This window comes from Rhinolophus hipposideros (genome assembly GCF_964194185.1).
Source record: "Rhinolophus hipposideros genome assembly, chromosome: X".
Classification (NCBI taxonomy): Eukaryota; Metazoa; Chordata; class Mammalia; order Chiroptera; family Rhinolophidae; genus Rhinolophus; species Rhinolophus hipposideros.
The window spans coordinates 117,164,844-117,309,022 of NC_138046.1; the positions used below are offsets into that span (position 1 = coordinate 117,164,844).

At 39.8% G+C, this 144,179-nt stretch overlaps 2 protein-coding genes across 3 annotated transcripts; both read right to left on the bottom strand.

The window, feature by feature from the left end:
• Positions 1–24,920: 24,920 nt before the first annotated feature.
• GRPR (gastrin releasing peptide receptor) lies at positions 24,921–65,090 on the bottom strand. 2 transcript variants are annotated; one of them, XR_013992926.1, is made up of 4 exons: positions 64,287–65,023; positions 39,816–40,167; positions 37,814–38,255; positions 24,921–26,515 (listed from the first exon to the last, which is right to left on the bottom strand). XR_013992926.1 is itself a non-coding variant. In XM_081042287.1 (3 exons), the coding sequence occupies exons 1-3, from the start codon at positions 64,691–64,693 to the stop codon at positions 37,866–37,868; spliced, it is 1,149 nt and encodes a 382-aa protein (XP_080898413.1). In that variant the 5' UTR covers positions 64,694–65,090; the 3' UTR covers positions 37,357–37,865. The 2 variants fall into 2 exon arrangements, 1 of the variants encoding a protein (XP_080898413.1); XM_081042287.1 differs by lacking the exon at positions 24,921–26,515 and having other exon boundaries at positions 37,357–38,255; positions 64,287–65,090.
• Positions 25,457–29,804, bottom strand: MAGEB17 (MAGE family member B17; the record flags this gene model as incomplete). Its single annotated transcript, XM_081043116.1, has 2 exons — positions 29,736–29,804; positions 25,457–26,515 (listed from the first exon to the last, which is right to left on the bottom strand). Exon 2 carries the CDS (start codon positions 26,456–26,458, stop codon positions 25,457–25,459), a length of 1,002 nt encoding a protein of 333 aa, XP_080899242.1. The 5' UTR covers positions 26,459–26,515; positions 29,736–29,804.
• Positions 65,091–144,179: the final 79,089 nt, after the last annotated feature.

The window sequence follows — 144,179 nt, forward strand, 5'->3', positions numbered from 1 at the left end:
TGAGAAAATTGAGACCAAGAAGAGTTAGGTGACCTGTCTGACCATCACACAGCTAGTGAGTAGCAGAGCTACTCATGGAGTCCATGTTTCCTCATTCCAGATTTAAAGACCTTTATACCTTAATTAATCAATTAACAAGGTATTATTGAGTATCTTTTCAATTTTGGGTTAAGACTTTTAAAGCTTTAAGATATAAGATATAGCAAGGAAAATGAGAAATAATTTTTCCTTTTTATACCAAAAGTTCTACTTCCAACTCTCACATCTGTGGGACTTAGATTTCACAGCCAACAGCTCCCACTGGTGTAGTTATGAGCATCCACTGATCAAATGTCCAAAGTTCTACTATGGTTCTTAAATCACAGTCAAATATATCCTCCTGCTACTTAAGCTAGTCCACCATATCCCATTGCTTCCAGCTCATCCTCTTCTTAAGACAGCCCAGATCACTTGCTCCCACATATACCATGCCCTATCCCCTTTGCACCTTTGTTTATGCTATTTATCTCTTCTTTTCACCTGCCAAGGGTATTTGTGGTCCATCTCAGGATCCTTTTTTCCTTGTAGCTTTCACCATCTGCTATAACCTGCTGATGTCCTTTTTCTTGGCGTGCCTATAACAGGCAGAATGCTCCCTTTACCCTTGCCTTATACTGCTCTCTAATGGTATATGAACATAAGCCCTATCTCTAACCAGATAAAAGGCTCCTTGAGGGCAACAATGATGGTAGTAGCTTCTTTTGTGACTTTCACAACTCCTGGCACTGAATTTGGTAATAATTAGAAGACTCATATAAGGTTTATATTAAGGTCACAGAACAGCAGAAATGACAGGGTGAAATTGCTCTGTGGTACAAGACAGACTAACCAGGAAATTGGGCTTATGAGACATTAATTTCTTCTCTCATTCATTCATTCACTCATCTTTTCACTTATTCATTAACCTCCGGTTATATTCTAGGCACTGATCTAACAGTATGGATAAAGAGTATGAAAGACTTGATAACATGATTCCTATCTTCTTGATGCTTGCAATTGCAGAAGAAAAAATAAGTCCATGTAATTTTAGGTGGATAATATTTCTACATATTAACTTTTAAATTTTTTCTGTTGGCAAGACCCTAAAGCTGCCCCTAAAGCACATATCACAGATGAAAGTAGAAAACTGTGTCTTTGTCCAATTGATAATTTTGTCAGAGATAGGAGACGACTCAGATAGTCATTCTAAATCCTCCTCACCCCTTGGCTCCAGTCAATATTTTGCCCCAAGACACAGGAAGCTCGATGCATTTTGGAGAAGGTGAGGAAGTGCAGAGTCCTAGTAATCCATTAGCCTGTTAGAATGGGAATTTGGACTCAGAAATTAAGTACAAAAAAACTTAAGTGATAGTTTAGGTACCTTTGAGACGGTGGACCAATGTCTAAGTCTGCTTGGTAGTTTAGCATCACATTCCCATCTGACAAAACATTTCCTTTGGGCAGCCCTGATGATTAATTTGAATTCCCCCACTTGTATCACAAACTTTAAAAAGCCACTCACTGACACTGTGTAATAGGTGTCACTATACTCCAATGTCCCACGAGGTCTTCAAATGAAACTTCCTTCAACTATCACTTGAAAACCCATCACCAAAACAACCAAGGTAATGAATTCAAATAATTTACAATTCTACTGAAAGCAAAACATATTATAAAATCAGAACTTATATCACAGTAGGTGGTGATGGCCAGCGTAGGGAGCAGCCCTTAATTAGCTGACATGTATCCTTTTGTGGCTTTGAGGGATGTGCTGGGGGCTACTGTAATACAGGTGTTTGTTTTTGGTTTTTTTCCTACAAAATCTTCAATCTTTGGGCATTTTGACAGAAAGAAAAAGTTTAGCTCACCTGTTGAAAGTCAGCAGTGGATGATATCCCTGATTCTCTCCTTCTGAGTGGTAGCCTTGCCTTTATGCATTACCTCACATAGAAGAGGGCTCATTTAGCATGCCCATGGCAGAGTTGAGACCTCTTGTGCACAGCTGGCTATTCCATTTGGAAAGCTGAGGATATGGATGTGATTCCCACGGGAGACAATTTATTTTTTAATGTTTGTACCCCACCCAACCACACCAACACTGTGTTCTCTAGTCAGTCATCCCAAGGAAAAAAGAACCACAAGTGAGCTGTCAGAAGTCAAAGGAGAACATATTTCACACATGGAGGAAGATTTGTTCCTAGCTCATGAATATTTCAGCACTAGACCTTACATTATTCTGCACAAATACCTGAGCTTATCGATTATGTATAGAAACTGCTTTGCTTAGAACCACATTTACTCAAAGGAAGGATTTACATGGTAAACTTTAGTGAACAGTTTAATACAAGCAGAATTAGCTGCCTTAGTGACAAGAGAAAGAAATTTTACATTTTGAAAAAGCTATTTTTAAATTTCATTCTGCATGTGGACTTTATCTTGCTTTTAGCCTTTTCTCTATGGAAAATGAAACTTATTCACAGTCTCACATTGACACTACGGTTGAGTGGCTAAATATGAGTATTTTATTGTAATTTAGAAGTCATAATCCCCTTGTCAGCATATTAGTCCTTCTAGAGGCTTCTTGCTATTCCAATAAGATTTTGTTCCTGCCTCTTCCACCTACAGCTTTACCCCCAAATCAGTGTGTGTGGTTTTACATTAATGTAATGTAAGGGAAAGTGTAGCCAAAGATATCTAAAAAAATTCAGTAAAGTTTTCAAGACTGTTTTTGCTCCTATTGGAACCTAAGACAACAGAAACTGTTTCTTAAATTGTGAAACATTGGGAGATTAGTCCAAGATGGTGGAATAGAAATTAGAAACTACTTAGAACCTAACATTCATAAAAAGTACAACATATCAAAACGTGTGGGATGCAGCTGAAATGGTGCTTAGACAGAAGTGCATAGATTACAAAAGATAACAGTTCAAAAATCAATGATCTAAGCTTTCAACACAAGAAACAAGAAAAGGAACAGCCAATTAAACCAAAGGAAAACGGAAGAAAGAAAACAGTGACGATATAAGCAGAAACCAATAAAGTAAAATGCAGACATACAATAAAGAAAATCAACAACAACAAAAAAAATCGTGAAACGCTGGTTATAGAAGGACAGCACACTGCCTCAGGCCAGACTATGGAAACATACACAGACACACACAAACCTGGATAACCGTGACATCATGCTGCTGCAAACCAGACTTTCTGGCCAGGATGCTTGAGTAGGTTGCCATTTTCTCTCAAGTTTGGCATCTCACTATTGTGGTTACAGCTCATAAGGAAGGTTTATAATGTAATCTTCTCCAAATTTAGATTGGTGAAACCAAGTGACCAGAAAAATATGAGTTAATTTGGGGGGCTATAATCCAATATTGGAATGTTAATGGCATTTAAAAGCTTCTAATCCTTCTAAATGAAGTCATGACGTATCAGAGCTAATAGGCCATCTTGAAAAGATCCCAAGAACCAGATCTCTGGGCAATGGTTTACAAACTAGACAACATCCGTTCAGGATATTTTCCATCTCAACGTAGGAAACAAACAAATAATTGTTATTTTGAGGGGAATGATAATGTAAACATTCTGAAGGCTATATATTTTTATGGAGCGAATTCCTTATTACTTGTATTTTAGTTCTCAAATATGTCCCTTGTAATCTTTGCTGGTTTTTTAAAATATGGAAGTATAACATGCATTTAATAAAGTGCACTAATCGAAAGTGTACAACTTGATGAATTTTTATGACCCAGGTCAAGATATAGAACATTTCCTATACCATGGAAGGCTGCCTTATGCCCCTTCCCAGTCAATACCCTCTCCCCAGAGATAACCAGTATCCTGACAGTATTCATGAGGTTTGCCTGTGTGTGAAATTCATTTGAAAGAAATTATGTAGTATGGACTATTTAGGGTCTGGCTTCTTTCATTCATCATTAAGTCTGTGAGAAGAATCCATGTCATTACATGTTGTTGTAGTTCATTTGCTTTTTATTGTTGTGTAGTATTCTATTATATGAATACGCAACAATGTATATATCTTCCTCTTATTGATAGGCATTTGAGTTGTTTCCAGTTTGGACTTTTATGAATAAGGCTACTATGAACAAGTTTGCACATGTCTTTGGGACACATATGCACTCATTTTTCTTAGTTCTACACATAGGAGTTGGATTTCTGGCTCATACAGTAGATGAATGTTTTGCTTAAATAGATACTGTCAGTGTTTCAAAGTGGCTTTATCAATTTACAGTCCCACCAATAATGTATATGAAAGTTCAATTGTTCCACATTCTTGCCTCCACTTGTTATTCCAATCTTACTAATTTTGGCCATTCTACTCAGTGTATAGTAATATCTCATTGTGGTTGAAATTTGCCTTTTCCTGAGGATTGAAGAAATTGTACATCTTTTCAGGTACTAATGGACCATTTGAATGTTCTCTTTGTAAAACATCTCTTCAAATCTTTTGCCCTTTTCTAAATTTCATCATTTGTCTTTTTTGTATTGATTTGTAGTTCTTTATATATTCTGAATATGAGTCTTTTTGTGCATATAAAAATTTTTTTCTATCTGGCTTTCTTTTTCATTGTCTTAAAGGTGTCTTTTTTTAATAAATAGAAGTTCTTAATTTTACTGAAGTCCAATATATCATTTTTTTTCTTTTAGTGTTTTCTTGTACCATTTTAAAGAAAAAAATGCATCTTTTCTAGTTTCACAAAATATAAGAATTAAAAAATAAAAAATTTTTATCAACAGATATATAAGAATTGAATGCAGCATTCTTATTGATGTGAACAATCAGAAAGTGCTACGAAACCTACTAAAATGGCTGAAATTTAAAAGACTAACACCATGAAATGTCGGTGAGGATGAGGAGCAACTAAGAGTCTCATTGCTAGTGGGAGTGTAAAATAGGACAATCCCTTTGGAAATCCATTTGTTAGTTTCTTATAAAGTTAAACACTCAGCTACCCTATGACTCCAAATTTCTACTTCTAGGTTAGTTAAGAAAATGAAAACATATATCCACCAAAACCCTTGTTCAAGAATGTTTCTAACAACTTTGTAATAGCTCCAAATTAGAAATAACTCAATATCCATCAACAGACTAGATAAGCACATTGCAGTAAATTCATACAATAGAATACTACTCAGCAATAAAAAAATAATAAATTACCCAGACAAGCAATAACATGGATGAGTCCCACAAACATTGTAAGTGAAAGATATCAGACACAAAGCACATATTGCATTACATCATTTCATTTATATGAAATTAATTGCAAATTAATATAAAGTAATAGCAATCAGAACAAGCTGACAACTTTCAGTTCTAGCCAATATTTTTCATGCTGGGAAAACACTACAGAGGATATGAACAGTACAGGGAGAAAAAGTGTATTGTCTGAAACACAAACCCAAATCCTACTGACAGGCAGCTTCGGTTTCTATTTGAGAATATCAAGATGGCGACTGTTGTTATTAGCAGCTCAGAAAACATAAACCACGTGTGTCAGTGTCAAACACTTGAATCTCCAGCACAGAAGGGCATTTGGAAGCTTATAGCTCATAGGAAACCAGTCAGTGGGGAGAAAAAAGTATGGGCAAGAGATGACACCCCGGAGGATAAAAGGGCTTGGAGAGGAGGCAGAGCTCAAGATAAAAGGAAGGAGGAGAGTGCTCTCTATTATGCAAGGGAGAGGCAAGTTATAAAGGGCTTCCAAAGCCAGAATGTGTATTCTGAGAACTGTCCTAAGCAGTCTTCTGTATTCTCCCTTACCACTTAGCTATAATTGCTGCTATGACACAGATTAATCTGGACTTTCCTTACTGATCATTGTTAATGTGTGCCATTGTGTAACCTTCGAACAGTTGCACTTCTGGTTTTGGCTTCCATCAATGCTCCTTCTCATTCTTTAACCTAATTTAATTAGACTACAGGCCATGGCACATCATCTTTCGATCTACTCTAGGTACAAATACAGGTGGAATTATTTCCATTTTATGAGGAAATGGAGAACTGAGGAAAGGAAAACATGGTAGCTATTTTCCACTGCAATGCGGCACAAACTTTCGGAAGGCCTAAGGCCCACTATTAGCATCTTTGAGATATTTTATCTTTCCCTATAAGGTCTACATATAGGAGAGGTGGGCATAGGGACTTATTCATCCAAGAGATGAAACGTAGAAATATCAGCTTAAGGATAAGAAAACTAAGAAAGAGTAAAACACTCCTAATGGCCAGAAGTTTGCTTAGAACTGTCAACTAATCCTTGGTGCTGCTAGGAGTTAGCCTGGCACTCACAGCTGGGCCATGGTACTCTTCTGTTGAACATAAGGAATCTCATCCAACCCTAATGTCAAATAAGTCTACTCTGAGACCACTGTGGATCAAGAAAAAAAGACCACCCTTTAAATGTGTCTGAACACAGACACAAACATGAACATTGTTCAAACCACAAAAATGACAAAATACCACCTTGTCATGGCTAATATAAGTGATTATTGCTGCTTTATCAATTACAGCTTTGACTTCATGCTAGTCTTCCCTCCTTTAGGTAAGACTTATCAAGATACCGGGTCATAGAATTATCCCCATTTCCTGACAGCATCTAATCCAGCTGAAAGTTCTACTTTCTGAACTTTCCCCCAAATCACCTACTAGAAGTCCAAATGCTATCATAAGTCATTTCTAACACCCTCTTATTGAGACGTGCTATGGTTTCCTATTGTGTACATTCACTCTGATTGTAATAAGTCAATAAAGCCAACTTTCACTATAGTTGTGCTCCTGGTGACCTTTAGCTGGAGGACATTAACAGAAGTATAAGGAAATTGAGTGGAATTGTTAAGAAAACATGAATACCAAGAAAAATCACATCTTGCATATAATCTGTATATAGGTCAGTACCAAAATCAATTTTGTGCCACTTAGTAAGACTTCTTGCATCTCAATCTAAAATTTTAGCCTGATCTCTTTGTTACTAGAAGCAGAAACAAACCAAACTTGTCTACCTTCTAGGGATACCTTGTATAGACTATGCATCTGTTCTAGATAAAGATGCCCAGGGGAGAAGTGTGAAGTGCCAATCTTTAGTGGGTTGAGAGCATAGACCTTCTTGTCAGAAGCTGAGGCTCACGGAAGATGGAGAAGGACAAGTAGACCACCCCTGGGTGATCACCATAACAGAAAAAAAGCAGACGAGAAAGACAGTGAGATTAAGCCCTGGAATCCCTCCCTAGCGTTGATACTGGGAGAAAATGCTATCTGCTTGAATCCTTGACCCAGCCTAGACAAACAAAACTCAATTTCCTACAAACACTCATGGTGAACAGCTACGTTCCCAAGGCTCTCGGTAAATTTGCCAAGACATTGTCCTTTTGACAGGGCATGTTATACTTAAAGCGACTATGTGGTAGTTCAAAATCAGGTTCTGGAGTCAGAAACACCTGGTTTTAAATCCCAGCTCCATCACTTACAAGTTGATCTTGAGAAAGTTCCTTAACATTTTGTGCTTTAGTTTCTTCATCTGAGTAGTGGAGACAATAACTGTATCTACTTTACAGGGTTTTGTGTATTTAAACAGTGGGCATAATGCTTGGCACATGGTAAGTTTTCAATAAATGGTCACCATTATTTATATCATTACTCTAGATTTGGAAACACAATGATGTTACCTATTCCTAATATTTGAATTTTTGTTTTGTCATATATACTTACATAGCTACATGTATATATATGCACTCAAATACATGTGTCCATATCTGTCCACAGATAAACACTTGCATCCACGGGGTTTTTAATGCACACTGTATTTAGAAGAGTAAATGCTATCAAATTATAGGGCCCACATTAGCTCAGGGATGATTACAAATCTGCAAAGGGCTACAAATGACTGTAGATTTCCAAATTCAGTGATGATAAATTTTATTTGGATTTCCCCAAGCTGTTTCCCTAAGTTTAGGCAGTTTGCTTCCTTAAAGAATTTGACAGCCCCTCTTGTCATTTTACATTTCCCATTTGTTCTTGGACCAGAAGTAATCGTGGCTCCCAATACCAGCGCTCCCCAACAGTGCTCTGGCCATAGTGACACCAAAGAACTGTAGTGAATAATTATTTAACTATTGTTAATTATTGCCTCTTAAAAGGGGGGCTATTTTAAAGAAGTCCCAATAGACCATAACTCTGAAGTCCAAACAGTAATAATGGTTTTCATTAAAAACAGCTTAGAATGACTGCTGATTAGATTACTGTGCTTTTTCAAAGGGGAAGATAAAAAAAAGAAAAACAAGGGGAAGTGTGATAGAGGATGTCAGAGTTGAAAAAGATGGTGACTTTAACCAATTGTGGTTAAAATAAATTGCATGTGTGAATTTGATGAAAGTATATGACCATATGAATCATTGCTAAGGGCCCTTCCAGGGCCTTGGAAGGAGCCATTGCAAGTGTGGGGCCCAGAAGGTTAAGCTTCTTTAGTAATGCCACATCTGCACCCCGACTGCCAGGCATCGAGAGAATTTCAGTTGCAGTTGTCATTTGTTGATCCAAAGGAATGGCTCTCTGGTGGTGCAGGTTGGTGTGAGAGCAGGGTTAGGATTCACTTCCCAGGTCTTAGGCATGGTCAGTGTCTGTCATATTAGCACCACACCCCCGGGCCAGCAAAATGCCTTTCGTAGAAGAGGTGCTCCGTAAACTTGTGAGGCATGAAGAAGGAAAGTAGGATGACAGGGATGGTGAACTCCAGTGACTTCTTGAGGAATAAATGATAATGGAGCATGCATAGCACTAACATTTACAAAGGCCTCCCTTGTATATAAGAGATTGGCAAACCACTGCTCATGGGCAGGCTAGTCAAAAACTAGCCTGCTGCTTGTTTTTATGTCATGCAGGGACTCAGCTCCCGCTCCCCACATAAGAACGCAGGACATGGTGAGGCCAAAAAGGAACACCCACGGAGCCATAGGTAGGGGAGTCATACCACTATGGTCTTACTGGCGACTGGGTTGGAGACACAGGAAGCAGGAGCCACATGATCTGCAACCTGCCATCTGCGTCTCTGCCAACCAACCAACCAAGCCCCTTGCCAGAGTAGCCACGACAGTTATATTAGTGGCTAACGTCTCATTGGTTACGGCTGATGGCCAACTAGCCACAGCTTATGGCCATCCAATCACAGTTGATGGCCATTTACTACCTGAGCCAGCACCTTTTCACGTGAGGCCGAGAACCTGGAAACTTCACTCCTGTCTCCGTCCCCACACTCCACCCCTATAGGGTCTCACCTCACAATCTATGTGACAAGCATCTTCTGCAAGGGGCCCTGTGTCTGGAACCCAGCTCACAAGAAAAAGTTTCTACAGTTCAAGTAATGTCCCAGGGGGTGTCCCTCGATGTCCACCTACTTCCTGGGCACAGCCAGGGCCTCTCAGGACACTGCCACTCTCTCTGGGCACAGCCAGGCTTCCTGGGCACAGCCAGGGTTCTCAGGGCACTGTGCTGGAACAATAACGGCTCACAGCCAAGGTGCTTACATATTCTCGATGGCAGCCAGTGGAGACACAGGAAGCAAACATCCACCGGTTCCACGACACGGTGGCACGTTCCCAAGCAAACAGTCAAGCGGTCCATCAAATCAGGGATAAAAGGCAATTCCCCATAGTCCACAGTCATTTGCCAGGACTGTGCACCGGCCCCACAATGTGTGTCCTCTCTGCAGGGCGAGGACTCCAAGTCCTCCCCGACCTGGGGGTGAGGGACGCCCTTGACCTCACCCACATCCTCCACTGAGGACTCAGCAAGCGGTTCCTCCTAGGACAATAAACTCTGCACCTGGGCTGCCTCAACAAGCACTTCCCAGCCCACATGGCCCCAATGACCTTCACTTTCTCCGGCCTATGATGGTTAGAGAACCATCCACATCTTCCCACCCCTCCACGGGGGTCCAACTCCTGAGAACAGTGGCTACTGGGCACCACACACTGTGTTGGGGGCCACATGTCCTCCTGCCCAGAGTCAGATGTCATTCCTACCTGGCCGGAATCTTGCTCACTGCACGAGGCATCTGAGTGGGTGGTGGCCCTGGTGTAAGATGTCCACAACTCTAGGAGCCCACGGCAGCAGCGGACCACCAAAAAGCAGGCGATGCCTGGTATGGCCAATAGGGTGGTGTGCCATCCGGAGTCTTGAGAGGACCACCAACTCACCGAGTGGTCACGGTTCTCCCAGGCAGATCACGTTTTCTGCTCCCGGCGCCGCTCCTCACGGGCTTCCTGAGACTGAGTGTCCCTACGCACAAACTGCTCCACAGCCCTTAAGAAAACTTTGGCCGGCATGACTTTGGCCTGGTCATTGCACCATGTGTCATGCAGGGTCTCAGCTCCCGCTCCCTGCACAAGAACGCAGGATATGGTGAGGCCAAAAAGGAACAACAGAGCCATAAATAGTGGAGTCATACCGCTATATTCTCGCTGGCGACTGGGTTGGAGACACAGGAAGCAGGAGGCACACAATCCGCAACCTGCTGTCTGCTTCTCTGCCAACCAACCAACCCCCTTGCTAGTGTAGCCACAGCAGTTATATTAGTGGCCAATGGCTAACCGGTAACAGCTGATGGCCACCCAGCCACAGCGGATGGCCATCTGATTACAGCTGATGGCCATTTAATAACTGAGCCAGCACCTTTCCACGTGAGGCCGAGAGCCTGGAAACTGCTCTCTGGGACTCTGGCCCCACATTTTGTAAATAAAGTTTTATTGGAATACAGCCATGCTCATTTGCTTACTTATTGTGTAGACTATTTCCCTGCTACAACAGCAGACGTGTAGTTATGACGGAGACCACATGGTCCATAAAGCCTAACATGTTTACTATCTGGCCCTTTATAAGAAAAGTTTGTTGTCTCCTGATATATATTATCATATTTTGATTTTGTTTTTCATTTCATTACTGTGAGGGTCGTAAGTCAGATATTATTATCCGCACTAGACAGACAAAAAAATCTGAGACTCGGAGAGGTCAAACATTTTTGCCTGGTTAGTTGTAGAGCAAGTTGAAGCTGAGACTAATTCAGGTGCACCACAAATGCAGGCTGTTAAACTACTTGTAAATGAGCCATGTTATGAAACTTTAGCCACGGAGAGCTTCTGTCCGATGAGCTCAGTAAATGAAGCAAGCCTCAATGTCTCCACTAAGGCTTTTGGGCAAGTGTTGTAGGAGCCCCATACATCCCTCAGGCCTTACCATTTAGCCTACTGCAGCTAACTTCCAGCTGCCAGTGTCTACATTTCTTAAAGTGGAAGGTCACTCTGCTCATATATAGGAGAGGCTGGAATTTCCAGGAAAGAATATCTTCCAGGAGCAGCCAATGACTGATAAAACTTAGTGTATAAAATATCTTAGCTCCCTTGCCCCTTTGGTTAAATAACCCGAGGCATGGGTTTTGCACCAATTACCAGAGTCCCCTGTAGGAATAAGCTGTAGTTGCCTACAGTGGAAGTTGGCTTAAAAATGCACCTTTAATTGGCTGCCTTCTCTTCCTCTTCACATTTCCCCACTCTCCTACCAGCGGTTATCTGACCTCCCACATAAACTACTACTTGCTTTCATATCTTTCTCTAAGATTCTGCTCTTGGGGAAATCCAAGCATAGACAAGTTTGGATAAATGGAAGCACTCTTGGAGAAAAGCAAATATTTGGCTTCATGCTGATAGCTGAACTTGCTGTTTCAAAGGGGGAAGATCAGTTATTAGGATGGGGTTAATCTCTTGTGGTTCATTCTATTAACTCAACTACTAGTTTACTGATGAGGGCTCACTTTGCCTGCAGTCACTGGTCCTGGAATAACCTCACCTGCCATGTGGGGAGAGATGTGTGCATCAGCCAAGATATACACAGCTGCTCCTGACGTGGAAAATGGTGCAATGTTTCAATCAATACCTCACACATGCTTTCAGCCAAGGGGCAATTAGTGTTACTCAGGATGAAAACTAATATAAGGCTGTAGATGAATGGGTTATTGAAGAGACTATCAAATCAGCCTGGCTGTGAGAAGTGACCAGAGGCAGTGAGCATGCTCCTTGTCTGTGCCTTGCAGCAGCTTTCTGTTTCAGGCTTGGAAGTGGTCATTCTACGGATAGGAAGATTAATCACTCTTACTACTTCCACCTCCTGGGTTGTCCCCTCAGCAGTAAATAGGGTACATCTACTCCTATGGTCGTGGCCGTGTTTTCTTTTTTAACAACAAGAAAATTGAGTCCCTTCAACGTAGTCACAATATTTTTTGCAGGCTTTGTATGTCTGCCTTTGGCTCTCGCACATTATGTGTATTTCTCTCTTCTTCCTCCCTTCGGCTCTTTCTCCCCCAAACCCTGCCTCATCTTCCCATCTCTGCCTGTATCTGCTTCTGTCTCTCATACCTTCCCCTCCTCCTGTTCTATCTCTCTACCTCATTTTTCTATCTGCTTTTCTCTTTCCTACTCCTAGATTCTCTGTGTGTGTGTCCCTGTTCCTCTTTAAAAGCCTGACTCCTGAAGTTCCCCATCTGGATAGACTATCTGCTTCTCTGTCTTTACTGAAGTCCCGCTGTACATGCTAAACATTATGCAGGCCGTGGGGTAGCACAAAGTGTAACCATCTTTTAGAAATAAGTGCTGCATTTTCTCCTCCTCTGTTTTCCTAGAGGGACAGGAGAAAAAGCAGGGAAGGACAAAAGCAGCTGTCAAAATTTGTTGTTCACTGCTACCTGGGGCAACGGTTTATTGGCTGCGGTTCATAGGTGGGCCTGTGAGGAAGAGAGGACATAGGCAGCGTTCACACCAGAAGGTGCCAAGGTGTCCATAGGCCGGATCTGTATAGATCTGAGCTATCCCTGACATCATATGAGACTGAGACCTGGAACTCCAAATAACTCCTGGTTCTGTATCGTTAGCCCAAAGGCAAAAGTACCAGAAACCTGTTGGAAAGCAGCAAGAAGAAAGAAAGAGGATTCCCTCTCAAAGTCTCAAAATGATCTTACAAACTAAAATTCCAAAGAAAGTGAATAAATTGTATGCTAAGAAGGACAGTTGACAAAATCACCAATCAAAACACCAACTCACTCAAGATGAAATTGAAATAATACAACAGCTTCAATAAGACTTGGTCACAAGTGTGCCTAAGATGGTAGATCAGAAATTTTTTTTCATGAATTAAATAGGAAACTATAAAACAAAGCAGACTTAAAAGAATAAGAGTAGGTAGATATAAAAGGACCCAAATAGAAAACTTAGACTGAAAAGTAGTTACTGGAATTAATGATAGTAGGATAGGATAGATCCTCAGATCTATAGATAGGATAAAATAGATAGGATAAAATGAAATGTAGACACATTTGAATGGAGAACTTGGGAATTGGAAAACAGTCTTGAGCAATTCATCCAGAATACAGCACATGGATACTGATACCAACTATAAAAGAACGATTGTAATGGAGAAAGACTGAGAAATACACAGGCATAATGCAAGTTCAATGAGGAAAAAAGGAAGGGGTGGTTGAAGAAGCAATATTTAAGGAAATAATGATGAAAAATTTCCATAACTGAAGAAAGACTTGAGTCTTCACTTTGAGACAGAGCAGGATAAATAAAATTATACCAACTTTTATGCAAATTGTAGTGGAAATGAATAACAGCAAGGATAAAGTAAAAATATCTCAAAGCTGCTAAATAGAAAAGCCAGATATAGTGCAATAATTAGAAAGAGAGTAGACTTCTCATTAACAGCAATAGTTGCAAGGATACAACGGAGCAATATATTCCAGCTTGAAGTTTATGTGCATATTAATTCTTATTCAAGAGTGAGGGAAAAATAAAAACATTTTCAAATTTACGAAGGCTGAATTTATGACTCACAGACTTTTGCTGAAAGAAATATTAAACTATATACTTTGGCAAGAAGATAAGTGAACAAAGAGAAAATGCTTAAGACGTGAAATAACAATGAACAAATACATTGATAAAATATGTCAGTATGTTTTATTAATGACTGACAAAAGTAATCATTTTTATAAACAAGAGTGAAAATAAATCTCAAAGCAACAATAAAGAGATGGGGGCTACTCAGTACACAGTTAGAACGTGTTAAAATCTTTGCCTTAGGAAAGATGGTAAGTAAAACTGAATAACTTTGGCTTAGAAAATTTTATATTTAAACTTGTTTTTAAAAGTTGATAGATGACTTCTAAAATATGTAAAAAGATAAGTCCAAATACAAAATAATAAAAATAAATTTAAGTGAGTTAAATCCAACCAGTAAAAGACAGGCTGAATTAAAAACAAAAACCAAATCTCTACCTTTAATTTATAAGAAAATCTCCTAAAACAAAAGCACACATAAAGGTGTAAAATAAAGAAGGAACTACATCAGATTGACGTTAATCAATTAAAACTTAGGTAGTAATATCAATAAATAAAATGGAATTTAATTTAAAAGCATTGCTAAAAATAATGACAAACATTACAATAATAGTAAAAGTCCAATGGAAAATAGAAGGGAAAGAAAAAGGAACTCCTTAATCTGATAAAGACAGGTCTATTAAAAACTTACAAAACATCACATGTATTAATTTTTATTATTGTGTAATGTGATTCATAAAAAAATTTGTATAAAATATACATACGTATTAAAATATGTGCAAATCAAAGAATAGGTTTTAAAAAGAGAGCTTAACATTGTTCTTAAACAGAATCCTGCTCTTTGTCAGGCATATGACCTGGATATTGTATATGGTTATTTGACTTACTGTGTTGTAGAATGGTGTTTGCATGCAGACAAGGTGTTTAATTTTCATAAAAACCTAAAGGTAAATCAAAATTGAAAGAAGCATAGGCTGAACTTCTTCACTTTGCAAATCTCAATATCACACACTGTCCATGATTTTCTACTGTTAAATGGATTTTTCCAATTATTTAAAAATTAATTATTGTCTAGTTGACACAGATGTTGTTTGCATCAACACTAAAATTTTTTTGGAATGAAAGTCATCACATATACAATTAATAAGTGAGTGGCTTGATGGGAGATATTTTCACCATCAAAAAGGAGATTTGAAGGATTAATATCTACAATGTACAAGGAATCATGCAAATCAACAAGATAAAGAAGGGGGAAACAGAAAAATGGGCAAGTTATATGAAAAGGCAAGTCACAGAAACAGAATTCTAAATGGACAAACAACAACAAGAAGAGATGCTCAACCTCACTGGTAATTAGAAAAATGCAAAGTAAAACAGCAGTGCCCCTTGTTTTCATTTTATTGCCAAAAAATAGAAACTCAAAAAATACCAAGTGTTTGTGAAGACATGAGGAAATAGAAAAACTCATATACTGCCAGCACAGATTGAGACTGGTGCAGCCGTTGTGGAGAAAAACAGTGGTGTTCTGAGTGAAGTTTTGTATATTCTCTATCAACTGGCAATCACACTCTTTTTGTATAGACTCTAGATACACCCTCATATAAATCCATGATGGTATCTGAATAAGCTTGTTGGAACATTGTTTGGAAAAACAAGGAGTTGGAAGCAAACTTGCTGATCATCAATGGGGAAATGGGGAAATGAAATCCATACAATTCAGGAATTAAAAGCAATTGCATTGTGGAAAGATCTTAAAAATACAGTCTCAAGTAAAAACAAACAAACAGATGAGATCTATAAGACAATACCATTGCATAAATTTAAACACATACATTTTGCAGTTTGCAAAGATGCATGTAGGTCAAGCTTTCATTCCTGGAATAGATTACGCTTGGTCACAGTATATAATCCTTTTCTTATGTTGCTGGATTTAGTTTGCCGGTATTTGGTTGGAATTTTTGCATCTACATTCATTTGGAATAATAATTTTACCTCCTCCTTCCCAATTTGTATGCCTTTGGAGTTATTGCTCTAGTTTAATTATTTTGGCTAAAAATTGAAAAAATTAATAATGATAATAAAAACTATCCTTTTCTCATCCTTGTTTTAATGGGAATGCTTCTAGCATTTTCTCATAAATCATAATACTGATTTTGTATTATATCCTATCATAAAAAATAAATTAATCAATTTCTATTTTGTTAATAGTTCATTTAAAATTATGAATAGACATTTAATTTATCAAATGCCTTCTTTGATTCTACAAAGTATTATAGGTCCTTTTCCTTTGATTTGTTAACCTTCCAATCTCCAGCTTACTTAGTCTTCCATACAAGTTTTTACAGTTCCATGTTTATAAGGTAGAATCAACGTTATAGTCTCTAAGAAATTAACTTCCAGCCCCCACTGTTGCCCAGTTATAATCATAGTTTTAGCTGCCAGTTTAAATATAATGTCCCTAGTCTGTTCCACTATTCCCCTGGACAGTGAGTTCCTTGAGAAAGACTTCCTGCGTCATTTTATCTTTATTTATCATCCTCTGGGATTCTATTCTCTAACATCCACATTCCTAAGGCTACTGCCTGCTTCTCATCCACTAATTCACTAATTTCCACTATTCATGGTGGGAAATGCTTCACTATGAGTATTTGCTCCTCTTTTGGAAAGCAGTGTATTTGAGGTGACTTTGTATCGTATTTCCCATAATTCCTTTCCTTGTATGCTCCCAGGTAAGGGATGACCACAAGGGAAAGTTGCATGAGATTTAGAAGTTTAGAAGTTAAGCAGCAGCTATGTTTAGCAGCTATATTTATAACTCCGCTGTAGAGTGCCAGGCAAGTTGTCACTGATCCCGCTGTCCCACCTTGTCAGCAGGGGGCAGTACCTGGACACAAAGCTCATCCAGCTCCGGACAGGTTCCCTCCTTAGAGCTGTGCATAGCCATGGCAAAGCCAGCTCCTCCTGAAGGTTACCCACGGTATTGAGACTGGAGGTGTTAGAGACAGAGGCATGTTCCAGTGTGTCTTTGCTTTCATCCATGCCCAGCTCACCTCCGATTGTCCTTCTGGCTGAACTATAGTAACTTCTGGCTCAATTCTAAACACAGAGAAAACAGCCTTGCATGAACTGCTCTGCCATCTCCACAATAAACCCTATAATAAATTCCTCACTCTACATCATCGTCACGTTTCTCCTTCTCTGTCGAACCCTACCTAATTGATTCCATTTTTCTTCCTAGAAGTTATTTCACCTCTTCTCATTAATGGCTTCAGGAAATCTGCTAGTACAATATTATTTGGTACAGAATCATTGAAATTTTATATATTTTATGCCATAAGTTAAACATTAATATTAAAATGTGATTGAATCATCTTGAGGAAAATCTGTTTATTTTTCAAGTGCTAGTGAATTCTTTTTTTCTGAAGGAAAGTGGTCTCCTGAATGGAAACTACTGAAATTGTTGGCGATGTTCAGCAACTCTACTAATCAGATTTCAGTTAAGTTACTACCGGTGCATGGCTGTCCTGGAAGGCCCTTGGTCAAATTCCCTCCTGTGGGACTCTAAATTGTCCTGAATTGCCCTGATTTGTCCTAATACTCAATATGCAATTAGTAATTTTTTCACTTCTGTGAGAAACAAATAGGACTGGAAATTGGGACATTTTTTCCTTGTACTTAACTTAAATCACACCATGTGCATGTCCCCAAAGACATGTTCTTATATGCACTGCAATTAATAAAATATGTACTACTTAAATATTTCTGTGAAAGTTTTCTCTTAACCCAGAGATTGTACCAGCTTGCTGTAGTGGTGTCATTTTTTCATTAGAAAGGGACTTAACAATTAGACCTTCCTCTCATGAGGCAATAGAATTGCATTTGGGTGAGACTGTGGCACCTGTACTCTCTGAGGAATGTATCCTCTCATGGGTAAGACCCTCTGGGTTCATCAATTCCCGGCATGTCTCAACCTTAGCACTAGACACACTTGGGGCCAGATAATTCTTTGTTGTGAGGGACTATTTACTAGCATATCAGGCCCCTTCCCTCTAGATCCCACCCTGAGTTGTGATAAACAAAACTGTCTCCAGAAATTGCCAAATGTACTCCAGGGGGCAGTATCAGCCTTGGTTGAAAACCATTGAGAGTTTCGATTCAGACACACTTGGACATAGGTTGAGGGAAGAAGAAATCTCACAAGTGGAGGGCTTAAGTCATGGTGGGCACAATCTGAATACTGGGTAATATTGCTTGGCGAAGAGAAAAAGGAGGCCGTAGGAATTCCATAGGGGCCCCTATGCCAAGTCAATGCTGTGATCTTCCTGTCTGCTAAGTGAGATGGGCGAAGATGGAGTGGGATGCCATCTTTTCTTAAGTACTAGCATATATATGATTCTCTCTGTCTCAGCTTCCCAGGGGAATAAAGAAGTTGAGCCTGAGGGTTGCTAATTATATTCATTGACTATGTGATAGGCTTTACAATAGAACAGTAACCAGTTTCAATGCAATTATGTAAAAAACAATTGCCTTTGGATTTCGGTTTCCAGTAATAAGACAGGCAAACGTTCCAGATTGACCCTTCTGTTGAAAACAACATGTGGAAAGACCATCAACCTCATTAGTAAATAGGGAAATGCAAGATCAAACCGTAATGAGACATCACTACACATCAAATGAACTGGACAAAAATTAAAAAGTGGAAAAGTTTCAAACACTGGTGAAAGATATAGATCAACCTATATGTTTCCACTGTGGTGAAAATTAGTACGACCACTTTGGAAAGAGCTAGGCAGCACCTAGTAAAATTGCACATGTGCATGTCCTGTGACCCAGTAATTCTACTACTAGATATGAAACTTAGAAAACCCCTTTCACAGGTGAAGCAGGAGATATGTACAAAAATTTTCATAGCAGCATTAAACAATTCAAATGTTAACCAAAATAAAGTGGATAAATCCATTGTGGTATATTTATACATTGGAATTCTCATTGCTATACAGCAGTGAGAATGAAAAACTAGAACCACATGCTTTGACAGGAGTATCACAAACGTCATAGAGAGCAAAGAAAGCAAGTCACAGACGACGACCTACAATGTAGTTCCATTTATATCAAATTCACAAGCAAGCAAAACTGGACAAAGGATTGGATTGTTTAGAGATACATTCAAAGTTGGGAAAAAGAAAAGAAGTAACAAAATTCAGAATAGTGGTTACCTCTGGGGTAGTGTCTTAGCTTGAGCTGCTATAAGAAATTGCCATAGACTGGGTGGCTTAAACAACAAACATTTATTTCTTATAGTTCTAGAGGCTGGGAGGTCCAAGATCAAGGTGCCTGCAGATTCCTTTGTTGGTGAAGGCCCTCTTCCTGGCTTATTATTATATTTTTTTTTAGATTTTTTTTTTTTTTTTTTTTTTTTTTGGGGAAGGGGAACAGGACTCCACTGGGGAACAGTATATACTTTCAGGACTTTTTCCAAGTCAAGTTGTTGTCCTTTCAATCTTAGTTGTGGAGGGCGCAGCTCAGCTCCAGGTCCGGTTGCCGTTAGCTGCAGGGGGAGCAGCCCATCATCCCTTGTGGGAGTCGAACTGGCAACCTTGTGGTTGAGAGGACGAGCTCCAACCAACTGAGCCATCCGGGAGCTCAGCGGCAGCTCAGCTCAAGGTGCCGTGTTCAATCTTAGTTGCAGGGGGTGGAACCCACCATCCTTTGCCGGAGTCAAGGAATTGAACTGGCAACCTTGTGGTTGAGAGCCCACTGGCCCGTGTGGGAATCGAATTGACAGCCTTCAGCGTTAGGAGCACGGAGCTCCAACCACCTGAGCTACTGGGCCGGCCCTCTTCCTGGCTTATTGATGGCTGTCTTCTCATTATGTCCTAACAAAGTGGAGAGAAAGAGAGGGCCAGCTGTCTTCCTCTTCTGATAAGGACACTAATCCCATCATACGGGCTCTACCCTCATGACCTAATTACCTCCCCAAAGGTCCCACCTCCAAACACCAAGACATTAGGGCTTCAAGATATGATTTTGGGGGGACAGAATTATTCAGTCATAGCAGGTAGGAAGGGGTATACCAATTGGGGAAGGAACACTGGGGGTTACTGAGACATTGGCAATATTCTATTTCTTAATCTACGTGTAAGTATATAGATGTTCAATAATTATTCTCTAGGCTCTACATACATATTTGATATGCTTTTGTGTATGCAATATATATTTCAGGGTGAAAACAGGAAGGGTGATATCAAAATCCCTCTGGATAATCTCAGTGCATTGATGTCCTGACATTTTGGACTCTTGTTTATTATGAAAGAAACAAAATTAACCTTAACCCAGAAAAGAAAGACATGCCTAATTTTGTTTTTCCCGGTTAGTCTTGTGATTAAGGGTTCTCGTTCCTCCGAGAATCTAAATACCAAAGGATACTAAGATACTTTATCCCTAACCTGTTGGCCCACACGAAAGGGAGATGAAGTCTTGTTCACCTGTCTATTGACTGTGCAGAAAGCCAACCTGCCTGGAGCCTGCTGCCTCCCCAGTAAATGCACAGAGAATTGAATGAAGGAGCCCAGGGAGGACGTGTGGGGAGAGAGACTCCTTCTGCCCTAGAGGTCCTTCTCTATCTTCCCCACCTCCTCGTCCTGTCCTCCCCAACCCAAAGTTCCTACTCACAGCCTCACCCTTTTACAAGTTCTTCTCAGACCTCACTTTGAAGCAAACTCTCCCATTCTCCTCCCAATCTTATTTCTCAGTTTTCATTTGCCCATTCTTGAGTATTTGCATACATTGATCAAACTTACTTCTCTTTGCCACTTTTTTGGTGCATATTGGGTTGATTTAAAGAGTGATATGATGAGTATCTCATTGGAAAAGAAAAGAAATTTCATAATGTGTCTACTTTACCTGGCTCCAAAACACTGAGTTAAGGGGACTCTAGTGAATACTGACATAAAAATAGTCACATCAGCCTGGGAGGAATTTGTCCCTTCCCCATCTTTGCTCTTAGCACCTTCCTAAGATCCTGTGTGTGAATTTTACAGAAAGCAGTGGTGGTAGATGGAGCTCTTTGAGGCCCCTGGAATGCACCGTGTGATTTGACATCATGCTTGCTCTAGGGAATATGCCTGAAAGATGGAGAGCAGGAGGACAGGACACTTCCCCTGTGGCAGGGACCGGAGAACCCCTGAGACCTGGTCCTCACCTCGGGCCTGGAGGCATTTTTTTACTGCTAGAGAGTTTACTCTTCTGTCCACGAGACACGATGATCGTGCTTAGGGACAGCAGGCAGGAGTGCGGCAGGAGGACCCCGTGGAGGAAACTGCCAGACCTTAGGCTGCAGTCTGTCAGCCCTGCATGGGGCCTCCTGGAGTGACAGCAGGGGCTGGCAGTGGGGAGCCTCTCTTCTGCGATGGGGCCTCTCAGTTTATGGTCAGCACCATCATATCAACTGTTGGCAGGGCCTGGGCCCCTCCCCTCTGCTGGGCTGAAGTTGACACCTAAAACCTGGCCCTCATCTCCCTGGGATCCCCTAAGAGAAAGAGAGGGGACAACTCACCCCATCACCCCTGCCACGGGCCATCCAGAGCTGACAGCTCCGAGGGGGCTCTGTCTGTTCTGGGCTTGTTGGGACTCCCCTACCGACCTGAGTCCACCGGCCTCTGAACAAGGCCCTCACCTTCCTGCTTCCCAAGAGGGGGAGTCGAGTGCACCACATCTGGCTACCCCTGCCTGGGGCTCCCAGTACTGATGACAGGGGTGGGCCTGTGGATGGCCCCCCTTTTGGAGAGAGGTCTCCTGGATAGCTTTCAGGTTCCTTACCTAGACTGCAGTTAGGACCCAGGTCTGCTCTCTTGGCAAAATTGGGACCAACCCTTAGACCAAAGCCCTCCCGTCCCTGAGGCCCTCTGGGCAGAAGTCATGTCACAGCTCTGTCCACCCATCCAGGGCTGAGAGAGGGTACGACACTGGCTGGTCCCCTTGGTGATGGGCAGAGTGATCACTTCAGTCCACATTCAGGGTCCCCACCTAGAAATGTGACCAGTCCTGGAACTCCACCCTCCACTTTCAGGGTCTATGATCCTCAGGCCAAGTTCCCACCTTCTGGATTCCCCGGAAAGAAAGTCCAGGTGAGCCACATGCATCTAAGACTCTAGGGGCCTCTGAGGGCTGACAGCAGGGACAGGACTTTGTGAGACCCTACTGATATGAATCAAAGCCTGGGACTTCTCCCTCTACTGATCTTGGTCCACCAGCCTCATACCAGGGTCCTCACCTCCCTGAGTCCCCAGGATGGTGGGTGAGTTACACCTGGCTACCCTTGCCTCAGGCCCCCTGTTCGGTAGAGGTCCTCTCATTAGTACTCAGTATCTTCACCTGGACACCAGTTAGAGCCCAAACTCCTCCCTCTGTGAAACTGGGATGCCCCTTACAGCAAGGTCTTTGTGTTCCTGTGACTCTCCAGGCAAAAATGAAGGGCTCCTGAGTTGAAGGCCTGCCCGAGGCATTTTAGGGGTAAGATCACATGGGGCGTTGTGCGAAGCTCTCTGCTGGTGGGGAACCCCTCATGTGACTCAGTATCCTAAACTTGACTCCCGTTAGTTCCTGGGTTTCCACCTCTCCAGAACTGAAGTTGCCTAACTAGACAGAAGCCCTCCTTTTCCTGTGACCCTCGGGCAGAAATAAGGTGACTCCTAAACCTGACAACTCTTCCTTGGGCCTCCCAAGGTTGCCAGTGGGGGTTGGGGCATGTGTGGAGATTTGTGGGTCTCACTGTGTTCTGGAATGGGTGGTTCCCTCACTCCTCATTCACGACCTTCACCTTGACACCTGAGCACTGTGGTGTCAGGCTCATTCTTGCAATACCACCCTCAGCAGACCTGAAGCTGCTCCCCTCAAATCAAGATCCTTACCTCCAGGGACCACCGCGTTGGATGTCAGTGTCAGCTAGATTCAGCCACAACTGTTTCAAACCTGCAAGAGTGGAAAGCCAGGGCAGGACTCCACCGGACCCCACTGTTCTGGCTGGGACCCTCTTTCTGGGCCCTCACCTTGAAGTCCATCAGAGGCTCGCACTCCCTCTACTGACCTGGGGTCACCCTCCTGAGACCAATACTCTTGGTTCCTGAGAACCCTGCGGGACAAGAGGATGATCAGTCCTGCTTGGGGCCCCATAGGCCTGAGGGCAGCTACAGGTTAGTCACTGTGAAACCATCTATGTTCTAGGGTCTTCATCTCCTCAGCACTCCTACATAGCTATCCACATCATGGCTCCTGCCTCCTAGATGAAAGGTTTCTTGGGAAATGCTGCATCCATGCAAGCTCCAGTAGTTTTCCTACTGCAAACCTTGCAGATAAGATCAGTGTCACAGGAGTGGTGCCAGATGGGGAAGCTGTAGCTCAAGGCCGCGTGCCCAGGGCAGGTGGTGCGCTGTCAGAGAAAAGCCAGCTGATCCGTTCCTTCTCTTCACCAACCAGACTTCGTCTCTTACGCAACTTTTATTCTAATAGATTGGTTTTCTACAAGGCAGTGCTGGAGACGCATGCTTTTGTGAGCCCATCTTTTGAGGTGATCTGACATTGTGCGTGTAGATGATTGTATTGTTACCAAATATTATCCTCTTTATTTATACCACCCATTTATTTTGATATTTTTTTGTTGCTCTGGCTATGTATTCCAAACCACTAGTTAGTACACAGAGCCCTCTTTTTACTGTCTGAGAAACATCCTGGAGTACTGAAAGGACATGTGAATTATGACACACAGTATCTGTGATGGGCTGCAAGGAGTGCGGTAGTGTGGACTGTAAACAAATTCAGACCATGGATTTAGAACTGGCTCTGCCACTAACCAGCTAGTGACAGGTCATTAGCAGAGTCCACGAGCCTCAGGTTCTTTCAGCAGGTTTGCCAAACCCTGTGTTCTAGGACTGGTGGATATATGGAATGTATGTTGTAAACCCAGCACAGTGCCTGGCAGGTACTGGCAGTTTTACAGTGGTAGTTACTAGCAGAATTATTTTGACCTCAGACGATACCATGTACCATACTGGGATTTTTTTTTTTTTTTCTAATCGAGGAGTCAGAGAACATGCAATGTTCTAGGACGAAAAACAAAGCCCAAATCAGCCTAAATGCTGCTTAGTAAATAAAACTAAGTAATATTTCCCCATTAGATGATCATTCATTTGACGTGGGCGTGAGGTAGATTTCGCCAGTTAGACGCACTGTGGAGCTACTACAGGTGAGCAAAGGACCATAATCACCCTCCCCCCACAAGCTGCCCTTGCGTTTGCCCATCCCCATTTTCGTTCATTCCACCATCACCAAAGGTCTAGACCTTAATTACGGTTTTCCATATCACATAGAAGAGTGCCACATTTGGATTCCCTTTTAATGGAATGGTCTAGGTCACCCCCTAGGCCAGGACAATGTGGGCCAGCCCAGCGGCTGCTGAATGTCACCCTATTCTCAGAAACTCTGGACACAAAGTGCAGAAAACACCTAGTTAGTGCACTGTGTTCACCTGCACGGGGACAGAGCACAGGAGTCCTTCCAAACCTGCCCCAGGTGGGCAGGATGTCTCTCAGATTCACAGGAACTGTGAAGAGCAGGTTTCCATTCCAGGCGTAGTCTCTCCACTCTGAGACCCACCACCATCATGAGAGTCTGGTCCCTGCTCACCATGTTATCAGACTCATCTAACCCCTGGTGCAGCCAAATTTAAAATTCCCCCAACGGAGGGCCGGCAGTGTCCCACCTTCCCAACCTGCACTGTCTGTTGCACTGCTCCTGCCTGGAAACTCCTCCCTCCTTACCCTTCCGTTTATTGTCCTTCAGGGTTGGGTGTGGACCACACCATGCTCCTCGTATGAAAGCTTCTCCTGGGCTCTAAAATGTTGTTGGCAGGGGCTGGGTCTTCTTTGTCTCCACATCCCCAGAACTAGCATGATGCTTTAGAAAGAGGAGGCACTCAATTCGTGTTTGGGGAACAAAAGAGACAATGGCCAAGAGTTCTAATTTACAACAATTTAATTTCTCCTACGTTCTTGAATAAGCTAAGCAAATGCTTCTACATAGCTTTTAATTTTACCCAAAGAGGGAGTAAAAGGAATAAGAAAAACCAAGAAGTAACCATCTTTTACTTATTTTTTTTTTTCACTATTTCGTTATCCTAACTCTTTCAGTGTGGGCTTCTTTCACATTTTAAAGAAAAATTATATCCAGTGCTCTGTTTTCTGGACCACAATAAAAGACTCAAGTGTTTTCAATTTGATTTACAAAATACAAAACCATTACTCTCAAAGTTGATAAACAAAAATAATTGTGTAAGCCATTTTATTCATAAAGTTAGGTTCTGAATCTAAATAAACTTTTTTTAAAAGGAACACATTGGAAAAATAAGGGGAAAAGGTAAACCTGGAAGTTACTTATGAAAACAGGAACACAAGAAAAGATACACGATGCTTTCTTCATCCCCACCTTGTCCCTCTACTACTTAGAAGGTTGACAGCCCGTTTTAATTTCAATGTGAAGACTGCCTCAAACTTCACTAGTCCTGGGAAGAGATGCTAGACGTGGGCCTGAAGAGGACCCTGGCTGCAGCTCTGGCCAGGGCTCGTTCTTCCTCATCTCTCAAAGCCTCCTCATACCGGGCCTGGAAGGCACTCGGGACCGTATCATTGACTTTGGCCCAGAACTCCAACACTTTCATCTTGGTGGTCTCAGCGTGGGCTCTTGGGCCCCACAGGAACTTGTAGCATGGAGGATCAATGCCGGGCACCTGGCGGTACTGCAGGTACTTTTGCTGCACCAAATCTTTGGTGATGAGCTTTCTGGGCTCCCCAAAGATGAAGTGCTTCCTCCCAGCATACATGCCCATCATATTCAGGAATTCCCACATCTCCTCCTCGGTGGCGCAGTTGTCATTCAAGAAAATCACACCTAGGAGAGGCATCAGGAGCCCAGTCTTGGGAAAGCCCATGCCATCGCTCAGACTCACTTCGTTGGGAAGGTCCAGTTTGCTGACAAGGCTATAAGAGTGATTGCTGGGGTCGACTTCCTTCAGGTCAAGGCCAAAGACCAGCTCCACGCGCTCAGTGGTTCTCTTGAGGATCTCAGGGAAGTGCTTCTTGTACTTCTTGTTGATAACCTTCAGCATTTCTGCCTTTGTAATGGGCTCTTTCATTTTATACTTGTGCAGCAGAACCAGTACCAACATGCCTACTTTCCTGGTCAGAGGATCTTTACCAGTGCTCTCCGAGGAGGCCAGAGCCTGGGAAGAACTTAGACTTTCCCCCCCTTGGCTCTTGGCACGTTCACCAGAACTTGCACAGAAAATCGTTGCAACAGGAGAACTGGTGGCTGGGGCTCTCTGAGACTGCTGGAGAGTGCCTGCAGCAGAGGAGCTGAGTGGAGTACACCCAGACACAGGTGAGGGGGACTCTTCTTCCTCAGCTGGAGGGGCCTGAGCACCCTCAAGACCCTGGTCCTCACCTCGGGCGTGGTGGTGTTTCTCAAGAGCACAGCGCTTACGCTTCTGACCACGAGGCATGACCGTAGTTAGGGACAGCAGGTGGGAGTGTGATAGGAAGCCACGTGATGCAGGCACCTGGAGGAGGAAGATAAGAGTGTGAGTCCCCTCCACAGGGAGATGCCATTGTGGCTTCAAGAACGCCTCTGTGAAAGTGTCCTTGAGGACACTCTCCAGGACCCCACAGGGCTCCTGTTCTCCTGGTCCCCTGATGACCCTGTGCAGGTATTAGACTGAACCTCAGGCTGCAGCCTGATAAGCCCTGCCCGGGACCACTCCTCTCCTCACACCTAGACCCTCACTTCTCTGTTCCTCTCTGAGACAACTCCCCAACCCCCCAGGAAATGAGGAGTCACCTCGCCCTTAAAGCTTTGCCCTTGGCTTTCTGGGAAACAATAGAGGTGAGACTTTATGCAGCCACCTCTGTTCTGCAGTGGTTGTTCCCCCTCATTCCTCATACAGGATTTTAACCTTCACTCCCAAGAGGGCCTGGGGCTCCCCTCTCTGCTAAACTCAGTCAGCCAATCTTTAAACCAAGGCCTGCATCTACTGAAACTCTGAAAGCTGAAGTCAGGGGGCACCTGAATCTGTCAGCTCTGCCCTGGGCCTCCCAGGGGTGGAACTTGGTGCAGCTCTCTCCATTGGGGGTTGATTGGTCCTCATTTTGTCAGTGAGGATCTTCACTTTGACACATGACCAGTCCTGGAGCTCCTTTTTCAGTAGATATGAGCCCACGCCCTTCACACTAAGGTCCTTGATTAAATGAAACTTCATATTGGGAGTTCAGGGTAAGCCACATCCGGCTAAGGCTGTTTGGGACCAACAAGGCCTAAGAACAGGGTCGAGACTCTCTAGGATCCCACAGTTCCCCATTGGTCATTAGCTCAGTCCTCACTCTGGATTCTGACTGGCTCCAGGTAGGACTTCCAAGTCCTCACTGAGGAGTCAACCAGGCCTAGAGAGGAAGCTGGGGCACAGCACATCTGTGGGTGTCCTTTAGGATACCTCTCAGAGCTGAGGGCAAGGGCAGGGCTCTGGTTGGCCCTCACTTTTGGGGACAAAGTCATCACTGTGGACTCTTGTTAAGGCCTAGGTCTCTTCCCTCTGCAGAAATGGGATCACTGCCTTAGACCAAGGCTCTCGTTTCTCTGGAAACTTCCAAGGAGAAGTCAGCCCCACAGCTCTGCCAGGACCTCCCAAGTTGGGGAGAGGAGGGCACTGGGTGGTAATGCATCAGTCCATATTCAGGGTCTCCACCTTCGTATCTGACCAGTGCTGGAACTCCATCCTGCACTGTGCCCCCTCAGACCAAGGTCCTCACCTCGTCAATCCGAGGGAGCCATATCTGGCCAAGACTGTACAGGACCTCCAAGGGCTGACTGCCAAAGCTGTATGGGGTCTGCAAGGGCTAAGAGCAGGGGCGGGACTGTGTGGGACCCCACTGATATGTATCAAAGCCTGGGACTCCTCTCTCTACTGATCTGCGTCCGTCAGCCTCCCACCCGAAGCCCCACTTCCCTTAGTCAGTAGAGAGGAAGAACCGGCGCACTGGATCTGCCTATATCTGCCTGGCGCTCCCAGTCTTGGTTGCCCTCCGCCCCTTTTGGGAAAGAGGTCCCCTCCTTAGCACTGAGGGTCTCACCAGGACTCTCGTTAGGGCCCAGGTTTCCTCCTTCAATAGAATTGTGGCCTCCGCATTTAGACCAAGGCCCTTCTTTCCCTGATGCGCTCCACACACAAGCCCAAAATTGTACTGGGGCCTCCCAGTGCTGACGCTAGAACAGGATTTTGTGGGGTTCCCTTGGTGATGGGCAGGATGGCCACTTCAGTAAATATTCAGGGTGCTTAGTTCGTTACCTGACCAGCCCTGGAATTCCACTCTCCAACGACCGACCGGCGGTTATGTCACAGACCAAGGCGGAAGTCAGAGTGAGCCACATCCGGCCAAGGGGTCTCTGAGGACTGTTAGCAGGGGCGGTTCTATGAAACTAAGCCTGGGACTCTTTCCTCCACTGACTTGAGTCCACCAATCTCACACCCTCCCTGAGTCCCTAGAAGAGAAAGTCGGGGTGTATCACATCTAACTACCCCTGCGTCGGACTTCCAAACCTGACCGGCAGGGGTAGAGCTCTGAGCAACTTGCTTTGTTCCTCAGAGGTCTTCTCTTTAGTATTCAGGGTCCTCACCTGAACCCCAGTTAGGTCTCAAACTCCTCCCTCTACATAACTAGGGCTGGTCCCTTCCTCCCCAGGCTGTCCCCTACTGACACCCTCCGGGAAGAAATGAGGAGCCCCTGAACTGACCGTTCTGCTCAGGTTAGACTAAGAACAGAGCACAGGGAATGTGTGACTCTCTCTGCTGAAGGGGTTCCCTCATATCACAATGTCCTCACCTTTACTCCTGTTAATTCCTGGTTCTCCTCACTTCGAAGAATTAGGGCTCACTCTCACTACCTTGTTTCACTGAAAATAAGACCTACCCGGACAATCAGCTCTAATGCTCTTTTGGAGCAAAAATTAATATAAGACTCGGTCTTATCTTACTATAAGACTGGGAATATAATATAATAAATATAATTAATATAGTATAATATAGTATAATATAATATATATAATAATATAATATAGTGTAATACCGGCTCTTATATTAATTTTTGCTCCAAAAGACACATTAGAGCTGATTGTCCGGCTAGGTCTTATTTTTTGGGAAACATGGCAGACCGATGCTTTCCTCTCTCTGAGGCCCAGCAGGTGGCCATGAGGGGTTTCCTCAACTTCACAACTCTGCCTGGGACTCCCAGGTCGTGGGGGGCAGTTACAGTGGTGTCTCCTCTGTTTCAATGTGGGGAATTCCCTCATTCCTCCCTAAAATTCATCGCCTTGGCACCTGACTAGTCTAGGGACTCCACTCTCAGAGGACCTGACACTGCACCCCTCAGATCAAGGCCCTCACTTTCTGAGACAACAGAATTAGAAGTCGGTGTGAGCCAGATCCAGCCACAACTGTTCCAGACCTCTAATGGTAGACAGCGTGGGCAGGACGCCGCAGGACTCTCCTGTTCTGCCTGGGTCCTTCCGTCCTTCCTCTTTCTGGGTCCTTACCTTGAAGTCCATCAGAGGCTCGCACCCCCCCTACTGACCTGGGGTCACCCTTCTCTCGGTTCCTGAGAACCCTGACGTATAACTGAGGGGACTCAGCCTCACAGGACTCCCTGGCACCGTATAGGTCTTCGAGAAGCCACAGGCTGGTCTCTGAAGGTTGTCTATACTGTGGAGTGTTGATCTTCCCAGTCTCTTACGTGGGGTCCTCATTTTGGCTCCTGTCTCCTTGATTAAAGTCTTCCTGGGAAATGCCATAGCCCTTCAAACTCTTGCGCAGTTTTCCGACTGTAAACTTCGCTTCCTTGTTCTGGAGTTAGGAGAGAAGAGGAAGCTATAGCTAGAGGCAAGAGGCCCAGGGCAGGGGGTGGGGCTGTCACAGAAAAAGCCATTGCTTCTCTTCACCCACCAGACAGCCTCTTATGCTACTTTATTCTAATCTACTAACTTTCTGCAGGGAAGGGGCAGAGCCTCGAGATTCTGTGAGCCCTTTTCTTTTGAGGTGATCCGACATTGCACGTGTAGGTGATCATATGGTCATCAATATTATTTCTTTTTTCTTTATTCATGCTCCTTATTTACTTTGGTATTCTTCTTGCTCTGGCTGTGTATTCCAATCTAGTACTGAGTACACAGTCTTTCTTCTTATTGCCTGAGGTACATTTTAGAGTAGGGAGATGAAAAGTGAATTAAGAGATACAAGGCTGGGATGAGTGAGATAGTGTGGTAGTGGTTTTGTTTTAAATAAGCCATTCTTGGGGGCTGTGTATGAGAAAGTTTACTTTTGTGTCTGCATGTTTTTCATTAGCAGATTTCCTAATTCAAATGAATCCTTATGTTGTGGACTGAATATTTGTGTCCCCTCGCACCCAAATTCATATGTTGAAATCCTAGCCCCCAAGGTGATGGTATTAGGAGGTGGGAGTCTTTGGGAGGTGATTAGGTCATGAGGGTGGGGTCCTGATGAATGGAATCAGTGCCCTTATGAAAGCAGTCCCCAAAAGCTCCCTTGGCCCTTAGGCTGTGTGTGGACACACTGAGAAGGTGCCATTTTTGAACCAGGAAGCAGGCTCTCACCAGACCCTGAATCTGCTTGTACCTTGATCTTGGACTTCCCAGAGTCCAGAACTGTGAGAAATAAAATTTTGGTTTTTGTAAGCTATCCAGTCAATGGTAATTTTGTTATCGTAGTCTGAACAGACTAAGACACCTTATAACAAGTTTTACCATCCACAGGGATGTGCAGTAAGGAGCTCTTCAAAGGCTCACCAGTCTGTATTTACAGGTCAGGGAACCCTGGTTACTTTCATTCATGTCTGGAGGAGACACAATTTTTTAATAATGGTGAATTATGTAAACATTAGCTGGTACTGTTAATTACGGTGCTTTCCTACAGTTTGGATTTGCAAGTTGGGCAGCTGCCTCTTACAGACCCTGACCTCTATTCAGGTGCTTGCACTTTATTAACCTTCTCAACATGCTCACCCGCCCACAGCATGGTAGAAGAGAATCATGTCCAACTGGAAAATTAGTCCTGACGTAGGAATGCATTTTCACTGTTGATGAGTGACTCTGTGCACTGCAAATGGAAATTGTTTGACAGTTCTATTTGGAATGATAAATAAGGTAAATATTAATATATGCCTAAAAGGTAGAATTGATAACTTTTCACTGAATACCTTTCTATGCTTTCAATTTTGAACCATGAGAATGGCTTACTTATTCAAAAGTTAAATACATATTTTAAAAGTTTAATAAAACAGAACTCTAGTGTTCTGAGGAATTACCCAGGGTGCTTGTTTTAAACTGTAGATTTTTAGGCCACACCCGCGAGGTGTCCCAAGTCAATAGGAAATTGGGGAATCTGCATTTTTGCAACAAGCAGCCAGCCTAGGTGATTCTGATGTAAATGGTTCCGGAAGCAAGGAGCCTTAGGGCATAGGCCACAGACTACATTCATGCAGCAGCTATATTTTATTGAACACTGAATAAGTGCATCTGTCCATTTCATAAATTATGCTTTATTATATTAAGAAATAAAACACATTTCTTATCTTCTACGACTTGAATATTCAGCTTACTACACTGGATTTGACTTAATGTCATACAGACCATGTACAATGTGATAGAAGCATTGTAAACATTTCTTGAAAAATAAGAATACAATGAACACACTTCATAGATAGAATTTTCCATGGTCACACAGTTAAAGTCGCACATTTAAAAGGATCTGAATCATTCATATTATATTGTGAATTTCTTATAAATAATTCATTAGTCTAAGGAGTCTAGGCAAAGCCAAGCCATGACATTATTTATACTAAGTATCACACCTGGAACTTGTTCTGAGTTATTTAACACACAGCACATTTTTAATGCAATAAATATTTACAGTTAATAGTAACAAGTACAATTATAATTTACAAAATATGGGCCTAATGTTTAAAACAAAACAGAACATGACATTAAACAAGTGTGTGTCATGTATTTTTACAACTCACTGAATTGACCATTCCAACAAATTTACTACCCACAACCTTGCTGATTTGGATACAAAAAAGGTCATGTTTGAATCAGTTAAACCAGATGACAGAAAGAAAATTTTTTTTAAGAAAATCAGTTTTACTTTCTTAATGTTGTACATTATCAATATCGATAACTAAAACTGAAGCAATGTGATGAAAATTTTGGATTCACAACAGGCCCAAATTATATAATGTACCTTGAACACTGAAATCCTGAGTTGTACCAAAATTTTCAAGCTTGTCTGGGAATTAATGAGGTGTTGAATGTGTGAGGTTTTACTGTCCATTAAAATGATCCTTTTAAAATATCATAAAATTATCTGAGTCTTTCCATATTATTATACAGCTCTGGGAGTGAATTTGAAATTGGCAAAAAAAAAAGAAGGAAAATAATGTTATCTTCCAGAATGCGAGCTCAGAGAGGGCTGAGAGATGGTGATGTTTGGGTTTGCGACTGGGCACTTTGGGCTAGGCGCTCAGAGACCGAAGTCCAAACCTGAGCTCATGGCTTGGCCCCTTAGTGCAGGAGAGGTTTTTCTGTTAGAGACTGTTCAGGTAGCCCGGGTCTCCAGGCCCTAGGAAATCATCCCCTGTCATACCTTACTCGTTGGGGAGGAGAAGCAGGGGAGTAAATGGTTCCACCTCTTCCTGACTCCTTTTCTCCAACTAATTCTGATTCAAAGGGTCCCTGGATGGAGTGTTTTCACTTGGGTCCTCTCTGCACCTCTATACAAGGTTGTTTTCTCCTTGGGTAGTCACAAACATGGGGGGGGGGTGAAATCTTCCCAGGGCTTCTGGTTGCAACTGAATGTGTCTCTAGAGGCAACTGAGCTAAGGGATTTCCTTGTCCACTGACTTTGTGCTGCATTTCAGACTCTGCCTGACGCGAGTCCTTAACTTAGGTGCTTAGAAACATCTTCGATGACGTTTGTGAATATTCTTCAGCTTTCTCACTAGTTCAAGCCTTAGGTCAAAATCTAGAGTAGGAACTTAAAGAGCTCCAGGTCCACATTAAAGCTCTGCCAATTCAACTGTGCCATGTGACCTTGGGATTGTAAAGTAATCTCCCCGGGTCTCAGCTTCATCATTTGAACACTTTTTAAGGTGCTTGTGAAGCGGAATAGCGATGTGCTTGGCACGGCATTTGGTACATCATTGGTGCTGGGTGAAGCTGAGCCCCTTCCTTCCAGCACAGCTAGAGCCACAGAACTTCATTCAGGTTTCCCACAAATATGGTGTGTTCTGTGCCTTGTGTTCTTGCTCCCAAGGGTCCCATCCTTCTCATCTTAGCTTTCTAGTTCACTGTGATGCAGAAAGCTGTTCCCGCTGGTAGGCTTCTCCTGGGGCAACCAACAACAACACCGTTCACTCCCTCGTGCCAAGTTAAACAGACTCGCTTTGGGGGCGACAGACTATCCTGTAAACTGAGGAAGCAATGATCAGCTCTGTTCTTCAATATCACAGAATGAGCCATGAGAATGAACGCAATCAATTCAAGTCGAACCATATGAAATCACCTTTTCGTAGTCAAATAGGATCCATTATCAGCAGTTTCAGATGTTTCAGCCTCATAGTTTCATGGGCCTTTTAATCTAATAATAGGTGATCACTAGTAAATGTCATTTGCAAATTTCCATGGTCAGTGATGTAAAGCAGCTCTTTGGCCAGCAGGGAAGGCTTGGATTAGATGAGGCAATGAGTAGTAAAGCGCTTTATAGACCATTAATACTAGGTAAATGCAAGGTCTTTTTTTCAATTAATCATGGACATGTAATATTTTAACTCAGGGGTTCTTAAACTTTTTAAACATTTAGATAAATTCCACTGCATGCATTTCTAACATGAAATTTCACGAGAACAGTCTGCTTGCAATGTGCTATTTGTCGCCTGCTCTGGATATATTCAGCTGGAGTTAATGCTCAGCCCCCACCGAAAAAAGCGTGTCTTTAAAGGCCAAAGCTATGGTAAGAGATTGCTTGATATTAAATGTGTTGTGTTAGTGTTTGGCCCGGGGGGAGGGCAAGGGGGTTGAGGATCGAGGTGGGGGCTGAGAGGAATGACCAGCCGGTTACAGAAAAAAATAGAGCTTGTTAAGGCTTGGTTTCATTGAATAGCTCACACAAATCCTGGTCCCAGGAGAGTGAATAATTCCTTTGTTTTTAGCTGTTAATCCATTTCATGAAAATTCAGCCCAAACTTAGACAAATGTGCAAAATGTGCCCATTCCTCCCAGAAACCCAGGAGTGATTTTAAGCTACTGTCTAACAATGGCACTTCCTGGTGTGGATGAGGAGGGCACAAATGGCAAGAAGCTTTGCATTCTTCCCAGCTCATCACAACACAAGTGCATGCTGTTTATTCTACTCTCATACAGTCAGGTTCCCAGGGTGATGGTCTCTATTTGGCTTCTGGGACAAGTGACTTAGCTACCTTTTAGTCCCAGATTGAGGATGTCATTCAACTTGTAGTCCCCATACAAAGCTAATCTCTACTACTAGAAGCCATTTGGTGCATAGATTTTGAAACCAATACCCAACTGCCACTTTGGGCATAAATGAAGAGTTTCTAACTGAAGTATGCCCACGTCCTATGGACAAGTTTGTTTATTTTTGTTCAGTGTGCATTTTCCTAATAAGCTGAGCTTGGTTCATGTGATGCAGACTCTCAACCGTTTATTTATCTAAGGGTTCTCCATCTTTCAAGATGAAACCAAATTATTTGTGGGGCAAACCAGGAAGTCCAGGACTTGTGAATGAGGCAGAAGGCCCGGTCAGTAGGGGAGTGAGGGCAGCCAGAAGAACAGGGCGTAGCCATCCCCGTTTATGGGGAATCATCAAATCAAGCACAGGGAGGGGCCTTGTCCATGCCAAGCTGGGAGGATCATCTAGCTATGGAATATAACTCCGACCAGCAGCTGCACCTACTCTGCCAGCAGCAGTCATTGGTGAGAAGACTGCTTTGTTTATTGCTTAATCCATCACTATTGAACTGCCTGCCTCAGGGAGGCTCAATTTAAGATAGATTGAAAGGTAGTATCTGTCAATTGAATAAACACAGATGGTTTTCCACAGCAAAAATTGATTTTTTTTCCCCTCGCCAAAGATATAAATGTTAAACGTGATTATCTTTGGAAGCCAGGCGTGAAATGTCTTAGCTCCAAGCCTCTGCCACTCTCCATCCACCCTAGCCGAGAGCTGATAGGACATAAGGCTGGCAGTCTCTTTCACTGTGATTTTGATTGTTGAGGTGAAATAAAAATTTGACTTCCGTAGAGAAGGGTCCAACTAAGTCAAGCCAGTTAGGTGTGAGTCAAGCCATCAGTTGATTCACACAATAGTTCTACCAGTTCTAGAACACTGGCTGGCAAAGGCCTCCTCCCACCCTTTCATTTAAGAATGCCAAAGAGGTGATATGATTTGCCCAAGGACACACATCTAGACCTAAACTTCAATCTCCTCACTCTTTCTCTGGAAGCTAGGGAGGAGATCAGACACAATCCATGCCATGATGGTAACTGAAGGAAACACTAAGATGAGTCTTACTCCTAAAATGTCTTTGGAAGCAGGTAGATCAGAGGTGCTTGAACAAGTCATGCTAGGTACCCAGAATGCTGTATACCTTAGCAACTAACGAGATGTGGAGTCATACTCAAGAGTTTAGAAGAGCTAAGGGTAAAACTGTGGAGCAGTGGTTAGAGGTAATAAGAACATGGAGGTTGAAGAAGGGTGAATAGCAAGAATGCCCTTTATATAATGAGGACATTGAGGAATGTGTTTTGTTATATCTCTTTCAGCTCTACTTCCAAAGTATAACAAGCTGATGGGACATCATTCATACAAATTATTCCAAGGAGTCCCTGGAAGTGATAGAACAGTCCATCTCCTTCCATTCCGCAAATGTGAACATGAGTGTGGAATGGTGGTTAAAGGATTTGCCAAGAGGAGTTGTTGCAGAGGTAGCAGAAGTGGGGTAACTGTGAGCAGGTGGGCTCCATAAATGCTTTAGAACAAGACACAATGTTGAGACTCAGAGGGTTTTAGCAACAGAAGGGACCTTCTATCTCTCATTCTAGAGGTGAAAAAAAGAGCCTAGAGAAGGGAAATTGATAGCCAAGCTCCTATAGCTAGAGACAGAGTTGGAATGTTAAGCTAAAAATCTTGGTTCTTTCAGCTATACTATCTGTCTGGCTTTTCAAACTGTCCAATGTAGTTGTGGACCATGGGGAAAGCAGGTGTGTCCAGTATATAAGTGCATGCAGCAGACGTGTTTTCACTCTAGCTAGTACAACTGTAAACACAGATATTTACAACTGTCTAGGCCCTAACTTCTAAGGCTCTGCAGATAGGGAGCGCTTCCTTCTACCAAGAGACAAAAATCTTTTAGTTGTGATTATAAATATTCCCTATTTCACCTAGACAAAACCAGAACTAAAATGGTCTTAGGATATTAGAGATACACATTAGGGCACATTTGCAAAATTTGGATTTATCTGAAAGTGGATTAACATGTTTGCAATCTGTCCAATTGGACTGTCCTCGAGTCAAAAACAAAAACAAAAACTTGATTCAGGTTTTCAAAGTAAGATAGTCAAATCCTTTTACTCACTTAGAAAAAGAAAATTATTTAAGTCCAGTATTTTTCTGCACATGGGTTGTTTTGTAAATACTCGTAAGTAGAAACATAATATATCTGTAGCTCTTCTTAAAGCTAAGCCTCCCCGTAACTTTGTCGTACATAGTCAGATAGAAATACATGTTCGTTAAATTGTATTCATTTCCTCCCACAGACTTTTGGTGAAGCATGTGTTAAATGTGAACATGTTTCTATTTTCACTCAGATATGATCCTTTTTTTCTCCTATGAAACTACTGTTTCAATGTAGCAGATTACAGCCAAATCTAAGTAAGTACATTTGACTGAAAACCTGTATGCCACAGATAAATACTATACTTTATGTACTTATAACGTGTGATGAATTGATAGCATGATCAATTTTCCCCCAAGGGATTTCTCTTCTATGGTGGAACTGATTACAATTGGGTAACAGCAAAAAGAATCTCCATTAAGTTAGAATTCAAAATATGAGATATTATTCCACATCCAGTCACATGTATCTTTATATGTATGTCTATGTGTTTGGTTGTGGTTTTGCCTTAAAATGATGTCTCAAGTGTTTTTCCTATGTCCTCAGTAATATCTTTTAAAAACAATCAACACTTGGCTTTATTTTAAAGTGGCTTCCAATGTTATCAATTTGGGGACTGTTTTTTCTTTTATATATGGAACTCTTTCATAGGGTTGAATTTTCATATTGAATGTCAAAAAAGTTTCTTCGTTTGTGATTATAAATATTCCCGAAAATGACCCAAATCATACTTTTAAAGCACTAGCTTCTGCTTAAAGAAATGACAAGGTGAAGGCTTTCACAAAGTGGGCATTTAATGTACAAATTTTCTGCTGTATAAATCTGGTTGTTCACATAGTTTCTATGACTTAATCGGCCACATCTGTATATCAGGGCTTGATGCTTAAAATAATAATTTTCTATTTGGTCCCTTTTCTAAATAAGGGCAAGTTTGCTATACATCAGAAGAAGGATTCACAAGTTGAAATGGAAAATGTAAGCCTTGATGGGCCTTTCCAGCATAATAGTGATCCATTTGGGCCTCTGTTCAACCTGCCTTCCCCCCTCATGAGCCTTCCAAAGGGTATTTAGGGGGCACATCGACAACAACAGATGTGAGGGTTCCTTACCAGCCACAAAGCAAAACCAGGAAAACCCAGGAGAGCAGGGTCAAGGGTCAATCTAGACGTATCCCTCATGACAGATGTTTCTGTTGATGAGACTGAAGGTGGCTGCGGAGGGGTTGGTACTCTTAAAGGAGGTCATGCAGGTGGTACTTCTGCCGGTGCTGTGAGACCGGGTCATCAGGCCAGCCCGGCAACAGAGGAGCTGGGTGTTGAACTGCTTCCTGAAACTCTTGCTCAGCAGGTAAAGGGCAAAAGGGTTAACACAGGAGTTGGTGAAGGCCAGGAGGCGGGCACAGATGCTGGTCACGAAGTGGAGCATGGAGGTGTCCACCTGGGAGTAGTGGTAGGAGCGGTACAGGTAGATGACGTGGTTGGGGAGCCAGCAGAAGGCAAAGAGGGCCACAAACACCAGCACTGTCTTGGCAAGGCGCTTCCGGGATTCTATCTGAGGAGGGAGTCGCACACAGAGAGAGAGGGATCAAGGGACATACGGGAGAATTGCAAAGACACAAAGATTCAGACAGGGACAAAGAATTAGGGAAAGAGATAAGCTTACAGAACCACAGAAAAAGAATTCAGTAGATGAGAGAGCACAAGAGAGAATCAGAGAAAGAAGAGAAAAAGCAACAGAAATGAACAGAAAATGGAAAAAAGTCAGAAACACAGAAAAGCCAGGAAGCAGAAATCCATGAGGTAGAATACAATTAGACCATGCAACTGAGAACAGATCTTTAAACAAAGTTGCAGAGTCGATTTTATGCTTGAATGGATTACACACTGAAATTCTAGCAAGTGCTGTCTTCTTTCTCAAGAGGGCAGCTTCCCAGCCACATGACTTCATGGCTCCACAGTTAATAATTTCTTATTCCCTCTGATGCTCAAAAAAAGCAGCCAGCATTGTTCTTCCTCATTGTCTAAACCAAGATAACTTGCTATTATTACCATTATTATTTTAAATCTCAAGTTACTTCTGGACTATACTATACAGGAATGTTCTTCGATGAACTGGGCTGAGTGTTTCGTTGGGCTCCCACTCCCTCTGCTACTGCAAGGGGAAGTACTTTCTCATGAAAGAATGTGGGATACAATGGATGTTCTCTATGGATAGGTCTTTCAAGGAGGGAGACAGTATCACTGAGAACTGCTACTCTTCCCTCACTATTGAGGCCAAAAAAAAAAAAAAAAAGGAACTTTAAAGGATGAAGCCTACATCTGAGTCAGCTATACATTGAAATAGATTGGGAGTCTTTCTGCTTCCCCAGCATTAATACCATATGGTCTATATTTGGACTAGAAGGCAAAGAGGAGAAAGCCAGAGCCCTTGGTTTCTACCTCAAGGATGGAATTACGGGAGGTTACAGGGGATGGGGAACAGTCTAACACATATGGAGGGCATCGTGCATAATTGGGAATCTTGAGCGTACATATGCTGTCTTGTAACCCTCCAACTGCCTTACAATATAGGGGTTATTACCCTATATCATGGATAAGGGAATTGAGGCTCAGAGTAAATAAGTCATGAAACATGGATTTGAACCTAAATTAATGTGAGCCTATCTTAATCAAATTACTTCTTTTCCTTCAACCAGCCTCATTTGCCTGCCCCCTCTGCTTTGTCCCCATGTAGAAATCCTCTTCCTATCCACACCATGTGATTGGAATTTAAAGAAGTCACATCCCTCTGAGCCTCAACATTTTATTTTTTTAAACAACAACACTTTTTCAGATATTTCTTAGAAAGAAACCCATATTCCAAATCCTTCAGGTTCTCAACACCTCCTAGCTTAGGTCCTTCATAAGAGAACAAGATTACAAAGAACACCTGAATTCCTGGGCTTCCGTGATTCGGAGTTGCCATTTACCATCTGGATGCAGATCACCTACCTCCTCTAATTTCAGAATTAGGTGATCTAACCACCTAAATATGGTACTTGTCAGTGGAGTCCAAAAGAAATGCAAGGGATCAAATCCCCAAGGAGGAAATGAATCAATGCTGAGCACCTACCTGCTTCTTGACGTGTATGTTTCCTTCAACAGGCAGGTTGTAAGCACTCTGGATCAGGTTTTTGGCAATGAAATAGTAGTAGACAGAGATGATTGACAGTGGGATGATGTAGAATATCAAGAAGGAAGCCATGGAGTGGATTTTGGGGTGCAGCTCATTGGAGTGTGGGTATGGGGCGCAGCTAATGAAGGTCTGGTTGGTGCTTTCCTCATGGAAAGGATGCAGATCAGAAAACACAGCTTCTGGGATGGCCAAAAGCATGGAGATGACCCAGATCAATGCTGCTTTGAGGCAAATCTTCCTCAGGGCATGAGACGCCTGGATATCCATTGGCCGGACGATTGCTTTGTACCTGGGGCAGAAAAGAGGGAACATCCTGTGTAAGTTGCCTAATATTATCATGGATACCAGGGCCAGGCCTAGGGTGAGGCAAACAAGGCAAGTGGGGTGCAGTAGTTAAGGAAGTGCTCACTCTCAGGTTCATGCAAGTGCTGACTCTAAGCACACAACCCTAAAGGCCTCCTTAAATGTTGCACCCCAAGCACCTGGCTCACCTTATCCCAGTCCCGGCCATGAAGGGCGCCATCCCCTTTCTCCAGTAGTAACGTTCTGCCCATATTCTCTCTTGATTTTAAAAATACTTCTCAGAAAAACGGAAGCTCCTTTCATTTCTCTTCTTAAATTACAATAACAAAGCACGTTTAAAGAAGGATACAGAGACCAGAAGGTTTTTTTTGTTTTGTTTTGTTTTGTTTTTGGCAAAGCCTTCATGTTGAGTATTCAAATGTAGCAGTTTGGGGAACCGTCAGTCACTGAATATTTACATCTGCCTTTTCTCTTTTTCAAAGGATACAGAACGAATCGCCTGCTGAAAAAGTTATACATAGGAGCACTCCTATAATTATCAACTTAATCTTTCCCCTGCTTTCCTACTTTCTTTCAGCCTCATCTTCTGTTGCAGTATTTAGGTCACTCCTGATTCCTGTCTTGAGTCAAGTGCTCTGGGAAGCAGACACCGAGATGAAGCCCGGAGGACAAAATGATTATTGAGGAGTAATATCTGTGAAAGGAAACAGGGAAGGATGCAGAATGGAGCAGAGGAGGTGGCCAGACCCTAATGCAGACCTGACAAGATCTGTAGCAGGGAAAGTGACCAACCATCTTAGCTGGCCTGAAAATCTCCCAGTTTTAGCACTGAAAGGCCTCTGTCCTAGGAAATCTCTCAGTCCCAGCAAACTGGGACTGCTGGTCACCCCACACCAGCTCAATGGGAAGCTTGGGAGCAAAGGTTGCCCAGTGGAAGAGTCCTGTCCTGGGTGGAAATGGCCAGGCCCTTGTATCACCACCTTGCTGAGTCATTGGCTGGGGCCACCTAAAAGCAGTGGGACCTCAGTTACTACCTGGTTCAGTCACTGGGCAGGAACTGCCCAGGAAGAGCATGACCATCACTTGAAAGTTGAAGTGGACCCTGAAAGGCTGACCGCTGGAGGCTGTCAGTTAACCACAGTCCCTGCAGCTTTTCCTCAAGGGAGGTCTGAGCTGAGCACCTCCATGTCTGCCACAATTCTCCATGCAAGGCCTAGTACGGAGGGCTGCCCGCCTCTTCTGTATGCACTTGTCTGAGAACGCAGTAGAAGATGAGCTCCTGGTGGGCAAAGAGTGTGTCTTTTTCCATCTTGGCATGTGCCGGCACTGTCATTTGCACACAGTACACAAATGTTTGTTCAATGGCACGTGAACTGCTATAGTGTGGAAATTGATATAAGTTGGAACCAACTAAGCGTGAAGGTGTTCATTGCTGAAAATTGTGCATTGAAACTGGGTTCTACCATGATACTCTTTTACATCATGGACTTCAGTAATGGAGGAACACTTATTTCTGCTTGTTTCCATGTTGAGTAAATCTCCATTGAGTTACTACTTTGGGCTATACCCTGGATCCTCACTCATTGTCCTCCTTCGTCCAGGGAAGGGGGTAGGGGTAGTTTATTGAGTGGGGAATCTGGGAAAAAGATTCTGGCATGTGCATTGGACTCAAAGAGACCTATGGTTGTCTAACTGTCTGACTGAGAGAATGGCACATCTAATACAGGAGATCAGAGTGTCTGCAATTTGATTATCACTGTGGACCTAAGTCACATTCTCCAAACAGCTTTATCAGATACAGAAGCAATTATTTTTATTGTTGTTGGTCTGATTTCTTTGTCTAGCTCTCTGTACCCACCTCAGGGAGGTAAGAGAGGGCTAGTATTTATTGGACATCCCTAGCACTCCAGAACAACACTGTAGTCCTGCTTCAGTCTACCTAGCTTTGCTTTCTACCCATAATACGTAATAGTTCATTTTAAACATAGAAAAACATAACAATTTCAAAGGAATTTCTATTTTCTTCTGGCACGTTCTCTAGTCACTAGTCATTTCAAACATTTTTATTCCTAGTTTAGAATGCAGGCAAGGAATTAATACCTTTAATTAAAGGTATGTAAAAATCTTCAGCCAGAGATATACATAGATGACTAAAGATATCTCTAATAAGTTGATTAGTGATAAAGTGGTAAGGGTGACTTCTATCTGCGTTTTCTGGCAGATAGCAGTCATAATTACCATTAACCCTCCAAGTGAAGGTGATTCGCTCGTGCATGAGTCAGAAACCAGAGTGAAATCATACTTCCTTCTCTCTTGGGAATCTTGTGTTCCTAAATGCAAAATGCCACGGGACCTGCTGAGCTGCTATTTCAAATTCGCCAGTTTTAAAACATAAAAGATAGTATAAAAGCAATTTTTATAGTTTTGACAGAAAAATAATTTGTATCTAAACCTAATTAAGCCTCTAGCTCTATGGACCGGTTTTCAGGAAAAGTGAGGATAGAAGAACATGCTAAATGATTCCATGAAGATACAAAACCTGAGTTGGAATATTCTACTGCAATAATGACTTCATTTTTTTTCAACTAATACGTGGCATAGAAAAGCAGGGAGAATGGTTAAAGATGGACTGAGATGTGTAAGACATATCAATCAAGTGCAACATGTACATTCTGTTTGGATTTTGATTCAAACTAAACAACCCTAAAAATATTTTTGAGACCACTGAAGAAAATCAAACATAGATTTAGCACTGGTGATATCAAAGAGCTATTTTTAACGTATTGGGTGTGATAACGTATTGTGGTTGTGTTTTTAAACAGGCTTTGTTTAAAACAAGAACTCATAGACACAGACAATAGTTTAGTGGTTACCAGAGGGTAAGGGGGGTGGGGGGTTGGAGAGGAGGGTAAGGGGGATCAAATATACGGTGGTGGAAGGAGAACTGACTCTGGCTGCTGAACACACCATGGGATATATAGATGATGTATTACAGAATTGTACACCTGAAACCTGTGTAACTTTACTAACCATTGTCACCCCAATGAACTTTATTTTAAAAAAGGCTTTATTTATTAAAAACATACCCTAAAATGTTTACCAATGAAGTAATATAATGTCTATGATTTGCTTTTAAATATTCAGACACATTCATATATCACTTGCACAATTAAAAAATAAATTTAAATGCATTGCAAATAATTTTCTGTTATGGAATATTCCTAAAAGATCAAAGAAATTAAAGAAACCCCATTTATTAAACTCTTGCCTTGTGCCAAGCAGAGACTAGCATCTATATTATCTCATATATATTCCAGAGAAGTCCAACAGGTAGGTGCTATTATCTCCATTCTACAAGAGACAAACTGAAACTCAGTTTCAGAGGTGATGGAGTCATTATTCAATTTATAACCAGCTCTTTTCAGGATACCACAGCTCTTTCAGAAGAAAGCTTTGGGTAAATCCTTCTTACAGGCAGAGAAACAGATCAGATGTTTCCAAAATGTGCATGGAACACACCAAATGTTCCCTGGAAGTCTAATGGTTCTATAGAGCATGAAACATATCAGTCAATTTGTTCTTCCGGTTTAGACTGCTCTACACAGAACTCCCAATCCAGGGAGACACCACTGGATGATTGTTGTTTCCTAGTGATGGCTCTTTGGAGTGGAGTGGATACTTAATCCCAGCCAATGAACTTCCTGGCCAGCTACTAAAGAGTCTCTCTTTCTCTTAAGCATTTAAACTGAAAAAACAGAGGATGTAGTTAGTCAATGATAGATGCCGGAAGTAAAAGATTTTGATGTTGAGGAAGGGATCAGGGCAGCCATATTTTAACCAAGTACAAGATGCCTAAGCAAAGTAGGTAGACTGCGAGAGAAGAGAAAGAATGAGGCAGATGTAAGAGAAGCTGGTGTAATGTGGCCCTAAGTCATATAGAGTGTCCTTGGTTCCTGGCTCATGAGCTATTTTTGAATGTACAAGAGGTCTCCTGTTATAAACTTACAATTCTCCTGTCCCCTTTTCACTTGTGTTAGTGTGAGTGGCTTCTGTTCTTTGTCAATAGAAGAGTCTTATCTGGAACAATTAGACATGGTAATCACTTAAAGTTATCAGATTTATTTCCAGGATCGTTTCGCATAGATCATCTCCCACTTGCGGCCCTCTGAAAGAATGAGCTGTCAACTTTCAGTTGTGCTCAAGAGATAGATTAGTCTATACTCTGTTCCTAAATTCTCCATCACTTTCCTGCTTCCCTCCTTTCTTCATCCCCAATCCCAGGATTTCCATTCATCTGAATCCTATCCTTCCAAATTCCAGTTTATAAGAATCATCCTAATGAAGTTTTTGGTGGCCAATCTAGATGTCAATAATTCCCATTCTTTCCCCTAACCTGTCTAATTTTATGACTGGATTATTGACTCTTCTCATTTTATGCTTACTGTGCACTATCTTGAATTGTTTGCTAGCTTTCCATGGGTACGTCTTTTTTACCTGACTTTCTCAGAAGTTTCCTGAGGTCAGAAGCTTACATCTTCTCCTTTTCTCTTCTTTCTGTATCTCTAAAAATACTCCAGGTCCCTTGTTTTACATACCACTTATTTCAAAGTAGAGGCTCAGCAAATACTTGCTAATGAATTAATCAATAATACATGACTTGCAGATATGTCTCCTATTTCCAACTCCTCACAAACAAGAGAGAGCAGATCGACTTTTATATAATTAGTAAGAATCATTCTTCCATAGAGTAACAAATTCGCTCCTTTGATAACGTGGGACTCAAGACAATCGCTTCCCTACTTCTGAAAACATCTGCACTTCATTTTTTTAAATGCAGACATTGAAAAGGCCAAAAATGTTCTCTCTGTAACAAGACTAATGTGTCAAGGTGATTCTTGGCAAGTAGAAGTAGCTGGCTCCCACATGCACAGATGGAAACCTTTGCCCACTGAAAGATATGTCTTTTATTCAAATATGGGCAGTTTGTTTTTAAGGATCCAGTATTTCAGCCCTTATTTGTCCATAAGTACCTTCTGAAGTCCATAGGTATTGTTGAACGACAACACTTTTAAACCTCCATCGTAATCCCAATGCACATTACCTAAAGAGGGATGAAGTGAAGAGAAAACTAACTGAACTAAATGGTCTCTCGGGTAATTGATGCATTGTCAGCATTTAAATTAGAATTTTAATACCTAATAACATTTGATAAGACTATTAAACATTGGCTTTATTTTCTCTTGAGAATGACACCAAGAACTTTTCCGAACAAATGCGAGGCAATTATTATCTGGCTTGTAAAATGACTATAATCCAGAGCAATGGAATCATGTCCCTTTGAGCTATTACTCTCCAAATGGAGAACTTGCTGGTTCTGGGTGCCCATTCAATTACTATCTTTAAGTATGTAACAGATTACAGTCACCCTTTTCTGTTCTTCCCTCCATAAAGGTTGGGAAGAAAACAACATTGCCTATGCAATGTTCTTGCCCCCAAATTTTAACCTGAATCTAACTATGAAGAAATAATCAGACAAATCCAATTCTGGCACATTCTACAAAACAAGTCACTTCCATTCATCAAAACAGCCTACATCATTTTTTTTAGAAGAATGTGAGGGACATGTTGTTGTACCTTAAAAAGGGTTTAAAAAATACAACAAGCAATCTTTTTTGCAATATATACATATACCAAAACATTATGTTATGTACCTTAAACTTATATAATGTTATGTGTCAATTACATCTCAATCAAACTGGGAAAAATAGAGAGATATAACAACCAAATGCAATGCATACACCTTGATTTGATCCTGGATTTAAAAATAAAAGCTACAAAAGACATTTTTGGGACAATGGGGGAAGGTTGGTTATGGTTACATATCTGATGGTAGTAAGGAATTATTGTTAATATCATTAGTGTGATAATGGCATTGGGGTAATGTAGAAGAGTGTCCTTATTCTTAGGAAATAAACACTGAAATACTTAGGAGTGAAAGATCAGGGTGTTTGCTCCTCACTTTCCAGAATTCAGCAAAATAAAACAATTCATATATATATTTCTTCTCACTCTTTTTCAGATATATATTTAGATATATACATATATCTGAAAAAGAGTGAGAAGAAACTCTAGGAAATGTTCATTGTTGAATGTGGATGGGAGTTCATAGACAGGTCGGGGAGAAAACACACACTAAACTACAGAATTTAAAAAATGAACTAACAGTGAAATAATTTTGAAATCATGTGTTATACATTTTACTGTATTTTGTTAATAGTAAAACCTTTTCTCTTTAGAAAAACTCTATTATAATTATAATTGTAACGTCATCGAATGTGTCACATCTGACTAGGGTCCACACAAGGAGTGAATATAACAATGTTATATTCACATTGTTCTCTTGGATTTACAATTTTAGTATCATTTACAATCTGTGGGGTTCTGTTTTGCTCAGTTTTGCTTTGGCAGGAATCTGTTTAAGCCGCTTGTCCATTTGGGGAGTTAGTTCAATTAAAACTGGATCACGCACAAACACACGTCAGTGTGCAATGCCTCGCCATTAGCTGAAAGTTCAGGGCAGAGTAATGTACCATTGCTGAGCCGTCTATGTGGCGGGACCCTCCTCCTGCTGTCTGAATTATACACGATACGGCGTCCTCGGATGTGGACTCAATGAGAGGGTGAGCCTCAATTTGGATACTACATATTACTAATGTTTAATTCATTCTTATTTCTAAATACAAATCAATATGAGTAGAGGTTTTGCGGCTTTCCTCCCTTACCTACTAGATCAAGTTGCATTTCTCCTGGAGGGTGTGAACCCTGCTTTGGTGTCCACTGTCCCAGAAGACACTGCCCACAAAATTTAGCTAAGGCTTCAGCAGGCTTTCTAAGAGTCTGTAGCAGAGAACTTCCTGCCCCGGAGAAAGCAAGCTTTAAACCCAGGCCAAGGCAGAGGATCATGATCCATGTTATGAAGTGTAATCATACTTTTCTTTTTCTGGTTTTCTTCAGAGAGATCAAGCCACAGGTCAGGGATTCAAGCAGGACCACCCCTGAGTAAAGTCCTGAAGTCACCTCTTTGTGAATTGCAATTTCCCCTCCATCTTGTTCTCTCCCTGTAGGCACCCACTGTCTCCCTGAGAGCAAACCCTGCTTTTGGAAGGGCGGTGCATATCAGTCATTTGCTCTTAAGTATGGATTGATCTCAATGCAATTATCTTCCTATAAAAAAAGTCCTACCTCTAGTTACAAAGAGGCACATTTTGCGGTGGCAAATTCTCCCCCACCCACTTCACTGGTATTGGAATTAAGGAAGAAAACCAAAGAAATAATCAGAATGTCTGTTCCTCACCTGTGTCAGCCATGATGAAAGCAGTGTGTTTCTAGGCAGACACAAAATTCCTGTTCTTCCGTGAGTCTGTTATACTGAGTCTCTTGCCTCTTTCATCCCTATATACATACCCTGAAGTTCAACTGTGGCCTGAGGCCTAGAGTGAAGTCTGAGCTCTTTCATATATTCAGAGGCATCGGGACCCAAACAGGCCATCTGAGTGAGACCTTGAGCTGAGATGAAACTTGGCTTCTTGGAAGAACTAAACAAAAGAGGCTACAACAAGGTTAAAGAAAGAGCCACTGACATAGGAGAGGCGTCAGGAGTGCAGGTACTGGTTCTGGGATATGAGGAATGTAGAAGCTGAGGTCTAAAATGGGAAGAGAGATAAAAACAACTGTTGGACATCTGATGGTGCTTTGGCAGAAGTTGGACAACTATTGACCCTTGAGCCCAAAATAGGTTTCAGCAGGATGATCTAATTCCAGAGCTCAGTGCTAATCCTGAGAGGGAGCCGTCAGAAGGGGTATGAGCAGGATGAAATACTACAGTGCTGGTGGGTATGTTTAAAATGACAAAGGAAAGCAGTCATCCAGTTAAATTTCAGTAGGTGCATAAACATCATGGCACAAGTTATTCGTAGGCCATTCTTCAAAAACGTTATGGAGGGAAGAACATATATTTATATCTTATTATAGACTTTTTCAGCAATTTATGAGCCAAGAAGTTTGAAGACTGTTTATGAGTCCCATTTCCAAATTGTGGTTACACGCAGCCTGCATTTACTGTACTGCATAGCATAGAAGATACACAGACAATGGGGGGAAATCACCCACGTTCTGGGGTGGAAGGTGCAATAGACTCTGAGTCATAAATTGTCTTTCACCCCCAAACAGATCCTGAGACAGGATTTAGGTGCAAGTCGTTTATTTGGGAGGAGATCCCAGAAAGCCCAGCAAGGGAGTAGAAGCCAATAAAGGGTGCCACTCTGGGCAACTGGAACACAGGACTGCTGGGCACCCCCAAGAGACTGTGCTGAGAGCATTCCAGAACTGTACCACCAAGGAGTGAGGAGTCTTCTGTGTTAATTCTGGGGCACTCTGCTTTGCCACACACCTTCCCTTGGCCAGAGATCACCCCAGGTCAGAGAAACACAGGGAGCCCAGATGTGTAAGTGACCTCCGGAGGTGCAAGGGTATGGATGGGCCACCAACAGCATGCACTCTGCCAAGTCTTCTGCCAGTCCAGTCAGCTTATCAAACATATATCTAAATATCAGAGACAGCTTCAGTTTTTAAATATATTTCGAATTATTGAGGATGAAAAGAAAATTTCTAAATTATCTCAATAAAATGCATTCTTTTTTTTTTTTTTTCAAAAGAAGAATCATTAAAGCTCAAAAAGACCACTATGGCATATGAGCCACTGTATCTCATTATAGAAATTTAACAGCGCCATATAAATAGCCTTCTGTGAGAGGCTTTATACGTGGTGAAATTGTGGCCTAACTTTGTAGTTTATTGGGTCCGCTAGGCCGGAAGGTTGATCCTGGCGATTTTGGGGAAGAATCACTGTGGTGGGGAAGCCCAGGACGAGAGAGACATACACTGGATGCAGACTGGGAACTCGGCCTTCTACTTTCACTTCCATAAGTAGCTATTTTTGCGTAACCATGCTGTCTTGATTTCTTTTTATTTAACAAAAACTTATATAGCACTTACTGTCGGCCTGGTATAGCTCTCAACACTTTTCAAGAATTAACCTTTTGGATCCCATATAACAACACGAAGAAGTAGGTACTACTGTTGTCATCCTCTTCTTACAGATGAAGAAATCTGAGGCACAGAGAGATTAAATAATTTGTCCAAGGTCACACAGCTAACAAGGGGCAGAGCTAGGTTTTGAACAGAGGCTGCTTGGCTCCTGAATCCAGACTTTAAATCACAAGACTTTAATGCCTCCATTTTCTTCATCTGCAGCTAATGATATCAACCTTACTTGCCACGGAGAAGAGCTAAATGAGGTGTTCCAAAAGCACTTTGAAAACTAGGAAACACTATTAAAATAAAAGGTTATTAGTGCATTTCCTGAAAAGACATGACTGTCCACTAGAATGTCAAATGGTCGAGAGTTGGATGATATCCTCTCGCATCCCTTATGGATGTAAATAACAATCATACTAATGGTACACTCCTCTCTTGACTAGTAATTCTAGCATTTCATAAAAAATGTGACGCATTGTTTCATTTCATCATTAGACAAATTACAATGGTCTTGTAATATATTAAAGGTAAACACCGGCATTCCCATGTTACAGATCAGAAAACTGAAGCTTGTAGAGTGATTTACCCAAAGTCACACAGTTGACAATTAGAAGAACCAGGGCTCAAACTCAGACATCTCTTCAAATTCAACGCTTTTGGATTTATCCTTACTAAGACTAGTGCTCTACTAAATGTCACCTCCAAAAATTAATAAATAAAAGAAAGCACAAAAGAGAAAAGAAAGAAAGAAAGAGAGAAAGTTATTATTTAATGGGTATGAGTTTCAAAATTGGGAAGATAAATGATATTTTGGAGACGAATGCTGGACGATAATTGTACAACAATGTGAATGTAATTAGTGCCACTGAACTTTAAACTTAAAAATGATTAAAATGATAACTTGTATGCTGTGCATATTTTACCAGAATAAAATTAAGAGAGGAAAAGGGAGGAAGGGAAGGAAGGAGGGAGAGAGAAAGAAGAAATAGTTGTAAGTTTCTCACCACGCAAATTGGGGGTATCTTAAGAACCAATTGAAAAAGTTTGCTCTTAGTCAGCAAAGACATCCACAAGGAAGGTAGTCTAAAGGCAGTTAGTTACTTTGAATAACTTTGTTCAGTTAAAAAATTTAGTATAAAAGTGCTAACAGCTCATTGTAAAAATCTAGACAGCAGAGAATCCTAAAAACAAAAAAAGAAGAAAATCATCCGTATGTCTTACATGTGATATTTTGATATGTTTCCTTTCAATTTTCCTCTGTCTTTTGTGCAGAATTGAGAGCATACAATTTTGTATCTTTTTTTCAGGATCTATAGCCTAAGCACTTCCATCTCACATAGATGCCCATGACCCCTCTAGTCAGCAGGCAGCGCTCTGCGGATGCCAGCCAGCCTCTCTGGGCACCATGTCCATCCAGCTCCAAGGAGCCCCAGTGGTCACTAGAGGGCCACGTCCCTCCTTTCACAGATTCTTCCTAGGATTAGCTCCAGACAACACATCACGCCTAAATGGAGCAAAGCACCCCCTCCTCCAAAACTAGCACATCTAACCATCAAAAGCATATCTTAAGCACCTACTTTTGCATGGCCCTGTACTTGGTACAAGAGAGATCAAAAGAAGCATAAGCCCTGGACACTCAGTGACATTTTCTCTCATTCCATCCTGGAAATTAAAAAGGTTCATGCACCCTGAGTCACAGGACTATGAGTTTCTTGAATCGGGTCTATGTCTTGTTCATTTTATACCTATTTTATTTATTGAATAAATATATCATTAAAACTGAAAATCTAGAACTGTGCACCCAGTTTGGCCTGTACTGTCTTACTTTCAGATAAAGAAATGGGCTCAAGATGCTCAAGATAACCCATTCCTCCCCTGCCACCCTCCTACCTCCTAGCCAAATACTCCTCTCAAGTCCACCTAACCCAGATCACTCTGGACACCATCTTATTAGCCTTTTCCCAAGAGATCTCCGATGGCCCAAATATTTCCTTAGTTCTCTAATCTTTCCAAGCCCAGAAGAATTCTTGAGGGTACTGAGGAAATGATTCTCCCTGATCACAATTCCCCTTTTTAACAATTTTAATGTGCTTACTTACATGAGTCTATGATGAAAAAACCTTAGAGGAAGCAGCACTGTGCCTGATGGTGAAACATGGGAAGGAGGTAGTGAGAAGTGCAGTTTGTCTGTTTACATCTTTACTTCCTCAATGAGCAACAGGAAGGCTCAGCCCCCACGCCTACCACCCATGGGATCTGGAATCTGGCTAAGCCTTGATTTAAAACTCTCTCATTGTCTTCATTTAAACAACAGTTAGCATCACAGAGGCCCTAGGGAATGCTGGAAAAGACAAATGGCTTAAACACATTGGCTTGACTCTCAGTTTTCGGATGCTCCCAAAGCTAATGTGTGTGATAGGACAGTGCCTCATACTCCAAAGCACCACACAGCTCTACAGTTCGTATTGATTGTATCCGCTAGGAAGTCTGTCCGGGCTAAGTGGACAGGTCTCAGGGATTCCCCCTAAGTCCCCCTTCTACTTAAATAGGAAACTCCCACTGCTAAATCACCATCTCAGCACATGACTCTATATCAGGGACAGCAAACTAAAGCTCACTGGCTAAACTTGGCCCTCTGTCTGTTTTCATATGGCCCGCGAGCTAAGAATGGTTTTTATATCTTAAATGGTTGAGAAAAGGTCAAAAGAAGAATATTTTGCGATGTGAAAATTACATGAAATTTCAGTGTCCATAAATAAGGCATTCCTGGAACATAGCCACACTCATTTGCTTACAAAATGTCTATGGATGCTTTTGTGCTATAATGGCAGAGATAAGTGGTTGCAACAGAGACCATATGGCTGACAAAGCTGAAAATATTTACTATATGGCCGTTTAAAGAAAAAGTGTACTATCCCCTGGTCTGTGTGCACTGAATGTGTGAAAACATCTAATGTCTCTATTATAGCACAGAAGTAGCCATAGACATTTTGTTAGCAAATGGGTGTGACTATGTTCCAGGAATGCCTTATTTATGCACACTGAAATTTCATGTAATTTTCACATGTTGCAAAATATTATGCTTCTTTTGACTTTTCCCCAACCATTCTCTGCCTGTTCACACCAATGCTGTTGGTTCCTTCTTTAAACGGAGAAGAATTTTCAACCATGGGGAAAAAACAAAAACCAATGAGAATGAATGAATGAATGAATGAATGAATGAATGAATGAATAAATAAATAAATAAATAAATAAAAAATAAATGGAGGAAAGACCATCTTCCATTTCACAGAGCACTGCCTATTAGATTTCTTAATTTGTGAATACAAAGACACCGGGCCACTGACCTCTGCCGTTGGACTTGTAGTATTAAACACTGATTGCTCAGGATCCTTAGTTAATTTATCAGCACATTTAAGTACTAACTTAGTATCTCAGGCTCTGCTTGGCGGTATGGATATAAAAATCCCTGGCCTTAAGGGTTTAAAATCTGGTTGGGGAAGCAAGATATACCCAGAAGAAGCTCTTAAAGAACAATAGAATGATACTTACATATGTGTATTCCCCTTTCTGAGCATGCTTAGGATGGATGATGGTAGGTCAGGATATAAAGAGCTGCCAGCATGGTACAGACATATGAGCACATGTTTGACAACAAAACTGTTTTATATAGAACTATGGAATATAAACCTTAGAAGTCATCAAGCCCCATTTTCTTAACTTACAGAAGAGGATACTGGTCCCTATAGAGGTGCCACAGCTGGCTAGCTGAGAACCAAGACCAGAGCCTAGGTTGCTGGATCCCCCACCTCAGTTATATTTGACTCGAGCGCTTCAGATTCTCAGGTCTTTTTAAAGAACAAGTAGAGAATGCTTAAAACTAAATATTTACTACACTAATCTTCATCCTGTAGCACATGTATTCCTTAAGCCATCATTTTAACCTTCAATTTCACCTCTGTTGACAATCTAGGAAAGAAAAGGAATGTCAAATTCTGATTTTCCTGATCTTCTGTGATGCTTCCAATCACTAAAAGTGGAAGGGGACAAGAAAAGATACTAATGAAATTCTTAAAAATCTGTTTTGACGCTATATTTTTTTTAAAAAAAGTAACAAGCATTTCCCATATGTTCTCATGGAGAAACTACTGTAATTTTGTTTTTACATATAATTTTATATTGTGTTTAAATTGTGTTTAAAGTATTTCTCATAACAGATGCCTGGCCCTGGTATGAAACTGCTTGACAATAAAAACAACTACCACCAAAGGGAAAAAAGAAACCTTGAAAAGCTTAAAGTTGACCTGTAGTTATTCTATTTATATGTAGACAGCATAAAGAAATAAATGAGTCACATGGAAATATTGTCACAATAAATTCTTCTGATACTGGGAATAAATTTCTTTATGTGCTGCGTTTCGCATCCCCCCCCCCCCACCGCCCCCATTTCTTTCCTATGTAACCTTTAGCTATCACCATTGGTCAATTGGTCTGAGTACAATACAAAAAAAGAAAAAGTAATAAAGAAGTGAAGTTTAAAGAGAGGTACCTTAGGAACATTTTGGCTCTTTCCTTCCCGTGAAATTTCAGCTATTATCAATCACTGTATGACTAAATGTTGGCTCCAGCTCCTGCTTACTGGGGCTAAGAGTCCTGGCCTAGTTGAAAGATCCCAGATGCTTTGATATACCTACAATACTTGGCAGTGTCCACCGCTGCAGGCTGTGGCTGAGATTTCTGACTTACTCGCTTTGAGGTGAACCAGAACTCACTTCTCTGAACCTAAATTGCTGAGATAATTTGAGGCTCTGATTAGGTAGTTTTGTACTCCTCTTTAGAGGAGCTGGTATGTACACAGCTTTGAAGGCAGCATCTCAGGTCAGTAAGAGAGGTGGTATAGGATTTTCCACTTCTGACAATGGCAGACTAGCTCGTTGCTGACCAACTCTCCTGAAATGAAAAGCTAGAAAATTTCTTTGAAAACATCAGAAATACCAAGGCAGTAAGGACTTTAGGGGCCAAAATCCTGGAGAAAAAGCAAGTGCAAAGAGGTGAAGCTGTTATTCAGCATCACCTTCCCCTTAAGGCATTTTCCAAATACCAAGCAGCAGCAGAGAACCCAAGAGCTGAGCAGAGCTTCCAGCAATTTTAGGATGAACAGGGACAATAAATGGAGGTCAGGGTCCACCAAGAGGAGGAATCCAGGTAAACACCCCAGACTTTCTGTTGACATGCCCAAAGCGGTATACCCTAGTAGTAGGGGCGAACCGGAAATAGACTCATTCTCACAAAGACCCAAGCTGAGTCTCCAATCTGCTCTATCCCTGATTGGGTCAGATATATGGCTACCTCCCAACTACCTGCAAGAAGCAAAAATCAATCTTTTCTGGAAGATAATACCATCCAGAGCCTCAAATTATTTGTAATTCTTCATATACAAAATCAGGTAGTCAAACAAAACTTGCCTCATATACCAGACAAAACAAAATGACCATAAAACAGAAGAAGAAAATATATAACAGAAACAGACTTATAGAGGTTCCACATGTTAGATTTACCAGAGAGGGATTTTACAATATATTGGGACTAATTTAAGAAATTAGATGTCAGGATGGAATCAAATAGGAATTCTGGAATTGTAATATACTATAACTGAAATGAATTAAATGGAAGCTTCAAAAGCAGACTAAACATAGATAAAGAGAGGATTAGTGAGCTGAAAATGTCCATATTGAAGTACAGTGAGAAAAAAATGGAAAATACAGAAAAGGGAAAAGACACAGTGAGTAGTGAAATGAATTTGTGCTTAAAATAGTTCTCAGTAACAGAAACCTGACCCTAGTATGAAATCTCCTGCCTCAATAAAAGCAAAAACAGGGGGGAAAATACTTGAAAAGCTTAAAGTTAACCTGTAGCCATTCTATTTATATGTAACAGAATAACGAAGGAGACAAAAAAAAGAGAATGGGACAGAAGCAACATTTGAAATTGTAATGGTTGAGAACTTTCCAAAACTGGCTAAAATCTTCAAGATTTAAGAAAAGCTATGAATTTCAAGCTGGAAAAATACAAAGAAAAACCACACCTAAGTGCATCACAGCTATGTTGCTGAAAGCCGAAGGTAAAGAGAAAAATCTTAAAATCAGCCAAAGAGATAAAACTCAATTAATTTGAAAGGAGCAACAATAAAACTGGCATCTGACTTCACAGTGGAAGTCAGAGGACAATAAATGGTAACTTCAAAGTGTGATAGATAAGAATGCCAGCCTAGAATTCCACGCTCCCAGCCTAGAATTCCACGCTCCGTGAAAATATCCTCCCCCAAATTATATGAAATAAAGACATTTTTAAACAAAAACAGTCTAAAACAGTCCCCATGAAACCTGGATAAGGTCTTTTAGGGTTGGAACCACTGTTCCTAACGTAGGAACATGGAACAGGATCAAAGGAAATAAACATGATTTACAGATTCCAGTATTCCAGGTTCACTCAGTAGGATCTACCAAGATTCATTCATTCCTTTTTATTCCTTCCTTCATGTATCTATCCATTCATGTATTCAAAGAATACTTACCAAGCGCCTACTACAGGTTAGGGACTGTTCTAGTGCCAGAGAATCTGCTAATGAATGAGATAGCCTCCCATTTTGGGGGAGTTTATATTCTAGTGGTGGAAAACAGATAGTAAACAAGTAAACAAAAAAATGAACAAAATAATTCTCAAGAAAATAATACTGGATGATATTTATTTACCTAAGAGAAATAAAGACATACACCCATAAAAAATTATTTGTAGATGAGGTAAAAGGGATCAAATATATGGTGATGGAAGGAGAACTGACTCTGGGTGGTGAACACACAATGGGATTTATAGATGATGTAATACAGAATTGTACACCTGAAATCTATGTAACTTTACTAACCATTGTCACCCCAAAATTTTAATTAAAAAAAATTGTTTGTGAATGTTTGTCACAGCTTTATTCGTAATCATCGCAAACTGAAAACAACCCTAATGCCCATTAACTGAAGAATTGATAAACAAACTGTGGGATAGCCATACAATAGATACTACTCAGCAATAAAAAGAAAAATGAACTACTGATACATGCAGCAGCACGAGTTGAAAGAAGTCAAACTCAAATAACCAATACCGTATGATGTCATTCATATGATCTTCTGGAAAAGATCAGTGGTTCCTGAGAGCTGGGGGTGAAGGAAGGGGATAGAAAAAAAAAGGACATGAGAGAATTTGGGGGATAATGAAAAAGTTCTGTATATTGTTTGTGGTGGTGGTGGTGGTGGTGGTGGTGGTTTTATGACTGTATAAGTTTGTCAACATTCATAGAAATGTACACCTAAAAGTTTACTGAATGTAAATTATACTTCAATCAACCTGAAAAAAGAAATTGGATGATAGAATAGTATTGGTCATTCTTTTAGACTGAGAGGCAATAAAGATGTCCGACAGAAGGTGACCTTTAATATCAAAAACGAACCAACAGCCTCTTACAGTTTCCGAAGAAAATCAAATCATTTAAAGTAGCAAGGTAAATATCAGATACTAATCACCAGCATCTCAAAGATGACAGTAATAAAAAATATATACATACCTTGTTCTATTATTGGGAGGTAGAAAAAGAAGGAGTGGAGAAATATTTTTCTTTCATTCTGCAAAACATGTTTTCATTAAGAGAACTTATACAACTCCCACATAGTGCAAAAATTCAAATTTAGTCTATTTTCAAAGGATGTTACTGACAAGCACAGTTCAAAAAACCGCAGCAGGGAGTCCTTTCAGGCTATGCTCTATGTTTCATGATCAAGTTTGTGCTTTTTTTTTCCTTCCATGCATATTAAGTTATCAGAAATGATAATTAATCATATAAAAGTCTAACGCTTTAAAAGATAACACGTGAGGGACAAGGTCAAAGTTCTTTGCTGCCATTCTCTCCACAGCATAATTGAAAAGGTTCCAATTAAAAGAGCCTTTCTGGGAAACCCCACTTCTATTGCACCTGCCCTCTGAGCACTCCCAGAGTCTGCCAACAGCTCTGACAGATCCATCACTGTGGAGAGACCCGAGTTGAGTTTCCTTCCAGAAAGGGAGCATATGCTTTAGAAAAAATCATACTATAGAGAAATTATGACTGGTGACTCATGTGAATTCCTCCAACAGAGGGACGAGAAATTGTCTTCTCATGGGAAAAGACCAATCTCCTTGGAATCAGTGCAGCAGGGCCTCTAGAATAGTAGAGGAGCCTTTAAAATCACTGAGGTGGTCCCCTTAAGGGGACCACCTTGGAGTCACTCAGAGTATCTTCCCTCAGAACAGTAGGGCTTGAGATCAGTAGCTCCCACTGTCCAGAGAAGGAAAATGGAATCGGATCCTGAGTTTTGATGGTTTCTGAAGAAAAGTTTTCAGTTCCCCTGAAGGAATTGGGACTTGGAATGAGGAGAGAGGGTTCTAGTCTGACGTTACTCTGAATTTGTTGTGACAAGGCCAAATTCCATCACCTCTTTCGGTCTCTGTGTCAAACAAGGTGTAATATTGTGATTTATAAGAAACACGTATTTGGTCATTCAGATGACCAAAATATATTTCTCACATATATTATATTTGGTTTTCACCTACAGTTCCTGGCTCACAGCTCCCCAAATTCTTGGAATTTCCTAAGAGTTGAGGGTGATGGTGTCTTTTGTTATGTTAATGAGGTGACTTTTGGAAAGTGTTGAAGGGTGTGGGCTGGTCACCAGGAGACCCAACCAAGTGGTTGAAAGGTTGAAACTTTCACTCCTACCCCCACCGACCCCTACCCCACCTGCAGGAAGAGGAGAGGGCCTGGGGGTTGAATCTATTACCAATGACCAATGATTTAATCAATCATGACTATGTAATGAAGCCTCCATAAAAACTCAAAAGGAGAGAGTTCAGAGAGCTTCAGGGTTGATAAACACATGGAGATTTGGGGAGAATGGTGTGCCTGGACAGGCCATGAAAACTCCATGCTCTTTCCTTACATCGTATGCTATGCAACTCTTCTATCTGGCTGTTCCTGAGTTATGTTTTTTTTTATTATTATTATAAACCGATAATCTAGTTAAGTAAAATGCTTCTCTAGTTCTGTGAGCCACTCTAGCAAATTATTTGAACCCCAGGAGAGGGGGCTATGGGAACCTTTGAATTTATAGCCAGTTGGTCAGAAGTACAGGCAACAACCTGACTCGTGTCTGAAATCGGAGTAGGGTGGGATATTGCAGGGACCGAGCCCTCTACCTGTGGAATCTGATGCGCTCTCTGGGCAGATAGTGTCAGAATTGAGTTGAATTCTCAGATACCCAGCTGGTTTTCAGAGAATTGCTTGTTGGAGGTGTGGTTGACCTACCCTTCCCTTTCCCCCTCCCCCCACCGCCACCTCCACCGCATTGAAAATTCAATCTCCGAACACCATTTACAAGGGTTGAACTTTAAGGCGACTTCTATGTGAAGCTGCTGGAGTTTATCATTTTGTCATTGCTCGAACATCAACAAAGCTGTATTTATTGTCCTCTTACTACTAGATGTAAGGTGGGCCTCTGCGTCATGGAAGACAGAGACCCCATGAAGCTTCCCATATGATTAAGAATGTAGAAAACACATCTATAAAAAAAAGACCTAGTAACAAAAGGTAGGATAGATTTGGTATTTAATGAACAGGCAAAAACATCTTAGGAAGGGGGAAAAAAATCAGTGAAAACAAATATCAGGAAACGCTTCAGAGAGGAGAAGGGACTCAAAGTGTGCCGTGAAGGATTGCTAGGATTTCGATAGATAGAGGGAATAGAGCCCAGCCACCAGGGAGGGGAAAATGAAGCCAGAGAAGGGAGAAGTAAGGTGGCACATATGAGGGACAATGAGAAGAGTTTAGCTAGAACAGTCTTTGATCTCACGAGTCTTGGGATAGGAAGACAGATAGACTGGAAGAGGCTTGGCAAAAAAGAATGGAAGGATCAGGAAGAAGTTCGTAATTCAGACCCAGAAAGTGAACTGCACATGCATTCTTCATAAGGTCTCAAAATCTCACCAATGGAGTGTCTAAATTCCCCAAGCCTGTCACTGGTGATTGTATTGTGCTGCCTGGTTTCTCTCCTCTTTATTTTTTCATATCTTCTAATAGAAGATATTTTACAGACAGGAAGAGCCCATGCAACTGGGAGGCATTTGATATTTGCCTATTTGAGGAATTCCTGATATCCTCAATGAGAGAGAACAGCTAAGGTGGATCTTGAGAAAGAGATTTGGGCCCCAAAGCATAGATCAAACTCTCTTCTGCACTGTCCAATAGAATTTTCTGCAATGATGGGAATGTTCTGTAGCTGCACTGTCCAGTAGAGCTACATGTGGTTACTGAGCACTTGACATGTGGCTGGTGTGACTAGAGAACTGAAATTTTAGTTTTATTTAAATTGAATTAAATTTAAATAATCACATGTGGTTAGCGGCTACCATATTGGACCATGCAGCTCTAGATGTCAGGAAAGGCTGAAAACTACATTATCTCACAAATTCCAGGCAATGAATTTTAAAAATCTGTACTTAAAGAAGTTTGCATAAATGTAACAGTTTCCTGTTTCTTTATACATTCCAAGTCACAAATTGGCGGTGGGGGTGGGGTGGCTTATGAACAGTCTTTTCTATGGAATCGAAGAAGGACCATGTTATAGAGGAACTGCTGTATCCATCTGTCCTTAGGATTCATTCTGCCAGCTCCATTCTAGCAGAAATAACACTGCATAATAATACGGAAGTAGGCACAATATAACTTGGGCATTATATGCTGTCAACATTATATCCAGCTTTAAACTTTACATTTACTGGAAAAGAAAACATACCCTCCTTACCCTTTTCCTGATGAGGGTCCAATTCACATCTTAAATTCCATTTACATAACACTAAGGCACCTAGTACATAGATGCGCATCTGGTAGGAAAGATCATTATATAAAAAATATATCCATCCATCCAACTATTCACCTATCTATCAAACCATCTGTCCATCTATCTGCCCATTCACTCATCCATCCATGCATCCGTCCATGCATCCATCCATCCATCCATCCATCCATCCTCCCATCCATCAACTTATCTTTCCATCTATCCACTCATCTATTTATCTCCTGAATCTATTTACTGATTCACAAAGAATAGCTTTTCTCTCATTTACCAAATAATGACAGCTTAATAAAGAGGAACAGATAAGAAGCAGGTGACTGCATAATATGTTTTTAAGAATATGCTTTCCAGTGAATTCCAGAAAAGGGGGGAAGAATAATAAGAATGAGAGAAAAGTATATATTAATTAACCATAATTTTAATTAATCAAAATTTATTGATCATCCATTTGGTACAAGGAACCACGTGAGGCACTGTGGAAGATATATAAGAAATCTCTGCCCTCAACATTCTTAATAATCTATTTGAAAAGTTAAAACAATGAATATATGAGAGGCTAAAAAAAAAGACAAATGAGTAAAATACTTCAAAACAGCAAGATGAAAGATGTCACAAGATAATTCATGTCTCAGATAATAAGCCCCATGTTTAGAAGAGGGTTATGAAATTTGGGCTAGAATAGCCCAACTTAGGGCTTTAAGGAGGAGACTCGAGCCAAATTCCAAATGATAGGCAAGATAACAGATTAAAAACAAAAACATAAGATTTTAAAACTTGGATGGACCTTTGAAATAATCAAGTTCAACTATTATATGTTATTTTACAGATTATTCAGTTAAGGTCAGAGAGTTAAACAACTTGGTCTGACTCCCTCTTCTAGGTAGTAATGGCAGAAAAAAGCCTAGAATGCAGGGCTATTGATGCCAATTCCAAACCACATATCATATGGGATGGGAAGTCAAGTCTTCTAATTTAAAAGGAGAAGAATTCTGGATAGTGGTAGGACACAGCATAAGCAAGGAAGCAGAGCCAGAAATGCATCAGTGTAACCACCATGTCCAAGGCTATCAGTGTGTATGTAAAGGGAAGAAAGCATGGAAGGAGAGGGAGGGTGGGAACCAATATGAAGGCACTTGAAAGGAAATCTGCAATTGGTTGGCCATGTGAAAGCCAGAATTCTGGTGTTTGGAGCTGTCTTGAAGTTTCCCTTTGACACAGTGGTAGCAGTATAAACTTTTCTAGAAAAATGCAGAGATGCATGATTATTGCTGCGCCTGGTCGTCTCTCAGAAAAGCTGATTCAGCAGATTTAGGATGGGAGCAAAGAATCTGTATATTTTTCAAGTTCCCCAATGATTGTGATGCTCATACAGTTTGGAAGGTCTTCTGGTTCACCCTTTTATGAATCTTTCAACTACAGACTACCAGCTTGGAAAACTCATTGACAATATTTACTAAATATATACCCCCTATGATCAAGCAATTCCACTCCCATGCACATACCCAAGAGAAATAAACAGTTATGTACCCCAAAAGGCATGAATAGGAATATCAAGAGCAGGTTATTATCAACCCAAAATTGGAAACTACTCAATATCCATTCGTATTAGAATGGATAAATAAATCGAGGTATATTCATACAATGGACTACTATACAACAATTAAAAAGAACAAACCATTGCCATGTGCATCAAGATGGATGATTACCATAAACACAATGAGAAGCATAAGAAGTATGATTTCATTTATATAAGATTAAAGAACTGGCAGAAATAATCTCTGGTAATTAAACTCAGAATTGTGATTGCTTCTCTGTGGGGGTGGGTATTAACTGGAAAGGGACATAAAAAAAACTCCTGGGGTGCTGGAATTGTTCTATATCTTCATCTGGGTGGTGGCAATGTTGTTATATAGACATGTATAGAAAATATATTGAATTGTACACTTGTTCAGTTTACTGTATATATGTAGATTATACCTTGTTAAGAAAAAATATATACAGTGTATATGTGTGGAGATTATATATATATATATTGAGCTACTTAATCTCATGAGGTTTTTATAGAGCACCAAGAGCTTTTTAAAATGAAATAGGTAAGTACAGTCTTACATTATTTAAGTAGCTCAATCCCTATTCTTGTGGAAATTGGTTAGATGCACTACCTGTCATTCAGATGATCCATCAGCCTTTTTAAGCCTTAGCAAAACACAAAAAGTTAGTTACATGGAAGCTGATAGTAATTTATGAAATTGGGAAAGATATGCAGTAACTATAAACTCACCGAGAACACACTAGAGCTGCCAAAGCATGCAACCCAGCTTCTGAAAGCACCTTTCTGCTGATGGTGAATTTGGTCTGCTTTGAAACTCCAGAGAGGAGTTCCGTGCAGCTGCACCTTTACACGCCATACCCTCACTTTCCTCTCTGCCACCCCCCGACACACCCCAAGAAGACAGTAAACACCATCTGTACCATTGCATTCACCAACCCGGAAACCAAAATCTCATCTTCCCATCAAGAAAATTCCCCTCATCCTGAGATGCCCTTGGCCAGTTGGTAAACAGCCGGAGACCTTCCATCAGCTCCAAAGTTTGCCTGCCCTGAATCAACATGTGAAACTGCATGTGGTCATTAGAACCTGGTGGGCAAATGTTCAGGATCACAGCAGGCTGGAGATGAGAGGCAGGAACTGAGAAACCCTGTCCAGCAGGTGTTACATGCAAACCTCCTTTCTGGGCTGCTCATTTTCAATCTTTGAAAATGTCTTGTGTGCTGAGCAGTGTACTTCAGGCAGCTGAGTATAAACACATGTCTACAAATACTGATAACACTATCTTTATTTGTTCATTACTCGACAAAGCCAGATCACCTGGGGACTGTTTGTTCCTCTACAAAATGAGACTCCGGCACCACATGTATTAAAATGTGGGATATTTTCTTCAGAGTATAAACTTTCAAGAGCTGCTTCTATGCCTTTCCTGGTATACTTTCAAATCCTTAGGTACCTTTAACACCATAGCATAGAGTTGATTTTAAAATAAAAATGTATAGTCTCTGGTTCATTGTGCCAGTTTTTCTTAGTTTGACCATCTGGTCTATGTGTCTGGAGTATATTCATTACTGTATCCAGTTTCTAGAGCTCACAGGTACATAAGACACATTCAGCAACCTGTGTGAACAACCGGAAGGTATTTCCTGCCTGGTTAATTCAAGCAGGAACTTGTGACGAGATAGACGCTTGATAAATATTCAGAGTGAATATGGATTTTTACGAATGAATAAATATGAAATTTAAGCAATAGGTTCACACGAGAAATGCAGTTGACAAATATGTATATTTCCCAGAACAAAACATTGTACTGACACCCTCCCCTACCCCCAAAACCTCAAAAGCACTGCATATGGAAGTACATCAACAAAGACATTTAAATACAAAAATCAACCTTGAATGGAGCTTTCTCAAGACAAAAAAATCCAATAATGCATGATTTCACTTAAGAAGTACTCAGAAAAACTAGAACATAAACTGCTCAGTTAGAGAGAGCCAAATACAAAATCAGATGTAAGAAAAGTTAAGCTGAGGAAAATGAATTTGAAAGAAATGCCACTTATTTTCCCCTCGGTTATTTCTGAAAGAATACTTTGAAGAAGAAATGCAGTGGTCCTTTTCTGTTCTCTGAAGATTTTGAATTGCCTCTGAGAAACATTTGCCTGGGGTTTAAATTCTATTAGCTGTGATTTTTTTCTCTCTCTCACTGGTCAATTAATTTTTCAGGGAGGGACAAGTTCAGAAAAGCCATGCTACATCCATTCGTCTCCAGAAAACGCAACTCCATCTTATGCTGAGATTTTTTTCTCACTTGTCCCCCTTTTTCCCTGCCATCCATTAACTTTTCTCTCTTGAAGTAATATGTCAAACTGAAGAAGTAATGCCCAGAACAAAAACATGCCTGGAAGGGAATCTGAGTTTGAGCAAAACTTGCCTTTGTGCAAACAGCTTGTCTGTCCCGATGTGGTAGTTCATTTACTGAGGCATGCGGCACCCTCAGAGAGAATATAACTTTCCTCCAGTACTTACCTGTCTGCCGAGAGAGCCGTGAGTGTGAAGACAGACACCCCCACCGAGGTAAGCTGTATAAAGGGGATCAGCTTGCAGCCAGTCCTGCCAAACAGCCATCTGTCGGCCAGATAGCGGCTGGCATCCACGGGAGCACACGTTACCAGGAGGAGCAGGTCTCCCAAAGCCAGACTGGAGATGAACAGGTTTGGCACGTTGCGCATGGACTTCACAGTGCAGAAGACCTTGATCAGGGTGATGTTGCCAATGAGGCCTATCAGGATGATGACCCCATAGATTGCCGGGATGACATAGAGTATCCCCGGGTAGAACCGGTCCTCACTCGTGGGGAGATCCGCACTGTGATTGGAGACATTGCAGTGCACGAAATGGTCCAAGTTCAGAAGCAAGCAGTCATTGAGAGCCATCCTCTAGATTCTTTCGCACCGAAATCGTGCCCTTAGATGCTGTTTCTTAACTTTTGATTTTGCAGTTGGGTGAAGATGAGGATAAAATCTCTGGTGGGCTCTCTAGCTTCTTTACTAAAAATATTTTAAGTATATATACACTACAGCATTCAAAATTGTCTGTTACTATTTAAATGCTGCTTCTGCTCTGGTCTTCACATGACCAATGCAATCCATCTCTAAATTCAATAAGTTAACCAACAAAACAACAAACTCAGTAAAAAAAAAAAAAGGGGGGGGCTTAGAATGAAACCCACTCTGTATCGACTCTTTTTACCTCCATTTTAGTCTGAGCCTCCCTGGCTGCAGTTAACTAAGAACTTTTGGCTTGCTATTTTCACACGGCATTTCCTGTCTTTCCTGATATTTAGAACCTGGAGTTTTAAAGTGGGTAGAAAAAAACTGCACTGAGCAAGCCTCAAATCCTATAGGCAGGAGGCTTTAGACGTCACCGCCTTCACCAGCAAACAGCAGCTCTGCTGAACTGAGGCTGTGAAGAGGAAACAGGGTTCCTTATAGACAGAGAATGCCAGCCCCCTGCTGGACACTTCAATCACTGCCCAGTCACCTGCTCTCCCCAGATGAGAACACAGCAGCCGGCTGCGGTTCCTATGCCCAGTCTGCTCAAACAGGTACCTGTGGCTTCTCATGTAAGATTCAGCATCTATGGGAGGTATTTCATGAGTGTTGCTAGCACTCGGCAGAGGTGCTGCAAATCCTTGATGCTATATGCCTGTGAATCTCGAGGGCACTCACAGACCATTTTTCTCATCTTTGCCACTACATTAGAAGGACAGGTGAAGATTGCTATAAAATGGGGTCGGTCTCGGAACTAAATGCACACAGATGTCCATGTGTGAGCCTCTGAATGGGAATACAACTGAGCACAAATAGGCACAGGACTCGTGCCTTAAACCTTCAGCTACTGACCTCTGGGAAAACAAGAAGCCGAATGCACACCTGCAGGTCTACCAGGCCACTCTCGTTCCCTGTACCAGGTGAAATTCAATTGTGAGCCAGCTGTATTCTTAACTCTCAAAGATCAGTGGTCTTTTCCAGAAAAATGGGTCTTTTCTCATTGCATCTGAAAATGACATGAACTGGCATTTTCGTGCAGTTATTTGCACTTCATTACTGAATGCTTACCACGTTTTTTAGCAAATTTCCTCTTAAGCCCTCAGTGGAAAAATGAACTGTAAAGCAGTTACAGATAGAATACTGAGGGATTTGAGAGTGGAAGGAAATAACTTTGAGTTAATGTGGTGCCAGGGGAGGCTTTATTGAGGAGATACTGTTAGAGTTGAGCTTAGACCTTTAGCCAACAACTCATAATACATTACAAGTGCGTGTCTTCAGGACTTCTGTAGAGCCAGCTGTTCCAGGTACATCATAGGAAGCCAGTTACTAACAAGGCGTTGCCATTGAAGATTTTGTTTTTCCAGGGTCCATAAGGAATAAAGGAGCTTGCGCTTATCACCGAGTCAGGGCCCAGGAAGAAAGCTTCCAACTGTGTTGTCATGGAAATTTTCAGTGGCAGGTTACAGCACCGAGAATGTTGCCATGCTCCTTCCATAAATCCAAAGGGCTTGTGCAGGGGGAAGAGCTTCTCAGAGGAGATCAGTACCGCCCATTAGGAGTCAATAACCATCAGCCTAGTGGTTTGGATTAGTTACTGGCAGGATATCTTAATAAAGCAGTATATGGGTTCTGCCGAAATCCTGGCTCCCTCATTTATTACCTTGGCAAGTTATTCGGTGTGTTAAGCTTCAAGCTCCTCATCTGTAAAGTGGGAATAATTTGTGAAGTTAAACAAAATTATCCATGTTAAGACTTCATAATATTTGGCACATAGTAAGTGCTCAATTAATATTAGCTGCTACTACTATAACTATCATTATTGTTGTGATTGAGAGATTATTGTTGTGATTTCACTTTAGAAAAGCTCAGTAAGTTCAGAAAATAGATTGACCTTGGATCAGTAGGCAAAAAGCCCTACTCATATAAGTGAATCAATCAGTGACTCCTCCATTTACTTGAAAGACATTTATCAAACATTGACCAGCTTCCAGGCACTGTGCAAGAGCTTGGAAAAAACAGCATGAAGATACATGTTATTATAAGACCCATCATGATCCCAGCTACTGAAGCTCAGTCTGAGGATAAGCTTTCAAAAAAGAAGGGTTTTCACGTAGATTCTGCAAATGCTTCTGTTTGTTCTATACTGGATTAATATTTTTGCTTCTCGAAATTGCTGTGGTGACTTTCTTCTCTGATCATTTACCTTTCTTCCTCTCAGCAACCATGATTGCTTCTGGCATTGTTTTCTGTCATCATTACTGGGAGAATAGCCTTGTATGAATTATGCCAAAACTCAGGGGAATTCACCACTCTTGAACGAGAAGAATTAGTGAGGCATCAAACTGCCTAGGGTTGTCCTGAGAATTTCAAAACACTGGCAGCAACAGCCAGCACCTGCCTATAATACTATATTAAACCCGTTATCTTTAGGCCTTTTAACCTCCTGAAAGTTCCTTGAGTATTGTTTAAATAGAAATAAACTCTGGCTTCTTTTAAAAAGTCCCAATTTAGACCCCCATCTGCTCCCTAGGATGGAGCAACTACTTTTCTCCAGAGAAGGTGACATTTGATCTTAAAGGTTAAGTGTTTGGCAGAAACTTTTCAACAGAGAAAATAGTATGTGCCTAGGACAGAGGCATAAAGGGAAGAGCACAGCATTGAGCAGGGGACAAATACAAGTCCAGAAAAGCCATCCAAGTTGGATGAGAGAGTGGGTGGGGAAAGATCAGTGTGAAATGCAGCTAGAGGCAGGTTTGGGTGAGATTGTGATGGAAGGATCTTGTTTTCCTGTTAAGAAGTCTGGTCTAGAGGGCAAATTTCGGTTCACAAAGAGGACTCCTGGATGCTGTTTCCCTTTATTTCTTTAGACACCCCTCTGTGCTGAGTCAGACTCACTTCGTAAATCCAACTGGGCCATTAGTGTTTCTTCCTATGTAAGTTAAGCTGATGCTGCTAGGTATTGATTTCTCACAGCCGGTGTTAGCATTACGTGTTCCACAGCACTAGAGACTTGTTCTAATGGTATTCAAGGAGTGAAGATACCGTGAGGTTCAATGCCTAATATTTTCTTGGATCAAGGATGTTTTTTAAAAAATCTAATTGGAGAATTTTGATGTCATTTCAACTAATTAGCTAAATGACTCGATCCCTTCCATTATGTGTCACCTTGTGGCAGATCACCAAACATATTCAGACATTTGCTTAGATTTTTTTTTTTTAATGGTGAGCATGAAATGCCTTGGACTTATGAAAGATACACAGAACAAATATAATACGAAGTCCTTGTCCTCAGGGACTCTAGTTTCTGAATAGAAGTGGAGAGTGACTCAGCATCGTTTCTAATGTGTTGGGGCAGGGGTGTCAGTTCTCATTCTATTTCAGTCAAGCAAATCACATTTTGCATTCTTCCAGAAAAGTGGATTTTATGTGGGACTTGGATATGAGGGGTCAGTGACCTGTTAGAATTGGGGAGAATAGGCGGGCTCAACAGGACCAAAGAGAATGGAGACAAAGTCTCTTCCCACCAGCTATGCGCATGGCACTGTGGTTTCCAGTAGTTGGTGTTCCAGATAGAGTGATAATGAGCATACACAGACACAATAAATTAATTATAGAGTGGGTAGAACTTGTAGGTGGAACCAGAGTAAAGAGAAGGGGGTGCTCTGGGTATGTGTGACAGACAGTCTGCCTGGAGAAAATGTTTGAAGTTTGAAGGGGAGTAATAAATGAGAAATAAAGGAGGTTGGATCTTCTGGGGAAGACTTTACATTTAAGGTTTCAGTTGCACTTTAGCCTATAAGACATTGGCTCTTAAAAAATCATCAAGATTGCCTGTGGTGCTTAAAAATACAGATTCAGAGGTCCTACCCCAGACCTACTGACTCAGATCTCTAGGGATGTAAGCCAAGAATCAGTATTTTTTTTATCAATCTCCAGGGGATTCCAGCACACTGCTATGGTGGGGAACAAAGATGCAGGCAGTGTGCAACCTAGAGATCCTGACAATGTGACAATGCTTGTGCTTTTCCTTCTGGTGAGCAAGGAAGCACATTCAGGACATGGTCGCTATGGGTCCTTTCTACTCCAAGTGTGGTCCTTGATCCAGCAGCATGGGTATCACCTGAGAGCCTGTTAGAAATACAGACTCTCAGGCACCATCCCAGATTTCATGAATCATGACCTGCACTTTAACAAGATCAAAGAGTGAGAAATGCTAATTTAGGCAGTAGGGAAACCTGGCAGAAAAAGTTAAGAAATCAGGGCAGGAACTGGGAACAGACAGGAGACTGGAATCTCCAGTTCAGAATGGAACCAGCAACTGGACCAACATGAAGCTGAATGAAGAACCACTGAATTGGGGCTTTTTGATATCTCTGATAATGGCTGAGAATTGTCCCAGACTACATTGTTTTTGCCACAATACAGGGGCAAGAATCCCATGAAAATGTAGGAACTATAAGCAAGGAAAAGCTCAAGATGGTGATTTTTTTTTTTTTTTTTTAGGCTCATGAGTCAGAGAATAAAGAGCAAGAACAAGAGGGAAGCTGATCCGCTTTTAGGCATATTGAGTTCACTATATACACAAGGGAAAGTAAGGAAGTTAACGGAAATGAAAACTGAAGTCTGAAGGCAGAGAGGTGAAATAGAAGAGGAATACCTGAGAACCAGGCCACTGAATGCCAAATAGTTTCAATGTATAGAGAAAGGCTCACCGAGGGTCAAATGGTGTTAGGCTTTGAGGAGAAGGTCATGTGGTGAAAGTCAGTGGCTACTGAGCATGATTTCAGTATTATGTTTGTGACAGCGCTGTGGAAAAGCTGCTGAAAAGATTGTAGCACCCCTTGCTTGAGAAGAATCAGATCTGTCAAATTGTAGTGCTGCAGCAGGAACAAAAGAGACAGATGACTATATCCAGATCCGGTAAAGCTGGGATCATTTCAAGTTCCCTTCCCTTTTCTTAACACTCCATGACTTTTCATGGGGCTTCAAAATTTGGCGGAGTGGGGGGTGGAGGGGGGACATCAGCAGAAAGAAACAGTCAGTTTCATTTTGAGCCACACAAAGCCGCAAAAGTACATGCAAATGCCCAGAGAAAGCCTAGAGTGGAAGACCGAACTCTTAATCAGACTCAAGACGAAGAGAACACCCGCTATGGTGGTTTTTAAATATATCCACCAGTTCTTGATATTTTTTCCTTCAAGAGGTGGTGATTAATTTCCCTTCCCTTACACGTGAGCTGCTCTGAGTGACTGGCTCTTAACTAATAGAATAAGGCAACAGTGATAGTGCGTAACTTCCAGGATTAGATGACGAATGACATTGCAGTTTCCTCCATACACTCTCCTTGATCTCTTGTTCTAAGGGAAGTCAGCCAGCATGTTGTGAGGACATTCAAGTCACAAGTTCACATGGTGGGCAACTGAGGCCTCCTGTCCTTTGCTATGTGAGGAAGCCATTTTGGAAATCCTCCAGCCGCAGTCAAGCCTTCAGATGAAATGCAGCTCCAGCTGATGTCTTCACTACAATCTCAAGAGACACTCTGAGCCAGAACCACCCAGTCAAGCCACACCCAAATTCCTGACACACAGAGACTGAGTTAACAAATGTTTTTTATTTTAATCCACTGTTTTATGGTAATTTTTTAATGCAGCAATAGATAACACCTGGTAAGTATAATGGTGAGGAGGGAAGAAGAGAAAACCACCAAAGAGACAAATAAAACAGAAAAGAAATAAACCAGAAAACGCAAGTGCTATAAACCTGATTTGAACCTTGAGTGGTCAGACAGGGTATGAGGGAAAGAAAAGTGTGGTCAAATCTAGAAAAGTTATGGAGACTGAAATCCATTTGTTATCCAGTAACCCAAAGTTTATTATATGGATAAAATATACGTATTCTTAAAATATTATAAATGAGCTGAACTTTCTTGCCTAACCACCATATACGTGGAAGTTAGACAATTTATATTCCATTTATCCATTTGCTCAGTGAGCTTGGGCAAGTCAAATCAATTCAGTGGTCATTACTTATCACTGAATTGTTCTGTGCCATGAAGTCTCCATCCGTAAAAATATAGTGGCATTTCCCCCTTGCCTGTGCTCCAGGATAACTGGATGCATTGGTACCACCCAATGTCACCTAAGGCAATAGAGAGTGGTACCTTCCCTCTATCCTCAGTCATCTCTCTTTCCAGCTCTTTCTTCCTCTCTGCTGGAAGAATGCAATCAGTGCAGCCCTAGACCCCTGAAACACACCCCTGTATTATTTCTACTTCCAATGACAGATCTGATAAGATGCTGGGGTGGATTCCTTTAGAAACATTTTATTTTGCAACAATAGTACAAAGAGTTCCCATATACCCTTCATTCAGTGTCCTCTATTGTTGACATCAACAAAACTAAAAAGTTAGCATGGGTACAATACTATTATCTAAACTGCAGACTTTAATCAGATTTTGCCAGCCTTTCTACTATTGTCATTATCTGTCCCAGAATCCAGTCTGGGACACCACACTGCATTTAGTCATCATGATGCCTTAGGTTCTTTTCTGTTTTTCATGATCTTGACACATTCTAAGAGTACTAGTCAGGTATTTTGTAGAATATCCCTCCATTTGGATTTGTCTGATATCTTTTCATTATGAAACAGGGGATATGGATTTTGGGGAGAAAAACCATAAAGGTGAAGTGCTCTTCTCACATTGTATCAGGGGGAATGTATTAGTTGCTGCTGTAATGAACTACGATGAATTTAGTGGCTTAAAACAACAGAAATTTATTATCTTACAATTCTGAAGGCCAGAAGTCTGAAATGAATCTTGTAGAGCTAAAATCAAGGTGTCAGCCGGCCTTGTTCTTTCTGGAGGCTCCGGTGAAAATAGTTCCTTGCTTCTTGGCTGCTGACTGCATTACTCCAATCTCTACTTCCATCATCACATTGCGTTCTCTTCTTCCATAGTCAAATCTCTCTCTGCCTCCCTCTCATAAGGACTCTTGGATTGCACTGTGCACATCCAGATAATCCAGGATAATCTCCCCATCTCAACTGAACCTGCAAAGTCCTTTTTGCCATATAAGGTTTGCCATATAATATAGTCACAGGTTCCAGGGATCAGGACCTGGATATCATTGGGGACCATTTTTCAGCCCAAAGCAGGTTGCATAATATCCACATGATTTATCAGTAGTGATGTTACCTTCATCACTTGGTTAAGGTGGTGTGTACCAGGATTCTCCACTGTAAAGTTATTATTTGGGGGATAGCTTCCTTTTTAACTACCAGAAATATGACTGTGCTCACAGCTAAAGTAATGATGTAGCCATTCGACACTTACATTTAGTGTCACTCCCTGCCAGACCCAGTTCTAGGACCTGGCATACAAAAATTAACAAGCAATGGTCCCACCTTCAAGGAGTTAATTGCCTAACCAGGAAAACATTTTCAATTTTTTAAAAGAAAGCCAGTAGTTTATAAACATAAACAACCATTTTTTTAAACAATCTGGACACTGCTTTGGTGAGGACCTTTGATTTTATAGAGTGTTTCAGGTCATGTAAAAATGGAAACTAATATTCTTTTTCCCCCCAATTTATTGGGATGACATTTGTTAGTGAAATTACATAGATTTCAGGTGTACAATTCTGTATTACATCATCTATAAATCCCATTGTATGTTCACCACCCAGAGTCAGTTCTCCTTCCATCACCATATATTTGATCCCCCTTACTCTATTCTCCCTCCCCCCATCCCCCTTACCCTCTCGTAACCACTAAACTATTGTCTGTGTCTATGAGTTTTTGTTTCTCATTTGTTTGTCTTGTTTTTGGTTTATATACCACATATCAGTAAAATCACAGGGTTCTCTGCTTTTTCTGTCTTACTTATTTCGCTTAGCATTATACTCTCAAGATCCATCCATGTTGTCACAAATGTTCCTATATTATCTTTCCTTATCATCGAATAGTATTCCATTGTGTATATATACCACAACTTCTTTATCCATTCATCGATCGAAGGACATTTTGGTTGTTTCCATGTCTTGGCTACCGTAAACAAAGCTGCAATGAGCATTGGAGCACACGTGTCTTTATGTATAAATGATTTCAAAGTCTTTGGGTAGATACCCAGGAGAGGGATTGCTGGGTCATATGGTAATTCTATTTGTAATTTTTTGAGGAACCTCCACACTGCCTTCCATAGCAACTGCACCAGTCTGCATTCCCATCAACAGTGTATGAGGGTTCCTTTTTCTCCACAGCCTCTCCAACACTTGTTACTATTTGTCTTGTTGATGATAGCCATTCTGACTGGGGTGAGGCGATATCTCATTGTGGTTTTTATTTGCATTTCTCTGATGATTAGTGATGTTGAGCATTTTTTCATATGTTTATTTGCCATTTGTATGTCCTCTTTGGAGAAATGTCTCTTCAGGTCCTCTGCCCATTTTTCAATTGGGTTGTTTGTTTTTTTGTTGTTGAGTTTCATGAGTTCCTTGTATATTTTGGATATTAGCCCCTTATCGGAGGCACTGTTTGCAAAAATCTTCTCCCATTCAGTTGGTTGCCTCTTTATTTTGTCGGTGGTTTCTTTTGCTGTGCAAAAGCTTTTAAGTTTCATATAGTCCCATTTGTTTATTTTAGCTTTTACTTCCATTGCCTTTGGAATCAAATTCATAAAATACTCTTTGAACCAAAGGTCCATAGGTTTAGTACCTATGTTTTCTTCTATGCAGTTTATTGTGTCAGGTCTTATGCTTAAGTCTTTGATCTATTTTGAATTAATTTTGGTACATGGTGACAGATAGCAGTCCAGTTTCATTCTTTTGCACGTGGCTATCCAATTCTCCCAGCACCATTTATTGAAGAGGCTGTCTTTCCTCCATTGTATGTTTTTAGCTTCTTTGTCAAAAATTATCTGTCCATATTTATGTGGTTTTATTTCTGGGTTCTCAATTCTATTCCATTGGTCTATGTGTCCGTTTTTCTGCCAATACCATGTTGTTTTGATTATTGTAGCCCTGTAGTACAAGCTAAAGTCAGGGAGTGTGATACCTCCAGTATTGTTCTTTTTTCTTAAGATTACTTTGGCTATTCGGGGTCTTTTGTGGTTCCAAACAAATCTGATGATTTTTCGTTCTATTTCTTTATAAAATGCCATTGGGATTTTGATGGGGATTGCATTAAATCTGTATATTGCTTTGGGTAACATGGCCATTTTAACTATGTTGATTCTTCCAATCCATGAGCATGGAATGTCTTTCCATTTCTTTGTCTCTTCTTCAATTTCCTTCAAAAATGTCTTATAGTTTTCAGCATATAGATCCTTCACATCCTTGGTTAAGTTTATTCCTAGGTATTTTATTCTTTTTGCTGCAATTGCAAAAGGAATTGTTTTTTGTATTTTTTTTTCTGAGATTTCATTGTTAGTATATAGGAATGCAATGGACTTTTGTACGTTGATTTTGTAGCCAGCAACCTTACTGAATTCATTGATTGTTTCTAATAGCTTTTTGGTGGAGTCTTTTGTGTTTTCTATATATAGCATCATGTCATCTACAAAGACTGGTAATTTAACTTCTTCATTCCCAATTTGGATGCCTTTTATTTCTTTCTCTTGCCTGATTGCTCTGGCAAGGACTTCCAACACTATGTTGAAAAGCAGAGGTGATAGGGGACAGCCCTGTCGTGTTCCTGAACGTAGAGCAAAGGGCTTCAGTTTTTCACCATTAATTATGAGATTAGCTAAGGGCTTGTCATATATGGTCTTTATTATGTTAAGGTATTTTCCTTCTATACCTATTTTGTTAAGAGTTTTAATCATAAATGGATGTTGTATCTTGTCAAATGCTTTTTCTGCATCAATTGATATAATCATATGATTTTTGTCCTTTATTTTGTTTATGTGATGTATCACATTGATGGATTTGCGATGTTGAACCATCCTTGTGCCCCAGTGATGAACCCCACTTGGTCATGGTGAATAATCTTTTAAATGCATTATTGTATTCTATTTGCTAGAATTTTGTTTAGGATTTTTGCATCTGTATTCATCAGAGATATTGGTCTGTAGTTTTCTTTTTTTGTGTTGTCCTTACCAGGTTTTGGTATCAGGGTAAGTTGGCCTCATAAAATGAGTTAGGGAGTACTGACTCTTCTTCAATTTTTTGGAAGAGTTTGAGCAGGATTGGTATTAGATCCTCTTTGAAGGTTTGGTAGAATTCACTAGTGAAGTCATCTATTCCCGGACTTTTGCTTTTGGGAAGGTTTTGGATGACTGATTCAATTTCGTTACTGGTAATCGGTCTATTTAGATTTTCCAGTTCTTCATTGTTCAGCCTTGGAACACTATATGTTTCTAAGAACTTGTCCATTACTTCTAGGTTATTGAATTTGGTGGCATATAGTCCTTTATAGTATTCTTGGATGATCCTTTGTATTTCTGTGGTGTCCGTGATAACTTCCCCTTTTTCATTTCTGATTTTGTTAATTAGTGTCTTCTCTCTTTTTATCTTAGTGAGTCTAGCCAAGGGTTTGTGGATTTTGTTAATCTTTTCAAAGAATCAGCTCTTTGTCACATTAATTTTTTCTATTGTCTTTTTGTTCTCTGTTTCATTTAGTTCTGCTCTGATTTTTGTTATTTCCTTTCTTCTGCTGACCTTGGGTTTCACTTGTTCTTCTTTTTCTAGTTCTTTAAGGTGTAACATGAGCTTATTTATTTGGGATTTTTCTTGTTTCTTGAGATAGGCCTGTAATGATATAAATTTCCCTCTTAAAACTGCTTTTGTTGCATCCCAAAAATTTTGGTAGGATGTATTTTCATTGTCATTTGTTTCTATGTATCTTTTGATCTCTCCTCTAATTTCTTCTTTGACCCAGTCGTTCTTTAAAAGTATGTTGTTTAATCTCCATGTATTTGTGTTTTTTCCTGCTTTCTTTTTGCAGTTGATATCCAATTTCAAAGCCTTGTGATCAGAGAATATGCTTGGTATGATTTTAGTCTTTTTTAATTTGCTGAGGCTGATTTTATGTCCCAATATATGGTCTATCCTTGAGAATGTTCCATGTACACTAGAAGAGAATGTATAGTCTGATGTTTTAGGATGAAGTGCTCTATATGTGTCAATTATGTCCATTTCATCTAATGTGTCATTTAGGGCTGCTATTTCATTATTTATTTTCTGTTTGGATGATCTATCCATAGCTGTCAATGATGTATTTAAGTCCCCTAGTCTAATTGTGTTTTAGTCAATTTCTCCCTTTAGTTCTGTTAGTAGTTACTTAGTATATTTCCGTGCTCCCTGATTGGGGGTATAAATATTGATGACTGTTATGTCTTCTTGTTTTATAGTCCCCTTTACCATTATGAAATGTCCATCTTTGTTTCTTGTTATCTTTTTCACCCTGAAGTCTGTTTCATCTGATATCATTATGGCTACAGCTGATTTTCTCTGGGTACCATTTACTTGCAGCGTCAATTTCCACCCTTTCACTTTGAGTCTATACTTGTCCTTGTAGCTGAGATGTGTCTCTTGGAGACAGCATATGCTTGGGTTTAGTTTTCTGATCCAATCTGCTACTCTGTGCCTTTTTATTGGTGAGTTTAGTCCATTTACATTTAGGGTGATTATTGATACGTGAGGATTTCCTGTCATTCTATCTTTAGTTTTCTGGTAAGGCTGTGTCTCCATTGTTTCTTTACCTTTTTGTTGTTGTCTAATATTTCTGTGTGGTGTTATTCTATGATGTTTCCCTCTGTTTCTTGTTTTATTACAGTATATATTTCAGTTCTGGATTTTTTTTGAGTGGTTACCCTTAAGTTTATGTAAAAGAAAGTTTGATATTTATAATATTCCATTTTCTTCAGCACGGTTACTTTCTCCATTCCCATATTCCAGTTCAGGCCTTTACTCTCCCCCTTTTTATGTTGTCACAAATTGTCCCTGTTGATGATGGTCGAATAGTCTCCTTTAGTATTTCTGGTAGTGCAGGTCGTGTATTAGAAAATTCCCTCAGCTTCTATATGTCTGGAAAGGTCTTTATTCCTCCTTCATATCTAAAGGATATCTTTGCTGGATATATTATTCTTGCTCATAATTTCTCTCTTTCAATAGTTTGAATATTTGGTTCCACTCCCTCCTGGCTTGTAGAGTTTCTGCTGAAAAATCTGATGATAATCTAATGGGCTTTCCTTTGTATGTTACCGTCTTCTTTTCCCTGGCTGCCTTGAGGATTCTTTCTTTGTTGTTGATTTTACATAGCTTCAATACAATGTGCCTTGGTGAAGGCCTGTTGGGATTGAGGTAATTAGGTGTTCTATTTGCTTCCTGGATTCGAGGATCCAGTTCTGTTCACAAGTTTGGGAAGTTCTCATCGACGATTTGTTTGAATATATTCTCTGTTCTCTTCTCTCTTTCTTCTCCTTCTGGTATGCCCATTATTCTTATAATGGGAGTCAGAAAGTTCTTGTAGAGTTCTTTCATTTGTTTTAAGTCTCAAGTCTCTTTCTTCTTCCATCTGTGTCATTTCCAGGTTTCTAGCTTCGATGTCACTGATTCTTTCCTCCATCTGGTAAACTCTACTACCTAAGCTGGTTATTTCATTCTTAATTTCTTCTATTGAGTTCTTAATCTCCAGAAATTCCATTTGGTTCTTTTTAAAAATTTCAATCTCTTTCGTAAAATGCTCATGTTCTTTGATTGTGTTTCTGAGTTCATTAAATTGCCTTTCTGTGTTTTCTTGCATCTCGTTGAGTTTTTTCAGAACTGCATTCTTGAATTCTCTGTCATTTAAGTCACATATTTCCATATCTTTAAATTCCTTTTCTGGAGACTTTTCACTTTCTTTCTGAGCTATCTTGTTGCCTTGGTTATTCGTGGCAATTACTGATTTAGTATTTCTCTTCCTAGACTTCTACAGGAATGGCTTCTGCAACAGGTTGATAGGAAGAGGTCTTTCTTTTGTTTTCCCATACTTGTTGGTAGAATGTTTTATTTTCTCTCCGACTGCAGCCTTTTTTTCCCTCTCTCACACAGTGGTGCTATGTTTTCTCTACACTATTCCAGCTTCTCACACAATGGGGGGATTCCCTGGGAAACAGGCTTCTCATCTGTTAACAGTTCGCCTGAGTCACAGGGCACCGGGTCCCTGTGGGGATGCGGAGAGCTTTTGAAGTTCCAAAGCTCTTCCTGTACCAGATTCAGAGCCCTTATGTTTCAGCAGTTCTGTTTACTCCTGCAGGGATCCGCCCAGATAGGTGGGGCCAGGGGCGGGGTGAGTTGTGAGAGGTGGCCCAGAGCAATGGTGGCAACCACCACCACACCCGGTCCCGCTTCCACAGCTCACTCCTCTTTGCTGGAACTAGTTGGGCTGTGAATCTGTGTCTGCGGTCCACAGTTCTCAGAACAGCAAATATTCTGTTCTTTTGATCTGACACTGCTACTGTTCCGCTTCTTGCACCGGGCAGATGGGTGCGGGGCGAGCTCTGGGAGGTTAGGGAGGGAGCGGCTAGTCTCAGTGCCTAAGGCTTCCGTTCTCTGCTCGGCAGTGAGGGCTTAAACCACCGTTTTTAGCCTTCTTCCCTCAGTCTTTGCTCTGAGGTCTCTGCCGTGAGCGTTGGGTTCAGCTGTGTTATATGCTGTCCCCTCAGCCCTGTGGGCCATAAGCGGAGCCCTAGCAGTCTGAGTTCTTCCCGCTCCCGCAGCTGAGGTAGTTCCGGGATGCAGCGAGCTCGGAACACTGAGCTAGGTCTGCGTCCTATGCCCGCGCTGCTCCGTCTCTGCACTTATCCCTTTTCTCCTCCCCCGCTCGTGCAATTCGCCCACCTTTAGGTGAATTCAGTAGTGGGCATCTTCGTCTTGCCTGTCTGCCGTGCAGGGAGTCCTTTGTGGAGTTATTGTTGTTCAATTAGTTGTAAATTCCAGGGGAGCTTTACAGAGGCTCACCTCACGCCGCCATTTTGATGACGTCTCTCTGAAACTAATATTCTTATAGTTGCTGAGGTATGATTGGATGTTCTGTGACTATTTCCCACTTTTATATGCTTTCTTGGATTTTGTCCTTCAAACTGGAGTATTATCTTATGGATAACCTAATAAAAATGGCATCAGGTTTCTCACAAGAAAGTCTGGCTTTTATTTTGTTTCCAGTCAGTTTCATGGGACAAAGAAGTTGGCATGCACCCCCAGACCCTGAGAACTCATGTAATTAGAGTGAATCTGCACACCTCACATTTCACCCCTTTTCTCCAGTCTATTAAATAATACCCCATGTTCTTCTTTAAGGAAGATGCCAGGAAACCGGATTACCAGTAGATTTTTCTCCAGATTCCACAATAGCACTTCAAACTCAGAGTGGTTCCATGAGAACTCTCATTCAATATAAAAACTCTGTTATTTTTACTGCTTGAAGGAGGCTCACCTTAAATTAACTCCAAGTCATAATGTCTGAAATATATATCTCATACCAGTTTCTTCAAGTCAAATTCTCTTGAAATGGAACGACTGAGAAATATACAGGGAATTTATCATTCACATACTGTAGAATTCAGGTTTCCCTTCACCCTGCCACGATATAGCAGAGACAGAATCTTATTCAAATTGCTTATTAGTTGCTTGCCTTTGATGAAATTACTTTTAAACTCTGACTTTTAAACTCTCTACGATCACAGTTTTATTCACATATAAAAGGGATTGAAATGGCATAAGGCTTTCTGTCTTTACCTCACGAAATTGTGAGATTCAAATGAGATGACAAATATGAAGGCATTTAAAAAGGTATGAAGTCCTAAACAAATTTAAGTTACTGTGTAGTAAATTATTGTTAATGGTATCATAGATAGGTTTTTTTGTTTTTTGTTTTCAAATTTTATTGGGGAACATTGGGGAACAGTGTGTTTCTCCAGGGCCCATCACCTCCAAGTCGCTGTCCTTCACTGGTTGTGGAGCACTCAGCTCAGCTCCAAGTTCAGTTGCCGTTTTCAGTCCTTAGTTGCAGGGGCGCAGCCCCCCATCTCATGGAGGGAATTGAACCAACAACCTTGCTGTTGAGAGCTTGTGCTCTAACCAACTGAGCCATCCTCCCACCCCTCCGGCAGCTCAGTGGCAGCTTGTTGTCTTCAATCTAGTTGTGGAGGGCGCAGCTCACTGGCCCATATGGGAATCGAACCGGCAACCCTGTTGTTCAGAGCTCACGCCCTAACCAAATGAGCCATCCGGCCACCCCTTATAGATAGGTTTTAAAATTATCTTTTAGAACATGGGTCAGCACACTTTTTCTTCAAGGCCAAATAGTAAATATTTTAGGCTTTGTGGGCCATAGGATCTATGTGGAAAGCTGCCAATAGACAATAGGCAAATGAATGAGCATGGCTGCCTTCCAGTAAACTTTATTTGTAAAACAGGAGGTTGACCCATGGGCCAGAGTTTGCCAACCTCTGTTTCAGAGAAACTTACTAAAATATTTATGGATGAAGTGATATGATACCTAGGAAATCCATATGATTTCCAAAATCATATGTAAAGTAGAAAGGTAGATAGGGGCAAAAATAAACAAGATTGGCCCTGAATTAATAATTGTTGAAGATACTTGAAGGGTATGTAGGGTTTACGTTATGTATCTACCTAGTTTGTATGTTTTAAATTCTCCACTATTAAAAGCTTGTACAATGTCAAAAATGTCATTTATTATTCACAGGATTAATAATGCCAACCAAGTAACTACGCATGTATCTTTGAGGCCTTGCCTGGCTGGCATTAAGGGAAGCTGCCCAGAAGGGTGGTACCATCATGCCAGCCATTGACATATGCATTTCCTCTGCTCTACATCAATCCAGAGGCCCAACACTGAAGTGTCATAGAGCCCACGTGATTTTGGATGGAACTAATTTCAGACTGGCTGTTGGACTGTCAGCCTAAGAAAATGCCTCAGTGGGGAAATGGACTGATTTTTTTTTTTTAACTATCCTCTCACTCTCATCTTCCCCCATTCCTTCCCATGGCCATACTAGTATATTTTAAATTCTGCTTATGTCCTACAGAAGCCAAAAATGTGAGATCAATTTTTAGACCAAATTCGTTTTTAAGACTAGGTATACTACATAGGGCTCTCTATCACAGGTGCCAGAGAAACTGAAAATGGCTATGCCCATATCCTTATTTTCCCATATGAATTACATAGACTCAAATGATTGGTCTAGACCCTTACACAAAAATTCTAGAGAGGATCTTTTTCTATTTCAATGACAGCTAAACATTCCATTTCCCCCCTGCCTGAAAGCTGATACCACCTTTCTGTTTCCCTTAGTCATTTTTCTCTTCCTTTCCTTTAAATTGCTAGATAATGCGTAGTATGAGATCTATGGGAAGGGGTGAGGACAGAGGATATAATAATAGAAAGTGTAAACATTCTAGATGTTTTATATGCATTTCTTCGTGGGGTCCTTATAATCATCCTACGATATGAAGTCTGACAATTAAGTTCGCGAACTCATCCTAGAAAAAGTGCTACACACCTCATTGCTGAATATCACTATGGTCACCTTCGAAGGACTCCCCTTGGGAATCTATGCACCGACACCAGTGCCTAGTCCATCCTACAAAGCGATTTTAGAATTCTTTTTCTGGCATGGCCATCAGAGCTGTCGTCATATTACCCTTATGTCCTGAATGTCATCAAAATGTCTTCCTTTCAATATTTCCTTTACCTCTGAGTAAAGAAAGAAGGCATTGGGGACCAGACCAGGTGAGTAGGGAGGGTGTTCCAATACAGTTATTTGTTTACTGGCTAAAAACTCCCTCACAGGCAGTGCCGTGTGAGCTGGTGCATTGTCGTGATACAAGAGCCATGAATTGTTGGTGAAAAGTTCAGGTTGTCTAACTTTTTCATGCAGGCTTTTCAGCACTTCCAAATAGTAAACTTGGTTAACTGTTTGTCCAATTGGTACAAATTCATAATGAATAATCCCTCTGATATCAAAAAAGGTTAGCAACATTGGTGCAACAAGTTTGTGAGCTTAATTGTCACCACTTGTACAGGACTATTTACATCCCTCTTACAGATGAGGAAATGAGGTATAGGGAGGGGAAAGAACTGGCCTCAATTTACATGGTGAATAAGTGTGTTCCGGTAACTGGGTGCTTAACCACTATACTACAGGCCTCTCAGGAGACAAAAGATAGAACTAGAAAGATGGTCACACCTCAGAGTTCTCCTGGGAGGTGAAATGGACAAGGGGGAAAGAGAAAAAAGTGTGCTGAAACACAGGTAAGTAGAAACTAGGGATAAGTCATTAGGGAGCTGAAAAACTAGTGGGAAAAAACAGAGTCCAGCAGCTGTGGTTTCTATTTGTTCCTTGGCAATGGTGTCCTGTGTTTTTTGTTTTTCTGCTTTTGGGTTTTTTGCCTCTAGGGAAATAAACAGGATGCTAAGTTCCTGTCTCATGTCTACAGTCACATTTCTTTAATATCAAAGTAATTTAAGATGTAGAGAGAAGAAACTCACTGGTTCCCAATGGTGACAACACCTCCACTGTGCTCCCTCTTTCAATAAATCAGATGAAGCATCAACATGGAAACATGAAGCAAATTATACTCCATTTTGCTGAAATGGCTTCAGGGTGACTCTTAACAACAATAAGCACGCCACTGTTTCTGATCTCATAGCAGACGTGACTTGGAGGATCAGAGCGAGGCCCACTGCATTATTTTCCATTTCCTTCTCACACACCTTATTCTTGGTCCTAATTCCACTTCTGCGTCCCTTTGCCAACAGTGAGGATGCCACCTTTTAAAATGAACAGCTAAACTGTTCTGCTGGGATTAAAAAGACCTCTGTCCAGTCATTCAAAACCACCAACTCCTCTTCCTTCATCTGTAAATGCTTCTTTTGATGATTATTGTTGACAAGTCTTGTTCTCTGGGTTTTGTACCATTGGAATCAATTTCCAAAGCACACTCTCTTTCCTTAATCGAAGGGCTGAAAATGTGGGAACTCTGCTTTTGAGAAGAGATTAGCTAGACCCTTCCCCCACTACACACGCGCGCACGCGCACACACACACACACACACACACTCAGGCTGTGAGGCTGACTTAAGGGTGACACCACATTATAGCAAAGAAAGCCTGGTTGTCAAGCATCCAAAAAATGTAAAGATGGAAAGTTAATAACTCTGAGCAGGCTGTAGCAGATGAGGATGTTTATGGACTTTTGAAGCATTTTGTTTGAGATTCAGTGACTTCAAATGGTCAGGGGATCAGAACTCAATTAACAATTTTTTAAAAACTTTCAATTAAAATATCTTTCATGTGAAAAGAGATCAGAAAAAGAATGAGGAGAGGCTTCTGTTATAGGCAATCCAGAAAGCAACACAAATTGTACTCTGAAGGAAACATGCTTTTTACCTTTTCTCAGAAACGAGGATATACAGAAAGCAAGGCTAAAAGGTTTCTTTAGTCATAGCTGCTGCAGAGCCTAACCTGGACCCACTGACCCCTTAAATTCTCACTGTGAGCTCCTCGTCCTTTCAGGAGTGTTGGTACGTGGGAACATGTGTAGTGGGAGTGGGAGTTATAACTAGCATTTGCTGAGTATTCACTATGTAGCAGGCACTATTCTAAACGCTTTCTTTTCTTTCGATTTTCAACCCTATTAGGTAGGTACTATTACTTGTTCTGTTTTAAAGATGAGGAAACCAAGGTCCAAAGAGCTTTTATAATTCACCCAAGATTACACAATTTGTTAGATTACACAATTTGCTAAAGCAAACTCAGATTTCAAACTCAGGCAATCTGGCCCAGAGTCCATGATCTTAATACCACTGTAGTTCTGTGGGATTTCTAAATAAGAATTCTTGCTATCTAGAATCAAATATTTCTCAGCTTTCAAATAGAATCCCTTCACCCCCCACCTCCCCAACACACAAACACAAACCTTCTTAGGTGAGAAAACTGAGACCCAGAGAGGTTGGGATTGTCACAGTTAACAAGTGTTGACTGGGGGTCGAACCCACGTCTCCTGCAAGTTTATCTATTTCTCTTCTTCCATCTGCCATCCATGGAGACATGTCATCAGAGGAACCATGACATCCACAGAGATGCCCTTCTCAGATCTTCCTTTAAGACAAAATATGTTGTTCAGCGACAAGGACTGTTTAGCTGAGAACGTCCAGGGGTTAAGTGCCTTCCAGACCTACCTTAACTTTTGAGCTGAGGCCATGCCCCCCAGCCAAAGACCCGGCCTGATGGGAATGCTAGGACCTGATCATTTTTGTCTGATGGTATAGGAACAACATGATTCATTCCTAGATCTCATTGCTGAGCATGCAGGTACGCGTCCCAACGTGGTGAGGAGCAAAGAGCATGGGTCTAAGCCATGTTAAATCGGTAAAAACAGGACAACTCTAAATACCATTTCCTCCATATATGAGACATGCAACCTTGGGCAAAATTTACAACCTCTATGTATTTCTATTTTATTATTTATAAAAGGAATAATAATCTCTAATTCACAAGGTGGTTGTAGGAATTAAACGACACACAGCAATGCTCAATAAACAGTGGTTCCCTTTCCCAAGATCATTGTCAAATTTTGTGCTTGATATTCAGTCAGCTCCATTATAGTCTCTTGAACCATATTTGTATAAAATTGCTAATACCCATCTTTTATGGAAAGACTTGATTTTTCTCTATAAGCACACTGACTTTCAGTGACTATATAATATAAAGTATATATAATAAAATTATATGTCATAATCAATACATTTAATTTTTTGGTAAACAAACCAAATGATTTGATAAGAAAATTGATGTATAAATTTGACTGGGGGAAGTAAATCATTAGTGAGTAGGAGAAATTTTGTTCTAACTCATAATATGATGAGAAGAGATGTTAGAGTTCTAATAAGGCATGGAAGGGTAAAAGGATTGTTAATTGAATGTAACCCCTGGATAATTTATGACAATGAGGGACTAAACCATTAGGAAAAAAAATGTTGTTTTTTAACTGCACTCACACATCCACTCACTCATCCATGTACTTTTTCATCTACCCATCCATTATTCGCTCATCCTCCATCCATGCATCCAGCTTTCTACCTACCCGTAGTTAGTCAGCTATTCATCTACCCATACTTTCATCCTTCCATTCACCCATCCATTCCACTGAGACACTTGAGGTAGCAACATTGCAGTGCATATAAACACATAAGAAATGGTTTTTACCATACGGGAATTTGCATTTAATAGGGGAGAAGAGGAAATAGGGGATAAATGCTCCTGAGAATTGTAGAAGTCTAGAGGTTTCCAAAGCATGTAAAATCACACCTGACAGAAGAAAAAGTTCTTCAACAGAAGAGACAGAATTTACTTTGGATTTTGAAGAGTCTTGAAGAATTGGTAGGATACCATAAACAAAAGAGAGAGTGCATTTTGGGCAAAGAAGTTGGTACAGAGGGCAAGTGGTAACTCTGGGAATGGTGAACATTTTGGTTTAGCCAGATGATGGTGATAGAGGATTAAACCCGAAGGGTATATTGGGGACACGGATCCTGGAAGGTCTGCAATAATAGTCTGGGAAATTTGGTGTATGTAGGCATGTCAAGACACTGAAATGTTTAAGTAGTAGACTGATTCAGTTAAAGTTGCATGTGCCAAATATTCTTAATTAATTTCAACTTTCAATTAGCTGTTTAATAGCGAAAATACAATAAACCAGAGGTTCCAAAACTTTCAAAGTCCACAGCACTGTGCCTGTGTCATTTTTTACGGGATTCCCTAGGCCAAAAGAAACACCTAACATTCCACTTATTAAGTGGTAAAGTCCAAATAACTTATTAATATTTATATCCTAACAACTTAGTAGCCATTTGAAAAAAATAATGTATATCAATAAAAAACCATATATTTTAAAATTTCATTCTTAAATAACCACAATTACTTCCCAATGAGATGTGTGCACCCACTGTACAATTTCTTAAATCTTGGAATCAGACTGGCCACCACAACCTCCATTTCCTGTCCTGTACTGATTTTCACTTGGTATTTGCTTTTTACCACAGAAACTGCTGAACACCCAGCTTCACAAAGGTATTATGTTATCAAAAGTAGTCACCAGGTCTAATGCTGTAACTGAACTACATCAAGTCAGTAGTTTGCACAATGTCCAAAGGATTTTGCGTAGCCCTGCATTTCCCTCAAAAATGAAAAATATCCTACTGCTCTCACTCCTGGGTATACATCCAAAGAAAAGGAAATCAGTATCTCAGAGATGTCTGCACCCCCACGTTCGTTGCAGCATTATTCATAAAAGTCAAGACATGAAAGCAATCTAAATGTTCCTTGATGGATGAACGGATAAAGGAAATGTGGTATATATACACAATGGAATATTATTCAGCCATAAAACACAAGGAAATTCTGCTATTTGCAAAACAGCATGGAGGAACCTGGGGGTGTTATGCTAAATGAAATAAGCTAGACAAAGACAAACAATATGGCATCGCTTATATGTAAAATCTAAAAAAAAAAGGCTGATTTCATAGAAACAGAGACTAGAATGGTGGTTGCTAAGGGGTGAGAGGAGGTGGAAGTGGGGAGATGTCTGTCAGGAGAGTAGATATTAAGTACCTTATCTCGCACACACACATTCACACACAAACATACACAAAAGAGTTAGCTAAGTGAAGTGATGGATGTTTTAATTATCTTGATTTTGGTAATGATTCCACAATGTACATGTATATGAAATCATCATGTTGTATATTTTAAATACATACAATTTTATTTGTCAATTATTTCTCAATAAAGTTGGAAATAAATAAATAGATCAATAGATCAATAAGTAAATAAATATTCTGCTACACCCTTGTGAATTTACCACAGTGCCCCAGGATACCTCAGGGTACATGACTTAGGAATTCAATATTAAACAATTACCATTTGCCAGATACTGCCCTAGGCATTGTATATGTATATTGTTTCATTTAATCCTCACATTGAGGAATTACTATTGTTTTCCCCATTTTTCAGATGATGAAACTGAGGTCGCAGAACTGAAAAGTGATGAAACTGGCCATAAACCCTATGAAGCACTTCTATTAATACACATCAAAGGTCATTGTGCTTATATGCCTCAACCCATCTTTCCCCACTGGGCTGTAAAGAACATAAGAGTAGGGACCATATCTTACAGATCTTCATATGCCCAGTGTCCACAGGATCCTACTTGATGCAGTTATCAGGACGTAGTGTTTTTCCGATCTTATCTGATGGTTTAATTTCACCAGAAAGAGACCCTGAGACACAAATTTTAATGCAAATAATTTATTTGTGAGATAATTCAGGAAGTTCTGGCAGAGGAGTAGGGAAGTGTGTCAGGGAAGGGAAGGAGCGGAAAAGGGTGCGTTACCAAGCAATTTTCCATAGTGGGCAACTAGAGCTCAATCATACTGGGAAGTCTGGGAGCCAGTGGACTCAGAATTGTCCTACTGGAGGGGCAAGGGAGCTGGGGTATTTACACACCAATTACCATCTGACATTGGTTGAGGACAGGTGGAGCAGGGGAAGGGTGTTAATTTCTTGTCCTGATTTGTCCATGGACAGAAAGGGATTCAATGACCAGAGAATATCCTCAGGAAAAGAGATGAGATTCTGGTAGCTGGAAATCTGATCTGTCCACTAAAATGGTAAGAGAGACCCAGCTAGAGATGGGTGAGGTGAAGATAATAATTGCTTCACTGCTAGAGTCTAGGACAGCACTTATAAAAATGATTGGGGGAGGGCAGTGCTTTTATGAGGGTAAATCTAATATCTGGAAGGCATGTATAGTTTGTAAAACCATACTTAATAGAATATAATTTCATATTTAGAAAATTCTTTTTTAAATTTTCATCTCTTTGGTTGGTGAATATATAGAGAAGATAGTAATTTTCAGGAGAGTTCAGCATAAAAGTACAGCACTGGGATAGATGTGTCTCAGAAGCATCTTGTGATTTAAAATGTTTCAGAAGGGTTAAGCTAGAACCCTCATGGCAAATGGTAGCTAAAGAGGAAATTTGCTAACGTGGGCTTTCCATTTTGGTTTTCTAGTCAAAGGGAAGCAAGGTACAGGTCTCTCAAATGAAAAGGAAAGCTGAAATTACATCTACATCTTTAGGGCCACACTGAGAGTTGATCTCAGCAGGGAAAAAATGACCTTTGGGAATATGCACAAGCATTCAACAGAAAGACTCTTTCTAAATGCATTCTCAGCAAAATTAAATGGGTTTGCCATGCTCCAATTCGACTTAGCTATGCCCCATGAAACTAAGAAGTTTCCTATAAATTGCATTTTAGAAACCATTAAAAGCGTCAAGTAGTAATTTCCAAGGGGGAAATAATAAAAGAAGTACAAAGCAAGTCACTAAATCAGTTATTCATCATTAATTTCCGTTTCCTAATGGATATAACTGATTCACACCTTTGCTGAATTCCATTTTGGGCAACAATATTTTTTATGCTAATCTGAGGGTTCATCGTTCAAACAAAATATTTGGAGATAGTCTTAGTTTAGGCCGTAACTGTGGTTCAAATATGTCTGGTGAATTTATATCTATAAACTGATTTGCATAAACATCCTTGGCCAAAAGTAGAGGGAGTTGCTTTATCACCTAGGGAAGAGTCAAAAACAGTCTTTTGAATATAGGTCCCTGGCCTGGACGTGTATCCACATGTCTGAACTCTCTGGAGAGATGGGATGACGAGAAAAACTTAGGAACTCTCATGAGAAATTCACAATATGTACTAAAGCTCTGCTGAGGACTGGGAACGAAGACTACAGGGAACACAATGTCACTTTTGCAACTGGAGGGTTCACAGTGCTGGGACACCTGGGCCATCAGCACTCTCCCGAGGGGCTGGCTATAGTAATGAACAGCACCAAAGAGTGGATAGTCTTGAGGTGTTCAAGGGGAAGAAGAAGAGAAGGGGTCTCATGAGCCACCAAAAAGGGATTTTGCAAAACCAGTGAAATCTGGACTTTTCTTTTTTAATGTGACCACTTTAGTACCCACAGACTAGAGAAACTTTGGTTGACATTGAATGAAACAGTACCACATTTAACAGGCGTCAATGTATCATATGCCTTTGCAGATAATAATTATGGAAAGCTATGAATGGCTTGTAACTATGTGGCTGGAAAACAGAAAAATCTAGATAAAATAATGTCACCAGTTGTGCAAAGTCTGTGTCATCTTGATAATTTACATTTTCAGAGGGGTATTTTAAATACATCTATTGTATGCTTCACTGAGTGCCTGCCTGCTTAATGGCACAAGCCCTGGGTTGGGGGTGAGGGTGGGTGGGTCAGGAAACCTGAATTCTAGTGTCCTAATTAAGCCATTACGTAGCTTTTTGACCCGAGGCAAATTGTGCATGGATGATTAAATGATTGGCCCTAGTCTCCATCTCATCCTCAATTCATACCCTTGAAAGGGCCTCATTGTGGTCAGAGAGTATTTCTCTGCCCCTTGACTTTGGGCTTGGCTATGTGACTTACTTTGGCCAATAACATGTGGGTGGAAATAACAATATTTCAGTTCCAAGTCTAGGCCTCAAAGGTCTTCTCTAAATCTACTTGCTCTCTTGTGCCTCCATCATCACCATAAGTACAACCTATGCCAGTTGGCCCACTGGTTGAAGGAAGATGACAGTGATTTGGGGCAAACTCAAGGATCTAAAAGGTGAAATAGAACTGCCCTAGCCACAAAAACCTAGATCAGTCAAACTTAAATTGACAAATATCCAGAGATGCATTAGGTAAATACATGCTTATTGTGAGCTGCTAAGATTTTGTAGTTGTTTGTTATGCAGCAATAGCTGACTGATATATCTTGTTGTCTTTCTAGGACTCGGTTTCCTTATCTGTAAACTGAATAACTTTACTATATAACTTCAGATCTCTTCTAGCTTTAGCTTTTTTATGGTAAAATAAACTTTTCTTCATTTCTATGTAGTGAATATTTTTCTTTATCTTTTCCTGTACTTCTAAAGCACACTGATTTGGGGAAATGCTGCTCCTGTGAGTAGATATGTCAGTTCTTTATTTAATGACACTCACTGGGCAATAGAAAATCTCTAAACCATAGATAATAAGCTACATGAAATGTGCAGAGTTAAAGCCTCAGATAAACAGTATACATTTAATTTCTGACCTTCAAAGTAAAAGTTTCAGAAAGAGCCCCTTATTTCTTTATTGATTGAAAACTAGTATGTCTTCTGGACTGGTAGGTCCAGAAGGAGTAGTAGAAGGGTCAACATTTCTTAGACTCCTGGGAATCATTTATATTTTTGGCTTAAAGAATTCCAGCCAAAACGGTTCAATCAAGCTTTACCTTTGGAGACCAGCTATCATTAGCCTTTTCCCTGGTAAGGTATCTCTATAGTGATTTTTATAACAACTTCTTGACTATACCACATGATTTCTTCACATAGCAAAATAACAATATTCAATCTCTTTCAATATGGAAAGTTAACTTTCTCCTTTGTTTTTCTTTCTTTTCTTTGCTGCACTAGTTAGATCTATAAAAACTTACTTCACTATCAGCACTGACACTATAAGTAGAATGCAAACACAGGGCTAAGCTCTGTAGGCTAAATATTTGGGTCATCAATCTCTATTGAGAAAGAAAACAAAAAGAGAGGAGATAGACAGAAAGAGAGTGTGTGTGTATGTGTGTGTGTGTGTGTGTGTGTGTGTGTCTGTCTGTCTGTCTGTCTATAAAACAGGGTATAGGGCTGAACCCTGGAAGGGATAAGAGTGGAACAAGATATGCAGTGTGGTAGGCTGAAAAATGCCCCCTCCCCAAATATCATGTCCTAATCTCTAGAACCTTAAATATTATCTTACATAAAAAAAAGATCTTTGCAGATGTGATTAAGTCAAGGATCTTGAGATAAGGAGGTTACCCAGGATTATAAAGGTGGGCACTAAAATACAATCATATGTATCCTTATAAGAGGGTGGTAGAGAGAAATTTGACAGATGAAAGAGAAGGTAATGTGGCCATAGGGGCCAAAACTTGAGTGATACGGCCACAAACCAAGAAAGCCAGCAGCCACCAGAAGCTGGAAGAGTCAAGGAATGGACCATCCCTAGAGCCTCCTGAGGGAAGTCGGTCCAACTGACTCCTTGATTTCAGCCCAGTGCTGTTCTCAAGATCCTCAGCTCAATCACATCTGCAATAGTTTCCCCTCATTGTAGGCACCCCAATCTCTAGAAATTATTTTATTCCCACCTTCCCAATACTTGATATGGTTTCTCATGTGGGACAGAAATCACTTTATATATATAAGTCTATATATAATATATATTATTCTCTATATAATACCTATATAGTCTGTATATAGATATTATAGATATTTATTAAGTCATATTTTCTAAAAGAAATTTAAGAATATAGACATATATATTCATCAACTAGTGGAATTTTTGATGATGCAAAGATATATTTACATTTTTTCTTTCTCGAAGAATCATTACTTATATCCTAGCCTAGAGTCACTCAAGAGATCTGGCATAACCTGGTTTTTTTCCCATTGTCGCACTGGCTCTAAACATTGCCCAGAAACAAATTCTATTCTGCATGGTTTGTTCAAGGGCGATTAGAGTTCAGGTTGATCTCCTTTATCTCCCTAATTATTGGAAAACACAAGGAGTCCTGAGGCTGTCCCTAGTCTAGCAGTCTGCTTCATAATCACTCCGCCTCTGCGTCTGAGCACTTCCAAGGAGAAAGACCAGTCTCTAACAGAACCGGCTACTGTGTTATGGATTTATTATTTTAGCCCCTTCTAAGCACTCAAACTTTGGATGCAAAGAAGACTTGTCAAGAGTTAGAGAAAAAGCTATGTAAGCCATAAGCTGTCAATAAAATTCTATTGAATTCACTCTCATTCTTCTTCTGCTTGTCTTCAAAATCCCCGATTGATTTTTTTTTTTCAGAATGCACAGTGTCACCCAGCTAGAGCTGTGTCTAGTTGTTGACAGGAAGTTCTCAATGAAATAGCAATTATTTTGTGCTGCTTTTGCAAACTCAGCAAGTACATTATTAAAAAGGGAAACCCTTCCCCCCCTCAGCTCTTCTAGGGAAAAATTCATTTCTCCTGCTCACTCCCTTTTGATTGTGCATGTGCAATTTGATCATGCACTATATAACTCAAGTTTGCTTAATTTGATTATACTTGACTGAAAACAAAAAGCAGTGTTTATATGATATATTGAAGGATTTGTAAGGGGAAACTGTTTAAAAATTTAGCAGACTGTAATGGTTTAAGTGCAGGATTTCTTTGCCTTATCACTATTGACATTTTTGGCTGAATAATTCATTTTTTGTGGGGAAAATGTCCTGTGCATTATAGGATGTTTAGCAGCACCCCTGGTTTCTACTCATCAGTAGCACTCCTCCCTCCCCCTCATTTGGAATAACCAAAAATGGACATTGCCCAATGTCCCTGCGAGGTTAAGGGTTGAAAACCACTAGTTTAAACTGTAAATCCATTTTGAGAAGATGCTTGGAGCAGTATGATGAGATTGTGTTGCAAAAGTATATTAGAATGTGTGGTAGCCAGCTTCCAAGATAGCTCCCAATAATCCAGCTTCCTGGTATTCACACTCTTAGGTAGTCTTCTCCCACACTGAATCGAGCTCATGTGTGTGACCAGTAGGATATTGTGGAACTGACAGAGTGTGATGTTTTAAGCTAAGTCATAAGAGACATTGCTTTCTTAGATTACTTACTCTGGGGAAACTAGCTGCCATGTCATGAGAATACTAAGCAGCCCTATGGAAAGGTCCACATGGCAAGAGCCTCATGAGCAAGCCACCTTCGAAGTGGATCCTCCAGCCCCTGACAAGCCATGAGATGTCTACAGCTCTGGACATCTTGACTGCAACCTCATGAGAAGCCCTGAGTCAGAATCCCCCAATAAGCCACTCCTGAATTCCTAATTTTTATTGTTTTAAGCCTGTAAGTCTTGGGATGATTTGTTATACAACAACAGATAACTAATAGAATTTAGAACAAATATCAATTTCAAGCAAAGAAAACATTTCTTCATCCAATAGTTTGATTTTTAATCAGAGAGGCTTTCTTTGCTATAGTTATACAAAATTGTAAGAGTAGAAATACTATTGATTATAGCATAACTAACAGAAGGATAGAAAGCATATCAAAAGAATAAAGCTAAAGTTTTTGTTAGGAAGAAACAGAAAAACTCCTTTAACTAGTTAAATTTAGGGAGAAGCCTAATTCCTGAAATAATGGAATTAAGCAAATAAATACTTAATTTAATGGATAAAATCATGTGTTATCTTTGTAAATGTTGGCTTTTTATTTATTAATAAATTTGGTTCCACTTAGAATGTCATTATAACACATTACAGTACTAATCTTTGTCAAAAAAGAAATTTAAATAACTACAGCTTATTTTGTGGGATTATGCTATCAGGGTTGTGTATCAGTTAGCTATTGTTACAATAACATTGCACAACAAACCACCTCAAAACCCAGTGATGTACAGAAACAGATATTTATTTCTTAACTCATGAATACTGGAGTCAGCTACAGTTTGGCTGATCTTAGCTGGACGTGGCTCCAGGCTATGAGTTCAGTTCATCTCTGTTTCACACATCTCTCGCCTCCTTAGGCCAGCAGCTTACTCAAGGCACACTCTTCTCATGGCTATGGCAGAAGTGCAGGAGTGTAGAACAGAAACACATGATATCTCTTAAGGCCTAGACTCAGAATTAGCATGCCGTCACCTCTGCCCACATCCCCTTGACTAAAGCAAGTCAGATGGCCAAGCCTAACATCATGGGGAAAGGAAATAAATGTACCTATAGAGTGTGGGAGAGGTAGGGTAGGAAAGTATGACTATATGCTAAATAGTAGTCTAATTTACACATTCTTTTCTTCTTTTTTGTCCATTTCTATGCATTATCATTCTCATAGTGCTGTAGACAAAAACTTTTTTCACAATTTGCGAGCATGAGTTATGTTTCACAATTTACAAAGTTGATTAAATGTATTACAAGGCCCTACTTTCAATCACTTTCCTGACAGGTACAATAATTTTTCCCTTTGGTTCATCAGGCAATCATATTAAAACATTGTGGGGGATGGTGAGGCTTATGCCATGGAGGAGGTATCAATTGGGAATGCATTCAAGTGTAAATATCATGAAACTCAATTTACAGTTGCTGAAACAAATAGAAGTTTATTTTTCTCATGTGACAAGCAGTTCAAAGGCAGACAATATTGAGTGGGTGATATCATCAAAGACCCAGTGCTTTATCTCTTTCTGCTCAGTTCTGTATGTCAAGTCTACATTCTAGGCAGGGAGAAATGACAGGACCATGGCAGCTGACACAATCTTCTCTTCTCTTTAGAAAGCAAAACTTTCCCAGAACCGCCCTCAGTGGATGTCCACTTGTATTTCATTAGAAAATAAGGTTTCAAGCGTTATAGACTTTATTTAAAAAAAAAAAAAAGGCATGGGTGAAAGCTGTTAAAAAAGGGTATTGAGACAATCTACAGTACTTACCACAAGGCGACACACATGATCCCACCCACCCTGACCTCTAAGCAATCCGGACCTTCAGGTATCCTCTTTAACAAGTACAAAATAACATCCCATGGGTCCCCCCTGACTAAATGATAGCCTTGTCTCTGGACTTCTGTTCCACTTAGGAACTTGTCCATCTGAGCTTTTCATCAGGCCACGTAAAAGTCGATTCTAAGTTTTCTGGATTGATTTAGAAGTTTTGATGTTTTTAAGCAATGCTATAACTTTTACAGATTTGAAAAAAACCAGGCAAAGCTAATTATTTTAAGGTTACGTCCTTGGGCAATTTCTTAGCCACCTTGAGGTTATTTAAAAAAACAAAACATTATCTTGCTGGGTTGCTGTGAAGAAAATAAACCATGCTTGAAAAGAACTTCATATTTCACTGATATGTGGGATATAAAACTGAAAACAACAAAGGAACAAGACAAACAAATAAAGAAACAAAAACTCATAGACACAGACAATAGTTTAGAGAGTAAGGGTGAAGGGAGATGGTAGATGCGGGTAAAAGGGATCAAATATATGGTGATGGAAGGAGAACTGACTCTGGGTGGTGAATAAACAATGTGATGATGTATCACAGAATTGTACGCCTGAAACCTATGTAACTTTATTAACCATTGTCACCCCAATAAACTTTCATTAAAAAAAATAAAAGGAAAGGAAAGAACTTCACACTTTGTCTGGCACTTAGAAGTTGAGTTGTTACTTGTAGCCAAATGCATTCCTAATTGATATAATTCCTAATTGATATACTCAGGATGCTTTCAACCTCACCATCTATCACATTGTTTCAGTGTAATACTCTGATGAACCGAAGGGATAAAATGTACTTGCGGAATACACTGTGAAATCATTAATGTGATATCATTACCATTATTGTTTTAGGATACTTCAACTCATTCTAATTGGACAGTTCATCCTCCTTTAAATATTTGGCAGCTTTGCAAACAGTTTCAGAGCATGATAAGGCTACAAATAATATGTCCAGAGCCTGTACCCAGTATTGCTTTCATCAAGCTACTAAGTTTGCATTGTTATTATGTGACAGGCTTCTAGAATTGTCAAATAGTAAGGCGATGGGCGGATGGGACTTTGCAAAATATGAAGGAAAAATGCTGAGTAATAGAAAAACATCATATGTCTGAAACATAACCTGTAGGCAAAGCAGAAATTGTATTCCTCCTTCCCTTCCTGTCCCCTCATTACCAAAGCTCCTCTCTGCTCCTCCTGAGACAGGGGCATTGGGAGAGAGTGAGACAGTTTCTGCCTGTGTTACCTTTTTGTAGAGATAAAAACATTTGCTTTTTTCTTTTCTTCTTATTCCTCAAATTCACTGGTTACAACACTTAGACATATGTCATTTTCCACCCACTGCTTTAATTGGGATTCAGGTCCAACCACTCAGTTAAAAATTTAACTAGATCAAAAATCAGTTAGACTAGGGTGCCCAGATGGCTAAGCTGGTTAGAGCGTGAGCTCTGAACAACAGGGTTGCTGGTTTGATTACCACATGGGCCAATGAGCTGCACCCTCCACAACCAGATTGAAGACAACGAGTTGCTGCTGAGCTTCTGGAGGGGCAGCCGAATGGCTCAGTTGGCTAGAGCGTGAGCTCTCAACAACAAGGTTGCCAGTTCAATTCCCGCATGGGATGGTGGGTTGCGCCGCCTGCAACTAAAGATTAAAAATGGCGACTGGACTTGGAGCTGAGCTGCGCCCTCCACAACTAGATTGAAGGACAACGACTTGGAGCTGATGGGCCTGGGAGAAACATACTGCTTCTCAATATTCCCCATTAAAAAAAACTCAGACTATTCAGTCAATCAGTAATTGCACATGACATTAACTCAGATGAATAGACACATGACCTGTTACAAACTCATTGGTAGGTTGAGTGTTCTTGTTGAATTTCCCTTAACTTCACACACTGGAAGGGATCGTAAGTTCTCTCCTTTTATCTGTCAAAGATTAACCCCAGTAATTTGTGTGTAAAGGAAAGCAACCATCAAAGTTTTAAAAAGGAATTATTTCTTCCTCTTGTTAATACCCAGTGATTACTTTGAATGTGAAAAGGTTTAACTTTAATAACAGTCCTCAAGTCAAAGGAATAATTTAACATTTTTCATTCTGTATGTACTTCCATGTTTAGATTAATTTTGATAATCCCAGTAAATAGGAGTGTGTATACCTGTTTTGCTCTCTTCTCAATTGAAAGGCATGAAGAAAACAGCGATAGTGGTGGTGGTGCAGTCTTCTACGTGTAATTAGCACCTAAACAAGAGAGAGGACAATCCTGACACTTCAGCCCCTGGATTAGTTTAAATCATCATAAAAGATCAGAGCTTGTAGCTGCCTTCACAATCACACCCTCATTATACAGACAGTTGTTTGTTTGCTTGGTGTTTGTGTGGCTGCATACCATATGGCAGAGACCTCTTGGATACCTACACCAATAGGTTCCATGCTGTAAGGATGTCTATATAGAGGAGATTTGTCTAAATCAGTCCTAAAAAGTTGAAGTGGACATTGTGTCCCATTCCACAAATGGATATGTCCTATTGCAAATTACCCTGGAAAAGGTAAGACATCTCATTAATGCCATGCTACTGTTTGATAGAAACACTCCTTAAGAGCAATGTTTGATGATAGAAGTGGGTCAAGGGAACAGGAGAATGTTTGGTACATGAAGTAAAATGAGGAATGAAAAGAGGAAGAAAAGGGGCAAAGACGGGGAGACTGGGGAAAGATAAAGCCAAAGAAGCCATGTTACCACTTTGCCTGGGTACTCCCGAAACCTAAGGAGGCATAAACATCTTTGATAAAACCAATGGTTCTCAAAGTGTAGTTTCCAGACCAGTGGTGTTGGCATCACTGAAGAACTTGTCTGGTCCCCACTCCAGACCCATGGAATCAGAAACAACCCCTACAGGTGATGCTGATGTACACTCAAGTTTGAGAGCCATCATGCACTAAATGTTATCAGTGATGTTTACCTGGGTGTGAATGAGTTCCCATTAGACAGACCATGGGCATCTCAAGGGCAGGGACCAGAGATCACCAATGCATCTGTAGCACTGGATCAGGCTGGCACAAAGCCACTTAGTATATATTGCTTGAATCAATACATTATTCTTGTCTGAGGACCGGTATATCTTTTGCATAACAGTAAAATTTAATAGAGCAACACCAAGTTGGAAAGAATAAAAGAGAAGGAAGTGTTGAAAGTGGGGTGTGAGAAAAGAATACCAATTTCACAGTTTGGGCCAGCATTGTCTCTTCCTGTTTTGAAAAAAACATACTCAGATATGTATCATTTTCAAAGTAGGTTCCGAGTATTACAGAAATAATTTCAATATCCTCTCTCCTGCTTTTTTTCTACTTGGGTAACAGATTAAAGTAGCAATCCATGTGCTTTGTAATCTGTCATGAAGTGGGTGGGCCAACATTTCAGATTCAATACCCTCTGTGTAGGATGATATTCTGTTCACAGAAAATATTAAGTTACATGGGAAACAATAATAATACCTGACAGGTTTTTAAAATAAATATTTTTCCACTAGGTACTTGCTTTAAACAAACTCATAGATACAGAGAACAGAGAGGTAGTTGCCAGAGGCTGGGAGGGCGTGGGGTGGGCAAAATTGGTGAAAGGGGTCAAAAGGTACAAACTTCCAGTGATGATATAAATAAGTCCCAGGGATGTAATGTACAGCATGGTGACTATAGTTGATAATACTGTATTTTACATTTGAAATTTGCTAAGAGAGTAGATCTTAAAAATTCTCATAATAAGAAAAAATGTTATAATTATATATGGTGATGGATGTTAACTAGACTTATTGTGCTGATCATTTCACAATATATACAAATACCAAATCATGATGTCGTACACCTGAAACTAATATAATGTTATATGTCAATTATAATTCTATAAAAAAAAAAAGAAAAGAAAGAAAATGCCACACTCCCCATCCAGAATTACAATGAGGTGCTGTCTACAGAGGGATTTTTCAGCTGTAAAATACCATGATCACAACAATTGTTGTCATTAAAATTATTTCAGTTTGTTGGTATCAGGTAACCTTTTTAGAATGCTGTTTTCCGAGCAGAGGAAATCAGGCTGGAAGGTGGGACAGTTCTGTGCACTGGTGCTGATGGTGTGTGAAGTCTTTTATGTGGTCCTGGGCCTTTTGTACACAGCCTCTGGCAGGCCAGACATCCTTTTCCTTACATCTTCCTTCTCCAAATGCAGATTGAGAATTGTGTATATTCTGGACACTGTGCTAAATGCAAAGATCACAAAGTGACTAAGTAGTCAGGACCCTTACCCTTCACAGGTCACAGTATTCAAAGTGAACTGCCATGTCACTTCAAAGAAGTTTGAAAAAACATATAATCTTCTCACCCATTTTTAAATTGATAGCTTAAGTTTCTCATCATAAACTTAAATATTTATAAAGGTTAGAATTACCAATGTATTACAAATATGAACATTTTAAAATAAAACAGATACATCACCCATTGAAATGTATCCAAAGGAATCTAAATACCAGTTGATTATTTCTTTTCTTCCTCAATCTCATATTTCCATTCCACTTCTCCCACAGAATTTTATCCTAATCAAATTTATTCTTGTGTTTGAAAGAGTCTGGTCTTCTCTCTCCCTCTCTCTCTCTCTCTCCCTCTCTCTCCCTCTCTCTCTCTCTCTCTCTCTCTCTCTCTCTCTCTCTCTCTCTCACACACACACACACACACACACACACACACACACACACACACACACACACAGAGCTTTCCCCATGTGACCATCTAGTTCAACTTTTACCAAAGTATAGATCAGCCATCGATGGCACTGTTGGGTTGAAATCTCAGCTCTACTTTGTAATAGTTGTGCTTTTGGGTAAGTTATTTAACGTCTATGAACTTCAATTTCCTCTTCCATAATATTTGGGAAATTAGTGTTGCCTCCTTTGTAAGGTTATTGAAAGCATTAAATTAATCAATATACGAAAATACTTATTCTAGTACTTGGCATATATTAAGATTTAATAAATGATGGTAAATTATTAATCTACCATGCAAAATACCACTCACAATACAGGAGAGCTACCCTGCACAACATTTTCTTTCATTCATATTAGATCCATGCTATTTTGTCTGCCTTTTTATTCCTAGAGCCCCTAACACAAACCACCTGTTGGCCAGGGATTCTTTTTCCAACAGTACCACAAAATTTGATGAATGAGCAAATTACTATTTTCCTCCTGAATGTCTGTCCATTGCCAGGACAAACTGCCAAATTTCTTAATATAAAAACACCAGAAACTAGAGCTTTCTGGCCATTCTTACAAGCTATGAGGAAATGATAAACTATCATGCACGTCTTCCCCCACGTTATTTGTAAATCACAGTGCAGCTTTAAATTACTTTAAGATGATTTATAGCTAATCCTTAATGAAAAATCACCTCCAATGTGATCCATGCATACTGTTTTCTGGTAATCCGGGTAGTTTAGGGTAAGTTTTCAAGTGAACCTTTGCTAGTAAGAGTGACCATGTCGTTGGTTTCCTTAGGAACACATCCAAGGGAAATAAACACATATGATGGAGAGAAAAACAGAGTGGCCAGGGTGTGGAGTACCTGGAACTCTCATATATGGCTGGTGGGAGTTTAAAATGGTACAATTACTTTGGAGAACTATTGGGCAGTTCCTGATAAAATTAAAATCCACCTATTTTATGACCAAGCAATTTCATTCCTTAGTATTTGCTCAAGAGGAACCCAACCATATGTCCACTGAAAGATTTGCACAAAAATATTTATTCTACTTTATTCATAATAGCCAACAACTCAAACATTCATCAACAGGAGAAAGGATGAACAAATGGTGGTATACACATACAATGGAATACAACTCACCAATAAAACAGGATGAGCCACTGATACGCACATCATGGATGAATCTCAAAAACATTATGTTAAGTGAAAGAAGCCAGACATAAATGAGCACATACTATATAATACCATTTATATGAAGTTCTAGAATCTGCCTTCATAGAAATCAGAACAGTGATTACCTATGGAAAGGGGATATTGATTGTAAAGGACTACAAAAAACTTTATGGGGTGATGGAAATGTTCTATGTCTTGAATGGGGAGGGAGTTACATGGATATATATCTTTTTCAAAACTCATCAAACATTACACTTAATATCTGTTTCTGTTATTACAGGTAAATTACTTTAACACTTTATTGGATACACACAAATGAATATTAAAATTCCATTAATTTCTCACTATGGCCATACTGGGTGAGGAGGAGAAAGAGGTTGAATAGTTAAAGAGATATCCAACAGGTGAGCCACGTACAAAGAGGAAAGATTTGCACATTTACATGTTCCACACCCCAAAAATAATTATAGCACCCATTTACTGCACACTTTCTATTTGCCAGTTGCTATGCCAACCACCTCAGAAAGACTCTGCTTGATAAGTCCTGTTATCATCCCCATTTTACAGGTGAGGAAACTGAAGCTTAGAGAGGTTAAATAATTGGAATACATCTAGGGAATACTGTGATTTGAACCCAGATAGTTTACCCAGTGAGCCCCAGCACATTATACTGCCCCTAGGCTTCAAACTCTGACACATCTCCGTTATGTGGTACACCGATATCTCTTTCAAAGATTTGCAAGGAAAAATACAACTAAAACCTGTCAAATCTCTCAGAACAAAAGAAGGTAGTATCTCAAAGTAAGTTTTTAACCTTTACACATGCCAATGGATACATGGCAAAAATGAAAGGGATCAAGAGGATTGTCAAAAACTGCAAGTTCTACTGAAAGCAAACTAAAAGAGCTGTAACATTTTCATCTTAACCCATTTTTGTGGGTTTGTTAGATTAGAAGAATTGTCAAGTAATGGTTTATTTTCAATTCAAAACTGACACAAACTTTAAAGTTAAATGAACCCAAACTAAGGGGAAAAAAACAGCACCCCGCTGGTGAATTACTCAGATCAGCTCTTTGTTATGCATTATTTCATTTCTAGTACTTTTCATTCCTAGTATGTCTTTCTGATTATCACATTTGCATCATTCAGAACTGCACTGTCTGGACTCACTGTCTATCATTAGCCACTAAGTGCTCTGGCTATTTACCTCTGATTCTTCCAAATTTGCTAATAGCCTAAGAAAGTCTTTCACACTGAGTTTTATTTTCAAAATCCTTTCTCAAAGCCCTTAACACTTCTCCATAAAGATTCTGACTTTCAGATCAGCGTTTATCAAATTGTAGTATTTTAAATGGTAAAAACGTGACTCATACTAATATAAAGTGAGTACATATCTCAGACTTATTTATCTCATTAATCAGAGAATACCAAGTTAGTAAAGTTGATTCAAAAGAGAATTTGAGGGACTGAGTACACCTAGTCACTGAAAGAAGGAATGCAGGAATAAGATGACTAAATTAGATACAAAAGTAATATCCTACAGGGCAACAAAACTGTTTTACTGGACAGAAATTATTTACATCTCAACCAGACCAAAAAATTTCAAGTTACTGTATAACCTCTCAGAGGCTAAGCCCTAACAAAGAGCAAATAGTAAATCAGGGATGTTTCCCTCTAGGATTAAATAATCCTTGGGTGGGGCTGTTGGGAAAAGCTTTCCTATGTCACTGAAGACTTGCAGTCATCCTTTTGCCTTATTTCCAAGTTTTAGATAATTTTCTGAACAAATTTTATATCTAAAAAGTATTTGATTAGCAACACGCATGGAATTTCAGTTTCAGTCTTCAAAATTCCCATGAGCAAAAGTATTTTTTGTAGAACTGACTTTGATTTATGACTCTGGACTTCCAGCCTGACCCCTGGCAATCAACTTATTTTAGATATTGTCAGGTAAATTCACTCCAATCCTGTGACTCATTCATCAAATTTGGTATTATGACCGGGAGCCTAGTCTACTTCCAAGCTCCCTTCCTTCTCTTCCCTGGCACTAATTCCAAAGCCTGGAGGATATTGTGAAAAACTATAGCCAAGTGTGTTCAGGGCGAGGATACAATCTACTTTTGAGTCACCCTGCCTTTAAGCTCCTCTGTGTTTACTGTTGATGTCTTGTCATCTGTTCTTTCTAGAAGGACTATTGACCTTGGGGGTTTGTACATTCAATTCTTGCTCACACAGTGCCTTTTCTTAATTCACCTCCACCCCTAAGCAGGTTGTGTTGCTTGGAAATGCTTCATAAAGGAAAGCCTACTCTACCTTCCCCTTGAGGTATATGTAGGACTTGGAAGCATGGAAAGAAGAGTTGAGGGCATACAATAAATAAATACAGGGAATCAGAGAAATTGCAGATGGGCCAATCAGAGTCCTTGATCATGGCTAGAATCACACTGAGATGTTTAAAAAGCCATAAAATAGAGAAACAAATGCAAGACTACATTAGCAGCTCCTCTACAGGCAAGGAGATAGGGTTTCAAAAACTGTTCACAAAGCTACACCAAGGGTAGAGATTGGCACGTGTTGGGGGTAGGTGTCATTAACTTGCTTTGGTTCAAGCACAGCAGCATGTATCATTGTGTGTGTCTTTAAAGTTCTATAACAGAAAAGCTTCTGAGTACAAGTGTTCAATAAAGAGAAGTGAGTATCTCCCTAAAGTAATTCAATTTTCCTAGTGGGTGATCCATTCATCGTGCTGACTGAAAATCACCAGTCAGTCACATCAGATAATATTTCCCGGGAATGGGAATTATCCCTATTTGGATAACATCCTACCAAAACTATGTAGTAGAAGTCATAAAATTGCTGAATTGTATATGTCTCATTAAGAACTTGGACAGGGACAAGATCGGTGGGCTGAGTCTTGCCAGCTTATCCAGATCCTCTTACTTTTTTCTCCTGAAGATTTCTGCCTCCTGTACCAGCTAGATTCTGTCATTTCCATTTTAGGGCTATTTTTTTCATAAGCCTCACTACAGCATCATTTTATCAAGAAACAGACTTGACAACATAATGGCTTGCATAGCTAGAGGCTTGTGTGAGTCCCGTAACTGTGTGTGATAAAAAGCATGTTTCCTCAGACACCCTGCAGAGTTGCTCTGGTGCTCTGCTACCATTATTTATCCTTTATTTCCTTTCCATGGTTGCTTCCGCTGTCTTTCTTCATCAATTCCTTTTTCCCAGATCATTGCTAGAAGCCAATGCTTCTACCTCATGCAATGAAATAGGTTCTAACGGGTGTAACTGTTGTAGAATGTTGGGGAAAGTAGGTTGATAAAAATCAAATTAATTTTTCGTCCCATGAAATTTGTCCAGATTTAATTTAACATTTTTTTTTTAATTAATTTTATTGGGGTGACAATTGTTAGTAAATTTACATAGATTTTAGGTGTACAATTCTGTATTACATCGTCTATAAATCCCATTGTGTGATCACCACCCAGAGTCAGTTCTCCTTCCATCACCATATATTTGATCCCCATTACCCTCTAATTTAACATTTTAACACCATAATTGTTGTGCCAAACAAACAAAATATTCCACCAAAAGTTGAAGTTTACAGGAATATGAGCAATATTTTATCGTTATCCTTTTTTCCCCCCAAAATACAGATTTTGTTGTTAAAAATGTTGTCTACATCTTTCAATATGATATTCTTACCTCAGGGCCAAAATCATCTTCAGATACCTTAATTTAAAAATGTGTCAATTGGCAAATAAAGACAGATTCATTTTTCAGAGTGGTTACCGATTAGAAATGCATCTACTACTTCCCCAGGATCTTTTTCTCTGGCTTTCTTTCCACTTGCTCTTTACAGTTGGGATATTTCTGTAGGAGACCCTCCTTTCCCTAAGTCCTCTCAGTTCCCCTCAATACACATAAAACACAAAGTTTCTTTTTCTTTAAAAAGAGCCTTTAGTTTTATTATATGCAAAGAATTTTAACAGAAAATCATGTATAATTTCATGTTAATACTGATAAACACCAGGTGTTGCTGGTCTTTTGTTATTTGTATCTTTTGTATCTTATGTTTTATCAAAATTACCCTATTTGACATTGTTTGCTTGCTGAGTCCCTTCTTAACATTGTGCCACAAATACCCAAGACAGCTAAATATAACCCCTGCAAAAGATGCAATTCTTTGTTTTTGAATATCATACTGTTGATTCATAATCAGCACACATATTGGTATTATCCTGCCAAACAGCTGACTGGTCTCATTTGTTATAAAGACATACTGATGTCAGAGGAGCAGCCTGTGTGCATTTGCTGTCTTCAAGAAAAGCCAAATGGTCCATAAAACTTTCAAACCTAGAACCTTTGCCTTATGTAATAAGTAGATTTAACTCAATGATTCTTAGTTCTGGATTTTCAAATCTTTCCTTTTTTCGCTCTTTTAAGGTATGTCATGAAAGCTTTTAAGAAATCAACAAATGAAAAAGGTTTTTGCAAACAGTGCCTCCGATAAAGGGCTAATATCCAAAATAAAGGAACGCATGCAATTCAACAACAAAAAAACAAACAACCCAATTGAAAAAATGGGCAGAGGACCTGAAGAGACATTTCTCCAAAGAGGACTTACAAATGGCAAATAGACATATGAAAAAATGCTCAACATCACAACTCATCAGAGAAATGCAAATAAAAACCACAATGAGATACCACCTCACCTCACTCAGAATGGCTATCATCAACAAGACAAATAGTAACAGGTGTTGGAGAGGCTGTGGAGAAAAAGGAACCCTCATACACTGTTGGTGGTAATGCAGACTGGTGCAGCCGCTATGGAAGGCAGTGTGGAGGTTCCTCAAAAAATTACAAATAGAATTACCATATGACCCAGCAATCCCTCTCCTGGTTATCTACCCAAAAAATCTGAAAACATTTATCCATAAAGACACGTGTGCTCCAATGTTCATTGCAGCTTTGTTTACGATGGCCAAGACATGGAAACAAGCAAAATGTCCTTCGATAGATGAATGGATAAAGAAGTTGTGGTATATATACACAATGGAATACTATTCGGCGGTAAGAAAAGATGACATAGGAACATTTGTGACAACATGGATGGATCTTGAGAGTATGATGCTAAGCGAAATAAGTCAGACAGAAAAAGCAGAGAACCCTATGATTTCACTGATATGTGGTATATAAACCAAAAACAACAAAAGAACAAGACAAACAAATGAGAAACAAAAACTCATAGACACAGACAATAGTTTAGTGGTTACCAGAGGGTAAGGGGGGTGGGGGGTGGGTGATGAGGGTAAGGGGGTCAAATATATGGTGATGGAAGGAAAACTGACTCTGGGTGGGGAACACACAATGGGATTTATAGATGATGTAATACAGAATTGTACACCTGAAATCTATGTAACCTTACTAACAATTGTCACCCCAATAAACTTTAATTAGAAAAAAAGAAATTAGCAAGTGAGATTAACTTTGGTTCAACTTAAACTTGGCTGGATGTGTTTACTTTGAAGGTAGTACATCTATTAAATTTAAAAAAATAGGGTGAGGGGCGGCCGTTTAGCCCAGTTGGTTAGAGCGCAGTGCTCTTAAGAATAAGGTTGCCGATTCAATCCCCACATGGGCCACTGTGAGATGCGCCCTCCACAACTAGATTGAAACAACTATTTGACTTGGAGCTGATGGGTCCTGGAGAAACACACTTAAAATAAATAAAAGTTAAAAAAAGTTTAAAAAGTTAAAAAAAAGTAGGGTGAAAAAATAAAAAGATACTAAAAACATCTTACTTTTCCCTCTGCAGCAGAAATAGATACTGATTTATTAAAGATTTAGTGAACTAAAAAAATTAAAACAATACAAAGACAACAAACAAACTTGATATATACATAAGTGGATGTTGAAAGTTCTAACCCTATTTTACCGTCTGTGGACTATAATCCCTAAAACTAAGGCATACGCAGTTGTAATCACCTTGACTAACTGGAGGAAAGGAGCCTGCAATGTGATTGCTGTTGTCAAAAAATAAATCCGAATAGAAAAACATTTTTAATATTAAATAATATTCCAAATGTTAAATATCAGAACAATAGGCAAGCATCGTAGGTCTTCCTTGGTCTCCCTGGTTCTGATGTAAATAGAGACTTGATTTAGCTTCAAGCAATTTTTGCTTTTACCCAGAGATGTAAAAATGCCAAAATAAACAGTCTTTCTTATCTTGATCACACGATACCAAATACTCCTAAGGCTTACCTACAGACCTAAGGAATGGATTGAGATAACTCACAGGTGGAACAGATTTATCGTAGGATCCCATGGTACCCCCGGGTGAAAAGAAAAAAAATAAATATATATGTGTGTGTAGATATATATTTTTTTCCTTTGATACGTGGCCCAAGAAGAATCTGGTTTCTGCTGAATTTTGCTTTTTGCAAAATTTCATCACACTAATTCTTAAATCAACACTTCTACTTAAATAGTTACTTTCTAGCCTTCTTCAAGTAAATATTATGGTGTCCTGGGAGAGGAAAAAATGTTTTTACAAGATAAAAATGTTGGCATTTTCAACCAAGTAAAAGGTGATACAATCTTCATTAGTTATTATTTTCAAAATGCTGATTATTTGTATGAACTCAGTGAAGATCTTAAGCCACAATAAGATAATTACATGGCCAACAGATAGATATAAGCTTCAGCAGGGTCTTATCAGGGACTCATGATGGCTCCAGAAATGTGATTCAGGGCTCATACGTCTGAACAACACCTAAGAGACGATGTGTCAAATTTAAAATGGACACACATCTTTTCACCACTCCCATCTAGTAGCAGAGTCTATTTTGCCATCCTCTGTATCTGGGCTGGGCTGGAACTGCTTCACCAATAGAATACAGCAGAAATGATGCTAGGTCCACTACAGATTTAAGCCTTTAAGAGGCCTGACAGCTTCTGCTTTCTCTCTTGGAAGCCAGCTGCCATGTAAGAAGGGCAACCACCCTGAACCCATCATGCTCTGATAATCCCAAGCCATGTGGAAAGACCCCAAAGGATGAGACACTACATGCAGAAAGGGCCCAGTGAACCCCAAAGCATCAGATGTGTGAATGAAGAAGCTCTCTCAGAAGTGGACTCTTTACCCTCTGTGATAGAAAAACCATAGGCAGTCAGGGACATGGCCATGGTGGATGGGGATTAAGGTGGAGACCATAACAAAGCCAGAGGAAATAACTTGAATAGCTAACAAAGCCATTCAAGCTGCAGAGGCCACCAAAACTATCAGCTCAGGTGTGTGTGTGTGGGGGAGCCAATCAGCTTCCTGAGCCCGCCAACACTAACTGCCCAGGTATAGAAGACCAATCAGCTTTGACTCAGAGTTATTATAGTTCCCCGCATCACCTGGTTCGTGGGACATTCCACTTTTGGATACCCCCTCTCTTCAGAGAGCTGTTCTCTTGCGCTTTACAATAAAACTGCATGCTGTTTAAACCCTTGCCTCTCCAGTCTGCATTCTCATTCTTTGGGTATTTGTCACCACGATTCCTGGGAACACACCAGGATCCTATATCTCCTCCACCCTCCTCCCCGCCCCCACCACTTCTTGCCTCAGCCAGGGACACAAAGAGCAAAAAGGAGCTATCTAGCTAAACCCTTGCAGAATTCCTGACCATGAATATATCATCAAAATAAAATGGTTGCTTGAAATCTCTAAGTTTTAGGATGGTTTGCTAAAACAAATGGATAAACTAAGAGCATGTGTGAATACAAACGAACCACTACTAAATGATAAAAATATATATAGCCTGCTTTTACCACTTCCAAGTGTTACCATTGTTGTTACGTTTATTTCACTCCAGTCTTATCACCTGCCTCTGAATGTAAGTATTTGATATGCTTTTATCTGTCTGAGAAGCCTATTAAACATTCACAAATCATTCTATACAATGCCGGTCTTTGTTCACAGCCTTGTAACCACGAGTTTTATCAAAGTCTGTTTAAAGGTCTTCCTCTTCAAATCATTTCTGAGTTATTCCCATTTTTATAAGTTGTAGTGCTGTGTAATCACACAGATCCAAGGATGTCTTGCTTGGTGTGTGTGTGTGAAATAATTTTCCCTTTATACTTAGAGATTCTTAGCTGAGCCCCTCCCACACCCAATAATAAGACAGATTAACAGACCAAAAAAAAAAACAAACCACAAAACAAACCCAGAAGTTTAATAACATTGTCAGGATGGAAGAAATTATACTCTACCCTTCTAGGTTCTTTTGGCTGGTCTAATAATTAAAACTACATAAGACAGATTAACAAAAAAAAATAACCAAACTTAATTATATACATATATGCAGGAAACCCACATACGAGAATGAGTCAGAGACCCCCACATACATGAGAGGTTCCAGAACAGAAAGGGAAAACAGTGTGTATATGACATCCTGAGCCAAGGAATGAGTTAAGATACCTGGGGCTTCAGAGGGGAGAAAGGTCATTCACAGGACAATAAGAAATGCAGATATCCAGTAATTAAAAGCTTGCCCTGCCCTGTAGATAGGGCAGGACATAAAAGGTTATCACTGGTAACAACTCTTATTATGGGCAAGGCCCCTAAGTTAAATTTTTTAAGGGAGAGGTAAAAGTTTCTGGTGAGACTGCAGGGTCTTGATTACCTTCAGCTCAAAATAATTCACATACCGAAGAGGGACATCTTGGGGAAGCTGTTAAGACAGGGGATTGTAATGGTGGCACTATATATCTTCCATTTTGACATTTGGATCTCGGGTATAATTTGATTTAACAAGTGTAATTTTGCTTGGGACTTATTGAAAGCTTTCTTTTCTTTCTTTGCCTCTTAATGATTCTGCTTGCTGTACATTTACTCTGCAGACCAGTTTCAATGGTTCTATTGACTTCGGCCCAGGGCTCTCATTGTGACTTGGGAGAGGTTTTGCCTCTGTATAGGATCCACTCCTACCCTGTTTCCCCCAAGATAAGACCTAGCCAGACAACCAGCTCTAATAGGTCTTTTGTAGCAAAAATTAATATAAGACCCGGTATTATATTATTATATTATATTATATTATATTATATTATATTATATTACATTACATTACATTATATCATATCATATCATATCATATCACATCACATCATATCATATTATATTATATATATCCAGTCTTATATTATATTAAAATAAGACCTGGTCTTATATTAATTTTTGCTCCAAAAGACGCATTAGCGCTGATTGTCTGGTTAGGTCTTATTTTCCGAAAAACACGGTAGCTCCAACTTAAATCTATATAACATATGCAAAGGTTGTGATAACCAGCTTAACCACATGTTCCTCCACCCCCAACTACAGGCCAAAGCGATATATATCCTGGTTAGAAAATATAAAACTTGAGACCAAACAAAGACTCAACGCAGTAGTTTCCAGCAGACTCTGCCCAGCCAACCCTTCTATTACTTTAATAAGTCTTCCTTCTATATTTCTACCTGACTCGTGAATTCTTTCATGGCCCTCAAGTAAGCACACACAACAGAAGCTTGTTCTGAACACCTTCGACATGTATCCCTCCTGTATACATGAAAGAGACCCAGGAAAACTGAGTAACTCTAAAATGGCCCAAGACACCACCTTCGATACCATCCCCAGCTAAAGACAAAAGAAGATATTGGGGGGTGGGGGCTTATTATGCTAAGTGACCAGGAAAAGCACAGTAAACAAGAGTAGGTTGTTATGCAGATTTCAGTCCTTGTCTTCTCAAGATGAGCGTTCCCAGAGATTTGGTCATTTTTCTCTTCAGGATACAAAGAGGGAAATACCTACAAATGCAGATTTCCCTTATAAATATAAATGTCTCTCACAAAAGGGTAATTTATACTTGGTTTCAGAGCTTTATTGAAAATAACTAGCTGAAGATATAATTCTTAGGCCAAAGAGGCATATTTTAGAGTGGGAAATTCTGCTCCCCTTCATTAGTTTAATGATCTGTTGTTGTCATCTTCAAATTCTTAATAACTTTTGAAACAAGGGGCCTTGCATTTTCACAAGTTATATAGCCAATCCTGCTCTTATACACCAGAAAGAAAAATTAACTTTCCGGTTCACACTTATAACACTATCAAGCCATACAAAATGTTTGACAGTAAGAAAACGTAAATGCCATTTATTCCTATGTATAGCTCTACAGAAATGTTTCCTCCTGAAGGAGAGCAGAATGGGCTACACCAAAATGTATCACTTTGGCACGTGGACTATTTTGAGCTGAAGACAATCAAGGTCCAAAAGACTCAGGAAGAGCTTTTTATCTTCCCCTTAACTACCTAAAAGAATTTAGATAGAGGGCTTGGTCCCAAAAGAGCTATCACCAAAGATTACTACTGTGGATGGAAAAGGGGCCACATATTAAACCTGGCAAGCTCAGGAGACTGAAAATAACCACATAGGATGGCGTGAGCATAAAAACTTTCACAATTAAGTGGGACATGGCAGGAAGTCACATCTTTAGCTTCCTTCATAAAGTTAATCTGTGCCTTTAAGTGGGCCCATCTATTGTCTTTTTGAACCTAAAATGACATCCTTGGATTGTCAGTAATCCTTTTTCTGGATCAGAGCAGGAAACTGCAAAATCCCTCATTATTATGCTTGTTCCTTGATTAACATCTCTGTGTGAACTATTAACTATCCTGCACCACCTATGTAAAAGAAGTACCTGTCTCTCCAATTTCCTTTTATACAATCCCAGAGATTTCCTCGTTTTTTTTGCTTTCTCTCACCCCCTTAATCTACCACCAATGGATTTCTTGTAACACTCCTTTGATTTTATGTATAAAATAAGCTGCAAACCGCCTTTTCGTGGAGCATTTTCTGAATCTGTTGAGATTTGGCTTCGCGGCAATGGTTGTCAGTTTGGCTCAAATAAACTCTTACAAATTTTCTCTTAGGCTGGGTGTTTTTCGTGGATACTACAAAGAGTATGGGTTAGGTGTGGTGGGCTGAGGGGAGCTCAGCAAGTACTGTTTGTTCAAATTCCTCTCTGTGTCCCATTGTCTCTTCATGGCATGGCAAATATTTGTTTACAAACACTCCCTCTTCCCAATTTCCTGTGAAGTGTCTTCCTTCCTTTTGAAGTTCCAAACCCTGACCTCCTTCTCCTTAGGTCAGGATGTCATATAAGCCTCAATTACCTGTTTTGCAACCTTTCATGTCTATGTGAGGCTCCCATACATACAAAATTAAATTTGTTTTTCTCCTGTTAATCTCATGTTAATTTCATTATTAGACCAGCCAAAAGAACCTAGAAGGGTAGAGGAAATTTTAATCTCCTACACTATAGTCTTTCATCTCTTGAGGCTGGTTTGCCTGAAGAAAATTAAAAGGAGGAAAGCTCTTTAAATTATTAATGTTAGGTTTATAGAACACCCCCCTCTCCCAATTGGCAGAAATAAAATAACAGAGTCACAGATGCTCAACTATAAATATTAAAGGATATTTTTGTCTTCCTACTGGAAATATAAAAATACTGCATCCATAAAAATAATCTTACTAAATATTTTTAGTGTTCTGACAGTATTGGGAATTTAAAACCAAGTCATAATTATACGCTATTTGCATAACTATAAATAACTTAGTTATTCTGTGGTCAAAATGAAATAATATATTTTCAAAGTACTAAATTAAACACTTCCTAGGAATTCACCCAGCTATTTATATAGAAGGCAAGTGTGCTGGTTTGAATCCTTCAGTACTCTACTGATACTGTCCGGCACACAGTGAAAGATCAGTGATTAACTCGCGCTTGCCCAGAAAGCAAGTGTGAACAATGATTGTCTCTGTCTTAGAAGAGAGGAAGCTGCTGGTGGGACACAAGCGTTGCCTAACAGCAGCAGCAAGGTCTCAGTGGCCTGCCTTTGATTTCGAAATTACACCGACCAGTTTCCAGTGTTAGGGTCCGGAGTCAACCCCTCCTCAAGTGAACAGAAGTCACACGATAATGCAAGTCACACAGCGAGGTTTATTTCCAGCTAGCTGGGGTCCGAGTATCTGCCCGACGCAGCGGGTTTCAACAAGGACCCCAAACACTTAAAACTCAGGGTTTATATAGCATTTTCAAGGCACACAGTAATTAAACTGCAGGACTTACATAGCTTTAAGGAGTATATGATAAACTGCAGGACTTACACAGCTTCAAAGAGTATAAGATAAGCTACAGGGCTGCTTGTCTCCTTGCTGTCACTGCCCACATCTTGGAATTTACAGTCAGGTTGTGTTTACACTTAGGTTGTTTTTCAAGCCAGGGGCCGTTAACCCTGACCTTAAGATAGCAGTTCTCATGCTAACAGTCTCTTACACCAGCACTCTACAACTAGGTACTCAAAAGTAAACATGTTGCAGAAAAACGGCAAGGACAGAGAAACTCAAGCAGCACACAGAGATCAGGGAGAACACAGCTTTATTACGCAGGTGGGCTCAGCGGGATCCTTCCCAAAAGACTGAGCTCCTAGCAAGGTTTTGAGCAGGTTTTTAATCGGTTGGGTACTTCCTTGAGTCGGGAAGGGGTAGGTGTCATCTGGTGATTGGCTCATGGTGTGGCTTGGAGGGGGTTATGCGGAAGTGGGCTGGGGCTTAGGCTGGGGACTTCTCTCTCCTCTGGGGCCACCATTTTAGCTCAGTTCCACGTGGCAGGGAACCATTTTAAGGTCAGTTTCCCCATCAAACAGACTACAAGTGAGGATAAAACACTCGTCTTTTGAACAAAGCATAGTTAAATATAATTAACCACTCCACTTTTTTAAAGTAAGTAGCTTACAAGTCAAGGGAAGACAAAACAATATGACTTCAATAGTGTTATACTCAATAACAAAAGTTGTTTAAAGCTGTTTCTACAGTCAGGACAATAGCTAGTGATGTAGCCCCAGAAATGTTACCCCAAGATTCAACCCTGACTATTTATGTCCTAAAGAAAAGAATGGTCTAACCTGATTATACATAGTGTTGCATGTATGTGTGTGTATATATATGTATATTAGTATATAAATTCACATATACAGAGTGTGCCAGAAAAATGTATACACATTTTAAGAAAGGAAAATTTGTATTAAAGTTGTAATAATATATACCGATAACAAAAAATGAATACAAGTCATGTGTATACATTTCTTTGGCACCCCATGAATATATATATACATACATTCATAAAATGGATACATGCCATGAATATTTTAGTATTTCCTGGTTATGTTACATAAAAGGCATCCCTCAGTCATGGCCGTTTCTTTACAATTTATAATATTCCCACTGTTTGCCATATGCATAACCAAGTAACATTTCAATAGTTTATGTGGGTATTTCCATTCTTCCTATTCCAGAATTTTCACCATTTCCCTTCTTCCTATTCCAGAATTTTCACCATTTACTTTAAAAGTGTTATCTCTTTGTGAAATCACAAATAATGTTCGTTTCACTGATTAAATGCCTTTAGCAGACACAGGGTAATCAGTCTGGAAATTTCTTTGGTACAGCTTTGGGTATAGACAAAGGACTCCCAGCAAATGGATTCAAATCTGTCAGTGTTGAATATTTAAAACTTTAGAAAATATCAGAGCAGTTAGGTCTTGATATGGATTCATCCCATTATTTATCTTAAAAATCCAAGTTTCTATGTATCTCATGGCTGTAGGATTTTTATCTTTCAGGAAAGAAGCTGATAAAAATGAGTAGCTTTCATCCTGAGTCTTGGTGGTGAATCCTTGCTTTCTGAAAAGTCATTTCTACCTGGCATTTTTTCATCTAAACTTTCCCTTAATATCTGTAGTGCATGAGGCTCATTATAATGACATGTAGCTTCTGAGTCTTGAAAAATAAATTGTATTATATTGTTTTAGTGTTTAGTATTTTGTTAGGTTCTAGGTTTTGAAAATTTCTACTCCATGTATGATATACCAGAAGTTACAATAATGTAGCACACATTTGCTAATCATGCCAGATAATAAAGAAATGTTCTATTCCCATAAGAAATTAAATAAGACAAAACACCTATTTTCAACATTTATGACCAAGGGTAAGTTACATAGTCTAAATTGTTTTTATCTGTGGCTCAAAATTAATTTTAGGAGATGGGAAGCTAACACATTTTTTAAATTAATTTATTTTTTCAGTTACAGTTGACACTCAATACTATTTTATATTAGTTTCAGGTGTACAGCATAGTGGTTAGACAGTTATATAATTCATGCAGTGATCCCCCAATTAGTCTAGTACCCACCTGGCACATATATAGTTGTTGCAATATTATTAACTATATTCCCTGTGCTGTACTTTACATTCTCGTGACTATTCTGTGACTACCAATTTGTACTTATTAATCCCTTCATCTTTTTCACTCAGCTCACCAACCCCCCTCCTATCTGGCAACCATCAGTTTGTTCTCTGTATCAGTGAGTCTGTTTCTGTTTTATTTGTTCATTCATTTTGTTAAAATATACGAGGTCGGACAATGAAGTTGGCCAACTCATCCTAGAAAAAGTGCTACATATCTCATTACTGAATATCACTACAGTCACCTTCGAAGTCCTCCCCTTGGGAAGCTGTGCACCGACACCAGTACCTAGTCCACCCTTCAAAGCAATTTTGGAACTCTTTTTCTGAAATGACCATCAGAGCTGTTGTCAGATTACACTTGATGTCCTGAATGACATCAAAATATTTTCCTTTCAATATTTCCTTTATCTTTGGGTAAAGAAAGTGCAGTGTAAGTTGGTACATTGTTGTGATGCAAGAGCCATGAATTGTTGATGAAAAGTTCAGGTCATTTTCGTCTTTTTCATGCAGCCTTTTCAGCACTTCCAAATAGTAAACTTGGTTAAGTGTTTGTCCAGTTGGTACAAATTCATAATGAATAATACCTGATATCAAAAAAGGTTAGCAATAGCTTTGTGACAAGTTCGCAAACTTGTCAGACCTTGTATATTCTAACCAGCAAGTAGTATAGAATCTACATGAAGAAAACTTTAAAACTCCACTGCAGAGCAGAGCAGAGAGACAGACACACAGAGAGAGGCAGACAGGTGAAATCCACTTAAAATATATCTGTTTAAAAATATATATACATGTTTTTTCAGTGGAAAGAGTCAGTATCTTAAAAATGTGAGCCCTCTCTACTATCAGAAATTAAACCATAATAAAATGACTATACTGAACAGCTTGATTCTGGCACTTAATAGAAAGATCGATCAATGTAACAGAATATAGAAATAGAGTAAAACAATTCAGGGACTTAGTAAATCACAGGAGTAACATTTTATATCAGTGAAAATAATATGGATTATTCAATAAATTATATTAGAACAACAAAATACCTGTCTGAAAAAAAAATAAATTCATTTGTCATTCTCTACAACAAATATAAATTCAAGACATATTAAAGATTCAAATTCAATAAAAATTTAAGCAAATATACAGGAAACTTGAAGTTGTCTTTTTAAAAAGTATAATTTTGAATAGGAATGACTTTTCTAATTAAGATGCAAAACCCAAATGTCATAAAACAGTGATTCTCGACCTTCACTGCACATTAGAAGCACCCGAAGAACTTGTAAAAGGTTTCAATCCCTGGATTCTACCCCATACAAAACAAATCAGAACTTCTGGGATGGGGCCCAAGTCTCTGTTTTTCGTTTGGCTGATTGATTGATTGAATTTATTTTAATGCTGTCTGGGTGACTTTGATGCATGGTTACTTTTGAGAACAATTACCATAAAGTAAAACCTTCAGCTTATCTCCTGTATCACAGTGGAAACTATCTCAGATTCGTCGTCAAGAGTGACCCAATTGCCATTTTTACTTTACAGCTACCACACTGTACCCTGCTCTGTTAGAGGTTTGCTGCCTTCTTGGCCTTCACCCAGAAACAAAAGGGTGGATCCTTTCCACTCTCTGAATGTTGAAAATCTAGGTGTGCATGAGTAGGGATGCTGGCAGGAAACAAGGCGTGTTCAAATTGGGTAATTTCAGAAGAGTTGAATAAAGAGATTGTATACAGATAGAACCAATCATACCTTGATTGTGGTGGTGATTACATGAATCTACACATGTAATACAATTTTATGGGACTATACAAAAAAATAAAAATGAGTGACTGTGAAAACTGATGTAGTGTAATCAATAGTATTGTGCCAATGTGAATTTCCTTATTCTGGTCCTCTTCCATGTGTAAGATGTCATCATTGGGGGAAGCTGGGGAAAGGTACACAGAACTTCTCTGTACTATTTTTGCAAGTTCTTGTGAGTCTATAATTATTTTGAAATAAAAAGTTGAAAAAAGAGAGAGAGACTATATATGAAGATTTGAGTGAAGAACAGGAAAATCACACAAGGGATGTTGTAGAAACCCAGAACTCAATAACTGGAACCAGTTCCCCACTCCTAAGCATGAAATAACAAGAGGAGTTATTAGAAGAGAAAGAGTGAATTTGAGCACAAGCTGTATGGAAAGGGTTTACAGGGGGTGCGACCTTAGACAAGGGATACCAAGTAGGCCAAGACATGGAGTTCATTAAAACGGGGTACTGGCTCATTGTTTGAGATTGAGCAAAATTAGTGTGGGGGTCTGAGAAGAATTATAAAGTTTGGAACAGTCACTGGGAAGGACTTTAGGAGGTAGGGAAAGATTATAGATGGAGTCAACCTGAGAAAAGTAAATAACTACCAAACACATTTGTTATCACATTTTAAGTAGTAATAAATCTACAACCATTATGTGATTGCATTAGTCAGAAATCTCCAGAGAAACAGAACCAATAGGAGAATACATATATATATATATAATATATATTATATATAATATATATATAAAATATTTTAAGGAATTGGATCATGTGATTATGGAGGTTGAAAAGTCCCAAGATCTGTAGCCAGCAAACCGGAGATTCAATGTGTAGTTCCTGCCTGAGTCCAAAGGCCTCAGAACCAGGAAAGTGGATGGTATAAGCTCCAGTCTGAAAGTTGGTGTACTGAAGACCCCAAAAGAGCTGATGTTGCAAGTCTGACATCTGGAAAAACTCTCCCAGCTCAAAAGTCAGGCAGGAGGAGTTCCCTTTTACTGGGGAATAGAGTCAGCATCTTTGTTCTATTTAGACCAGGGGTATCCAAACTTTTTTCAACGTTTTTCACTAAGGGCCCCATGCGGTAAAATACACATATAGCCGGGCCACTCACTCGAGGTGAAGTAGTATTGCCTCACCTGGTTTATTTAAGTAAAAATATATTTATGGAATTTGCTGCGGGCCAATTAACAATGAATCATGGGCCACAGTTTAGACAGACTTAGACCTTCAGTTGATTGGATGAGGCCGGCCCACGTTAGGGAGGGCAATCTGCTTTAATGGGTCTGCCAATTCAAAGGTCAATCTCAGCCAGAAATACCCTCACAGACATATCCAGCATGTTTGATCAAATATCTGGTCACCCTGTGGCCCAGTCAAATTGACGCATACAATTAACCATTACAACTATCATTGGACATACAAGATTTTCTTACCAAGGAGTAACTCATCAGAATAGATAGTTGGATGCCCCATTATTTTGTGTTATTCATTGTGAGATACTATGAATAATAAAACCCTTGGGTATTGTCATGGAAGAGTCAGATGATACTTTAAAATAAAATATATTAATAGTTTTCTTTCACTCATGCTGGCCATCCTTTCCACAAGAGCTGAAAATTGACTTCAAATGTATTTCGCCATGAGTAATAACTTAGAAATGTGCTCACTGGCCCAAGAAGCTCATCTATGCTTTAGGTTGGCCCCAGTAGGACTGTAGTTGTATGTGCACATTATGTTCCATAAGCAATCAACCTGATATAAACCACACAGGGCTCTTAATCCAAGAAGTGATGAGTCAGAGAGATAACGCTCTGGGTACTTATATTGCCTATGCTTTTGTAAACTAACTGGTACTTAATCTTTTTAGAAGAGTGAGTAGCTGACCTCGAATCCCATTGTACGTGCCACAAACTAGAGCCAAGATATAATTCTCGATGGTACTGTCACCTCCTCACTCAAGAGGCTATTGGTTTCCTCCTGGGTCCCACATCAGCAGGGAAGTTAAGCTGAGACTACACTCTTAGGATATTGTTCTTTGATATATATATATATATATATATATATATATATATATATATATATATATATATATATATATATATAAAGCCAGGCGTTGTATGCGTGGAAAATACCCCTTTTCGTGCATTTGTTAATTTAGTCAGCCTGTATTTTTTGAGCACTTGCTATGTGTCTGGAACCATGGCATGCTGTTATCTGATGTAAGAGCCCTTTCAGGCAGAGGGAGCAGCAAATACCAGGAAGCCAGAGCATGCAGGATCTCTTTGTAGCCCATTCAGAATGTTCAGAGTGAGATAAAAAGCTATATTCAATTATCTTTTTACCAAAAAAAAAAAAGGTTTTTAATTTAAAAGCAACACATAACAAGATTACATTATTTTTCAGATAATAGATCTTTAAATAAAGTTTTACATGAACTGAAGAAACTTGCAATCACTTCCATCTGTGTCCAACACATCCTAAGGTGACTCCCAATTAGTCACACCCTTAGCTAATGCCCCCCCTCAAGTGTCAGTGAGAAGTGTCACTGCTTCTAACCAACTGAATATGGCAAACATGTTGGGATATGGCTCTCATGAGTAATTCATGTTATGTAAGATTTCATCTCAGGAGTCTAGAGAGGGAGACTCTCCTGCTGGCCTTGAAGAAGCAGCCACGTTGGGAACGCCTGTGGAGAGGGCCGTGTGGCAGGAACCACTGGGAGGCCTCCAGGAACTGAAGGCAGTCTCCAGCTGATAGCCAATGACACTCTGAGGACCTCAGTCCTACAACCATAAAGACACCTGAATTCTGTCAACAATATGCGCATTTGGAATAGGACCCCAAACTCCAAATGAGATTGCAGTGTCAGCTGGCACCTTAATTGAAGTCCAGTGAGACTCTAAGCAGGAGTCCAAGTTAGGACTTGGACTACTAAGACCTGGAAACTGTGAGATAACAAATGTGGGTTGTTTTAAGTCACTGTGTTTGTGGTATTTTGTTATGCAGCAGTTGAAAACTAATATTCACTCTAACCTTGGTTATCTCCTTCAGCTTAAATAAAACTTTTTTTTTTTTTTCTGTTTTCAACTTTCCAGAGCTAGCTCTCTCTTGGGGCTTGTTCATGAGCTCAGTAGCATTGGCCAGTTTAGCATCAAAAACCCTCTTGTCTTCTCATAACCCCAAGTTTCATGGTGAGTATTCCTACTGCCCCAGAAATATTGCATCAGGGACATTGGTGAGGGAAACGGTAGATGTTGTATCCAGATTTCAGCATTCTTCAATGAGAAAGTTCTTTTTTTCTTTTGTACCTTCATGCTCTGTGTTATGGTTCTCTCGGTTTCCTTAGAGAAAATAACGTATGAAATCACCCATGTTGATGCTAAGTAAATAGGCCTGTGCTATTCATTTTCATTGAAGACTGGCGTTCATCTAATACATTGTTCAACACAGAACAGACACATAATAGCCCCAGTGTGAAGCACAGAGTTTTCGAAGAGGCAAAACACTGAGATAAATCAGATTGTCCATAAATCATGTGCTGAAGTGACAATCCAGCCAAAGGGAAAAAGTACGGAGGATCAAGATCATAATAATAGGAGGGCACATGAAGGGGTGCAGTGGACGCTGTTGGTGCCCTGCCCAGATCCTCAGTACTGGCTGGGCCATCGTCTTCCAGCTGCTACGATTGTCAGCTGTTAATGGGTCACAGCTGCCCATTGTAGAATTGGTTTTGGTCAGAAGGAAGCTGTCTTATACAGGTTTCACACGCCCCCCAAACACACACATGCTGAAGGGGAGGAAGCTCACAGCTAATGGTTGTCTGTTGACTGACAAGGATATTAAAAAAAAAAAAATCAACTCCCTTGCTTCCATCTGGGACCACCTGTCACGCTATTCATGATCCAGAACTCCCCATTGGATCAGCTGAGGCTGACCCACACTTAGCTGAGATCACACTTAGCTTTTTGCTGCTTTCCTCCCTCACCTACTAAGAGCATTCGCCTCAGGAAGTTCCTTGTACAAGAATCACAATCTCTGGTTATGCTTCTAGGGAACCTAATCTAAAACAGAGGAGCTTTTGGATGTTGACAATGTTCTAGTTCTTTTTTTTCCCTCATTTAGCAGCTTTATTGAGATACAATTCACATACCATACAAGTCACATATGTAAAGTGTATAATTTAGTATTTTTTAACATATTCATAGGGTTGTACAACCATCACCACATTTTACTTTAACACATTTTCTTCCACTCTAGAAGAAATCTGGTATCCATTAGCACTCACTTCTCATTCCACAACACCTCTCCCCACCCAGCGCTAATCAACCACTAATCTAATATTTATCTGTGTGGATTTGCTTATTCCGGACATTTCATATAAGTGGAATCATATCATATGTGATCTTTTCTGACTGGCTTCTTCCACTTAGCCTAATTTTGTCAAGGTTCATCCATGCAGTAGCCTGTGTCAGTGTTTCATTTCTTTTCATTGCTGAATAATATTCTATTCTATGCATATACCATATTTTATTTATCCATTCATCAGATAACAGACATTTGGATTGGTTCCACTTTTTGGTTATTATGAATAATGCTGCTACGAACATTCATGTACAAGCTTTTTTGTGTGGACATGTTTTCATTTCTCTTGTATAGACGAGGTCTGACAATTAAGTTCACGCACTTGTTGCAATGATGTTGCTAACATTTTTTTGATATCAGAGGAATTATTCATTATGAATTTGTACTAATTGGACAGTTAATCAAGTTTACTATTTGGAAGGGCTGAAAAGGCTGCGTGAAAAAGTTGGACGACCTAAACTTTTCACCAACAATTCATGGCTCTTGCATCACGACAATGCACCAGCTCACACGGCACTGTCTGTGAGGGAGTTTTTAGCCAGTAAACAAATAACTGTATTGGAACACCCTCCCTACTCACCTGATCTGGCCCCCAATGACTTCTTTCTTTACCTGAAGATAAAGGAAATACTGAAAGGAAGACATTTTGATGATATTCGGACATCAAGGGTAATACGACAACAGCTCTGATGGCCATTCCAGGAAAAGAGTTCCCAAATTGCTTTGAAGGGTGGACTAGGTGCTGGCGTCGGTGCATAGCTTCCCAAGGGGAGCACTTCGAAGGTAACCGTAGTGATATTCAGTAATGAGGTGTGTAGCACTTTTTCTAGGATGAGTTTGCGAACTTAAGTGTCAGACCTCGTATGCCTAGGAGTGGAATTGTTGAGTCACATGGCATCATATGCTGAAGTTTTTGAGGAACTTGCACTTGTCTCTGAAATGGCTACACCATTTTACACACCGAGGTCTTTGAATCCTCAAACACTTCAGTCATGCCCACGTATGTACACTTGTCCCCACAGTGTACCTCATTGATTTATTTAAACCAGTTGTATTCAAACTTTTGTTTAATAGTAGGTCCCAGTAAAACAGAATTGCTCTGGTGGGAGCTGGGGTAGGGATTCAGAGCCTCATCCACTCACTCCATACCTCTTAGTGGAAGCCTTTGGGAAGGTCTTCAGAGCTCAGTTTGAAAACCACTACAACATGATGAATATTTTCCACTTTATCAGGGCCACGATCTATAGCAACGGCTTGTACACCATGACTGTGGATGATCACAAATAGCTAAAAGAAATTGTCTAAAATATTTAGAGGAAAGATGCAGCTGAGAAGTAGGGTTGGTTTAGTAGGAATATTAAGAATGCTGGATCCCAGCTCTCCCTCCCTCTGGGCTGGCTCCACATCTTTAAGAGCTTCCATGAAACATATCTAGAACAGCAAAATTTACAAACATCCAAAATGTCTAAAAACAGGGATTAAAAATGTTCACTATAGATCTGGATATTAACTATATATTATTTTAAAATTTTACAATGAATGTTAAGTGACAAGGCAGCATGTAAATTTCATTACATTCTGAAGGACTGTGTAAAATATATGTGTATAAATCTGAAAAAAGACAAATATAAAATTCACAAAGGTAAACTAGATTGTTTTGTTACTATGGTGATTTGGAGGAGTTATTTTTATTTTAAATAACATTTCCCTTAATATTATATTATTCTTTAATAAAAAAAAGCCTCAAAAATTCTTTTCTGGAAGATAAGTTATAAAAATAAAAATACAAAATGTAAAAAATTATGGTATAAGAGCAAAAATTTTTTCTGAAGTGTCAAGGAGAGGAAAAATTTCTTTCTCTCATTGTACCATAAACATCATTAAGGTAAGAAATAAAAAGTTGTTCCCAGAACAACTGCTGGAGCCATGGTGATCCCAACTGGAAATTTCATAGCTGCTTTCTCAAGCCATTATACAGAAAAATTATGAGTATAAAAGATAACTTTGCAAGTGATGTGTTCTGCATGTTTCAGAATACCCTTAAAGTTATTTCCTTAAATTATTACAGTTTGTATGAGGATTCTCCATACTCAAATATTCATGTTATTTTTCTAACACAGATTTTTTTTTTAAGCTTCATTTTGAATTTTTTTTGGCTTAATGATTCTCCTGAGTGTCTCCTATTTAGGATTCTATATATTACCTGCTGTGAATCTAGCCAATGTTGAAATTTTTTTTATTTTTTGCTAGTAAACAATGTCCTTAAACTTGAGGGGAAGCCTTAGGAAAGTGGGTGGCCTACCATGTTTTCACAGCCACCAGATGGGCATTGTTCTGATTAATTTAGGAAGAGGTAGGAGAGAGCTTGGGGGTGGAAGATGTTGAAAGGTCAAAAGAATACAATCTCAAATTACTAACACCCTCAGTTTTGAAAGAAAATAGGCTTTTTTGGATCATTTTTACATACACATTTTTTTAGAACACATTTTTTGATATTAGTTTCAGCATAACAACAACAAAACAACATAATGATTAGACATTCACACCCCTAAAAACGTGATAACCCCCCAAGTCTACTGCCCTTCTGACATTGTATATATCCTGTTTCCCAGAAAATAAGACCTACCCGGACAATCAGCTCTAATGCGTCTTTTGGAGCAAAAATTAATGTAAGACCCAGTATTATATTATATGTTATATTACATTACATTATATTATATTAAAGACCTGGTCTTATAGTAAAATAAGACCGGGTCTTATATTAATTGTTGCTTCAAAAGACATATTAGAGCTGATTGTCTGGCTAGGTCTTATTTTCGGGGAAACACGGTAGCTGTTACTATACCATTGACTATATTCCCTATGCTGTACTTCACATCCCATGAATGAATATCCTCGTATATATACACGAGGTCAGACAATTAAGTTCGCGAACTGACCCTAGAAAAAGTGCTACATACCTTATTGCTGAATATCACTATGGTCACCTTCGAAGTACCCCCTTGGGAAGCTATGCAGACACCAGCCCCTAGTCCACCCTACAAAGCAATTTTGGAACTCTTTTTCTGGAATGACCATCAGAGCTGTCGTCAGATTACCCTTGATGTCCTGAATGTCATAAAAATATCTTCCTTTCAATATTTCATTTATCTTCAGGTAAAGAAAGAAGTCATTGGGGGCCAGACCAGGTGAGTAGGTAGGTATTCCAATACAGTTATTTGTTTACTGGCTAAAAACTCCCTCACAGACAGTGCTGTGTGAGCTGGTGCATTATTGTGATGCAAGAGCCATGAATTGTTGGTGAAAAGTTCAGGTCGTCTAACTTTTTCACGCAGCCTTTTCAGCACTTCCAAATAGTAAACTTGGTTACCTGTCCAGTTGGTACAAATTCATAATGAGTAGTCCTTCTGATATCAAAAAAGATTAGCAACGTTGTTACAACAGGTTTGCAAACTTAATTGTCAAACCTTGTATATATTTAATTATAGTTGACGTTCAATATTATTCTACATCAGCTTCAGGTATACAGTGCAGTGGTCAGGCATCTGCACAATCTACAAAGTGACCCCCCTCCAATAAATCCAGTACCCATCTGGCACCTTACATAATATATACAAAATTAGTGTTGTATAAATAATAAGCAATATCCTTAAACTTGAGGGGAAGCCTTAGGAAAGTGGGTGGCCTAGTGTGTTTTCAAAGATATAATATTCACAGCCACCAGATGGGCATTGTTCTGATTAATTTAGGAAGAGGTAGGAGAGCGGTTGGGGGTGGAAAAGGTTGAAAGATCAAAAGAATACAATTTCAAATTACTAACACCCTCAGTTTTTAAAGTAAATAGTTTTTTTTAAACCAATGGACCAATGGATTAAAATCTAAACTAATTTGAGAGAAGAAAGGTACTTTTTTCAAACCACCACTCTTCCACATAGTTCTGTAACTAACTAGTTTGTCAAAGCAAGAGCTAAGGAACAAGGAAATGATGAGAATATGAAGAACAGCTCCTATCAGGCAAATGAAAAGAGCAGTAAAGTCCAGAAAGAATAGTAGAATGCCATAGTTGAGTCCTCCTGTTTGAATGGGTGGAGTGGCTCCATTTGATGCATAAATAAGGGGACTTTGGAAGTATAGGTACATATTTACTCATTCTAGTCGGCGTCACAAGATGATATAAAAAGACTACAGAACTTAAGGCATTGAGGGTATCAACCTCAATAGACTCTTATTCATGATTCATTCTAGGAACAAGTCCTCCAGTCCCTTATTTCCTAGACCCAACGATGAGGTAATTTCATGAATGCATGAGTGGCCAAGTAGTGGTAGCTACACAATCTAGGCTCCTGATTGGTGACTCACAAAAGTGTACTTGCTTCAGTTTCTTGAGACCATTTATGCATTCATATTGGGTTTAGTCAAGACCCTTCTTGTTGCAAAACAATCTAAAATTCAAATCAAACTATCATAAAAAAAGAAAAGGTTTTATGAACTCACTTAGCTAAGAAGGTTCTTAGGAGAGTTCACAAAACGGAATGAAGAGATACAAAAGCCAACACTAAGGTGGGGCAGAGCCAGGTGGTATAAAGCAAGGGTTGGGAGTTACAGAGTCAAAGAGTCAGGGATGATGAAACAAGAAGGCACATGTCCCAAAAGGCAAATGAGGAGTCTGAAGGAAGTCCAGAATCAGGGGCTTGAACTAGGAACTCAATGACCCCTGGCTTTGCATCTATTACTCAGCTCTGCTGACCTCTGGTTCTATTTGTGTATTAGCTTCATTCTCTCCTACCCTGAGAAATCTTGTGACACCTGATCAATTAAACACCTTTCAACAGTTCCTGGCATACATCCAAACACACAATCCAAGAAGTGGAGTCATCTCCCGTGCACATACACTTTGAATCTAGAAAATTCTACAGAAAACTCTAATTGGCCTATCTTGGGTCACATGTTTATCCTCTGGGCCAATCACTGGCCACTGCATCAAATGCCCATTCCTGTGGCAAGAGAGGACAAGGTATTACGATAGCGAATCCTACTGGAATGCATGGAGAGGGGAGAGGAGGGGAGGGAGGAGAAATTCTCCAAAGGAAAGAGAATGCTGAACCAGAAAGGGAATATGAAAGGATCATAGGCAGATGACAATCTGAGTCCTTCCTTACACATCTTCCATCCTTCATATTATCAAAGAATGATTACTCGTGAGGGCAAACCACATTCAACTATTGTTAACAATGGTATGAAACCATTTACCTAGTGATGTCATTTATTTACAAACATAATCAAACTAATTTTTTAAAGAGGAAAGCTGAGGGTATTAGTTAAAATGTAATAACGCTTAGTATTTTCACATAGTTGTCAGAGCTGCAGTGGTGGCACAGAAGTATTGAACTGCAAAGTTTCAAAGCTGATTCAGACCTCTCTTCCAACTCCTCATAATACAGGAGGAAGATGGGGCTCTGGGGAGTTCTGTGTCCAGATAATTCCCAGGGCTCGCAAGGAAAAAGGCTAGAATCAGAACACAGATCTTCTGTCATCCAGCCTAGTATTCTTTCCATTGGAGAGAGTATCTAAACACAAATAACAGTACAGTTTCCACTTTTAAAATGAAGAAGGCAGAATGTTACCTTTTTCCATGAATAATATCTGTTTACCCGTGGGAAATGTTATTTTCTACCTAACATAACTCCTTCAGCATGACATTGCTTGCATATTCCTTCAAAGTACAATAGTGGAGTTCCTTTCAATCATCAAAACGTGCCTCATTAAAAAAAAGAGAACTAAACTAAAAAATATTACTGTCAGAAGACCACATAAAAATGTTTTGATAAAAGGAAGAGGACATGATAGATGGAAGTTTACATGACTTTTAATTAGCTTGAATTATAAAATTTCCAAAACACACTGCTTTATTTAAACTTTCCATTTTTTAAATAAGGCAAATATATAACAAACTTAAATCACACAACCAAGTCTACACATTGAAAAAGGAAAGTCTAATAAAATATTGCTCTTCTGTGACAAGGAAGAACAGAATATGGAAGGCAAAATATTTGTTTTCATGAAAACTTGAGTAAGAGTCACATTAGGTTTATTCATTTGGGGTAATTTTTTAGATAAGGCTATTTTAAAAAAAAGAGAGATTTAAAAAATATTTCAGGCATAATTTCTGATATAGTGGAATTAGTTTGAAGTTAATAATAGTCCAACTTATACTTTCATCAATCACAAGGCCTCTTCAATTCAATAAATATTTATTTGAGTTTCCTCTGTGTGTGAGGTCTTTTAAGGGATAAAAAGATAAGGCATCCACTCATACATCCAATCAACATACATTAAACATCACCTCTGTGACAGGCATTGAGATAGGAATAGAGGGTGCAAAAAATGAGTATGTGTAATCTACTGTAGGGGAGTAGAATTGTTTTTCCTACTACCCTCCTAGGTTCTCTGGCTGGGGCCCTGCAAGTTATACTGACAAAAGAGATTAACAAGAGGAAAGCATATGCATTTACTTAATAGAAGTTTTATGTGACACGGGAACTCTCATAAGGAAATGAAAACCCAAAGAAGTGGTTAAACCTGAATGCTTTTATACTAAGTTTGATGAAGAGTTGAAAATTGTGGAAAAGTGTGATGGGACAAAGGGTATGAGCTAGGGGTAGTAAATTGAAGGAAATCTAGTGTGACCTCTTCATTCAGATTCCCTTCAGCATTCCTCAGTCTTCAGCAAGAAGGATGCTCCTTTCCTTAGTTAATCACGTGACCACATCTAGCAACCAGGGAGGCTGGGAGAAATGCAGGTCTTCATTCTGGGAGGCCATGTGATTGGCTAAATGGGAGGGGCAGATTCTATTCATTTGAAAGGGGAGGCTGAATATTGAGTGACAAGTAGTACTCGCTGTCATGCTATATTCTTTTCCCTCTCAAACTATCAAAATTCTTTCTGTACTGAAAGTCTGGTCTAGCTCAAATTTCACAACCTCCATAAAGCATCTGGGGTGGGAGGGGTTGGGAGTGTAGAAGGCAGGGACTAGAGAGCCAGGGAATAATGCACTTGCTTTCACTGAAGCTGAGTTAAGAAACTGGAGGGCATAATTCAGAGATCTAAAACCAAGATTCTCAGGACAGTGAAATAAAAATCAAATCATAAATTTTGAAACTCCTTTAAACATAATATGTAATCTTAAGTTTTCTGAGATGCCTCTCCCCACTTCTAGTGATGAATGACAGCACAAAGGTATGGCATTGCCTAATATGTACTCTCAGAGTTCCCTGTAGCTCCAAAATTCCATGAGCTTTAGTTTCTGAAATAAGGAAACGTTGAAGAACTCTGATCTAACACAAATCAAAGTATATTGGTCACGACAAAATAACAAGGGCCCAAGTTTTAAGCAAAGATGCATTTTAAACAAGGAACTTTTACAGGGAATCCAGCTCTACCAACCCCAGACATCACTTGTTCCATCCTCTTACTCAGAGCTGGAAACGAGTTCTTTGACTTTCTCCCACTTGTGGTTTTCCTTTTATTCCTAAGATTGGAAATCAGCCATTACATCCGTTACCTACATTTGGCCTCTGGTTTCCATGTTCCACTTACCAGTCCTGTAGAAGTTCTATGGGAAAGCCAAGCTGCCACCTGGATATTTGTAAATTCTAGGTGGACAGACAAACCTCATGGTGACCCTCAAATCAATTGCTTTAAGTATACTTTAGGGCTGATTTGAAATACCATTAAATACCCTATAGCTAATCAACAGCATAAAAAAATATTTTTTAGCCATTAGGATCAAATAGCATTTAGCAAATTAGTTATTTAGAAAGAATTTTTAAAAAAACTAAAATGTTCCCAACGTTTCTTCCAAGTCAGATAGAAACTAATAATGCAGTATTCTCACAAACTCATATTATTTTAAATATGCAATCATTTTTTAAAAAAAATAAGGACTTGTTTGGGATAGTAATAGAAAAGAATAAGGCCCAAGTGAGGGAAGACAGACCATGGAGTGAGCTGCAAACAGGTGGTCTGATTGAATATACAAAGGGAAATGGCACAGAGAAAAGGGGTTGGGCATAAAAAAAAAAAACAGTTTATTTATGAACAATCAAAGGTAATGATAGCAGATTTTAATATAAAGATACGACCGTGGTAAATCGCCTCACCAGAGCCTATACCCGAACAGACGCAAAGGCTGACCCTTTGTTCCTATGCTTGTAGTCCTGTCTCTAGAATCTATCTGGCAGCCTGACCTGAATAAGGGGAAACATTGACTAAAACTGTGCACAGGGACATTAAGGGAGGGGGGCAGAGAGTATTCTGGATGGGGCTGTGGGCCAAGGATTCCATAATTAAAACCAAAGTAGAATGAGACTATTAAAGTAGGGACGCATGAAATAGAAGTAGGTGTCAGGACTTGTGAAATAAACAACCTGAGAAAAATTCAAAATAATGAAAAACAGATACTTCCTTTGGTTAAATGGCTTTATCTCAGAAATATACTTGTTGCTGATTTGGGCAACAAGAATGATTCTGTTTGTTTAAGAACAATGGGGACTGAGTTTTGGACAGTGACTACAGACTAATTTATAAGAGAAGACATCTCAGAAAAAAAGATGGTTAACACGGTACATTTATCTCCCTCTTTTAAAATGGAAGAAAATGTACTTACATAAACTTTTATATGTTGGAGGAGGTTCTGGGGATGGTTGAGTTCTTTATTAGAATGGCCAATTTGGGGTGGAGAAATGGGTAGCACGTGTATGGCAGAGCTAAGGACTGGATAATCAAAAGAGTAAAAAATCACAGCAAATATGACTTATAAGACAGGCAGATGGCTATTCTCTCAGCCGCCATGCTCTGGAGAAGGGTATCCAAGCTGTGCTTCTTTATCTCAGTGGTACTGGTCCTCAAAGGCTCCTGGATTTCATCTTCCTCTGTGTGTCCTGATTCACTTAACTCCCAGGACCAGCTGATTCCTCCCCATTTAGGATTAGAACCCTATGTGTCCCATTAGCAAACTCCAGGTCATGGTCAATGTACTAAAAGTACGGATCACTGGATTTTTCATTTGCATTTGCAACTCATCTAAAAACATCATTTTGGTGCTGTGTGAAAAGTAAACATTACAAGACAATGACTTCTTTGTGCAGTTCTTTATCGCTCCACCCAAACTCCCTCCATTAGCGCCTCTTAATCCTAGACACATGAGAATTGAATACTTTAATTCGGTGCAATAGGAATTGTATTCATTTGGGAGGGGGGCACCCCCTAGAGGCCACAATTAAAGATATAGCATCTTGTATAAGGGCACGACATTTAAGTTTTAGTACTAAATAATATTCAATCTAGCCTAGAAGGATAACCCAAATATCAGAGAGATGAGAGTCATAGTATCTTCCACTTTGTCTTCAAGACAAAGAATCTTGAAGATTTTTCAAATCAACCTCACCATCACCACTGCCATTTTGCAATGTATTACTTATTTGAATCACTAAACTTTTATTCATGATAAGAAACACTACGAAGAAGTATACTTTTCTAAGCTGTTACACAATTAATAAACTTCACATTAAAGAATACGGTAATATGAGAAATTCATGAGAAGAAAAATACCATAAAAGACTGTTCAGTATCACAAAATGTGCTGAGTGACAAGAAAGAAAATTATTAATAAAAGTACATATGCTCATTTTAGCAAAAAAAAAAAAAAAACAACAACCCAAAAAAACCCAAAAAACCCTCATAGTTTAAACTTTCTTCTTCTTTTTATCTTTGAGGAAAGAAAATTTAATATACTCAGGTACATTTTGTTCTATCTGTGTGCTGAAGATTACAAACTTAAAGCTAAAGGTATTCAACAGAGGAAAAGTTTATATATGTAATTCAAAAAGAATTCAGTAGATTATTTCCATGTAGAATAACTAAAAGTAGAATAGAAAGTACATTTCACTTATACGTGGAATCTAAAGAACAAAACAAACAAACAAACAAAAAACAGAAACAGACTCATAGATACAGAGAACAAACTGATGGTTGACAGATGGGAGAGGGTTGGGGAGCTGGGTGCAAAAGGTAAACAGAGGAAGTAGCACAAATTGGCAGTTACAAAATAGTCACAGGGATGTAAAGTAAAGCATAGGGAATATAGTCAATAATGCTATAACTATGTATAGTGCCAGGTGGGGACTAGACTAATTGGGGGATCACTTCATAAATTATGTAACTGTCTGACCACTATGCTGTTCACCTGAAATGATATAAAATAATACTGAATGTCAAACAAAATATGTGACCAGATTTTACTTGGTTTTTGGAGGGAAAGTGAAGTTGAGTGTGTAACTTCAGCAGGCCTGGGGCTATGGATGTCTTAAAAAGTATGTGTATAAGTGTTGAGAAAAATTTTAAACTATTAACTCACTGCTTTAAAACACTTCCCAAGAGTTGAATTCTCATGCTGGGTTTCAAACTTTGTTTTAAATGGATACAAAAAGAAAACAGTGCTTTTATAGAAGGCAAGGTGAGTTATGCCTGCATTTGTAAAGGAAACACGAGGTGTTACACAGCCTATTCTGGCATACATTGACAATGTGACCTAGGATGAGTCTCTGAGCAAGCCTCTCTCTGGGTCTCGGTTCCTTCATGTATGATAGTAGGAGGCTATGTTAAATTAAAAAAAGGTCAAAAGATCAATTTTCTTTAGACACTTTTATTTCACAAAATAGAAGCCAAATGGCTTGAGGAAATTGCTACCTTTATTGGAGAATTTATGTCTAATATTATTTAAATTCTTTAATAAATAGTTTTCATTTAGGTCAGTTGGTGCAATGACATGTGTAGGGTGTGTATGTGCGTGTGTGTGTCTGTAAATAACCACTTCATACATCCAGGCCAAACCCTTGGAGTCTTCCATGATTGGACCCTCTGTTTTCTTTTTTTTTTCCCCCCCTTTTTTCCCCAAGTCAAATTGTTGTCCTTTCAATCCTAGTTGTGAAGGGTGCCATTCAGCAACAGTCTTAGTTGTGGAGGGTGCAGCTCAGCTCCAGGTCCAGTTGCCGTTGCTAGTTGCAGGGGGCACAGCCCACTATCCCTTGCAGGAGTCGAACCGGCAACCTTGTGGTTGAGAGGACACGCTCCAACCAACTGAGCCATCTGGGAGCTCAGCGGCAGCTCAGCTCAAGGTGCCGTGTTCAATCTTAGTTGCAGGGGGTGGAGCCCACCATCCCTTGTGGATTGAGGAATTGAACTGGCAACCTTGTGGTTGAGAGCCCACTGGCCCATATGGGAATCGAACCGACAGCCTTCAGAGTTAAGAGCACGGAGCTCTAACCGCCTGAGCCACCGGGCCGGCCCCCCTCTGTTTTCTTTATCTCCACAATCAATTATTCAATGAGTCATGGCAGCTCTACCTTCAGGGGGCACTTGTCCATGGCCACCACTACCAACATTGTTGTCTAAGTTTATCAACTCTCCCCTCACAGCCAGAGCTTCCTAACCAGTTTCCCACTTTGTCTTCCTACAGAACCCTGGTCTATTTTCCACAGAGTAACTTTAGAGAACTTTGTAAAAGCAGATCAAACGATGTCACTGTCCAGCTCATGACCCTCCAATGGCTTACTCTGTCATACTCAGAATAAAATCCAAATGCCTTTTTACATAATGTGACCCATGTGTTTTTCTGTGACTCTACCAATCTGCTCTGGCCACCCCACACCCATCCATCTTCATCCTGGCCTCTGCAAGTGTCAATCATCATGTCTTCAGAGATGCTGGCCTTGACCACCTTACCAAAAACAGCCACCAGCTACCCCCTCAGTGTCTATCTCTTTTCATCTTTTTTTCATAACACTTGTCATTACCTCACCTTATATATTTGTTTGTTTTTCTTCTCATGAATTTCTAATATTACTATATCCTTTATTGTAAAGTATATTCATTGTGTGACAACTTCGAAAACTCTACCTATTTATAATGTTTTCTAACATGAATAAAAATTTAATGGCTCCAAAAGAGTTTAAAGTAGATAATAGGTCTGTTTTCTTTTTTTTTCATCTTCAAAATGGCAGTGGTAGTGAGGCAGACAGCTATCCTAAGACGTTGACAAGGCCTGTACACCAATGAAATGATGCTGAACTCAGAAACCAGTTTGTTTGATTGTCTTTACCTGTCTGCTAATAATACTAGACATAATGAGTTATAAAAAATGACAGTGGTGGTGGTGAAATTGGCTTGAAAATCTTAACTGTCTGTCTCTCCTCACTGGAATGCAAGTTCCATGAGGATATGGACTTTGCCTTGTTCACTGCTATTTCTCTCACTGCTATATATAATAGTGTCCAGCACGAAAAGAATGCTTAATAAGTATTAGCAGAATTAATGAATAACTAAACAGGTATATACTCACATATGCACTGACCCTGGGAGCAGCTGGAAAACCTGGGTTCACTACCTCTGACCCTATGCATTTATCCATGTTCCATACAAACATTATCATTTCCTATTTTTATGTGATATGAGAATGGCCTCCTCCCTGGTAAAGAAACCATTAAAACACAGTGGCAAGGGCCCTGTCATGAGAAGTATGCACGGGGACTATGGGAACATACACAGCAGATGTATAACCCACACTCTAGCATATGAAAGAGAACGCAGATAAGTTGACAAACAAGTGGGTCACCTGGGTGGTGATGTCTCTCCCCAAACTGAGAGAACATGAAGAAAAACAGATGAGTTCAATGTCAGTCATTTTTTCCTGCCTTCCCACAATATACCAGCTCAGTGGTGTAACTGATCAGTGCTCTAGCCAACAACAGTTCTGGAGAATGAAACACAATAAAAATACTTCTTAGTTCTTCATGTGGTAGGCCCATGAGTCATCCATCTTGTAACCTCTGTGGCTTGGCACAATGCCTATCACTTAATAACTGTTTAATTTATTTCATTGAATTATATTGAATCTTTTGATATATACATTTTCATAGGCATTCTGGTAAAGTTTTAATGGATTCCAGGTTGACAACTCAGTATCACTTTTCTCTCCATCTGTTTAGAGTCCTTTAATAACTTTCTGAACTTCTCTTCTTGAATTTCTACACATTTTTACCTCCATGTCAATAAGCACCTTCCTTGCATAGCATATGCTCCATAAGTAGGTATTTTTATAAGAATGTTTATTGTCATCAAACTAAAAAGCTTTTGTACCACAAAGGAAACCATGAACAACAAAAAAAGGCAACCTATTGAATGGGAGAAGATATTTGCAAATGATATATTTCAGAAGGGATTAATATTCAAAATATGTAAAGAACTCATACAGCTCCACATCAAAAAAACAAACAATCCAATTAAAAAATGGCCAGAGGACATGAATAGACATTTTTCCAAAGAGGACATATTGATGGCCAACAGATACATGAAAAGATGCTTAACATCACTAATCATCAGAGAAATGTAAATTAAAACCACAATGAGATACCACCTCACTCCTGTCAGAATGGCTATTATCAATCAGTCTAAGAACAACAAGGGCTGGTGAAAATGTGGAGAAAACGGAACCCGTGTGCACTGTTGGTGAGATTTCAAATTGGTGCAGCCACTATGGAGGTTCCTCAAAAAATTAAAAATAGAACTACTATATGACTCATCAATTCCACTTCTGGGTATTTGTCTAAAGAAATCCAAAACACTAATTTGAAAATATATATGCATCCCTATGTTCATTGCAGCACTATTTACAACAGCTAAGATATGCAAGCAACCCAAGTGCCCATCAATAGACAACTGGATAAAGAAATTGTGGTACATTTATACAATGGAGTATTATGCAACGGTAAAAAGGAATGAAATCTTGCCATTTGCAACAACATGGATGGACCTAGAGGGTACTATGCTAAGTGAAATTAGTCAGATAAAGAAAGCAAATACCGTATGATTTCACTTATATGTGGAATTCTAAAAAGCAAAATGAACAAACAAACAAAACAAAACAGAAACAAACTCATAGATACAGAGAACAAATGGATGGCTGCCAGATGGAAAGGGGTTGCTGGATGGGTGAAAAGGATGAAGGGAGGGAGAAGTACAAACTGAGTTATAAAAATAGTCACAGGGATGTAAAGTAAAGCAGAGGGAATATAGTCAATACTGTAATAACTATGTATAATGCCAGGTGGGTACTAGACTTACTGGGGTGATCACTTTGTAAATTATGAAAATGCCTAACCACTATCCTGTACACCTGAAACTAATATAAAATAATATTGAATGTCAACTGTAATTAAGTAAATAAATAAGAAAAAAAGCCAAAGCATCTAACTTCAAAAATTAGAAGAATAGCCCCTACCCAAAAATATATCAAATATTATATAGTTTAAAAATTACAAAGCTTTAGTAAGAAGAATATTTATTCTCTCTGACTCAAACACGTGCCAAATACAAAGATCCGGCTTTAGAAGAGGGATCAGTAAATGCTTTTCTGTGAAGGGCCATACAACCTGTCAAAATTACTCAGCTCTGTCATTGTAGCACAAAAGCAGCCACAGACAATACATAAACATATAAAAATATATGGCTGTGTTTCGATAAAAATTTATTTACAAAACCAGGCAATGGGCTATATTTGACCGTCAGGCTGTAGTATGCCAACCTCTGCTATAGTCATATAAATATCAATAGATACATATAAATAATATATAGAAATGTACAAGTTATAAAGCTGATCTTCAGTAATTTTGAGGAAGAAAAAAGGTCAAGATTATATTCTTACAAGACTGACTAAAATAGAATATTTTCCAAACTATACTTCATTCATTTCTCTTTTATATTTAGCATCAGATGCAAAGCACACCCAGTGAAAAAAGATCCGGGGATCATATCTGTCCTTCCTCTGCCAGTATTTTCTGATGTTATTGACAAGTGTTGTCCTTTCAAAAGGCTGCAGCCCAAATAACTCCTTTCATCTTTGTTGTCACAGAGAAAGTTAATACATAATTAAAATGCCAACTCAATTAAAGATAAACATCTCAAATCAGTATTGACAACATTGAAAAAAAATAGCTAACCTCTTAGACTTGAGTGATTTTTATAATTTTTAAAGAAACCAAAATCTAATATTGCCCACCAATCAGGGAGACGGGACTAAGTCACTTGGATCTGTCTCTCTGTACTGTAAAACGGAGTTTAATATTCTGGTCAGGAACCACTGAAACTTAGTATTGATTTTCCGTGCTCAATTTCTTTCCCAAGTCTTGGTCTTTCACTTCAAGATAATTTCATTACTACCAGGAAGCTTGGGCAACATGGAATGAACAGCAGGAAACTAAGTTCTATAAATGGATTCGACCTCTTCTACCTGCTCGCTAGCTAGGCTGGTTTCCTCATTTAGAACATGGTGCTTCACCCTCCTCTAGTGCAATATGCTTTTGAACATATACAGGGCTTTGAACAATTTAAAATTACCTCTCAAAGCAAATCATTAACTGAATACCCATGGGCAAATTGACGAAATCTCAGATCTTGCTTTACAGTTTTTTTAAGAGCCCTCTCTTCATTTAAGTGTTTTATTTGTTGTTAACTGAGGCTCTTCCCAATTATTGGCAGCAACTAATTGACTCAATGACAATTCGATGCCCTGTTTTTTGTGTGGTGGCAACTCTTGAGCAGCCATGCTCTTGATCACATTTCTTCTATAAGGAGGCTGGAGTAAGACTGAAAATTGTAGCGATGGTCTCAGCAGGAGTGTGGGTTTTCGGAAAGAGACTGCAAAAAATCAGAACGGGAAACCAGCATTGTGCACTTCCTTCTGGATTTTCAACGTGACTTTATTAATTTTTCGGTAGCAGTAGATGTGAATTCCCAGGTCATTATACAAACCAATATTCAAATAAGAATGCAAAACAAATGAACAAATACTGAATCACAGTTGAGAACCAGTGCTCTAAAATAAGCAAACAAACACTCAATTATTTTTTTTGTCCAATGTCTGTTTTTAACCATTTAGGTTAGACTGAGTTGAGAAAATTAAAGCATCACAAGGGAACAGACATTGGGCAAAAAACTAAGTGTTTGCTTATTTTAGAGCAGTGGTTCTCAACTGTGATTTTGCTCCCAGGGGACATTTGACAAAGTCTGGAGATATTTTTGGTTGTCACAACTTGCAAGGGGTGGGGGATGGGGGGTGCTGCTGGCATCTAGTGGGTAGAGGTCAGGGATGCTGCTGATCACCTTACAATGCCTGGAAAAGTATCCCCTCTCCACCCCCCACCCCCCCACACACACCAGAGAATTATTCTGCCCCAAATGTCAATAGTGCTGAGGTTAAGAAAACCTGATTTAGGTCAGGTCCAGAGCTGTTGCCTGTGGGCATTTCTAAAATCAGAATCACCTCAGAAACTGAAATTTTCCGCTCATTTGTCCATCAACCAACATAGAATCCATTCAGCCTCCTGGATTCTTACTATATTCCTACTGACTTTCTGTAATGGAATGGAAGGGGAACTTTGCCTTCCCTTCCTCCGTAAGATTAGGGAGTCTCTACACATTGAGGTCATAATACCCATCCACATGGAAGCTTGGTGCTGACATGCAGCATTAGTCATTAAATCTCACAGAAGCTCATCAACATCTCCAGCCAAATCTTCCTTTTTGTTCTGATTTAAATAAAGCCTTTCTTAAGAGTTTTTCTAAAAGCAATCTAACCAGATGCTGCAAAGTATGCCAAATCCAATTACTTTCTGCATTCTTGCCTATTATTTGGAAAAACCATTTCTCCCTAAGCCACTCAGGTCATCAGAACACATGCCAAGGTGCCCACATTAAAGGAAGGGGAATCTTAATGAAGGTCTTGACATCCACAAAGTATTAATGACAGGGCAGGGTGGCCTCTTAGTCAAGAGTCTCAAGCGTGCCCAGAATATTAACGTTCTGTATCCTGAGGCAAATGGCTCTCTGACAATTACAGAGATGATCCACTAATGCCTGATTCAGATGCTTTGTCACAGAATGAATCAGCATAAGTACTGTGATAACACACAATACTAAAGGTACTGGTTTTTAATGTGTCCTCTGTTTTCATGGAGGCAGTTTTCTTCTGGCTCAGAAGCTGATATGTGGTCCACTGTGGTGATGCTTTTGACCTCTCACCAAGCAAAGTTCATTAACCTGCGTGGGCAAGGAGCATCAAGGACGCTAGAAGCCACAGGTAAGGGGTGGAGGAGAGAGGCTTGATGGGTAATGCACTTCTCCCTGTACAATTCAGCTCTCTTACACCCAAGACATAAAAGGTAATGTTGATGAGAACTGCATTCGTTTTCTATGATGTATAACAAATTACCACAAACATAACGTCTTAGAACAACATATTTTTATTATCTCAGTTTTCATGGGTCCTTAGCTGGGTTCTCAGCAAACAAGGTGTTGGTGGGGACAGTGGTCTCATCTGAGATTCAAGCACTTCTAAGCTCATTTGGATTTTTGGCAGCATTCAGGTCTTTGGGTAGAAGGACCGAGGCTCCCAACTCCTAGAGGCCACCTCTTTCCATAAGTTGTTCCCAATATGGCCTCTCAAGCTTTTTGTTTCTTCAAGGCTCACAGGAGAGAGTCTCTCCTGCTCCAAGTCTCTTCTTTCAAGGGAAGGCAGGACCCTCTTTTATAGGGCTCCTGTGGTTACGTCAAGCCCATCCTGGATGTTTTGATTAACTCAAAGGCAACTGCCTAGGGACCTTCATTATATCCACAAAATCTCTCACCTTTGCCATATTCTATTGGTTAGAAGCAAGTCACAGTTTCTATCCACACACAAGGGGAGAGGATTGCATCAAGGTGGGGACTCCAGAGGGTGGGAATCATTTTTGAATTCTGCCTCCCACAACAAGTTTGTGAATGTTGAACCTGACAGCACTGACTGGGAAAGAGAGTAAATATGTTGGACGTCAGAATCCATATGCTATGCAACAGGATGACAGCTTGGAATAATAAGTCAAAAACAGCAAAGAGAGACTTGAGAGCCATGCTTAGCTGTTACCATAGGAGAGCTGACTTAAAAGCAGTTCCTGGAAAAAGACTTGGGGGTTTTGTTTATAAGCACAATAAGTAAAGCTTGTATAATGTGATTTTTAAAAAGCTCAAAATGCAATTTAAAGAGCACTAATAAATATATACTGTCCAGATCAAGAAAGAAAACATACACAGTGTGCTTTGTACCACACGCACCAAATCACATCTGGAATATTTTTTAGCAGTTCAGGGTCTGACATTTAAAGCTGAACATTGCTCAAATGAAATCCTGAAATCAACTCATGAAAAATGCTTGAAGGAACTATGGTTGTTTATAAAAGAAACTGAAAAGAAAACAGGATTGCAGTCATGTAAGAGTTGAGGAAGCAGAAATAAAACTTAGATGAGAGTTACAAGGAGACATATTTCCCTTTAGTATAAGAAATATAGGTCTAATATTTAGAGTTGTACACAAAGGAAATTACTCATGGGGACGGGAACTAATATTTAAAGCTAATCCCATCCATGGATGCTCACGATTCTTTTCCCACTTCCATCAATATGTCCTTTCTCCCCTTTGCCTTTACTCAGCCTCAGGTTCTCATTGGTGATCATGCATAGGTTTCTCCCATCACTTACATAAAGCAAACTTCTCCATCCTCACATTCCATCAAGCTATTGCCTCTTTCTCCAGTCCTCTTTGAAGCCTGACTGGCTGAGAGGGGTATGCATTTGTGATCTGTGCTCCGTAGCTTTCACTCTGTCAGTCCCCCCAGTCTGGCTTCTGCCCCCACCATCCAAACCCATCTTTGTAATATCACTGTCCATAAATGCTCTTTGAAATTTCTCTTACATGACGTTGTTAACCACATCCTCCTTTTTGAAATCATCGCTTTACCTGGTTTCTCTGGTTTCATTGGACTCTCTTGCCATCTGTCTGACTCCTCTGGCTACTCTTCTAAGCCTCCTTTCTGGTCTCTCTCACATCTGATGTTCACTGTTTATTGAGGCTCCACCAGGTTCTGTCCTGGGTCTACTCTATTCTCATTCTACATGGTACTCTTTGCTGTTTTAGTGACTCCTACTGTTATAACTGCCATTTATACATTATGAGACCTTACTTTCAGTGTAGCTCTCTCTCTCTTCTGAAATCCACACCTCTGTCTCCAAAGACCCACTGGAGGGCATCATTGGAAAACCCCAGAGTCACCTGAAACTCAATATAGCCAAATTTGAACTCATAGTCTCTCACCTTGGCCCACCCTTCGAACCTTCCTCCTTCAAGATCCCCATTTCAGAGAATGGTTGCTGGGATGTGATCCCAGTCCCCACTCTCATCCTTGTCAGTTCTCCCTAGGCCATCATTTCACAAGTACTGAAGATACTATCCAGATTCATCTAATTTTCTCCTTTCCCATTGACACTGCCTTGATTCAAACCATCAACTTATGCCTGGATTACTGCAACAGATTTGACTCTAGAAGGTACCCTCTTGTTTCCTTCCAAAATTCTATTAAGAACCAGAGTGTTCTTAAAAAAAATTTTTAAATGATATTCTGTTCTTATCTTCACTTCTTTATAATATCCATATGCTCAGCCTCCTTAACCTGGCATTTAAGGCCTTTTATGACTTGGCCTCTCTTTGCCTCTCCAGCCTTATCTCTTGTCATCCTCTCCCACCATGTTCTGGTCTCGGAATCAGCTATCTGATACCACTAGTGGATCCCTGTGGTAGCAGTCGTCCTCTAAAATCCATTTATTTTCCCCAACTTCATGCACACATGGTCACTCAAACAGAGCCACAGAGTCTGGGTCTCTAAATGACCACAAGGAAGGACACTTGTCTAATCATCTAATTGGATAATGATGTGAGCAAGAAATAAGCATTGGGGTGGCTAGTTAGCTCAGTTGGTTAGAGCGCGGTGCTCTTAACAACAAGGTTGCCGGTTCGATCCCCACATGGGCCACTGTGAGCTGCGCCCTCCTCAACTAGATTAAGACAACTACTTGACTTGAAACTGATGGGTCCTGGAAAAACACACTTAAAATAAATTTTCAAGATTTTAAAAAGAAAGAAATAAGCATTTTATTGTTAACAGTCCGTTGGATTTGGGAATTGCTTGCTATACGAGTCAGTCTACATTACTAACACAACTATCCTCTTCAGAACTTACAGGTAAAAGAGAAATACACTGCTGTAGTCTTTAAGTCGCTGTATTTGAGCTCTCTTTGTTACAAAAGCTCAGCTTTACACTAATATACCCTTATGAACCCTCATACACTGCTGGTGGGAATGCAGACTGGTGCAGCCGCTATGGAAGGCAGTGTGGAGGTTCCTCAAAAAATTACGAATAGAATTACCATATGACCCAGCAATCCCTCTCCTGGGTATCCACCCAAAAAATCTGAAAACATTTATCCATAAAGACACTTGTGCTCCAATGTTCATTGCAGCTTTGTTTACGGTGGCCAAGACATGGAAACAACCAAACTGTCCTTCGATAGATGAATGGATAAAGAAGTTGTGGTATATACACACAATGGAATACTATTCCGCATTAAGGAAAGATGATATAGGAGCATTTGTGACAACATGGATGGATCTTGAGAGTATGATGCTAAGCGAAATAAGACAGACAGAAAAAGCAGAGAACCCTATGATTTCACTGATGTGTGGTATATAAACCAAAAACAACAAAAAACAAGACAAACAAATGAGAAATAAAAACTCATAGACACAGACAATAGTTTAGTGGTTACCAGAGGGTAAGGGGGTGGGGTGTGGGAGATGAGGGTAAGGGGGATCAAATATATGGTGATGGAAGGAGAACTGACTCTGGGTGGGGAACACACAATGGGATTTATAGATGATGTAATACAGAATTGTACACCTGAAATCTATGTAACTTTACTAACAACTGTCACCCCAATAAACTTTAATTTGAAAAAATATACACCCTTTTGGACAAGATTGAATACCCTATATGTTCGTCCTGTCTCAGCATTTGCTGCACTGAAATTTCCTTTTTGTTCGTGCTCCCTCCCAGGTACCAGACAGCACGGGCTAGGCCCCTACACCATATAGCCACAACATCCAGCACCCCTGTTCCTGCCATCAGCATCACTGTTAACTTCACTAACACTTGTTGAATGATTTTCATGTACCCGGGACTGTTTTATTGTATATAATATTATATAACTCGTATATTCATCTATTCCTCAAAATAACTCTTTGACACTAGGTCCTCGTATTTCCCCCATTTTATAGAGGTGAAAATTGGGAAACTAAGGCCAAGAGATTAAGAACCCTCCCCATTTTCAAACACCTAGTAAGTGAAAAACCAGGATATCACAGCAATATCAAATACAAGAAAAGTTTCTAAATGCTTACTCTCCAATTCTGTACTCAATCGTGGCCCAGGAAGAGATTGTGACCAGCCTGTGGAATTCAGAGTGTTCTATGGGGTCCACTGTGCTCCAGGACCCATGGGGTCTTTGCCACCTCTAAGATTATGTATTCTGCAGCATCATAAGCAAGACTCAAAGAAAAAAGTCTTCTCTTTTGAGAGTTTACAATAAGCCAGTGGGAATTTTCTACTCTAAAGTTACCAACCAGCAGATTGGTATATGCTAAGTGTTGTGTAGAAAAACCACACACACCCAAAAAGATGAGAATACATATTAATCTTAGAGAGCATAAACCTAGTAGAGTAGATTTGACTAATACCTCCACAATATAGAAGAGAAGCGTGTCCTATGAGAATATACAGACAGAAGACCTCATTCAGGTGGTAATTATTAGGAGATATTTCAAATATGGAATGCTATTCAACAGTTTTTTTTTTAATTGAGACTTGCTCATACATATTGAAATTGAAATATGTCCAAGAGATATTTTTAGGTGAAAAAAGCAGCAAAAGGATAATCAACCTGTGTAAATTGTTATTGCCAAGTATATATCTAATAAGAAGCTTACATCTGGAATATACAAAGAAGTTTGAAAACTCATTTATAAAAGATAAATAACCCAAATAAAAATTGGCGAAGGATCTAAATAGACATTTCTCCAAAGAAGATACAAAAATAGCTAATAAGCACATGAAAATAGACTCAACGGCATTAGTCACTAGGGAAATGCAGATCCAAATTAAAGTGAGGTTCCATTTCATACCTCTTAGGATGGTTATAACAAAAAAGACAGACAAGAAGAAGTGGAGAAATCGAAACCCTCACTGTTTCTGATGGGAGTGTAAAATGGTGCGGCCACTTTAGAAAACAGTTTGGTAGTTCCTCGAAATGTTAAACACAAGAGTTAATCACATGACCAAGCAATTCAACTTCTAGGTATATGCTCAAGAAAAATTAAAACCTACAGCCAACAAATGTTCATTGCAGCATTATTCATAATTGCTAAAAGGTAAAAAACCCTAATGCCCATCATTTGATGAATGGGTAAACAAAATGTGGTCTACCCACACAATGGAATATTATTCAGCAATAAAAAGGAATGAAGCACTGACACAGGCTACAACGTGGATGAACCTTGCACACAGTATGCTCAGTGAAAGAAGCCAGTCACAAAGGACCACATATTGTATGATTTCATTTATATGAAATGTCGAGAATGGGAAAACCCACAAAGATAACAAATTAGTGGTTCCCAGTGGTTCCCAGGGGGAAGGAGGGAATGGGAAGTGACTGCTAATGAACACAAAGTTTCTTTTTGGGGTGATAAAGATGTTATAAAATTAGATTGTGATGGTGGCTACACCTCTGTGAATATATTAAAAACCACTGAATTGTACCTTTCAAGTGAGAAAAATGTGTGTATATGAGTTTTATCTCAATAAAGCTACTGAGATAAATACATGAAATAATTGCTTTCATGAGGTCCCTGGAGCAATTCAGAGACAGATAAACAAGAGGGATTATTGATCTGTTAAAATAATTTCTATGCATATCTAAACTTAAAGCCATGACCCGTTGTTCACTAACTCTTCCAGGATTACAAAAAGTAAAGGATTAAAAGTGAGAGCAAGTTTATCTGCATAGACACAGCTTTGCGAAAGACTCCACGCAGATGAGAATTAGCACAACAGGTTGGAGCAAGACAATGTTTTATTAAAATAACAACCCCCCCCCAAATAAAATAAAATAGCAAATTGCCTATTAAAATACAAGTTCCTCTCCTAGCTCTGAAAATTAACAGCTATTCAGCTATTTGTATTTCTGAAACTGAAGTGTTTTGGCAGTTCTTAATTGTGAGATATATAAAATATCTCTGGAAAGTGTACTGAAAAACAACTGTTCCCTCCAATCTTATAGCCAGAGCTCACTCAGAGCAGGCCAAA

Excerpts from the sequence above, each read along its gene's own strand:
- GRPR (XM_081042287.1), bottom strand. The coding sequence starts at position 64,693 with ATGGCTCTCAATGACTGCTTGCTTCTGAACTTGGACCATTTCGTGCAC. Across the intron at positions 40,168-64,286 it reads ACGGCTCTCTCGGCAGACAG|GTACAAAGCAATCGTCCGGC; the intron begins GTAAGTACTGGA and ends TTTCTGCCCCAG. Across the intron at positions 38,256-39,815 it reads ACATACACGTCAAGAAGCAG|ATAGAATCCCGGAAGCGCCT; the intron begins GTAGGTGCTCAG and ends CTCCCTCCTCAG.